Source organism: Callospermophilus lateralis, chromosome 6 (genome assembly GCF_048772815.1).
Source record: "Callospermophilus lateralis isolate mCalLat2 chromosome 6, mCalLat2.hap1, whole genome shotgun sequence".
NCBI classification, from domain to species: domain Eukaryota; kingdom Metazoa; phylum Chordata; class Mammalia; order Rodentia; family Sciuridae; genus Callospermophilus; species Callospermophilus lateralis.
In genome coordinates this window covers 24,193,454-24,310,727 of record NC_135310.1, presented here as the reverse complement: position 1 = coordinate 24,310,727, position 117,274 = coordinate 24,193,454, and the positions used below count along the sequence as shown (strand labels likewise).

Below are 117,274 nucleotides of genomic sequence, written 5' to 3'. Positions count from 1 at the left end.
TTTTGTCCAAGAAAAGCTGAGAGTTTTTCAGCACCTGCCAGAAATCTTCCCAAGAAGATATGCTTATGGCTTAACTCGGTTAAACCAAGATAAAACATTTTGAGGAACGACTTGGAAGAAAACTAATTTCACAGTAAGATATGCAAACGCCAGAGATTCATATATTATTTTATTACTTCCATGCCTCTACAGTCAACATTTTCGGAGGTTTTGTTAACAGGATAGGTGGAGGCAATTTATTGCATAAGGCAGAGGTCGGATCAAATCTGGGGTTGCCTTCAACAGCAAGGACCGATCCTGTTGCTAGGCAACCGATTGTGGCCCTCGCCTTAGAAAGGAGGGAACCTGACCTGGGGTGGGGGTGGGGGTAGCCACCTCTCTTCTGCACCTGTACAGGGCTTTTGTCTGCGATGGTTGGGAGGGACTAAGGGACATCAGTCAATAGGGATGCTAGATTTGCCCTGCTCTGGGTAGAGGACGCTATAAAGGGAAGCTCAACCATAAGCACCAACCCCCTCACGCACCCCAACAGAGCAGCCCCACGACCCCCCTTTCAACGTTGCAAGAATTCCTTCCGACAAGCGCCGCCCGCCCGGGGGCGGGAACCGAGCAAGCCCCACCTCCCGTAGCTCTCGCGACCGTTGAGACGGCGCCAAGAACGTAACTTCCGGCGGCGACCCATCAGCTCCTCCGTGATTGGTCCGTTCTCACAGGCTGCTGCGTGACGTACCGCCCGGGACCTGTGGTCGCACGTGTGTCTAGGCCTAGAGACCGGCCCGGGAGCCGGCCCGCGGCGTCCCCCGGGATTTCGAGGGTGTGGTGGCCGCCGCTGTGTTTGGGTGTGAGTGCCGCGCGGCTGCAGTATGGTGAGCAAGCCTCGTTCGTCTCGGCGACCCGGCGCCGTAGTTTTACCGAGGCCGGGTTGGTTTCGGTAGTGCCAGTGGCTACAGCTCTCTCTGTCTGAATTATGTCAGAGGCTGCTTGACGCACAGTGATCCGAAATGGGCCGACCCCCTCATCCCCGGGCACTCTGCCCAGAAGGAGTAGTCCGGAGAGGTGGCTTTCTTTGTATCCTAGGGGCCTGCACCTCTGCACGGCTTCAGATCATGGAAAAACCTGTGACACCTGACCCGATCTCTGCACCCCCTTCTTCCTGGGGTTGGGTGGAGCGGGAGCTGCTGGTCACTGCAGGCCCAGGAGTGGCAGATATATCTTCTTGTTCACTCTAGGGGAAAGACAACTTGTGGGAGAGTAAGGTTGGGCCTTTATAAAGAAAGTCACTCAGTGGATTTCTGTTTGGAAAATCAAGGTTGAATAGCAAAATAAAAAAGTTTGGAGATGGAAATGAATCTTATTAAACATAAGCCGCTGTTTGTGTCCTGGTTTTCTTTACTAGTTGGTAGAGAGATGTTTACCTGTCTGGAACACCCTACTCCAGATTGTCTTGTGGCAGGCTCACTATCCTGGTTCATCCTGTCACGGCAAGGTCCCCATAGCACCCAGTCTAAAGGGACTCTTGAGTCATTGGCACAGCACCATATTTAATTTTCTTCACCTGAAATCATTGTCTTGTAGATTTGATTGCTAATAACAGGAACCTTACATCTGACTTCCACTGTTATATTCCCATCTCCCATAAGGAGGTCTGTCATAGAATAAGTGCCCAATTAATAATGTTTTCTAAAAAAAATCATGGGTTCTATAGAGCACAAGTGCCATTGCCTACCCTAAATTGTAGATCTGAAAAGTCCACTGATCCTTCACATAATTCATTGAAGCTACCTGTGAGGTCTAAGGTATTATTTACTATTTTAGATCCTGTTTTAATGAATTGTCTTAATTCTCTTCCTTTGAAGCCTCACAGGAAGAAAAAGCCCTTTATAGAGAAGAAGAAAGCTGTCTCTTTTCACTTGGTCCACCGGAGCCAACGGGATCCTTTAGCAGCAGATGAGACTGCACCCCAGAGGGTTTTGTTACCCACACAGAAGGTAGTTTCTGTTCTTTAGCCAGTGAATTTATAAACTATTAGGGCATTTGTTTGTGTTTTTCATGCTGAGGATCTAACCACAGCCTTGCATATTCTAGGCAAGAATTCTACCACTGAGCTACACTCCATTCTCTGCTAGTAGTTTTAATAAATTGTTGGCCAAAGATGATTCTCAAATAACTGGTCTTCTGAGAAATAGTCTGTGATTCAGTTTTCAATACATGTGCTAAATTTTTGCATAATGTGTATTTATTTTGATTGGGAGGGTAAAGCATCTTCATTTGAGATGTTTAAATGAATAATTCTTATAAAGTAATGATAAACATTTACTAAACCACCAGCTACAATTCTGTATGATGTTATTTAGGACACAACCATATGCTCAACCTCTGCTTTCCTGAGATCTGCCATTTAGAATAGTCTTTTTGTAAACTTCATTTTGCCTCCTGGTCATTCATCTCATGAAATATAAAATATCTGAGCTCATGCATTAGCTTTGGAAAATGTCAGGGAGCCTTGAAAAGGATGATTTGATTTTGTTAGAGTATACTTGTTAAGTGTAGATGACATAAAAGAAAGTGTTGGGGAACAGTAGCCATATTTTAGCTCTTAAGTACATTGAGAAAATTATACTTTCTTTTCAAAGCCTGTAACTTTTCTAACCTTCCAAATACATAATATATGCATTTATTTCTTAGCTTGAATTGTTACATGAAAATGTTTAGTAGAATGAATTGTTTTTGTTCCTGTTTGTTTTATTTATCAAGGTCTTGCTATGTTGCCTGGGCTGGTCTTAAACTTGTGGGTTCAAGGGATCCACTTTACTCTCTCAGCTATCTGGGGCTGTAGGCATACACCACTGCAAATGGTTTGTTTTCATTGCATTTTAATTTTATGTAGAATCTGGTTTAGAAGTGCTGCATTTCCTGAGTTTGTTAAGAATTCTTTGTCTCATTCCTATAAGCCATCGTTCATGTGCCATCTGCCTCCTAGTCAGGAATCTGTGCTTATATTATTGCTGAGCCCTATCCAGATAAGGCGTACTAATTTCATTTTGTTATTGTCCAAGATAAATGATGAAGAAAGGCGAGCAGAACAGAGGAAGTATGGTGTATTCTTTGATGATGACTATGACTACCTACAGCACCTGAAGGAACCATCTGGGCCCTCAGAGCTTATTCCTGCTAGTACCTTCCACAGCAGCAAAGATGAGAAAGAAGAAACTTCAGTAATTCCAGTAAGCCTTTTCAGCAATTTAAGCATGAGAGCATGAATGTGGGAAAGAGTGAAGAAACGACTGGTTGTTTTAAAAAAAAGATAACTGTTTCCAGCAAAAAATGGTGTCTATATGAAGAGCACAGATAGGCCATGTTTCCACTTAAAAATTGTATATGTATGTGCATACCTGTATCATCAGAAGAGTAGGCCATCTCTTCTGGTGGCAGGTGGTAAAAGCCATAACATTTGACAGTTTCAGGACTTCTGATTAGTGAGTCATGTGAGGCAGCACTTTTCAATAGAGGAAAAGCAGCTAACTTTACATTAATAACCGTTTCAGGATCATAAACTGTTCCAAGATAGACTATAACTTTTATGAACTATTTAGATCTTCAACACTTTTGTAAAAGCTGCAGGCTAACCATAAGAGAAAACAACATAAATAGATTATTTTGAAATGCCTGTTATTCTTCCCAATAAAAGTGCAGTCCATTTTAATACTTTTATCTTTTAGGTAGAAATGAAGGCATGTGTTTATATAAAACTAGTGCTATTTTAAGTTCTACTCATTCCCCTCCATCCCTTCCATTTATGTTAAGGATGCCTATGTTGTGTGCTTCTGTTTTAGCGTAGAGTAAATTTTCCTGTGGGAAACTTTTATATTACCTGGCAGTTAAAATAAAGGAGATTTTTGTTGGGATTATAGACAAGAGGAAGAGATTAAAAGGGGGAGCACCAATTCCCAGTTTTTCGTTTTCTAATCTTGTCATGATCTGGTGCTTCTTTCCTCAGAAAAGATGTGATCATAGCTCTTCTAGTCCATAGCTTGTCTCTTATGCAGAGTTAAAAGTGTTAGGTTTCAGGAATTCAATTCAGAGAACGAGGTAATGACTGCAGCTGTTCCTTTTGTAAACTAGGACATATCTCTTGTAAGACCCTGCATTCCATCACTGTGTTGATATCATAGTAGAACCAATTTCTCTGTTCTTTCCCAAGCCTGTTATATCAGAAGTAGGGTACTTTTGAGACTTCCTTCTGTACTCCATTGAGGGAGAGGAGAGGCCTAATAGTTGTTCAACTTCTTTATCTTTCCTGGGGAGAAAGTTTTTAATAAAGATATAATATTCCTTTGGCTGAATCATATTAAGGATTAAGCTTTTAATCCTTCATTTTAGGTAAAAGAAATCACTAATTGATTTTTTTAAAAACAGAAAAAGACTATTGAATGGATACTTCAGTTGTACTTATAAGGACAAATGAATTATGTTTAAAAACAAAAGTGCCATTGATATTCTATAGTGCTGTACAAAAAAATGTAAATTAGTCTTACTAATTTAGTCTTACTTTTATGACTTTAATTTGTGACAAACCAAAATTGAATAGACCAGATGTTTTAGCTTTTTGCTGCTGTGACTAAAGGATCTAACCAGAACAATCTTAGGGGAGGAAAAGTTTATTTGAGGGCTCATGGTTTCAGAGGTCTTAGTCCACAGGCAGCTGGTTCTATTCCTTGGGGCTTAAGTGAAGCAGGACATCATGGTGGAAGAGTATGGCAGAAGGAACCAGCTCACATGATGATCTGAAAGCAGAGACTTCACCCTAGTTACAAACTATATACCCCGTAGCCATGCCCCCAGTGAACCACTTCCTCCACCACACTCAGCCTGTATCTAGTCAACAGTCAATCCTGTTAGGGATTAATTCTCTGATTAGGTCAAGTATATAACTCAATCATTTTTCCTCTTAACCTCTTGTATTGTCTCTCACATGAGCTTTTGGGGGACGCCACATTTAAACCATAACACCAGAAATATTGAATAAACCTTAGAAACAACGTAAGGTAATTAGAAAAGACATTACAGAAATAATGCTTGAGCTTGTCTTGTTGATTTTCATGAAGATGGTGCTTTGGCAGAAAATAGTTGGGCAAACTCAGAATAGGAAAGAAAAAAAAATAGAAAAAAAAAGTTGTACTCTTCTAAAAGGGAAAGTAATCACTATCTGAACTCTTATCATGTATGTGACTGACTATTTCCAAGATTTGAAGAAATCTCCCATGGTTAAATTCACTAAATTTACTGAGGCTGAGCCCTTCCCCACTTTTTGTCTAGTAATCACAAAGAGTACTGTTTAAAAAAACCTAAGAATATATGTGTGTGTATAGTGAGTGCATTTATGTAGTATGTATGTATATATAGTGTTGTGGGTCACAGTGATAGGCATATTGCTGCTCAATAAATTATTTTGAATTATCAAATGACAGTGAGGGATTGGACTTGATTTATGTGGTCATATTATACTAAGAAATTTGGACATATGGGGTAGGCCTTGATTTTATGTGGCCTTGAAAAATTGGGAGCTTAAGTACAAAGTGAAGAATGAGAACCTATTATAAATTTATGAAAATACTAAGGGAGTTTAATCAGACAGGTATGAAGGTTGAATTAGGGGTAGACTAATGGAGCAGCTGTTGGGGCAATCTACATCTTGGTTAGTCCATAAATTGGATGGTGCCTGAAGGAGGGGAGTAAAGTCATTCTCTGCAAGAGTTCAAAGGGACACAGGGACAGAGAGGAATGATTATGACCACTGTAGAATTTAAGACAGTTGATGCAAAGAAAGGCTTTGTTGTTACTAGAGATGGGATGTTATCTCTAGTCTTAAGAGAAAAAGATTAATTTTGTTTTGAAACTTTAGGCAGGTGGAGTTACAAGATCTGGATTTGAGTCCTGAAACCTCTCTCAGTGACCAGTCTCAGGCAGACATAATGTTTTATCCTTTTAAGCTTCTATTCTTTCACTAAAATGCACATCTTAGATGGTGGAATTGTATGTCCAAATGTGTAAGTGGCACACAGGTGAGAGATTACAGAATGTAGTTGTGACATTTCCTAAGTTTGTGATAACCAATTACCATATACTACATGACCTAACAGAAATTTATTGTTTCTTTGTTCTGGAGGCCAGAAATCTGAAATCAAATTATTGGTAGGTTCAGTTCTTTCTTAGGGGCTCAGGGGGAGGATTCTCCTGCTTTCCTTACTTATAGCTTCTAGAGCTTGGTGGCAATCTGTCCTTAGAGTTCCTTGGTGTATGGATGTTTCACTCCAGTGTGCCTCCATCTTCACATCACATTCTCCCTGATGTGTCTGTCTTCTCCTGGCCTCTTTAAGGGCATACTGGCCAGTGGACTAGAGCTCACCCTAGTTCAGTATGACCTCATCTTAACTATTTGTACAAGATTCAGTGCATTTTCTTTTGCTACTAATAACACCCACAGTCTTGAGAAAGTTATAAGGAAAAAAGGTTTATTTTGGCTCATGTCTGAGGTTGAGGGGCTGCATCTGATGATGCCCTTCTTGCTGGCAGAGAGTCAAGGCATCACAGAGAACATGTGAGTGACCTAGAAAACTGACTTTTATAGCAGACCCACTGTAGTCACATGAATGGATTAGTTCATTCATAATAACAGAGCTCTGATCACCTCTTCCTACCTGGTCTCACTTCTAATACCTTATAATGGGGAATAAATTTTAACCTGAGTTTCAAAGAAAATAGACCATAATCAACCATGAAAGACTTTATTTCAAATGTGGTCACAGTCTGGGGGGATGGGTCGACATAAATTTTGAGGGGACACTTTTCAACCCAGTATAGTAGTTGGAAAGTATTTTCAAAGTAAACCTAACAATTGTCTAATTTCTTTTTTAAGAGTACTGGAATTAAGTTGCCTTCATCTGTGTTTGCATCAGATTTTGAGGAAGATGTTGGGTTATTAAATAAAGCAGCTCCAGTTTCAGGTGTGTTTCATTTCTGTAAGTTTTCAAATGGATAAATTTGTGTTTTATAAACAGAAATGTAATGATGTAGGATTTTGCTAACCTTAATATAGGATTAAAACAATTGAGATGTGTCTGTAATTCATGTTAAAGATCATGAGGAAGGGACAAATGGTCAGCAGCCTTTTGTGTTGTGCCATCAAATTCCTCAATTGAAAGGGATCTCTGAGAAATTCAAGTTTATGGCAGTCTAATAGAGAAATTTTAAATCACCTAACCTTTTCAAAGACAGTGTCACATTCATTAACAATACTATAATTTTGAACAATAATCTTTTTCACAATTTCTCCTAAGAGTATATAAATATTTTAAAGAAGTTTTCATTTACTACCTATTCAAGGTACACTGAAACTGGTTTTTAAAAAGTTTTTAGCATCAACATTGTAGTTTAGAACAAACACAAAAATCCAAGTAGTGTTTTGATATTTTCTCCCAAGTTGCCTTAATTATTAACTTAACATTTGCATTGATTTATTGATTTTTTTTTTTTTCTTTAGACTTAAGTTGCTAGAGTGTTAGGTTAAACAGAACAAAGCATGGTCCCGGATCTCGAGGACTTTACTTCAGTTATAAAAAATAATAACTGCTAACTTATAGTAATATCAATTTGGTAAATACTGATGAGGCAAAGGGTACCAGACCCAGCTTCAGGTTGTTAGGCAAGACTGCCTAGGGGATGTTTAGGTTAATCTGTTTTTAAAAATTTTTTAAATTTATATGCATGGTGCTGGGAATCAAACCCAGAGCCTGTTGCATGTGAGGCAAGCACTTCACCACTGAGCAATACCCTAGCCTCCAGTTGATTCCTTAATAAAAGCCACTTGGAAGAAGGAGGGAGGGATGGAGAATTTATCCCACACAGAAGACTGAATGTCAGAAGCTGCATGCATTTTAGCATGCCAGAAGGAAGGGTGAGGATTAGTAAGAAATGCAGCTGAGCCGGATGGAGTGGCGCATACCTGTAATCCCAGTGGCTCAGGGGACTGAGGCAGGAAGGTCTGAGTTCAAAGCCAGCCTCAGCAAAAGTGAGGTGCTAAGCAGCTCAGTGAGAACCTGTCTCTAAATCAAATACAAAATAGGTCTGGGGATGTGTCTCAGTGGTTGACAGCCCCTGAGTTCAATCTCTCGTAGCCCCTTTTCCCTAAACAAAGAAATGCAGCTGAAAAGTTAAGCAGTGGCCATGTATCAGACAGTGTTAGAAGCTGTGTTGAATCAGAAGGTTGAACTTGAAAGGTTTTCTCTAACTTCATAGTTTTTTTCATTAGATGGAAGAACATCACCGAAGAAACAGGTTGAGATTTATTAAAATCTCGAGAAAAAGTGTAATAGTGTATAAATACTTAATTTGAATCACTTCTAGCAGATGAATTTTAAAGCCCAGTTTTTTCCTGCACGTGAAAGCTTTGAGTTGCTAAATAGATTAATATACATCTACAGTGGAAGAGTGTTTTTCCCAGTAGATACTGGAAGAGAAATTTTGCCTTTCATCTCTTGTTTTTAACTGGACTGAACTTAAGGTTTTAAATCATTCCTTTATCCTCACTAACTAAATAGAATCTGGTATATTATATTATGGGTACACAGATTATATAAAGTGGATGAATGGTGCTTTCTTGGAAATTATTGCTCAATTTTTGTTTTCCTTTTAGGACCTCGACTGGATTTTGATCCAGACATTGTTGCAGCTCTTGATGATGATTTTGATTTTGATAATCCAGATAACCTACTTGAAGATGACTTTATTCTTCAGGCTAATAAGCCAACAGGAGAAGAGAGAATGGATATACAGTATGTGTGAATTGTTTCAAAGTCAGATGACATGACTGGCTCCTTCAGTGAGAGGACTACCATGTTTTAGTAGGAAAAGACCTTCAAGAGTATTCATCTGAGACATCTTTATTTTAGAGCAGAAAATAATTTAGTTTGAGACATCAGCTCTTTATATATTGGTGGGAATAAAGTCAAATATCAGCTGCCACTTCATTGCTTTTCTTATCCCACCAGCATCTCTATTCCCTTCTGTATAAGAACCCTTCCTGAAACACCCTCCTGTTTTACTTATGTAAAGTTGAGTTGATCTGTTATTAAATTATTTGATGAGTTAACTTATGACTCTTGGAATTTAGGAAATGTGAAAGTGAAGATGGCAGTGAGTGGGAAGATGTGGACGATGAGAAGGGGAGCAGTAGTGACGATGACTATGACACTGCAGGCCTGGTGTCAGATGATGACATGGCTGCCCCTGGGAAACCTCTTACACCCATGGAAAAGCACTTGTTCTGGGATGAGGAAACAAAAAGTCGGTTTACAGAGTATTCTATGACTTCCTCAGTCATGAGGAGAAATGAACAACTGACCCTACATGATGAGAGGTTTGAGAAGGTGAGGTCCCCATAAAAGATGTTTTAGTATTTTCTCTAGTAACTGACTTCTAAAAAAATGAGAAAAAAGCTGTGACTTTATTTCAAAGCCTGAATTGTAGTGTACTTGATTTGGTTCTTCTATCATGAGTTTTCTCCAGGGCTTCCAATCCTATTCTCTAGACTATCTTTACTATCTTTAGTCTCACCCATCCTGTCCTGTAGCACTTTCCTCCACCTCATATCATCTTTCTTAACATGCTTATTTATTGTTTGTTGTATCTAGATTTGTTTCACATTGCAATGTTAGTTTCCCAAGGGCAGAGATTCTTATGTGATTTGCTCACTGGTACATGCCTAGCCCTAACGTGGTATCTGGCATACAGTAGGCATTCACTGTCCAATAAATGATGAGTTAAGGAATGGTTCCCTTCCAGGTTTGTAAACCCAAGACGGTTCTAACTTTGCTACAATCTCATAACATGTTAGGTTCCCTCTTCTGTGAAGAAAGGCAAAGAGTTGCTGGGTGTGGTGGTAGCGTACACCTGTAATCCCAGCTACTTAGAAGTCCAAAGCAGGAGGATTAAAAGTTTGAGGCCAGCCTAAGCAAATTATTAAGACCCTGTCTCAAAAATTTTTAAAAAGGGGTAGGGATATTGCAAGAGCTCTTGGCCTGGCATGTGCAAAACCCTGGGTTCATTTCCCCAAACCAAAGAATAAAAAGAAAGAAGCCAACTGTTACTACAAATAACCTCACTTGTCAGGAGATACGTCAGCATTTGCATACTCTTTACAAAGGCTAACATTGTAAATGCTATTTGAATAATATAACAAATACCTTCTGAAGAAAAATAGAATTATACATTAATAGGAGGCTGTGTTCAATTACAAGATCTTTTAGTCTTTATAACCAAAGAATTTGAAAATGTTTGTTTGTTTGTTTTCTGTTTTTAGTTGTAGATGGACACAATGCCTTATCAAATTTATTTATTTTTATATGTGGTGCTGAGAATCAAACCCAGGACCTCACATGTGCAAACAAGTGCTCTACCACTGAGCCACGACCCCAGTCCCTTTTTTTTTGTTGTTCCTGGGATTGAACTCAGGGGCACTCAACCACTGAGCCACATTCCCAGTCCTATTTTGTATTTGATTTAGAGACAGGGTCTCACTGAGTTGCTTAGCACCTTGCCATTGCTGAGGCTGGCATTGAGCTCACGATCCTCCTGAGTCAGCCTCCCCAGCCGCTAGGATTACAAACATGCTAATCACCATGCCTGGCCTGAAGATGTTTTTAAAATGTTCTGAGGTAAGGATCTCTGCCTAGCATTTTATTCTCTAAGCTCAGTAGAGTAACTCCTTTTCATTTTAATTGGAAACCTATTTTCAGTCTAAATGTGAATCTGGAATACTGGCTTGAAATCTGAAATATCTTTTATATCCTATTATGGTGCTAAATCCCTGCAGATATTTTAATGGTAGTTATGACCTTAAAGTAATTCTTAAATAGTGAGTAGAAATAATGTTGACATACAACATTTAAAAACTGGAGTTAATGAATTTGTTTATTTTTAATGGTATGTTTTTTCTATTTCAAGTTTTATGAACAATATGATGATGTTGAGATTGGAGCTCTGGACAATGCTGAATTGGAAGGTTCCGTTCAAGTAGATAGCAATCGCTTACAGGAGGTTTTGAATGACTACTATAAAGAGAAGGCAGAGAAGTAAGTAAACTTTCCTTTCCCTGCTTAGCTGCTTCACCCCCCCCTCCCAATCTCCAAATGAGATCTGTAGTGCTACAGTGAAATTCTTGTCAGATTCCATTAGTAAGGAAATAGTACATTTTTTATAAACTTTGGCTCATAGATTGCGTGTCAGTTTTGCCTGCATTTTGATATTAAGAATTCTGAAGCCAGCTGGGCTCAGTAGTGCACACCTGTAATTCCAGCGGCTCAAGAGGCTGAGGCAGAAGGATCTCTTTCAAAGCCAGCATCAGCAAAAGCAATGTGCTAAGCAACTCAGTGAGACCTTGTCTCTAAATCAAATACAAAATAGGGCTAGGGATATGGCTCAATGGTTGAGTGTCCTGGAGTTTAGTCCCCAGTACTGCCTCCCCCACCCCCAAATAAAGAATTCTAAAGCTAAATGTGACAGTGGGAGCATGCTGGGAACCACATTTTCTGTATTCTTGACTTAAAAAGAGTCATGGTTGGATAACTGAGTGTCAGTGGAAAACGGGGAGTAGGGTGGTTCTTCTAACCTTCTTGACTGAAGAATTACTTCAACTTATGCCCTTTCTTTTCATGTTTCTGGAGTGCTGGGTGTTGCTGAGTATTCTGAAAAGCAGGTAGTCATGGCTTATAAAGGAATAATAGTTTTAATCTCAGTTGATTTGCAGAACTGACTAGTGAATTTTGTTGTGAATCAGTATGTGCATCAAGGTGACTTTTTTCTGAGAGAAACTCATGAGGAGTTTAAATCTGCCAGAAAGGTCAGATGTTCCATGATTTCTGAAATATGCAGATCCCACAGCAGGAAAAGAAGCTACACACTTGGAGTGAATGATATAAATACTTTGGAGAGATGGATTGGCTAGTGCTTTTTTAGGCTTTAAAAAATTCTGTCTTCTCCATCTTGTTTAATACATAACCATATAAACTTGCCAATAGATCTCACTTATCAGCAGAGTAAATGTCTAAAACCCACTGACATAGGAATATATGGGTTTAAAAAATTGTTAAAGAGTTTCTGTAGTTGTTTTAGTCACATATAATAATGAGGAATTTCCTGTCTCCTTTTGTCTTCATTTTTAAAAACATAACCAAAAGCTGTGTAAAATTGAATACTCTTGAACCCTTTGAGGATCAAGACCTACCAGTGAATGAGCTTGATGAGTCTGAGGAGGAAGAGATTATTACTGTAGTCCTTGAAGAAGCCAAAGAGAAGTGGGATTGTGAATCCATTTGCAGTAAGTATCTTTGTGCCTACTCTACTGCCATAAATGTGATAGTAATTTTAAAGTATTAAGTACATCAACTTTGAAAAAGTACATCTATTTTAGTAGTAAGTTTTTAGGGAACTTATGAAAAGGGCTTAGAAAGAGTAATATTTTCTATTATTGATTAATAACAATTTAAAAACATTTATGAGGGAGACTCCACTGTTATTTTGTACTACAAAAACACCAAGGTCAGCAATATAGTGACCTTAATAATATATGCTGAACTAGAAGTGTACTTATTGATGCATGATTTTGGGGGGTTTGTGAAAAAGAATTAGGAAGTAGTAATATTTCTATTAATGAGTTGTAAATAATTTTAAAATGTTTGAGAGAGACTCCAATGTTATTTCACATCACAAAAATACCAAGGTCAGGAATATATGGGATTTTAGTGCTTAACTGAAAGCGTACTTAATTAGTGCATGACTTTTGTTTTTCAGGTACATACTCAAATTTATATAACCATCCACAGCTTATCAAATATCAACCAAAGGTAAGCCCTGATATTCTAAGCTTTTTGAAATGTGCAATGTGGGAAGAGGAGTGTACAAATTTTCTCACAGTAGCTATCCCTTTGTGGCTGACAGCACTATTAGGAATAGCACCAGCAGTGAGCTATTTTAAAGATATGGGAAATAACTCTAGTGTCATTTCATCTTTTTATTTCAGCCCAAACAAATCCACCTATCTTCTAAAACAGGAATACCTCTCAACGTCTTACCTAAGAAAGGGCTTACAGCAAAGCAAGTGGAACGAATGCAGATGATTAATGGCAGCGATCTGCCCAAGGTATCAACCCAACCACGTTCTAAAAATGAAAGCAAAGAAGACAAAAGAGCAAGAAAGCAAGCTGTAAAAGAGGAGCGCAAGGTAAAATATGTTTTTTAAATACAAGATTTATGAAGATTTGGTGGAGGGGAAATTTCAGGAGTTTTCTCCTGTGAAAGTAGTCTCTATTAGTTTAAAGATATGAATAACATGAGGATCCTCTTATACAGGAACGAAGAGTAGAGAAGAAAGCTAACAAATTAGCATTCAAGCTGGAAAAAAGAAGGCAGGAAAAGGAGCTGCTGAACTTGAAGAAGAATGTTGAGGGTCTAAAGCTATAGACAGCTGAATGTTGAGGATAAAGCGCGTTCCCCGTTATGGGCTCCTTGTTATGTTCAGTTTATCCAGGATGTTAAGAGAGACAAGGCCGCTTGCCATTTTTACTGGCAGATGTTGAAGAGAAAAATACAATATTTGTATTGTTTTCCTACCAGCAAGTTTCCCCTGTCAACTGTCTTGTAAATATTGTATTGTTTTAAATTTAATATTATAAGCTTAGATTTGCTCTAAAATAAATGACTTCATGAATGTGAAATGTTTGGATAAATTAAAGGAAAATATCTTCATAACTTGAATGGAATTGGTATATTCATTTATTTGTATGGTTGTCATAGTTGTTTTTCGCAGATGTTCTCAAATATTTCTTTGAAACTTCTCCACGCCTTTTCAGGAATTACATGGTTTAATTTGCTGTATGTAGAAAAGTGGCCTGGTTAAACTCAATTTTGAAATGCTGAGTTTATTCTGCTCAGTGGTGAGAATAGTTTTCATGAGAACATTCCTCTAGTAGGAAGCTGTTTTCCCTTGCTGTATACAAAAAGAACATTTCAGAAGGATGGGAAACTTAATATTAAAGTTGTTAGCATTTAGATTTCCTGTTATGTGACTGCATGACTATCTTATGGGATTTAGGAACAGTGAAGTCAGGAAACAGAGAAACTGAAGAAGTAATCAAGAAAACCTCTTTGGCTTTAAAGAATCCCTAGCTGAAAATCAGATATTTATTCACTTGAGTTTAAACTAGAAAGTTTAATCTTTTCAACCATATTTAATATTCAGACCCACTTATGCTTAATTAAAATACAGATTGAAAACTTTCCCTCCTTTCAGTGAGTTGTTTTGTGTAACATCAACTGTTCCAAAGTTTAAGCAGTGACACCATCACAATTGTTAATTATTTGGTAAACTGTGACTTCTTGCAACTGACAAGTGGCCCTTGTTCATGTGTCCCTGCCTAATGTGGTGTTATATGGACTGGACTCTGAAAATCTGTGGACACTATTCATCTGAATGAGGAACAGCATGGCTGGGACAGAGCCATTTTTGGCAGGTGAGCTGAATTTGATATCTGACTTATTAGAAGGGTCTTCATCTGGAATTAATTTGAGTATGATAGGTGTCACAAAGCTGATAGGTATCACTTTATTCTGCCAAATGAATTTTTTTTAAAGAGTTATATGAAAACCAACAGCATAGGTATTCTATCAACATTGATTTTTTAAAAGTAAATAAATAAATAAAAAGTGTGGCTACACAGCTTGTCATTATAGAAGTTGGCTACCAGTATCTAAATGCCAACCTGTAGAAGCAAAGAGTCGGTTGGTGGCTTATGTGAATATAGGGGATGTAAATCCTGAAAGGATTGACAATTTTGGTAATTCTCTCAACTGAAGTTTCTCAAAACCAGCAAGAGTGTTGTAGACATTTGATACGACTTGATTCTGGTGCTACTTTCAAGTTTTAAGTCAGCATATGATGTATTTTGCTGTTAGGAGAATGTGACCAACCTCAATTTTGAAGCATATCATTAGGCTGATTATATTTCCTACTTAAAGGTTTGATTTTATTCTGGAGAATAAAGTCACAGAAATTAAAACAAATTTGCTAATATTATGTTTTATTTCACCCACCACCCCTAGCCCCAAACTGTCTTCCACATCAGGCACTCAAGTTGGCCAACATTTTAGCCATCTGTAAACAGTGTCTGGAAACGGAACATACATGCTCCTTGCTAAATGATGGCAGTTCCCAGAGATAAAGGATTTTGCCTTCAAGAACCACAGATGAGAGGAGGCAGGGTGTGTGCAGCAAAGATAACTGGCAGTGCCGGCACTGTGCTAAGTACCACTTGTAATGGGGACCTTGGTACTTACTGATCCCTTGAAGGTTCTTAAGTTTGTGCTTAGTTGCCCCCTTCTCCATAAGCTTTTTCCTGAGCATGTGTTTAAAAATAACATACCCGCCTTCTTGGCATTCTTTATCCTCCCCTGCTTTAGGTTTTCCATGACATCTGTTGACATCTGAAACTCTTTTTTTGGTTTCCTCTCAGTAGAGGAAGGCAGAAAGTTTTTGCCTTATCCCAGTGTTTAAGATAGTCCCTGTCATTTGTAGAATCTCTAAGTAGGATATGAGTGAATGGGCACATGGGAAAGGCATTTCAGAAAATACTTAGAAGTAACTCTAGTGCTTGGACTTCCTGGGGTTAACAAGGAGGAAGACCTAAGATCCCAGAGAAGGAACAAAGTCAAAAAGAATTTGCCTGTATATTTTATTTGGTTTAAGCATGGTCCACGATTGGTTCAAAGCCACTTCAGATATTTCAGCTCTACTATTATATTTAATTCTGAATATCCTAACTGCTGTAAACTGTCCATGTTTACAGTTTACAGCAGTGTCATCTGTGACACACTGTATCCCACAATATCATTGTGATGTCATCACATCAACTCAGGTAAACAATAGAACTCTGACTGCCTTGTGACCTTACTGTTAATATTGTCTATACTTTTGTTTCCTCAAGTGTCTTGATACTGGTTTGCTTTCTCAAGTTTGTCCTAATTAAAAGACAGAAGAAAGATAAAGGGCAGAAGGTAAAAATTCTAATGGCCTTATGTGTTGTGAAACTTGCAAAACATGCCCACTTTTCAAGTTAAGAGTAGAACTGATAGGCCTGTACATCTGTAGACCTATTCTCAATTTCATTTTATTCTTTCCCCTCAGGAAACTTTCAGTCATACACCAATGATCTAGGTTACTATGCATATTTTTTTCCCTAAATCATCTTTATGGTATATCTGAATGCAGAATCTTCTTTATTTTGGAACAGCTGAAAAAGAAGCATAAACTCAGCTCTATGAAGTCAGCATTTGCTGTGAAGGCATCCTTGAAAGGATAAACCAATCAGTCTCTGGGACTGACTTCAGTTTCTAGAGTTCATAGGAGTCCCATGTGTTCTTGTTATTGAGTGAGGTGATGAGTCCTAGGAAGTAAGTTACCACATTAGGAGAATATGACCTCAATTTTGAAGCATATTGTGATTTAGGCTGATTATACTCCATACTTAAAGATTTGATTTTATTCTGGAGAATAAAGTCACAGTAATTACAACAAATTTGCTAATATTTTTATTCTACCCATCACCCCTAGCCCAAACTGTATCTTCTGAACCAGGAACTCAAGTTGGTTAACATTTTAGTTGTCTGTAAACAGTCTAGATCTGAAGAACTGTGCTTAGGGGGTTATATCTTCTGCTTCTGAGTTAACCATGATCTATTCCCATCTCAAGATTAACATACAATCTTGTGGGACGAGATAAACATCCTTAGCACATCTTGACATAAAGATGTAAAGGAAAGAGCAGAAACTTCATTGGGTCATGGTCAAATGAGCCAAACAGAGAACAGAATGTTGGTCAGATTTCTTTGGATATATCACCCTAAGAACGTAGACATGTCTTGGCACTGATGGCCAAGTAGCATTTAATAGACTGAGCTTTGTTGTAGAGTAGGTTTTAGGGCTCATCTAATGTCAGTATTTTCAGGTATTTCCTAGTTGGATGATTAGATTACCAGGGAAGTTTTAATTCAATTCTGCCTTGAAGGTAAGGGTCTGGCAGGCAAGTTCTAGAAGCCTAGGAGAGGAAGAGGCATGTGGTATTCTCTGCTTTCAGTGTAACTTTTTGTGAGGTTAGCCACTATAATTTACATATGGACACATACATGTACATCTAGATACATGCACCTACAGTTGGTCCTCATTCATGGATTCTCTATTTGCAAATCTACCACTGGCTAAAATTTCCTTCTAACACCCAAAACTACTCAGGGCACTTTTACAGTCTTTTTTGGAGATATACATAGTCGTAAAAAAGGAACCCAACAAACATTCCCAAATGAGATCAAACAAGGTGTGCCCTCAGGTTTAAGGTCTCATATTGTAAACAAGTGCTCTTTTCAGGGTCAACTTGTCGACTTAGCTCTCCTTTTTTTTTTCTGTTTCCATTCTTGGTACCTTTTTTTTTTTTGATGATGATTTCATTGTTTAAAATGGCTGCCAAGCTTAGGCTGAAGTGCCATCTAGTGTTCCTAAGCACCAGGCTGTGATGTGCCTTAAAGGCACGTGTGTTAGGTAAGTTTCATTCAGTCTTGAATGCTAGTTGGCATGAATTCAATGCTATTGGGTCAGCAACATATATTAAGTAGATGTCTCTAAACAGGAACACACATTAAGTAAGGTTTTGTATTGATCCATTGTCAAATATTTTTTTGTTTGACCTGAGATCCACAGAAACCTAACCCTGCATTTCCGAGCAGTGGTTCCGTATTTGCTAATTCAGGGATTCGGTGACTTTATGGGACCTAATTACGAATAAGTATCCGTACCTACCTAGCTGCCTGTTTTTGCTGTAGTACCCACACCTTCAGCTGTCCCTTGCATTGGTCAGTGTGCAGACCTTCTTTCCAGAGAAGAGGCAGCTAGAGAAACATCAGTCATCCAGAGGTTCCCCGAGGGATGTGGGGGATGGTGGTTCAGATTTCCTCTTGGTTCTTCATACTTTGACACTCTTCATCCTCATTCACCTGCACCAGTTACAGAGCTTCATGGTGCCCCAGGGTTCCTATGACTTGGGTTCTGTGGTGTGATGTGGTTCCCAATTCTCCCCTGGGAAACAGATTTTGAAATAGTTGTAAGTCTTCCATGTCACTTACCATGTCTATCAGCTTTCTAGATCCCAGTTTTCTGTTGTTAACTTTCCTCTCTGTCCTCGGGGTTCTTTTTCCATACCGCTTTGTCCCTTGATTACAGTTTCATTGGAGCTTAGCAGAGAGAGCAAAATTAAATGGGACATTCTTTCTGTCATCCAAACTGAATGGTTTTTAGTTCCTTTTCTTATTTCATGACTTATGTTCCCTAGATTTAGTTGATAAATTGAGGCATTGTGGCAGCCCCTTGCCATAGGGCCATGGAAGATATTGATATTGCTAAATATTTGCATGTTCTGGACTGCAGAGAACCTAAGAATTCTTTGTTGACATGTGAATGAAGACATTGTCTTCCTTCTCTACCATGCCATGTATCTCTAAAAGCATTTTTAACTTCCAGCTCAGAAAGGGAGTATCTAATCAGAATCAAGTCAGTGGTCGAACTTTTTTTTATTCTATTCCTCCTTATCTTTGTTTCTTATAAAGCTTTTGAGCTCAGATATTTATGAAGCTTAGTTTTATTTTTGATTTGGTAAGCAAAATAACTCTTTTCCTCATTTAAAAATTTTCAAGTATCATAAACAAATGTTTAAAAAGAATAGCTACCATAATAGTTGACTAAGTATGAATCCAAGTCGAGGGGGAAAAGATAGAAATAGCTGTTGATCCCAGGTGTGTGGTGGTGGATGCCTGCAATCCCAGCAACTTGGGAGGCTGAGGCAGGAGGATCACAAGTTGGAGGCCAGCACCAGCAACTTAGCAAGGCCCTATCTGAAAATTTAGAATTTAATAAAGAGCTGGGAATGTAACTCAGTTGTAAAAATGTTACTGGGTTCAGTCCCCAGTATTAAGGGAAGGGAAGAAAGGAATGTTGGTACTGTTATAGATATTTTCTATCAAAGGTATTCTAATACATTTTTTTGAAAGTTACTCATTAACTCTGATTTTTTAAAAAAAGTAATGCATACTCTTTGTATAAAAAAAAACTTGAAAATGCAGGACACTAAAGAATAATCACATTTATTCTTACTCCCAGAGGTAGTTTGTGTGTACATGTCTTTTCAGACTTTCCTTATAAATATATGAATGCATAAAATTTATCAACATTTTCCATGTTATTCTCTCACAGAGCATTTTTAATTGTTATATTTTTATTTTTCAATTGTTAGTCTGTTCCTCTAAAAAGCCAAATAATATGATTATTTGCTCATACAGGTCATGTGGTCTCTGTTACAACTGCACAACTCTGCTGTGTACTGTAAAAGCAACAATAGATACTAAACAAATGAACATGACCGTTCCCATAAAACTTTATTTACAAAACATAGTCCCAGATTTGACCCACAGGCTTAGTTTGATGACCCCTGAATAATAATTTTGAATGTTTTTTTGACATGATTACAGCTTCACAAAAAGTTGCAAAATAGCATGCAGTGATCTCATATGTCCTTTACCCCATTTTCCCCAAGTTATATCTTAACTACAGTACCACATCAAAAGCAGGCAATTGACATTGGTACAATGTGAGTTTGTAGTTCTAAACTTTTTTTTTTTTTTTTTTTTGTGATAATACTGGGGATTGAACCCAGAGCGACTGTACCACTAAGCTATCCTCAGCCTTTTTATTTTAAGGCAAGTTCTTGCAAACCTCCTGGCTCAGCCTCCCAAGTCACTGGGATTACAGATGTGAGCCACTGTGCCCAGCAGTTCTATACCATTTAAACATGCATAACCACTACCACCGAAGAAGATAAAGATCGATTCCATCATGTGAAGATCTCCCTCATTCTACCCCTGTCACAACAGTTCCTATCCCTCGACAATCTAATGTTTCTCATCCGTTTAATTTTATATGTTGAGACTGACATTCAAATAGAATAATGCAGTATATGACTTTTAGAAATTGACTTTTTTTTTCCTCAAGATTTAGATCCAGCTAGGTTGTTGCAAGTATCAGTACTATTCCTTTTTATTGTTGTGTAATATTTTAGGGTATGGATATACCACAGTTTAACCATTTACCTACTGAGGGAATTTTGGTTATTGCAAAGGGTTCTTTTAAGGTGTAATGATTTTCATGTGATTCAATATATGGTGCCATAATCTATGCAATTCTTTGATCCCCGCGCTCAGTTTTGCTGGCGAGGAAATAGACAAGCTTCAAACTTGGGCATGTAGTAGTCTGTCTATATCCAAGTTTTGAATTGAATCTTTTTGTGTCTTTTCTGCTTTGTACAGGGGATTGCACCCAGGGGCTTTTACCATTGAGCTATAACCCCAGTTCTTTTTATTTATGTATTTTTTTAAGACAGTGTCTTGCTAAATTGCTGAGGCTGGTCTCAAATTTGTGATCCTCCTGTCTCAGCCTCCCCAAAAGCTGGGACTATATAGGTGTGTGCCACTGGACCTGGCATATCTGTCATTATTTTATACTGTTTGAATTAATTAAAACTCACTGATTTAAACCCAAGGTCATTGATTCTCTAGGAATTTCTAGTTGCTTTGCAGATTACATGCTGACATAGTAGATTTATAGTTATAGTGCTGATTGAATTTATAATCTGAATACTTGTAGATGGAGACTCGGGTTCAGGTCTCAATGTTACCTGAGGCTTTAGAGACATCACCCAACCTTGAGTCTCCATTTTCTTCTCTGTTAAAATAGTACCAACACTGTCTCTCAGGGATGCTGTGAAGGACAAATAAATAGAGAAGGAGTTTTGGGAAAAGGAGAACATATAAGTGTTAGTCATATTCATAAAAAGAGTTATCCTTCGCAAGTGTTTTAGAAAAAGCAACATTTTACATTTTTATTTACAAGTAAGCATGTGGAGGGTTGGGGTAACTTTGCTGAAAGTAAAATTTAAGACCCAGTTTTAGAGTCCAGAGGCCCAAAGAAGAAGGGGGAATAGAGATCTTCGTGTGTGCTGAGGTGGATGACCCGAGTTGAAAATACGATACCAATTAACAGACGTGAGAAAAAATTGTTTAAATCAACAACGTCTGCAGCAGGCTACCATCTGCTTCCTGTTAACCAGACCTTCCTTTTGCAAATTGTCTCCCCCTGGTTTCCATGACCCTGCTCTCTCCTGCTTCTCCTGGCTTGTCGTCCTCCTTTTCTTGGCCCTTCAATGTGAGTTTCCCCCAAGGATCTTCTCTGCACTTCTCTCTCCATGACTCCTTCCCTGGCAGTCTCTGCCTTGACTTCATTCCTCAAAGCCTGCATCTGTGTGTCTGACCCTGACCTCCCCGTTTCCCTCCTGCTGGCTGCATGACTCGATTTCAACTCGGTGCTTCCAAGGCTGAGGTCATTTTCCTCCCTAAGATGGCCTTCCTTCAAGCTCCCTGTTTCCATCCGCAGCCCCACATCTTCTCAGGCCTTCTGCCTGTGAGCTGAGCACGGTCCTCAGCTCCCTTCTCTCTCTGCCACAGTCCACCCCCACCCCCACCCCCAGGCTACTCAGGGCATAGAATCTTTGACATGGTTCCCTTTCCAATGCAGGCATCCACTTTCAGCTTTTAAATCAAACTCCCTTCTTCTCTTCTCACCTGTGTTATGTGACTCTTCCACTTCCAGTTCAGTCCCTGGTTGTTCCCTTATTTGTAAAGCCCACACGATGATTCTAATATCAAATCTCCATGCTCAGACCTCAAACTGCTTTTAAAATCTTTATATACGGCAGAGAAACCAAAAGGAAGTTATATATATGAGAAATTTTTAAACATTCAGAATTTTGTTTTTCTTTTGATACTTTTCTAACCACTTAAAAAAACTGTCTTCTTTTTTTTTTTTTTTTTTTTTTTGGTACTGGGGATTGAACCCAGGGCACTTAACCACCGAGTCACATCCCCAGCCCATTTTTATTTTTATTTAGAGACAGGCTCTCACTGGGTGGCTTAGGGCTTGCTAAATTGCTGAGGCTGGCTTTGAAATTGCGATCCTTCTGCCTCAGCCTCCTGAGTCACTGGAATTATAGGCATGTACCACCACACTCAGCCATCTTTCTATTTTTCTAGGCTGAACCTCATGTATGGTTTCTCTCTCAGGATTTCCACAGAGCTGCATATAGTAGATATTTGATTTATTGTATGAGTGAGTGGCCCTATGGTAGAAATTCAGTTCTTGTTTGGCTTACACCTTCAACCAGGACTTACTGAGCACCTCACTGTGGGCTTTTTGAGGCACCGGGGCTACCATAGGCGCTTAGGCCTTCAGCCGAGTAAGGAATCCCAAAGATGATGATGTTGGATCATTTATAGCCTTATGCTAAGGTATGACTTTGTACTTAGGTCTCAAGCATAGCTATTTAAGAATATCTGAAACACCAAATAAATAGACTCTGGTTTGCCTAAAGGTGATGGAATTTACTTGTTTAGTAAAGTGAGAAGTTTATATGAGGAAAGGAAAACAGGTGAGTTTACAAAGGATCTTTTAAGAGGAGGAAGCAGAGGTGGAGAGGGAAAAGACTGAGTGCCTCAGGCTATTGAGGTCACCTCCAGTCAGTCACTTCTTCTCGACCAGGCAATTCCATGAAACTAACATAATGTGCTCTTGAATCTTATGCAGATGGCAATCAGGAGTTATTTCCCTGTGAAGTCTGTGGAAGACGCTTTGCAGCAGATGTTCTGGTAAACATGAAGACATTTTGTATAGATCTGTTTCGTTGAAGTTAAATGAACTGTCAAGTCAGTGAGGAGGTGGTGGTGCCAAGATTAAAGACAGATGTGAAGGGGAGACAAGGAAAGAGAAGAGCATCACCTATGGCTGCCAGGCCTGGAGGACACTGAGTCAGGCTGCCGCCGCCACGTTGAAAAGTGACCCTACTTACCACGGTCTTCCTAAAACCATGCCAGATGGAAGGGTCTTGGCACAGCCGGTTATCCCTTGAGAGGTTTTGGCTCTTCCGCCTTTTCTTTAAGCATCAAAAATTCAAATTTCAAGGCCAAAACACCAGGGAAATTAGCTAGTCTAGAGGAATGAGCATTGAATTTCAGGCATCTGGAAACTTGGCTTTTAGCCGCAAATTTGTCACTATTCTGACAAGTCCTTTAGCCTTCCTGTTTTCTGCTTTGCCACGTATACAGAGCCCTCCAATTTCAGGGTTTTTAGACCATTTGAACAAAATAATATATGGATATAAGACCTGATCCAAATTCAAGCTGTGTATCAAGTTCCCTGGTTTGATGGCTATCAAGTTGAATAAAAGCTTATTTCAAAATTAGGGGGTCAAGCAGATGATAGACCCCAACGTTGTAAAGATTCCCAAGAAAGATTATTTTTTTAAAAATATCTAAGATGATAAGACAACCATTGGTCAGGACATTTCAGGTCAAGGACACTTTCATGGAACATAAAGGATTTGGACTAGCATCTACATTTGGAGGCTATACAATAAGCTGGTGGGTTTTACTTGGGGATTTAAAAAATAAAATATCTGTTCTTCTAGTTTTCCTGGGTTATAGCTCCTTGAAACCAGAGGGGGAGCTCACAGGACCTGCTCAGGCCCTCTAATTCACCAGGCCACTGCCCTTACCTTTGCCAGCTTGGAGCTGCACCTCCTGAGAGTAGTGAGACCTAGGAGGTTCATACAGAGAGGGATCACTAAATGTCAAGTATGTTTTGGAAGTTCCAGGTTTTACTCCCTAAGCCTATCTCCAGACTACATTTGATCAAGTGATCTGATCTCTCTCCTTCAGTTTAACCAGACACAGTGATTTTTATAGTCTGTATTTTGTTGAGTCTGGACAAGGCATCTTTGTAAATGATAGCTCTTATGTGGTACATATCCACCAAGGAAGTGGGTGAAGAAGTTGATGTGACCCCATGGGGCACAAGAACTGATTTAGGAAGGTGTACATAGGCAGAGCTCTATTGAGTGTCCTCCAGTCCTTGTGCCAGAAATGTTGAGTACCTGAAGGATTACAGGTTGGAGCAAACAACATAGTGCCCACGTTTTAATGTTAAACATAAAAGCAAAGTTGAAGCTGTGTAGCTGTTGTGTTTAGCCTTCCACCACTCTAACAAAGTATGTGAGATAATCCATTGATAGAGAGAGAAGGTTTATTTTTACTCTCCGTTTTGGAGGACCCAGACCATGATCAACTGGCTCTGTTGCTTTGGACTTGTGGCAAAGCAGCTAGCACATCGTGATGGTAGAAGCATGTATTAGAGCAAGATCACTCACCTCATAGCTAGGAAGCAAAAGAAAGCAGGAAGGAAGGGACTGGAGTCCCACAATCTGCTTTAAGGACATGCCCCAAATGACCTCAAGATCTCCTGCTTCAGGAGGGGTTAATCTCTAGGTTCCATAACTTCCCTGTAGCACCAGTCTGAGGACCAAGCCTTTAAGGCTTGGGCCTTTGGGAGATAATCAAGATCCAAGGAGCTGTAAACGGCCTTGTATTGTCTTTGACCAAAGACAATATCTAGTTCCATGTAAGATGGTTGAAGAGAACCAACTAGATTTGATCTGCTGTGGTCTGAGAGTTAAGGAAAATGTAGGTTCTGAAGGAGCAAGCCAGTCACTATGGGGAGGGTGGGGGTAAGTATACCTAGGGATTAAAAACTTTGTAACGTGCATTTTCAAAATTCCAATCCCTTCCCTTCCTTGTCTAGGAAAGACATGGACCAATATGTAGAAAACTCTTCAACAAAAAGCGTAAACCTTTCAACTCCTTGAAGCAAAGATTACAGGGCACTGACATTCTTACAGTGAGGAAGACTACTCACTCCCAGGTACTAGCAATATCTTCTTCATTGTTCTTTATTATAGTAAGTACATTGAAGCCCATTCCTCAGTTCTATGGTTTTATTTTTGCTTGATAAGGCATTGTAATGTCATTTAAGTATAATTTGCCTTTATCCTTCTCTTTATAATCTTGCTCACTTTGATTTCCAAATATATTTCAGATACTTTACAGATGTGGAAAAAAATATCTTGTTTATGCTTTCATTACAGTAGTTTTAAATTTAGCAATTAAGAAAGTCACATTTAATCTTGCCATTTGTCTTCCTTTAAAGTTGTATAGCTTGCTTTTCTGATCATTGTTATTATTTATTTTTTGTAGCATTGGGGATGGAACCAAGGGCTTCAGGCATGCTAGGAAAGCACTCTACCACTGAGTTACATTTCCCAGCCCCAGATTTTTATTTTTGTTTTTCCTTACTACTATTGTGACTTGCAGACTTTATGACCATACTGTCCAAATCTCTTTAAGTAGAGCTTTTGAAAAATAAATTCTCCTTTCTCTCCGAATTTCACAGTCTTGGTTCTATAAGTTCAGATCCTAGCTTTTTAAGAAATTGTAATTGAGGGGTATATAGCCTACACTAATATTGGTTGGTTTTCTTACAGCATCAACCTGTAAGGAAATCTAACTGGAGACAGCAGCATGAAGACTTCATTAATGCAATTCGATCAGCAAAGCAGTGCACACTTGCCATTAAAGAAGGCCGGCCTCTCCCACCTCCACCCCCTCCATCCATCAATCCAGGTGTGTGCACTTTTTGGTTCACTTTTGAGACTCAGTTTGGCTTTTTTTTGTACCTGGAATTGAACCCAAGGGAGCTCAACCACTTGAGCCATATTCCCAACTCTCTTTATTATTTATTTTGAGACAGGGTCTCACTAAATTCCCTAGAGCCTTGCTAAATTGCTGAAGCTAGCTTTGAGCTTGTGATCCTACTACATCAGCCTCCTGAGTCACTGGGATTACAGGCGTGCACTACCACACCCAGCTTCTGCTTAACTTTTGGCTCAATCATCATACCTCCTATATAATCTAAAATTGATAGTAGCAATTACATAAAAGTAAATTTTTTTTTTTTTAACCAGGAATTGAAGTCGGGGGCACTTGACCAATGAGCCACATCCCCAGCCCTTTTTTGTATTTTATTTAGAGACAGGGTGTCACTGAGTTGCTTAGTGCCTAGAGAAGTAATTTTATCGGGCTGGGGATGTGGCTCAAGTGGCAGCACGCTAGCCTGGCATGTGCAGGGCGCTGGGTTCAACCCTCAGCACCACATAAAAATGAAGGAAAAAAAAATAAAGATGTTGTGTCCACCAAAAACTGAAAAATATTAAAAAAATTCTTTCTCTCTCTCTCTCTCTTTAAAAAAAAAAGTAATTTTATCAATTATATAAAATTAAAAGTAAACGTGTGTGTTGTATAATGTATATAGTATATATTATCCTTTCCCCCAACCAACTCTGCATATTCTGTTTTCTTTCTGTCTCAACATGAGATAACCACTGTGCCTTTTTGGTGTTATTATGTGACTCCAGGGGATACCATTTGCACCGTGACTAAGAACAAGGAGCTTTGCAGAACTGAGTTTAAGCAGTTCCATAAGAGTTCCATGGAGTTTCAGATATCCACAGCTCTTTTTTTTTTTTTTAAAATGATTTAGTGGCTCATAGCTTTGTTATTCCAATCTTTTTATTTTGAAATTTTTCACATCTAGAGAAGAGGAAGGAAGAGTAGCATGGTCACCCATATACCTTCTGCTGACATTTGACAGTGTTAACATTTCTCTTTCTCTCTCTGGCAGACCATTTAAAAGTTAAGTTTCAAATATCCACACTTTATCCTTAAATATTTCAATATACATTTTTTAACATAAGTACATTTTCCTGTATAACCACAATGCTATTCTCACACTTAAAACACAATCTCATGTTTTCCCAGTTATTTTAAGAATGTCTTTCAAACTTCTCTCACCGCAGCTCCAGACCTGGCCCGAGCCACAATCCAGGATTCAGTCAAGGGTTACATGCTGCCCTTTGTTTTCTTTTCCGTTTTTTTAAATCTTACCCTACCAGACTGTTTGTCTTTTAGAATGCCTCATGTTCTATATTTGTCTGCTTGTTTAGTCATATTAATATTTAACTTGTTCCTTTATCCCATATTTTTCAATTGGAAGTTAGGGCCAGAGGCTCAGTTGGGTTAATTTTAATCCTTTATCAAATATATGATTTGCAAATATTTCCTACCATTCTGTGTACTGGCTCTTGATTTTCTTGATAGTGGCCTTTAATATACAAAATTTTTGAATTTGAACAAATTCTAGTTAATTTACTTTTTTCTTCTCATGTACCTGCTTTTGGTGTCATATCCAAAAAAAAAAAAAAAGGCCAGATCTAAAGCTACAACTCTTGTCCCCTGTGTTTTCTTTTAAATAGTTTTAGCTCTTATGTTTAAAAGGTCTTTGATCCAGTCTGAGTTAATGTTTGTGCGTGCCTTAAGGTAAGTTTTCAACTTCATTCTTGGACAAGTAGATAACCAGTTATCTTAACACCATTTAAAACTGTTTTCCCCATTAAATGATCCAGGCACTCTTATTAAAACTCAATTGACAGTATATTTGAGGGTTTAATCTGGACTTTCTGTTCTGTTCCATTGTCTGATAAATCTGTCTTTATGGCAGTACCACCCTATTTTGATTGCCATAAGATGACAGCTTTGAAATCAGGAATTGAGTGAGTGCTTCAAAATATAACCAAAGTGGTTCTACTTATTTCTGAGTTCTTTGAGATTCCATATAGAATTTAGAATTTTTTTTTCTATGTCTGTAAAAAATACTATTTGGGGATTTTAACAGAGATTTGATTGAACCCATGGGTCATTTTGAGTAGTATTGTCACTTTAGCAATATTGTCTTACAAACCTTAGACACAGGATGTCTTTTCATTTATTTATGTTTTCTTAAATTTATTTCAGCAGTATTTTGTAGTTTTTAGTGTACAAGTCTTTTGCCCTCCTTTGTTAGATTTATTCCTATGTATTTTATTATTTTTAATTTTACTATAAATGAAATTGTTAACTTTTCAGAGTGTTCATTGCTAGAATATAAAAGCGCAACTTATTTTGATATGCTGACTTTGTATCCTGCATCTTTGCTGGGTATATTTATTATCTCTAATAAATATTTTTGTAGAATCTTCAGATTCTCCACATATTTGAGTGTCATCTTTAAGTGTCATCTCTCTATTTCTCATGCCTTTTATTTCTTTCTTGTGCCTAAATCTTCTGGCAAGAACTTCCAATATTATGTTGAATAGAAGTGGCAAAAGTGGGCATCCTTGTCTTGTTTTCCATTTGAATATGATGTTAGCTATAGGTTGTAATTTTCTATTTAAAGAATAAATAATAGCACATTTGGATAATATTATACAAAATGAGAATGAAATATGTGAAAAAATAGCACAAGGTTGAGTGAGTAAAGTGGGTGTATATTGTAGTGTGTTGCATTATATGTGAATAAGTATAGTATTATTTTAAGATAGATTTGAAGTTACTTGAGTAACCACCCGAAAATATTGAGGTGTAGCTAATAATGCAATACATCAAACAGAGATGAAATGGGGGAGACCAATCTAAAAGAGGACAGGAAAAGACGGGGGCAGGTGGGGTGGATAACAGAGAACAGATGGGGAAAAGACAAATAACAGGATGAAAGACTGAAGCCTAGCCATGTGAATAATTTCATATTAATGACCTACAAACTCCAGAAAAAAGACCAGGATCATCAACCTGAATAATAGATCAAAAGTCAACTCTTATATGTTTTTCATAAGAAGCACAAGTGGCTATGCTAATATCAAGCAAAATAAACTTCAGGGCAAGTGTTTACAGAGATAATGATTCAAAAGATGTACTCCTTAGGAAGATCTGTCAATTCTAAATATTTATATATGTAGTAACAGCTTTAATGAATGTGAAACAAAAACTGACACAATTGGAAGGAGAAGCACACAAACTCACAATTATATTTGGAGACTTTATTATTACTCTCTGAGTAACTAATAGAATATATGCAGAAAAGTCAGTTAAGAGTTAGAAAATTTGAGCAGCAGTACCAACAGTGGGATGAACACCGATTTCAAGTCCACATGGAACATTCGCCCTCAATAGACCAACTTGTAGAACCACAAGGTGGTTTTCAATAAACCATTAAAAGTATTGAAGGTCGTATAGAATATGTTCTCTGACCAATATAAAATTAGAAATTATTGAAAAAATCATGAAAATTTGTGAATATCTAGAACCTAACAAGTCATTTCTAAATAGCCCTCATATCTAAAAAGAAATCTCAGGAGAAATCAGAAAATATTTTTAGGGTCTGAGGTTGTAGCTCAGTGGCAGAGCACTTGCCTAACATGTATAAAGCACTAGGTTCCATTCTTAGCACCACATAAAAATAAACAAATAAGGGCATTCTGTCCAAATTTTTTTTTAACTTAATAATAATTAAAACATATTGAAACATGGGATTCAGCTTATGTGGTGACTAGAGAGAATTTTATAGCTTTAAATGTTAGGAATAACAAGAGATTTAAATCAATTATCTTAAACTTTCTCTTTAAAAAGTTAGAAGGGATTGGGATTTAGCTCAATCATAGAGTAGTTGCCTAGCTTGTGTTCAATTCCAGCAATGTAAAAAAGAAGAAAAAAAAACAATTGAAACCTAAATTAAGAATATAACAAATGTAAATCATCAAATAACAAAATATTTTTAAAAGCCATGATCATTTCAAAAGAGATAAAGCCTTTGACAAAGTGTAACACCTATACATATTTAAAACAAAATAAGAAGCCTATCAGTGAAATAGAAATAGAAGGGAACTTCATCCATAAAGGACATTTTAAAGAAATCTACAGCTTATATCACACTTAATGGTGAAAAACCAAACTGAGAAAGCAAGAAAGCAAAGATATCTATTCTGACCACTTCTGTTCAACACTACTAGAGATAGTACCCAGTGTAAAAAGGCAAGAAATTGTGTGTGTGTGTGTGTGTGTGTGTGTATAAGAGAGAGAGAGAGAGAGAGAGAGAGAGAGAGAGAGAGAGAGAGAGAAGAAAAATTGGAGAGGTAGAAATTAAACTATCTTTATTCATAGACAACATGTTTATAAAGAAAGAAAGAAAAGTAGAAAACTACTCATCTCTAGGATATATAAAACACTCAAAAACCTTAACACCAAAAAAATAAATAAATAAATAAATGGGCCAAGGACCTGAACAGACACTTCTCAAAAGAGGATATACAATCATCAAACATATGAAAAAATGTTCAACATCTTTAGCAAATCAAAACTACACTGAGATTTCATCTCAACCCAGTCATAATAGCAGCTATCAAGAATACAATAACAGTAAGTGTTGGCGAGGATGTGGGGGGAAAGGCACACTCATACAGTGCTGGTGGGACTTCAAATGGATGCAGCCAATATGGAAAGCAGTATGAAAAATCCTTGGAAAACTTGGAATGGAACCACCATTTGATCCAGTTATCCCACTCCTTGGTTTATACCCAAAGGACTTAAAAACAGCATACTCAGGAGCGCAGCCATATCAATGTTTATACCAGCACAATTCACAATAGCTTAATGATGGAACTAGCCCAAATGCCCTTCAGTAGATGGATAGGGAAACTTTGGTTTGTATACAGAATGTAACATTACTCAGCATTAAAAGAGAATAAAAACATGGTATTTGTAGGTAAATGGATACAGTTGGAGAAAATAATGCTAAGTGAAGTAAGCCAATCCCCAAAAACCAAAGTTTGTTTTCTTTGATATGAAGATGCTGACTCATAATGGTGATTGGAAGGTAGCTTGGGAGGAGTGGAAACTTTAGATAGGGAAAAGAGGAAGGAGGGAAAGGGAGGGGGCAAAGGGATAGGAATGATGGTGGAATGAGTGAGACATAATTACCCTAAGTACATGTATGAAGACACGAATGGTGTGAAAATACTTTGTGTACAATCAGTGACTTGAAAAATTGTGCTCTATATGTGTAATATGAAGTTAATTGTATTCTGTTGTTGTGTGTAACAAATTAGAATAACTAAGTAATTTAATAATAAGAAAACTAGGGTATTACAATAAAGCTATGGAAATTAAAGTGAATTTAACAAGATTTTTAGATATGAGATATACACAATGAATTGTAATTTCATATGCCAATCATAAACAATTTAAAAGTGAAGTTGGAAAATACTATGTACAATAACATTTAACAAATTGAATACGTAGGGATATACTTAAAAAATATGTGTAGGACCTATAAAATGAAAAGCCTGAAACATTCCTTCCAGGAATTAAAGAAAACCAAAAATCAATGGCAAAATTTACTATTTTCAAAGTTCAGGAGAACTCAGTATTTTATTGTTTTTTTTAATCAATTCTATCCAATTGATCTTTGGATCCAATTTAATTCCAATAGAAATATGTGCAAGTTTTATTTGCTGAGTAGGAATTGACCAGAATGTGAAAATTAAAGGATCTGAAATAGCCAAGATAATTTAAAAAGACAAAATCGAAGGACTTCCTGTAATGTTATGGTGGTTTGGTATTGGTGCGTCAAATAAACAGGTGATAAAATCTAGACAGAGACAGATTCTTCAAGATGACAGAATAGAAGAGGTTGCTTTCCTGGCTGCTGTGTGGTGTGAAACCAAGAAAGCAGATGGGCAACTTCTGAGCACAGTGGGTGAAGGAAAAAGAAGGGATTTTACTGGAAATTCATACTGGACATAAAAAGCAAACCAGGGATTCAGGAGGCTGGATGTAATAAAATGAGGAAGAAATTCCCAGGGCCACTGCTGCCCCTGCCACCATCAGCACCAGCCTGAGCAATCCCCTTGCAAGCAAAATGAAGGAATAAGGGAAGTAAAGGAGTCCACATTCTGGATACAGAGAGCTCAGAGATCAAAAACACTGCCAATTAACCCGAAAGGAGTGTCAAATAATATCCTTGTGCAGGAAAGAAGCTTGCATCTATCTAGGCTACCACAGAGGACAGAAAAAGCAACTATTTTGCAGCTGTGTCATAGGGGCCGGCAGATGGGGGAACCAATTCCTGGCAAACCTGAGCTGAGACCAAAATACAGGCCTGGCAAGCCCACACTACATGACAGAGAGAGTGCCTAAGTGACAGGGAGACAATGAGACGCGGAGAGGGGTTTAAACAGGGCAATACAGGTCATGGAAATACACCCAGCTCTCCCCCAACCACCTTGAGTCCAGTGGCTCACAGGACAAGCTGGGAGAGATGCATCCAGCCAGAAATTCAAAAGGGTGGGAGCAGAAGTGATTGAGTTTGGAGACTGAACCCAAAAGACCAGGAAATGTGGCGTCTGCAGATAACTGAGGGGACTAAAGATTGGCTCCTCTGCCACATGAGTGGAACCCAGGGGGAGATCCCTAGTGTGCACGCCCCCAGCGTGGACCAGCAACTGCTAGGTCCTGGAGGTGTACTGATTTAAAATCTTCAAACCAATTGCGGTTGAATGAAGAACCTGGACCCTACCTAAGCCTAAACCCCACCTCCAGGATCTGTCTATAGAATTTCCTTTCACATTCCAGTGAACTCACACTGAGGATGGAGCAAACATCACAGGCAGCCTACCCCACATATCACTGCTGAGAAGAGAAGCCAAGAATTTTTGGAACTTCAACAGAAAAATTCTTTAACTTTTCATCAAGATTTTTTTTTTCTTTTTTCATTTTTCCTATTTTAATTGTGACCTGAATGGTTCATGGATGTTTACACATGTTTGTTTATTGTCTCTCATTTCTAGCATTTTTTGAATGCTGTTATTTTTTATGAATTAGTATTTTGAGGACTAGGATGTTTAATTAATATATTTCAGTTTTGTATTTTTATTTTTAAAAAATTTTATTTTATATATTTTTCTCTCACTTCTGTTTCCTTTGATTCTCCTTCTCTCTTTTCTTCTGCTAACAGCCAATCTCTATTGTTCTCTCTTTTTACTCTTCCTTGTTTATTTCTATTTTTTTCTCCTCCCTCATAATCATCTCATACTATGTCACTTCTGTTCTCTTCCTGTTCACCATTTGAAATGGTAAACCCTTTTGCAACTTACTATTTTACTGTGGGCAATAACTGATCACATCATTTCTATTTATTGTGACAATTAACATTATATATCTCATAGTAGGAAATATTTGGTTTAATGTTGTATATTGTTTTCATTGGTTATTATTATTATTTGTCTCCCCCTAAACTGTGAGGTACCAGAAACCTTGAGAGATGCTGTAAGTCTTCAGGTTAGAAACTCAACTGCCTCAGATTCATACCATTAGATGGTTACACACACACACACACACACACACACACAACATGCAAAATCAAGGGAAGAAATTGCACAAAACAAACCAAAATACTTCAATAACAGAATCCATCTACACCACAGTGGAAGAAATGTCAGAGAAGAGTTCAGAATGTTCATAGTTAAACTGATCCATGAAGTAAAAGATAATGTAAGGAATGGAATCAGGGAGAAAACACAGAAAGCGAAAGATCACTTCAATAAAGAAAGATTCTGGGGGGGAAAAAAAACCCAAGCAGAAATCCACAAAATAAAGAAATCATTAAACCAAATTAAAAATTCAATGGAAAGCATCATGAACAGACTAGACCACTTAAAAGATAGTTTCAGGCCATGAAGACAAAATATATAATCTTGAAAATAAAGTTGACCATGGAAAAAAGATGTTGAGACCATGAACAGAACTTGTAAGAAATATGGGATAACATGAAAAGACCAAACCTAAGATTTATTAGGATAGATGAAGGATCAAAGATACAAACCAAAAGAATGCACAATCTTTTCAATGAAACAGTATTGGAAAATTTCCCAAACCTTAAATATGAAATGGAAAATCAAATATAGGAGGCTTCCAGGATACCAAATATACAAAATTACAAAAGACCTACATCAACATTATTATGAAATGCCTAACGTACAGAATAAGGATAGAATTTTAAAGGCTGCCAGCGAAAAGTGATAGGTCACATTTAGAAGGAAAAAAAATTTGGAGCTCAGCTGATTTCTCAACCCAGATGCTAAGAGCTAGGAGGTCATGAAATAATATATACCAAGCTCTGAAAAATAAAAGATACCAGCCAAAATTACTATAGTCAGCAAAATTAAGCTTCAGAATTAAAAAATGAAATATAAACCTTCATGATAAACGAAAGTTAAAAGAATTCACAACTAGAAAGCCAATACTACAAGACATACTCAATAAAATATTTCATGAAGAAGAAATGAAAAATAAAAGTGAAAACAGCAAAGAAAGGAACTACAATAAAAGAACAGTGAATCAATGGAGAATAAAATTCAAATTAAAAACCTGGAATAAATAAAAATGACAGGGAATAAAAATCATTTCTCAATAATAACATCAAATGTAAATGGCTTAAACTCATCAATCAAAATATGTAGATTGATAGAGTGGATTGAAAAACAAGATTCAACAATATGCTGTCTCTGAGAGATTCACCTCATAGGCAAAAACATCCCCAGACTGAATGGGAAAAAAATCTTATCATTGAAAACTTATTATTGAAAATATTATTCACATGGGCCTCATGAACATGCAGGGTTTTTATCCTCATATCAGAAAAAGTGGACTTCAAGCTAAAGTTAATCAGAAGGGACAAAGAAGTCCATTTCCTATTGCTTTCAGGGAATCATACATCATAAGACATAACAATCTTAATTATTTATGCCCCAAACAATGGAGCATCTATCAAAAAAACCCTTCTCAATATCAAAAATCAAACAGACCACAACACAGTAATACTGGGTGACATTAACATGCCTCTCTCATCACTGAATAGAACTTCCAAATGAAAACTAAATAAAGAAGCTATAGAACTAAAAAAAAAAAAAATACAATAATATAGACTAAACAGATATATATGGAAAATTTCATCCGTCAGTGACTAAAAATATTTTCTTCTCAGCAGCACATGGATCCTTCTCTAAAATAAACCATATCTTAGGCCACAAAGCAACTCTTAGAAAATACAATTAATATATATATATTATTCCTTACATCCTATCAGATCATAATGGAAAAAATTAGAGATACTCTAACACCTAGAGACTAAATAATATGCTATTAAATGATCAGTGAATAGCAAAGAAATTTAAAAAAATGTGTAGTGAAATATAAATGGATAGTGAAATAAAAAAAAAATTAGAGGTAAATGAGAACAGCAATACAACATATCAAAATCTATGGGACACTATAAAGGTGGTTATAAGAGGAAAGATTATTGCTTTGAGCTCAATCATTAAAAGAATAGAAGGTCACTGAATAAATAACTTAATTTTACATCTCAAAGCCCTATAAAAAGAACAAATCAACACCAAAAGCAGTAGAAACAGGAAATAATTAAAATCAAAGCTGAAATCAATGAAATTGAAACAAAATTTTTTTCTAAAATCAACAAGTTGGTTGATTAAAAAAAATGGTTCTTTGGGCTGGGGATGTGGCTCAAGCGGTAGCGCGCTCGCCTGGCGTGCGTGCGGCCCGGGTTCGATCCTCAACACCACATACAAACAAAGATGTTGTGTCCGCCGAAAACTAAAAAATAAATATTGGAAATTCTCTCTCTCTCTCTCTCTCTCTCTCTCTCTCTCTCTCTCTCTCTCTCTCCCTCTCTCACTCTCTCTTTAAAAAAAAAATGGTTCTTTAAAAAAATGAATAAAATTGATAAACCCTTAGGTAAGCTAACCAAGAGAAAGGGGAAAATTACTAAAATTCATGATGAAAAAGGAAATATCACCCTGGACACTACCAAAATAGAGATGATAATCAGAAACTATTTTGAAAATTTATATTTTAATAAAATAGAAAATCTTGATGATATCAACAAATTTCTAGAATCATATGACCTACACAAATTGAATTAGGAGGACATAGAAAATTTAAACAGACAATTTCAAGCAATGAAATTGAAGACATCATCAAAAGCCTACCAATGAAGAAAAGCTCAGGACCAGACAGATTTTCCACTGAGTTCTACCAGAGCTTCAAAGAAGAATTAATACCAATCTTCCTCAAATTATTCCATGGAATAGAAAAGGAAGGAACCCTTCCAAACTCATTCTATGAAAATAGAATACCAAAACCAGACAAAGATACCTTAAGGAAAGAAACTTCAGACCAATGAAAATAGATACAACAATTCTTAATAAAATAATGGCAAATCACATACAAAAACATATTAAAAAGATGGTGTTCCACAATCAAGTGGGTTTCATTCCAGGGATGTAAGGTTGGTTCAACATATGGATATCAATAAATGTAATTCACTACATCAATAGACTTAAAGATAAGAATCCATGATTATCTCAATAGATGCAAAAAAAAGGCATTTGACAAAATATAGCATCCATTTATGGTCAAAACACTAGAAAACTAGGAATAGTAGAGACATACATCAACATTAAAAAACATATATATATGTTAAACCCAATGCCAATGTTATACTAAACAGAGAAAATCTGAAAGCATTCCTTCTAAACACTGGAACAAGACAGGTGCCCTCTTTCACCACTTCTATTCAACAAAGTCGTTGAAACTCTAGCCAGAGCAATTAGACAAAAGAAATAAATTAAATGGTTATATATAAGAAAAGAAGATCTCATACTGTTACTATTTGTCAATGACATTATTTTATTTTTAGAAGACGCAAAAAAACTCCACCAGAAAACTTCCAAAACTCATAAACAAATCCAGCAAAGTAGCAATGTATAAAATGTTCCTATACACAAATGATGAATCAACTGAAAGAGAAATTAGGAGAATTATCCCATTCACATTAGCCTCAAAAAAAAAAAAAAAAAAAAACCCCAACAACAACAAACAAACTTGGGATTCAATCTAACAAAAGAAGTGAAAGAGTTCTATAATGAAAACTACGGAACCCTAAAGAAAGAACTTGAAGAAGACCTTAGAAGTTGGAAAGCTCTCCCATGTTCTTGGATAGGCAGAATTAATGTTGTCAAAATGGCCATACTACCAAAAGCACTATACAGATTTAATGTAATTCCTATTAAAATTCCAATGACATTCTTCATAGAAATAGAAAAAGCATCACAAAATTTATTTGGAGAAATAAGAGGACCAGAATAGCCAAAGCAATCCTTAGTGAGAAAGATGAAGTAGGAGGCATCATAATACTAGACCTTAAATTATACTACAGAGCTATAATAATAAAAATGGTATGGTGGGGCTGGGGCTAGGGCTTAGTGGTGGAGCCTTGCACAGGTGAGGCCCTGGGTTCTATCCTTGGCACCACATAAAAAATTAAAAAGGTATTGTGTCCATCTTCAACTAAATATGAGTGTGTGTGAGTGTGTATGTGTGACTGCATGTGTGTATGTGTATACCACAGCATAGTATTGGTACAAAAACAGACCTGAAGACCAGTGGAACAGAATAGAAGACAGAAGACACTGGGCCCAACTTTGTATCATGTCAGCTTAAGAACCAACTTCCTCAACAAGACTCCTAGAGTGCAACAAGTAAAATCAAGTGGGATAGTATCAAATTAAAAAGCTTCTCCACAGCAAAGGAAACAATCAAGAACATGAAAACAGAGCCTACAGAATGCAAGAAAATTTGTGCCACTTATACCTCAGATGGAGCATTAATCTCCAGGATATATTAAGAACTCATAAAACTTAACACCAAAAAAACAAACAACCTAATCAATAAATGGTCTAAGGAACCGAACAAATACTTCACAGAAGAAGAAATACAATTGATCAACATATATATGAAAAAATGTTCATCATCTCTAGCAATTAGAGAAATGCAAATTAAAACTACACTGAGGTTTCACGTCACTCTAGTCAGAATGACAATTATCAAGAATAACAGTAACAATAATGTTGGTGAGGATGTGGGTAAAAAGGTACACTCATTCATTGCTGATGGAACTGCAAATTGCTGCAACCCTTCTAGAAAGCAGTATGGAGATTCCTCAGAAAACTAGGACTGGAAACCCCATTTGACCAGTTATCCCACTCATTGGTATTTACGCAAGGACTTAAAATCAGCATACTACAGTGATGCAGCCACATAAATGTTTATAGCAGCTCTATTCACAATAGCTAAGCCAAGAAATCAACCTAGGTGCCCTTCAATAGATGAATACATAAAGAAAATGTAATATATATACACAATGGAATATTACTAAACTGTTTAAAAAAATGACTTTAGGACTTTTGTTGGTAAATGAATGGACCTGGAGACTCTCATGCTAAGTGAAATAAGCCAATCCCAGAAAAACCAAAGGTCTAATGTTCTCTCTGATGTGAAGATGCTAACACACAATAAGGGGCAAGGTGGGAGGAAGAATAGAAGTTCATTGATTTAGACATAGGGGAATGAAGGAAAAGGGATGGGGATGGGAACAGAATGAATTGGTCACAGCTTTCCTATGTTCATATATGAATACATAACCAGTGAATCTCCACATCATGTACAACCACAATGTACATGTAAATGTAGCTTAATTAGAATGTTATACCCCATGCATGTATAATATGTTAAATTATACTCTACTGTTATGCATATCTAAAAAGAATACATTTTTTCAAAAAAAGGATCTAGACATAGTATTCCCCCAAATCTGCAGGCTGTTGATAATTCTCAAAGATGCCAAAGTAATTAAATGAGGAAAAGGATAGTCTTATCAACAAATGATACTGGAATAACTGGATATCCATAAGGAAAAATGAACCCTGATTCTTATGCAGTATATAAAAATTAACTCAAAGTGGATCATTGACCTAAATGTTACAACTATAAGAGTTCGATTAAAGAAAACTCTAAAAATTTATCAACAAAGATTTCTTAACCAGGACACAAAATGTACTAACTTTTTTTTAAAAAAAGGAATTTTGTAAGTTGGGCTGCACCAAAATTAAAATTTTCAGTTATGAGACACACTGTTAAGACAATGGAAAGGCAAGCTACATACTTGGAGCAAATATTTATAACCCATATATCTGATAAAGGGCTCACCTCGAGAACATATGAAGAACTCTTACAACACAATAATGAGACAACCTAATGAGAAAAGGACAGGAGAGGTGTTTGAACAGATACATCAGGAAATAATAACTCATAAACTCATGAAGAGATACTCAACATCATTTTACTTTGGGAAAAATAAATGAAAACTATGATGAGAGAGATACAACAGCACGCCCACTTGAATGGCTAAAATTAAAGACACAATTCAAGCGCTGGCTGGGATGTGGAGCAACCAAAGCCTCATGCACAGCTGACAGAAGTGTAAAATAGTGCAACCACTGAACACTAGTAGTATTTTCCTAACCAAAAACCCATACAGCAAGTCCATTTGTAGTTATTTATGCAAAAATATATCCATAAAAATATTTGTACATTAAGGTTCAAAGGTTTACCATAGAGCATAAACTGGAAACAACTGAAAATGAATGTGAATAGATAAATTGTACATTATTTACAAAATGGAACACTTCTCAACAGTAAGAAGGAAGTGCTACTGTACATGCAGAAGCATGGATGTTCCGTTATATGAAATTATAGAACAAATAAGACTTATCTATTGTGACAGGAAAATGAATCTTTGATTGCCTGAGACTAGGTTTGGTGAAATATTTCTGAAATGGGCCCTGAGGGAACTTTGGGGGCTAATGAAAATTGGATATACAAATTTGTGTGTTTGTCAAAACTCATTGAACTGTATACTTTTCTCAGTATGAGCCTGTGTGTAAATTATTTCTCAAAAGGTTCATTTGAAAAAGTACGAAAGAAGCCACAGTGTAATCATAATATAAAAATCATCTGAACCTCTACTCCAGAAAATAGTCTTCACAATTGCTTCACTTTCGCTGTGTTCTATGAAAATGAAGCTTAACATAATGTGTCATCTTAAGCTGTTTGGTAGAAAAATCAATTTTAGGAATAAACAAGTACTTTGGTAACAAGCTTCATAGAAAAAATCTTTTATGAGAAATAGCTTCATTTTAAGATCAGAAGCTACAGTTGATGACTACCTTATGGTTTTTTAATTGTATAAGTGAAACCATATCAGATGTTTTGCTGTGGAAAATTTTCTCATTATCAAGTTGGATCTAAAATGCAGGGATTAGTGTTTCTCCAAAAAAAAAAAATCCCTTTGCAAGACCTCATTATAAGTTCAACTTATTTTTCTTCCTTTTACATTTTTATGCCAAAATAGCTTTTATAATTACTTCCTTACACTTAACTATAATTTTATGCAACAAATAAAATGATTATATACAATCACACATTTTTGTTATAATTTGATTATTTTGATTGTACAGAGATTTTACATTAGCCCAGTACTCAAGCTTAGTTACTAAAAAATTTAACACACACACACAACCAGAATTATATATAATATGGCCTAATACACATGAGTTTGCAAGTAATTTCCTTTTTTCCCAGATTTATTCCCTATTGTCATGTTTTCTCATGGCATATATTTATTTATTCTAGTTTTTTACTGATCAACTAAATCTGCCAATGGTTCAAATTTCCAGGATATTGTGACACTTTATAGGGATAGTGATGTATAATATTCATGATTAGAGTTATTCTGTGAGGCCTGTGACATTTGGTCACCATTTTATATGAGTACATAGTGGTCTCAATATAATGTTTACATTTTAAAATGATATTTGTTTTCTACTTTAATTTGGTATGTAATCTGGCCACCACATTTCTCATAAGAAGCCATATGTAATCTGACTCTTTAAAACATTATCTTTTGAAATATATAGGACAGTGATTTTTACAAAAGCATAATTGATGGAGGAAAAAGAAGTGATTCCAGTTGAGATGAGGATAGAACATGTAACTCAATCACTCCATGTTTAAATGACTGCATTAGAAAAATACTTTTCCATTCTCAAAATATTTGACATTCAATATAAATGCAACTGGCAGTCCCTGCCCACTCTTATGACTGGACTTCACGTTCCTCTTGTGGCCTACAGAGGGCCTGGTGCTCCCTCCTCCCACAGCTCATCCCACCAAGTGGTAATTGTGTCTTTGTCCCATCGTCTCTGAGATTTTGGGGGGCAGGAAATGCACTTCAGTCTTGTTGCTTGCGCGGGGGCAGATGGCGCCATACACGTAGAGGATGTCAATGGATGAACAGACAAATGGGAATATGAGAGCAGCCCTGCACTTCCATGGTCATTGTCTCTGCCTGACCCAAGCAGGGTTTCATGGTAGCAGCATTTCTGACATAAGACTTGAGTTTCTAGCTGGTAAAACCAAAGAAATAACCACCAACTGAAGCACCAAGTTCTAGATGGGTTTTCTACAACATCATGAGTTCTGAACGATGATGGTACTTTCTATGTTAGTTTTTTTCCTAAGCAGTTGTACTCTTATTTGGTGGTTGGAAACCCAGCCTTGCTGGACCTGTTTCCCTATGGCAATAGCTGTCATTTATAAAACAGCATGATCCAACCCTCCTTCTATGCCAGCCCTCCCTCGTGTGGATTATCAGTTAACTTTCACAATAACCTGATGAAATGCACGATATGTATGTGCTGAGGAAATGGAGGCTTAAGGAGGTTGAGTAACTCCTCCAAGTTCATAACACACAGTAAGTGAAGAACTCAGGCTCCAAACCAGTTAGGCAGGCTCCAGAGCTTAAGGTTTTCATCAATCCCACTGCTGTCCTGTTTCATTTTATTTTTTTAAGGCATTTATCACCATGTGAAATTTTTCTATTTTTGTTTCTATATCAGAATGATTATTCCTTTGTTGTATCCCCACATATAAAACAGTGCCTGGCACATAGTAGGTGTTCAGTAAGTATTAGATTAAGGATTAGATGCTGCCTTCTTTCATGTGAGATAAAGAGTAAGACTCCTAGATAGATCATTTCTAAATGATTCTTATACTTTAGGAGTATTCAGTTTTAGGAAATGATTTGTTCAAATAGAAAACTCCCCAAACTGCTTACAAAAAGCTCTTAACCTTGAAGATATCACTGCATTAAATAGCCAACCACTCATGTAGGAATTTTGACTATGTGCCAATCTGAATTTCTATCCTGAGTTTGGGTTGACCCTCTTTGAGGGGAGAAATTCTTCTTTTATGTTATACATATCCCCTTTGTTATCCCTTAAAGGTGCCTAAATCAAAACAAAGCAAACCCTAATCCCTGCAGGCTTTGGAGAGGAGTTGACCCTGACCTCCCCACTTTGCTATGCACAGCCCCACATTCCAAAAAGATCTTGAATCTTTCTCACTTCCCATTTCTCAGGCTAATTATATGCAAAAGTTACAAATGAAAGGAAGAAAATCAGTTTCTCAGAACCACAGAAGGACCTACCTGGGCTGCCAGGAGTTGCCAGGGTCTTGCAGCTCAGAAGCCAAGGCTGTTTCTGAAGTCACATAGTTATCACCCCTCTTCTTCTTTCTGTTTTTACACCCTGGCCACCTTTTATCCTTTCACAATCTCCTTTCTTGAATATATTGTTTGCTTCCTCTCTTAATTCAGTAAAAAATCTAGCCACTGCAAAAACAGTGTATCTTTCTGCTAACCCCATCCCCCAAGCCCACATTTTAAAACTAAATCTCATCTCCCTCTGAAACTCCATAATTTCTTTGTGACCTCTGTCTCACCCAGTACCAGAGTCTGGGCTTTTTGTGAATCTTTTGTGCCCTTCTGTACCATTAATACTAACATTCTGTGATTCCAGGACCTGCTATATTTTAAACAAGGATTCACTAAATAATTTGTTTAATTGGGAAGTCCCTGAGTATAATTAATCTTTTGTCTACAAGAGATATCTTATAAACATTTTAAGGGCACATTCTTATTGAAATGAGTACCTCACTAGTAAAAACTTTCCCTATTATGTTTTTTTTTAAAATTTTTTTAAATTTGAACCCTTTCAAGTCTTCCCTTTCTGGAATAGGCTGTCTCAAGCCAGAGTTGGGGACCTTGTCCTTTCTTGTTGGAGCAGAGTTCACATTCTATTTATTCCATATAGTCCATTCCATAAGTGTTTTTGAAACATTAATTACCACTTGTTTCTATCTCAACATTCAGATTATATTCAGTGCCCATATTGTATGAGGAGGTTTAATGAAACTGCAGCCACGCGACATATAAATTTCTGCAAGGATCAGTCTTCTCGAAAAGTCTTTGATCCAGCTCAGACAGCAGCCAAATTGGCATCCAGAGCTCAGGTAAATATCTCTCCCCAGGTGTTGGCTTTGTGTCCTTGCATGCCTGGGGCAAGCAGGTAGAATTTGCAAGAACCTCAAATACCCATCCTAAGAAGTGTAAGGATCAAGAGATCTGATTACTGTCACTCATGCCCCTGGGTGTTTCTTCTTTTGGAAGGCTTGCTTTCTAGCCAGCAATACCTTGGGGTATTGTGGGGAAAAAAATATTTCTAAAGTGCTCAAAGCTTCTTAGGATAAAGACTGAATATATAAAATGTGTTTATGTAGCATTATGCTAAACCCCTATTTATCTGTTGGAGATTATCAGCCTAAACCACCCAGAATAGAACTGAGTGGAAGTGGCCTGGAGGCATGGGTGGAGAATCACAGGAAGATGCTCTGTAAGTTTACATTCTGATCTGTAGAGGAGAGATGTCTTCAGCCTTTTGTTTAAGGCCACAGAACCAGCAAGTTAAAGTATGTGGGTGAATGGAAGCAGCTGTTACAAATGCGTACAAATAGGTAAAATGACAACCTGAGCTGGATAACAATAACATTATAACCTCACAATTGGAGTCAGCACACAGCTCCATACACATCAAAGGTCCTAATTCACAATGCAGCATGGAAACCAATAGTTTCACAAACTCGAGTCAGCCAACAAGAGACATATTAAGTTGGTCTGAATACTTTAAGAGCAGATAACATGTTTAGAAGGCTTTCCATTAAATCCAGTATCTCATGGGGATGGGACATAGTAGACTATGATTCTGGACTCTCTCTCCTCATCAGGGAGTGGCTCAATATCAGCTGTATACCAAACACCACGCCAGGTACTGTTGATCAGATATTTGTAATTCAAAGTAGGGAGCTTGGAAACAATACAAGAGTGTTTTTACTGATGTATGTAGGAGGGCTGTGGAGGAGAATGCCCCTGGGATTCCTGGGCATTTTCGAAGGTAAGCAAACATTATCATTTAAGTGTCAAAATGAGCTCCCCAGCTCAGAGTTGGAGGAGGGAAGGATAGGGTGCAAAAAATGTCTGGCCTGAGATGCCACCCAAAGTCTGTGGGGAAATGACAGGATGGCACAGGCAACATGGACAGCTGATCTAGAAGGACTTTAATTCAAGCCAGTTTGGACTAGGGAACAAGAGGAACTGAGCAAACAGAGGCATTAAAATCTGAGGACAGCAAGGCCCAGGGCCCAAAAACAGGAACTGGAAATCCTGGGGTACCTAGGAGGTCCTCCTTCCCACTGTGCGTCCCAGTGCTCCCTCTTGCTGTGCTTCTGCCTCCTCTGCAAACTGGTTTTCTTGGCTTTCCATCTGGTTGTCTACTAGTGGCCTCATGCATCATCCCATAGGTAGACTAGTTGAACAGTGGAAATTAATGTGACATACAACTGGCTTTTTAGAAAGGTTCTTCTTGCAATTACTGTCCAAGACAGACTGTGGGAGACCAGGAAGGAGCCACAGCAATGGGAAAAATCAGGGTCTGGGTTAAGAGAACGAAGCGGGGTAGGAGCCAGGGTGGATTTATTGATGATTGGGTTCTAGTGTAAAAGTGGGCTTCTGTTCATAATACAGGTTGAGTATCCCTTATCCAAGATGACTAGGACCAGAAGTGTTTCAGGTTTTTTATGTTTTTTGAACTTGGGGGGCGTATTTGCATACACACATGAGATATCTTGGGGGGACCCCTAAGTCTAATACACAATTCATATATGCTCATATTCATCTCACAGAGCCTGAAGGTATTTTTCACATGTCTGTGTTTAGACTGGCACATGGTATGAGGTCAGATGTGGAATTTTCCACTTGTGGTGGTTTTTATATTGGTGCTCAAAACTTCCTGATTTTTGAGCATTTCAGATGTCAGATTTGGGGGTTAGGGATGCTCAACCTAAGCTATTAATCTAGCTAAAGGAGCACAAGAGTGGGGAAGGTTTGTGGTGTGTTGCAGTGGGCGGGGGTGCATGAGCTGGTGGTCATAAATACAATTTTAGAGACTCAGCCCTTACAGATGAGGGAGCCTGGAGAGTAGTGCAGTGTTGAAAGAGCCCGGACTCTGCAGTCAGTACTCAGGGTTTGACCTCAGTTCTGCAGACCATTGTTTGTAGGTAAATTCTGAGACTCACTCCGATCTGTACGATGGGCTTGAGCCTGGGAGCCTTGTTGAGTTGCAGGAGGATTATAGACAGCCGAGATCAGTGTGTTCATCCAGGGTTCCTCTACCCTTCCTCTCTCCAGGAGCCCTTTCCTCTCCTTAGGGTTGGCACCCAATTTGGGAGGGTTGTAACTGCTTTGGGCTTGAGTTCAACTTACACTTGGACAGTGTGTAAGTGTGAACTCCCCCTCCACCTTGTAAAGCAGTAGAGGGCTAGTAACATTTCTGCAAGTGATTCTTCTAACCAGTCCACGAGGTCAGTTGGCATTAGTGAGACCAAAGAAGGCACAGAGAAGTGGTGAACGGAAGTGGTTTTTATTCCTGAAGAAAGCCAGCTGGCTGTCCTGAGTGTAACCAGTGACTTGGCCCTGTTCCTCTCCTTATTTTCCAGAGCTAAGCGGGGTGACTGGGAACACAGCAGAAAGCTCGCTTGCTTTCTGCATTCCTTTGCTTGCTTTCCAGTCTATCTGAATGGCAGTGTCTGCTTCCCTTATGCCAGCGTCACTACTTGTGGCCTTGCCTAATAGTGAAGCTTATTCAGAAATAGGACAAGAAGGGAGGGGATGTTTCAGTTTTGAAGGGCTGTTAACGGCACAGCAGCAATGTGTTTCTATTTTAAACATAATCATCTTTAAAATGTGTCATACCCTTAACCAAAAGAGACCAATATGGGCCTCTAAGAATTATTTCTTTGGGTGGGGTTGAGCTACCTGCTACCATCTCATAGCCGTCAGAGTGAGAACACTCTGAGTAGCGGGTCATCTTTCTACTGTAGTTTCTATGAGACCAGGAGGTGCATCAGTTGTGAGGTAAAGAGGAGCTCATCAGGGATGTTTAGGTTCTTATTTTGTGTTCATCTAACCATTCTGTGGCTGCTCTGCAGGTATAGATATGGCTGGGGGTGTTGGAATGCCATGCTTAAAACATTTGCTGCCTGCCCATCTCTGTTCTTCTCTATTCATGTTAGAAAACAAAATTATTTTCAAGTGGAATGAAAAAACATGATGTTCCATAACCATGTTCTTATTGACATTAAGTAGTTTTTTACGTCTCCGTACACCTGATTTTATAGAATAAGCTTACCAGCAACAACCACAAGGGCTTGATTATGGAATGAAAACTCCAAACCCAAATGTGGCTTTGAGCACCTACAAGAAGGACAGGATCCAGGCTAGGGTTATGGCCCAGTGGTAGAGCACTCACCTTGCACGTGTGAGGCACTTGATTTAATCCTTGGCACCACATAAAAAGGATAAATAATAAAGTCATTGGGTCTGTCTACAAATAATTTTTTTTTTTTAAAAAAAGGATAGGATCCAAGCTGAGGTGTAGGGTGTGCTTGTTCCCTTACCTGGGTGCAGGGGGTTCCTGCAGATGAGTTAAAGGACACAGCCTCTGGTATATGGTACCTGTGGTTATAGAACTGTGCTCCGTCTCTCCCTCCCTCTCTCTAGGGCAGGGCTCAGGTGAGTCCCAAAAAAGAACCAACTGTTACCAGTGCTGTGGGAGCTTTGCTGCAGAACAGGGCCCTGGATACCACAAATGGAGTCCCAACCAGGTCAGGTAAGTCAGAGTGTTTACTTTAGCTTTCCAGTGATGGGGTCAGAGAGGGCCCTCATTGGCTTTGGGATTCATCCATAGTTGGCAAAAGCTAACAGGACATCCAATGTTGCTTTTGGATACAAATGATGTGTGGGTTTGTTTGAGGTTAAAGCTTATTTGCCAAGAGGGAATATTTCTTAATTTATCAGGATTACACAACTTATGACAATGTACAAAGTCCAATCCCCTTGCAGCAATCAGAGTCTACAACTATTGTTCTTCCAGTCTCTAAAAACTGAAAACATTGAGAATAGATGGCATATCAGATGCTGTGTTAAAAATAGAGGATTTTCTTTCTAGAAATAAGTCATTTCATCAAAGTAGCTGCACAGCCTGGCCACCATGACAGTACTGAGTTTCTGCCAGCCCATTTCCCTTCGTCCTCCCAATGTGTTTTCACTTATTTCACTCTGCATTTTATAGAATGGGAAAAGGAGGTTTGAAGAGGGTAAGTTAGTTTTCTGAGGCACACAGCTGGTAACCAGCAGGCTGGATGAGGTATACACTATGCTATTCCCTCTCCATTTAAGCTGCATTAATAAATGTGGCAGCCTTCTCCGTGGTCAACATGTACTTCCAAGGCAGGATAGATAATTTCATGGCCATAGGGGCACCTCTGATTAGAAGTCATATTTTGAAGGTATTCTCAGAACTAGAATAAGAATTTACTGTCACACAGTAAAAAAGTAGCAGCATGGAAAGTTTTGTTATTAGTTTTAAATTCCTTATGGACTTTAAAAGTCCACATGGATTAAAAATTGAGTTGAGGTATACATTTTTTTATATTGCTGGGGATTGAACTTGGGGGTGCTTTACTATAGAGATATTCACAGGCTTTTTTAGTTTTTTGTTTGTTTAGAGACAGGATCTTGCTAAATTGCTTGGGGCCTAATTTGCTGAGGCTAGCCTTGCACTTGTGATCCTCCTACCTTAGTCTCCCAATTCCTGGGATTATGGGGGTGCTGCACCATCATGCCTGGATGCTTTTTTTTTTTTTAAAGAACCACAATAATGTTTTCCAGCAGCTATATCATTTCAGTTTTCAACCAACACTGCACAAGGGTTTCATTTTCTCGATATCCTCACCAGCACTTGTTATTTTCTGTTTTTTTGTAGTTATTGTTTTTAATAGTAGCTGCCCTAATGGATATAAAGTGGTATCTCATTGTAGTTTTATTTTTGCTTTTCTTTAATGATCTGTATTGCTAAGAATCTTTTCAAGGGCTTGTTGGTGATTTGTAGATATTCTTTTGAGAAATGTCCATTCCAGGCTCTTGCCCATTTTTTTCATTAGTTGCTTGTTTTTTGTTGCTCAGTTTTAGGAATTTTCTAATACCCTGGATTTTACCTTTATCAGATGCTTGAGTTACAAATATTTTCTTCCATTCTGTGAATTGCCTTTTTACTCTGTTGATACTGTCTTTAGATTCAAATTTTTAAAAATTGTCTATTTTTTCTTTGGTTGCCTGCACTTTTGGTGCCATGTTCAAGAAATCATTGTCTAATCCAACATCTTGGAGATTTACCCCTATATTTTCTCCTAAGTTTCATAGTTTTGTGTTCTACATTTAGACTTTTGACCCATTTTGAGTTGATTTTTATATATTGTGCTAGCTAAAGGTTCTACTCCATTCTTTTGCATGTGGATGTCCAGTTTTCCATTTGTTTAAAAGACTGTCCTCTGTCCATCAAATGATCTTGGCACTCTTGTCACAATCATTTGAACCATATATGCAAGTTATTTCTAGATTCTTTATTTTATTGGTTTATAGGTGTCTTTTTTGCCAGTACCACATTATCTTGATTACGGTAGTATTTACTTCAGAAAATGTGAGCTCTACAAGATATAACCAAGGTTGTTTTGGATATTTCAGGGTCTCTTGAAATCCTCTATGAGTTTTAAGACAGACTTTCCTGTTTGTGAAAAAAGATTATTAGAATTTTGACAGGAATTGCATTAAATCTGTAGATTGCTTGAGAGGTAGCATTAGCATGTTGGCAATAATAAATCTTCCAATCCATAATCATGGGATATGTATCAGTTTACTTGTGTCTTTAATTTCTTGTAGCCGGGTTATATAGTTTTTATTGTACAAGTTTTCATATCATTGGTTAATTCCTTGGCAGTTTATTCTTTTGATGCTACTTGAAGTTTTCATAATGTCCTTTTCAAATAGTCCATTATTAGTATCTAGAAAAGGAACTAATGTGTGTTAACTTTGTATACTGCTACATTGATGGATTTATTAGTTACAACTTTTTTTCTGATAAAATCTTAGGGTTTTCTACATACCACTGCATCTGTGAAGACACAATTTTACTACTTCCTTTCCAATTTGGGTGTTCGTTTATTTTACTTGCCTAATTGTTCTGGCTTAAAAATTCTTTTTTCTATATTGAAAGAAAATATTCTGTGTGTTTTTCATTTGTAGATTTTTAGAGTGTTAGGGTTATTTCCTTCTATTCTTGGTTTGTTGAGTGGTTTTTTTTTTTATCATGAAAGGATGCTGAGTTTTGAAAACGCTTTTTCTGCATTAGTTGATACGAAAATGTAGTTTTTCTTCTCCATTCTATTAAGGTATACTATATTGATTTCATACATCTATCTTTGTATTATAAGAATAAATCATACTTGGTCCTGTTGTATAATTCTTTTTATATGGTGCTGAATTTAGTTTGCAATTCTAGACTGATGGAGTGCATCAGGATTATTATTATTTTGCGGGGTGGGGGAACACTTTGAGAAGAATCAGTGTTAATTGTGTTTTAAATGTTCAGTAGAGTTCACCACTAACTCCATCAGGTCCAGCTTTTGTTTATCATCAGTTTTTTGGTTCCTGATATATCTCCTTGCTAGTTATGTCTGTTCATATTTTTTTATTTCTTCATTATTTAATTATAGTAGATTTTGCATTTTTAGGAATTTGTCCATTTCATCAAGGTCAAACTTGTTGCAATATTATTGTTCATAGTATTCTCATGAAATTCTTTTTATTCTGTAGAATAGAGTAGTAATATCCCAGTTTCATTTATAACTTTAGTAATTGGAACCTTCCCTTTTTTTCTTAATCCATGTAGCTAATGGCTTGTTGATTTCTTGGTCTTTCCAAAGAAGCAACTTTGATTTTTACTGATTTTATTTCCCTTATTTTTGTGTTCTCAATTTTATCTCTCCCTTAATGTTTATTATCTGCTTCCTTCCTCTAGCTTTAGGTTAGTTGTTGTTTTTGTTTTTGTTTTTTTTTTCTCATTCCTTAAGTTGCAAAGTTAGGTTGTAGACTTTTTCTTATTTTTCTTTTTTCTTCTTTTTTTTTTAAGAGAGAGAGAGAGAGGGAGGGGGGAATTTTAATATTTATTTTTTAGTTTTCGGCGGACACAACATCTTTGTTTGTATGTGGTGCTGAGGATGGAACCTGGGCCGCACGCATGCCAGGAGAGCGTGCTATCGCTTGAGCCACATCCCCAGCCCCTTATTATTATTATTATTTTAAAGAGAGAGGAGAAAGAGAGAGAGAGAGAGAGAGAGAGAGAGAGAGAGAGAGAGAGAGTTTTAATATTTTATTTTTTAATTTTCGGCGGACACATCTTTGTATGTGGTGCTGAGGATTGAACCCGGGCCGCACGCATGCCAGACGAGTGCGCCACCGCTTGAGCCACATCCCCAGCCCCTTATTTTTTTAATGTATGCATTTACAGCTATACATTTCCCCTTAGCACTGCTCTCACTGTATCCCACAAGTTTTAATATGTTGTGTTTTCAGTTTCATTCATCTCTAAGTATTTAATAATTTCTCTTGTGAGTTCTTATTTGATCCATTGGCTCTTTAACAGTGTTTTGTTTAATTTCAGTTTACTTCTGTTATCGATTTCAAACTTCATCCTGTTGGGGTTAAAGAAAACACTCTGTATGGTACATATCACTTTTAATTTATGGAGACTTAACCTATGACCTAATGTGGTCTATTCTGGAAAATGTCTTGTGTGCACTTGAGAAGAATGTGTATGCTGCTGTTGTTGAATAGAGTGTTTTGTATATATCTGTTAGATCTGGTATGCTTATTGTGTTGTTTAAATTCTCCGTTTCTTATCCCTGTCCAGTTGCTGACAGGGATTTTGTTGAGAGAATTGAGGTCTCTATAATTGTCAAAATTTTATTTCTCCTTCAATTCTGTTGAGTTTCGCTTCATATATTTTGATGGTCTATAATTAGGTACGTAATTGTAATATCTTCTTGCTGTATTCAGCATTTTATTAATATATAACATACTGTTTTGTACAATATTAGTGTGTCACTCTTACTCTCCTTGATTGCTATTTTGCAACATTATTATATCTTTTACCATCCTCTCTGTTTTAGTCAGCTTTTTTGCTGCTATGACTAACAGATCTGACTAGAACAATTTTAGGAGGAAAAGTTTATTTAGAGGCTCACGGTTTTAGCGGTCTTAGTTCATAGAAGGTTGGCTCCATTCCTCAGGGCTCCAGATGAGACTGATATCATGGTGAAAGATTGTGGCAGAGGGAAGCAACTCACATGAGATCAGGAAGCAGAGAGAGACTCCTCTATCCATATACAAAATATATACCCCATCGTCACACCCCCAGTGAACCCATTTCTCCAGTCACACCCCACCTGACTCCAGTTACCACTAGTTAACCCATCAGGGATTAATTCACTGATTAGTTTAATGCTGTAACCTAATCACTTCTCCTCCAAACCTTCTTGCATTGTCTCACAGGTAAGGGGGACACCTTACATCCAAATCACAACGCTTCATTTTCAATTTACTTGTGTCTTTGCACCTAGAATGAGTCTCTTATAAACAGCTTATAGTTAAATCATGCTTTGTTCATTGTGCCAAACTCTGTCTTTTGATTGGAGGGTTTAATCCATTTAATTTATCTCTTCCTATAGGTTTGAGTTACTGTGTAGAGTCCTTTCAGTTCACCCTGCAGGACTTCCTGGAACATTTATTTCAAGGCAGATCTTATGTTAACAACTCCCTTAGCTTTTGTTTATATGAAAATGTCTTAATTTCTCCATCATTTTTTAATCCAGATATGGGATTCTTAGTTGACAGAGGTTTCCATGCCCACCCCACCTACTTTTCTTGCACATTGTCTATATGGGCCCACTCTCTTCTGGCCTCCAGAGTGTCTGATGAAAAAAATTGCTGATGGTGTTATGGAGGATCCCTTATATGTGATGAGTTGCATTTCTCATGCTGCTTTCAAGATTCTTTGTTTTTTGAAGTTTTGAATGTCTTGGTATGATTCTTGTTGAGTTTATCTTGCTTTTGGAATTCACTGTATTTCTTGAACATTTATAATGGTGACTTTATTAAATTTGGGAAGTTTTCAGCCATTGTTTTTAAGAAACATTTTCCTTGCCCTTTTCTCTTTTCCTGGTGTTCCCCTAGCACATATGTTGTTTGGCTTGATGGTAACCCAAGATCCCTTAAGCTCTGTTCTGATTTCTTCAATCTTTTTATTTTCTCATCCTCAGACTTCATAATTTCCATTGTCTTATCTTCAGGTTCATTGACTTTGTCTTCTGCCTGTTCAACTGTGTCCTTGAGTCCCCCTAGTAACTTCTTTTGTTTTAATTATATTTTTTACTTCTAGAATTTATTTTTGGTATCTTTTTAGGAATTCTCTCTTTATTGGTATTTCCATTTTTTTCCATACATCGTTTTCTTGACTTTCTCCACATCTTCCCTTAGTTCTTTGATCATCTTTAAGACAGTTGTTTGAGTCTTTGTTGCTAGATCTCCGTAGAAGATCTGTCATCAGATTTTTTTTTTGTTTTTGTCTTTAATAATGCTAAGAATTGAACTCAGGGAGGCTCTACCACTGAACTATATCCCCAGCCATTTTTTATTTTAAGACAGGGTCTCACTAAGTTGTGGAAGCTGGTCTCAAACTTGTAGTCCTCCAGCTTAGCCTCCTGAGTTGCTGGAATTACAGGTGTACTCCACTATGGCCAGATTTCATCAGGTCTTTTTTAGGGACAGTTTCTATAGATTTTTTTCCTCCCATGAATGGCCCTACTTTCTTATTTTTCTTGCATCTTGTGATCTTCTTGTTGAAAACTGGACATTTGAATCTAATAATGTGATAACCCTAGAAATCAGATGTTTCCCCTTCCCCAGGGCTTGATGATTTTTGTTATTTTTCTTTTAATTGTTTTGACTTTGCATATAATCATTCTGAAATGTAAACGTAGGTCTTTTCAGGCCTTTTCTGAGTTTGGGCTATTCCCTGGGCATATGCAGTCATTTTCCAATTTTCCTGTATATGCAGTTGTTTGGAATGTGCTAGTTTCAAATATCGGATTCCACAGGAGGAAAAAAAGACAAAAATTAAGGAGGGTGAACATTGGTTCTATAAGTCCCCTTTAAGTGTGTCCCTTCAGTTAGAGGACCAAAGGATTGCAGCCAGGGTGGGGTGGGATATGCAACAAAAGTGGCCACCTGCCTCTTTGTGTACCTCTTTGATCCGAAACAACATTCAGCTGTCAGAACAGAAGATCAGCGCCTAAATCTCTAATATTTGGAGAATAGTATCCTTATCGCCCACCCTGCCTCCCATAAGCCAAGTGCAGATTGATTCAAGGACATGTGCACAGCTGTCTACCACATGGCAAGGGGTGGGGAGGATATGTAATTGCTACTGTGTTAAAAGTTGAAATTGATGAAATTATAACTGCACTTTACTGTCCAAGTTGTTCTCCTCCAAGTTGCAAGCCTTCATAGACTTCAGAGTCCCAAAATAGTTACCTCACTCGGATTCTGCCAGTGTAGTTGTTATCTAGATGGGGAGGGAAATTCCTGGTGATTATTACTCTGCCATTTTCCCAGAATTCTGACAGATTATTAGTTTTCTCCTGATCTGTGAAAATGCAACAATGAACTGGATTTGGGTTTTCACTAAGAAAAAAATGATTCAATCTGTCTGTGTACTTGTTTGGTAAAACTTTTACTAACATGCTTTTTTTTTCCCCCTAAAGTATAATGATTAGTATCTTTCAGAAAAGGCAATTTTTGTTATGGTTTCTTATTTTCAGATAATATATGGTAATGCTTAAAAGGGAGAAAAGCACTCCTTTAATTTTGAAGTCAAAGCTTAATAGGATTGGATCGCTTTGACAGTGTGCAAAGTTGAATCTGACCCTAGCCCCACATGTCTAGAACCGTTGATCTCTTATCTGTTGAGCTTGGAGAGAGTTGATAATAAGAAAAGACAGAATGTTAGTGTACTGTTGAAAATCAGGGAAGAAATTCTGCCCTTGGAAAATTAATTTTAAAGTGGCAGCAATGCATAAGGGAAAAGGCCCTGAATTAGGACTCACAAGTCTTGTGTCACCATGTGATGTGAAGCAGAAAATTATGACATCACTCTGATACATCAGAAAATAGATTAGCAGATCTAAGCAAATGGAATGTTTGCTCTTGATTAGTTACTGGAGGTTTATAACCACAGTGTTCTTGCTCGGTTAAAGGCCAGTTTCTTCAAATGGCATATACTAGCTTCTATAATACCGTCTGACCTTGCTTTCTACTCTTTCTTCTCAACCCTGCCCCAGCTGCCATGGCCTCTGTTAATCCTTGAACAAAACAGGCATGTATACTCCTACCACAGTATACCTGGCTGCTTCCTCTGCTGTGCCATCAATCTACACTGCTCACCAGCTTCAATTCTGTGCTGAAGTTTCATTTTCCCAGTGGGGTTTCCCCAACCTGTGTATTTAAAAGTAACAGAGGCCTCCCCAGTTCCCTTTGTAGTTTTTGTGTCCATACCATTTAGTGTTTCTAATATTATATATATATACATATCCATTTAGTGTTTCTAATATTATATATATATTTCATTTTCTTTCCCCTCCTGCCAAAAAAAAAAAAAGAATGTAATTTTTAAGAGAATAGGGATTTGTCTGTTATGTCTTGTTTTTAATACACTACTCTGTCCCTATTGTTTAGAATTGTCCTGGCTCATACGCAGTCTCATGGCTGCAGCTTTCCCAGGCTGGAAATGTATGCTGGTGGCCCTACAGTTCTGGGGTCTCAGGAGACAACATTTAAACCATGGCAGATCCTCATAATCCAAATAGAGCCTTCTATTAACACAACAAGTCCTTCTGGAATAAAATATATGGGAGAAAGTTGGAATCTTATTTCTCATTAAATTATTGACATTTGAATATAATTGACATGTTAATTTAGCTTTAGGAGATAGCTCTTCCCACCTCCCCCCCCCCCCCCCCCCCCCCCCCCGCTTTTCAGTCTTAAGATGTTTCAGTAATTTCTTCTTTCCTGGGGCCTTACCTGGAAATAAAATCCCTGGAATTACATGCTGTTTGGAGCTATGCTGGGGGAAACAGATGCACATCAATGGAAGCTGGTTCTCTAGAGTGTGTAGACTTGGAGAAAAGCACTGATTGCCTATCACTCCAGCCCACATCCCCCACAAGTGGTGAGAATGGGCTGGCTGAGGAATAAAAGCTAAGAAAGGTTGAGTGGTGAAAAAACCACAGGACACAGAAAGTAATTTTAAAAGTTGGGGGAAGAGGGGCTGGGGTTGCGTCTTGGGTAGAACGCTTGCCTAGCATGTGAGGGAGACACTGGGTTCAATTCTCAGCACCACGTACAAATAAAAATAAATAAATAAATGTCCATCAACAACTTAAAAAAAAAAAAAACTGGGGGCTGGACTGGGCTAGCTGATCTTAGGGATCGAGCTTACACACTAAAAAACAAAACAAAACAAAACAAAAAAAAAACGCAAAATGGAGCCCGCGCTTGCTTTATTTGTATGGGGGACATCAAAGGTTTTCCATGGAATGTTCTTTGCCAAATAGGTAGGAGGTGGGCTGTCCAGTTCCCAATGGGTTATGCCCAAGTCTGAGCTACGAGAGGGGTTATAGAGCTAATAGAGCAGAGATAGAAGTCATGTGCCTTGGGCAACCTCATGTATTGGGGGAGAGCCTTGGATAGTTCCTAAGGAAAAAAACGTAAATATCCATGGCTCAATACAGAGAGAAGACCCTCAAGTAATTCACGGGTGGTTCAAGTAATTCACTAATGTGACCTGGTCTGGGCATGAGTCAGTCACACCTGTTCCTTTTTCTGGTCTGCGTGAATAGGAGGGTGTATTTGTAACATGAGGATCTCCCGTGGTTTGAATGTGTCTCTGAGACCACAGAGCTGTAGGGCCACCAGCAAGTAAGTCCAGACTGGGAAAGCTGGGGGCATGAGATTCCAGCCCATGAGGGTTTCTGGGTGAACGAGCCCAGCAAAACTCCACCAGGGAAGGAGGTGGTGCCTGAGACCTCAGGGGCCCAGACCTTACTCTTTCCAGTTTGTCCATCATGTGGGACATGAGGCCCAAAGAGATTATTCTAGGTCTCAAGATTTCATATTGTTTTCCCTCTTGGGTTTTGGACTATTGGGAAGCAGTTATCTCTTTCTTCTTATTTCTCCCTTTTGTAGTGGGATGTCCATCCTAAGTATTTCAGAAGTAGATAATTTGTTTAATTTTATAATCTCACAGCTGGAAGGAAATTTGCTTTCGAGATGCATCATGCTTTGAGACTCACCCATATCTGATCTCAATGAGATTCTGAACTTTGAACTTTTAAGTTAGAGGCTGAAATGAGTTAAGATTTGGGGGCTATTGGAACAGAATGGCTATGTTTTGCATGGAAGGAGGATATTGATTTAGGGCGCTGGGGCAAAATGCTATGGATTGAATGCAGCCTCCAAAGTCTCCGGTGCTTTGGTGTTTAGAGGCGGAATATTTGAGAGGTATTTTGGTCATGAAGCTCTGTCTCTTTTCCCCTCTCTTGGGTGCATGCTCTTTTCCCTTTTGCTGTCTGCCATGGGATGACATAATGAAGAAGATCTTCATCAGATAGATACCTGGGGGCCCCTTCAGCTTGGACTTTCCAGCTTCCAGAACGTTAGGAAACAAACATCTTTTCTTTATAAATTTCCCAGTCTTCCTATTTTGTTATAGCAGCACAAAACAAAGACAAAATCTTTTTAAAATTGTTATTGGGCTTTGCTATTTCTAAATGGACAATCAGTAGTTTACTTTGTGTTACTCTCCTTTTTAATCACATGGCCATTTTTGGTGTCACAGAAGTTAAATTGTTGTCTTTCAGCCAGCTGGTAGTTAATGTCCATATTAGTATATTTTTCCATTATTATTATAAAGTACTTCGAGCTGGATACATTGTAAAGAGAGTTATTGTCTCACAGTTCTGAGGCTGAAAGTCCAAACAACATGGATGACATTGATACTGGTGAGGACCCCAGTGGATGTGATCACAGTGGCAGATACATATGCGAGAGGGAGATATGGCATGTGGAGGAAGGAAGTGAAATAGAGGGGAGGGCCAGACTGCTCCTTTGTTAACAGTTCACTCTCACAGGAACTGAGGTTCCGTGAGAACTACTTAACCCCTTCCTAGGATGATACCCCTAATGACCTCCCCTTTAGACTCCACCTTGTAAAGGTCCCACCACTTCTTAACATTGCCGCACTGGGGATCCAGCTTCCAACACCAGAACACTTGGGAAGGGGGGTGGGGGGGCGGTCACATCCCCACCATATCTCAGCCATAGCAACCTCCCAAACTCTGGATTTTGTTTTTCAACTCTCTTTAGCAAAGTAAGCATGTAGCACCTCCCATGGATAATAGCTCTAAATTCTCAGTAGGGAAGGTACATGTGTGTAAGTCACAGGCCTTCTTTATCCCAGGGTCTCATGAGAAGGCAAGTCTAACATGTGAGCACATGGTAGCATGTGAAATTGGTAAATCATTAGCTCAAGACGAGTCCACCTTCCAAAAGTTACCAGGCAGGATTATTTCCTCTGCCTATGGAGCCTTAAAAATCTAGGGGGACTGTCAGTAACGGCGCCTGATATTTAATGATGAGATGGAAACGTCCTAAGGGATATTGCTCGAGGCTGAGCTCAGTGATGCCCAGGAGGCTTCATGACTGAGGTAGCAGTCTCCGAGAGGGGAGGCTCTGTGGAAGTGGATGGACTTCAGGATAAGCTAGATTTTGACAAGAAAAATTGAAGAATGAACAAAGATGGAGAATGTGAATGTGAGGCCACACTCTAGGAACATACAGTTTGTTTGGCCAAAGCACAGGAAAGAGTTGTGGTGTAAAGAGAAACTAAAGTTGAAATGGAAGACCTGCATGTGAGCAGGGAGGGCAGAGACGCTTAACAAAGCATCATTTGTTGTCAATGCCGCTGTCCCATCCTCTGTCACTCTGCGTCAGACACATCTGTGTGAATCAGGCAATTATGATGACCTAGAAACTTTTTGTTTCTGGCCACCTTAAGTGAGCCTGCCAAAATTTATTTTGAGAAATAGCATTTTAAGAATTATGTAAGAAATTCTAGCTTACTGTAAAAAGATATTAGGAAATGGAGGGAAAGTTATAAAGAAAATTAAAAATCATTCGTGATGCTGCCACCCTAAGCACTGTTCACTTTGACCTTTTTTTTCTAACTTATTTCTATTCATATTCTTCCTCTCTTGTTTTCCTTCTAGGAACATTTTTGGGTTTGGGGCACTTAATGCATTTTGACTATTTCCCTATAGTAAAAGAATCTCTTTAAAAACAGTATCCTATCAGGAATACATTGCAACTCCCTTGGCTATTTTCCCAATATTGAGCAGGTAGATTGCTTCTGCATTTTTGCTATATTAAATAAGTCCCCAGTTCATGGACAATGGCCCCACTTACATTACGCACTCTTCCAAGCACTCCATGGACAAAGCCATTTAATCCTCATACTAGTATGAGCAGGTCAGTGTATGTTCATATCCCTGTTTTCCAGATGAGGATTAAGCAATCTGGACAAGCAACTTAATAGGAAGCAGCAGGGCTTTTCCCCAAAGCTCCATCTGCTTTGGGAAAACTAGGTCCAAGAATACAAATGTCAAGGCTATAGATAACATTAGGAAATAGTTTCAGAAAAAACAAAAAGTGGCTCCTCTTGCATTCCCACAAAGATTCTAATGTTCAGATGGGCAAAGAGTTTATGACTTTCAGTCAGCAAGCAGTTACTGGTGGCTGTTTTCTCAAGGCTTTTGTGTCAGAGCAACTGGTGGGTGAAGAGGTGCCACCACAACATTCCTTCCCCAGCACCTTTATACAGAGACCAAAGTTGCTGGGAAAATGTAATTCTGGAATCTACACCTGTGTTGCTTCATAGTTAGTAAAATTGAATTGTTCCGCTTTGTTGCTGTGGACTCTGCTTCCCCCTGCCCCTGCCTTTGGAGTCAGTGGGTTTTTATTAGGTTTATTAGTTTTATTAGGTTAAGCATCTTACCTGCACTGTATACCCCTTCTTGTATACCCCTTCTTACCTAGCTGATTCTGTAGCAAATGTAGTGAGGATCATAGCATCAGTTTCTGATTCTTTGGCAAAAGTTTTGTATGTCCTTGGGTAAAACTAACACTGAAAACTTCTTCTATTCTATATTCTCTGATTGTTTGACTCATAATTTCCTTACTGCTACTTCTTCATAAAACACTGAATAATTAGAAAGGATGCCTCTAAGATACCAGGATCTGTTTCTTTTTATAAGGAATGATTGCTCTGAAAATCCTGTCTCATACCATGTGGTCAAACCCAGACTACAGTATGCTGTGCTCAGACCCAGAAATTTCTACATGTTGATACCTAGCCATTCTGCAGGGCACAGAGGAATAGAACAGTACTTCTGTCACAAGTTCAACGATATGAATAACCCCTGTGAGGGAAGGCATCCTGTGCTTCCATAAGGCTTAGCAAACCCTAACTGAGAGCTGGTGAAGAACTGTGAAGACATGAACTATTCTGGGTACATTTTGAAAGCTCAGGAAGGGGTGGGGAGGGATGCCGAGGTCATATTGTATAAATGGCAAGTCCCCTAAGGTGGCAGTCCAAAGTTCATAGGAAAACAAAGGGCTAGGGGACAGTGTGGAGAAGCACCTTAAGCAGGCCCCATTTCCTTATTATTCCGTCCAAGGTTGGAAAGTGGGTATTGATACCAAAAAAGAAAAAAAGGCTTTGGAATTCAATATGGAGATTTCATAATCATTCCCCCTACCCTTGGGAATGTTCTGCTTTGACATAATAACAAATCTGTTTATGTTTGCTTAGGATTAGCTACGGACCCTACTTCTGGAGCAAAACTCAGACAAGGATTTAGTAAATCTTCTAAGAAAGATTAACTCCTAGAGACCAGGTAAGGAAAAAAACCCTCCCTAATCCAGGTATGGCTGATAACATAATGTGCAGAATATAGTTGGTCAATGTTTAAGAGAATGGATCCATAATGGGCAAGTCCCAATCTGGGTTAGCTCTATGAATGCTCTTAAAACTATTGGTCAGTATGAACACTCTGTGTTTCAGTCTTGAGTTAGAGGGAAGAGGGAATGATCCTCACTTTTGAACTGGAAAGCTACTGCATTGTTCTTTTTCCAAACATTCCACAGTAAAAGGTAGTTCCTGAGATTGCGGATTGTGTGTAAAGCATTTATAGATCTACAGATGCCTGTTGCTTAACATTCTCATTGTGCAAAGAGTGATGTTCTAAAACTAATGACGCTTCTTTCTGCCTTCAGACTGGCTCCCCGAAACTCAGCAGCCTGGATGGTCATGTACCCAGGAATGCCACCTAACGGGAAGGACAGTCGATGCCCATCTTCTAGAGGCATCTCTTAGGATAAGTAACACTAGCTTCGACTTTCCTCTTTATTTACTCCCTTCACAATTTTCAAAACAAAATCATTAAACACACCAACTTGTATGATACTGTTTAAGATTCACTTGAAGTTTTTTTTATCAAATATTTCTTAGGCATTTAATAGTGTTGCTTTGGAAGTTGAAACTTTTTGTGACATAGTCTTTGGAGTACTAGTGTTATTTATTTACTAGAAATACTGCGTTTTAACCAGCATCTTTTCTACATTAAATCTGTCCTCACCCAGCTTTAATATTTGCACCTAATATTACCATTAGTAATGATTCCTACTTTAAATGTTCCTTCCTATATAATGTAGAATTGTTCATATAGATCTCACACGGACCATATTTAGGGGGAAACTCACAGGAGGAAAGTTCGCAGAAACCTTTCCACCCTGTGTAAGAACACCAAAGGCCCCAATCCCATTTACCAGGGCCAAATCAGAAGCCAATTTCCTTCTTTCCTCCTACAGCTGCTGGGAGAAGGTGAGCCAGTTCTTCCTCCTCTTTGCTGTCTTAAGCATCAGTTTTTTTTTTTCTTTTTTTGAAGAGCCATTTATATTTAGTCTCATACTTTTTAGCTCAACAACTTTGTTTTTCTTCATTGGGAACTTTAATAGGGAAAATTCAGTGAAGTTTCTTTCCTCAATTTCAGCAAGAGATTCCCAAGTTACCCCCATAATAGTATAGCAAAAACATCGGAAGCTCTCATGACCTGAATTTTGGGGACCAAATACCATTGATTTATGTTCAGGAACATCAGGTGTGCATTCCAGAACTGACCAAAGACTATATTAAGCCATGTAAAAGTATTTGTGGACGCTTCTATAAACAGATTTTGGGAGGTCTTAAGATGAGGTGAGATAAAGCTCCCACAATCCCTTGTTCTGGAGGGATGCTTCCTGCCAAGAGGAAGGATGGGATGTGGGAACTGACTTGGACGTCTAGAGCATGGGCACTGGATTCCTTCCCTATATCTCATTTTGCCTTGTTTCCTTCCCTCTGGCTCCACTATAGTTTAAGGACCTTAGTTTGGGGCTTAGTGGTGAAGCTCAGTGGCAGAATGCTTTCCTAGTTCATGTGAAGCTATTGGTTCTGTCCCTGGTGCTGGAAAAACAAGAAAGCCCATCTGGATCCCATAGTTTTAAGTTCCTCTATATTAACTCTACATGCTTCAGCCTAGCTTTTGCCCTTTGTCATGGCCAGAGTTTCTCTCACTTAGTGTAATCCTGGGATGTGCAAATACAACACTCCCCTTTCTCTGCCCTCCCAAACTAGTCTGTCAGATTTAAGGGGCATAATACTTTCTAAAGAAATCCTTGTAAGGAATAAGTAAATTTCTAATTTGTATTAGAAATTAATGGTAAATGCTGTTATAAAATGGATCATAGTAGCCAGAGTAGATTAAACTCTAGTAGGTAGTATTCTGACCTATACATCAGAAATAACTGATTTTATTCAAAAGGTCAAGTTTCTAACAGATGCAGACCAAGAACGATAGTTTATATTCTGTGGAGGAAGTAATGACCAGGAGGGGGCACTAGGGAGTTAGAACATTGTCTATTTTGATCAGAGTGTTTAATGTTGACGCAGGTGTAGCTATGTGAAAATTAATCAAGCCGTATTGCAAGATATGTAAAGTTTATTATATGTAAGATACATGTTTATGGAAAAGAAAACCTCTAAACAAAATACAAAGGTTTTTAAAAGGTTACAGTTTACATGTCAAAAACTCATAAGATACCATATTCAAGAGAAAGAGATTTCAGAGACAGAGATTACAGGTACAGTTACATTGTAAAATGTAATCCTCTTTGAGTAAATGCTAATAATGGCTTAAACTGATGAATTACAAATGCACTTATCTATTGGTGATTAAAAACAATACTTAAGAACTTAAGCAGCTTGAATAGTAGTTTAAGCTAGGCAAAGAAAACTCGTTTAATATATAAATTCCAGTAATATTTTTAAATTCCTGTTAAAAATATAATCGATATTATAGTCAGCACAATGTCTTTGACTGACGCCTGGATTATTTTACCACTTAACCTGGTTACACAGTGATTTTTTTTTTCAGGCAGATGTAACTGACAACCAGTTTTGTCTTTAAGATAAATGAAGTGATAACTCACATTGCAGCATCATATGGAAAATATTCAAACTACATTTAAAATGCTTAAAAATGGAGGAACCTATTGTTCCACAAGGATTTTCTTTCTCTAAAACTACAGGTTGGCTATGGTAATAGTAACTAAACTACGTTCAACCCTAAAGGTAGAAAAATCCCTGAACAGAGAGATACACAGCTTAGTTGTAATATAGCATACATATAAAGGTTATATTCTTATTAAAAAAAAAAAAAGAAAGAAAAAAAAAGTTGTTCTCCCAACTTGGAGAAGTCCAAGCCTTTCCATACTAGGCAGTGCCACATAAAAAGTTATTTAGTTAACATGATGATCATGGCTTACAATTAATCTCAATATGACAAACACTTATATATAGCAGCTGTCATTTTCGATGTTGGTTATGACAATATTTGCAGTTTGATTAAAGAACACGCACTCGTTAAATTTGGTACAAAGCATGAATACTCAGGACAGATTGGCACAATACATGCAATTCGAGAATTCTCTTAAGACAAGTCATCACTGAATACGCCATACTCCCATTCCTGTTTTCTACATCTTTCCTTGTATCATAACTGATGTTTAAAATGCTTCTTAAAACATCTTCCACAATCAGAAAAATTTGCTTTTAAAGACTATTTATCTGAAGGCATGATGGAAATGAGGCAGGATGGCAGTGGTGGTGCCGTTTGTAAAGACTGGGGGAATCGGGGGCAGGGGGAGCTGGCCCAGATTCACGGTGCCCACAGCCACTGGGGCTTCTGGTGGCTGCCCCTCCTCCAGCTGCTCCTCCTGCAGCTCTTCCTCCTGCATCTGCCCCTCCTGCATCTCCCCCTCCTGCATCTCCCCCTCCTGCATCTGCACCTCCTGCAGCTGCATCTCCTGCAGCTGCGCCTCCTGCAGCTGTATCTCATGCAGCTGCACCTCCTGCAGCTGCCCCTGCTGGAGCTGCACTTCCTGCAGCTGCTGTTCCTGCAGCTGTGGCAGCTGTATCTGCTGCTGCGCCTGCGGCAGCTGTATCTGCTGCTGCCCCTGAGGCAGCTGTATCTGCGGCTGCGCCTGTGGCAGCTGTATCTGCGGCTGCCCCTGTGGCAGCTGTATCTGCGGCTGCCCCTGCGGCAGCTGTATCTGCGGCTGCGCCTGCGGCAGCTGTATCTGCGGCTGCACCAGCGGCAGCTGTATCTGTGGCTGCACCAATGGCAGCTGTATCTGCGGCTGCCCCTGAAACAGCTGTATCTGCGGCTGCCCCTGAAACAGCTGTATCTGCGGCTGCCCCTGAAATAACTGTATCTGTGGCTGCCCCTGAAGCAGATGTATCTGCTGCTGTGGTGGCTGTGGCTGTGGTGGTGGTGGGGGCGGTGGGGGCGGTGGAGGTGGTGGGGGCGGTGGGGGCGGCGGCAGCGGTGGTGGCTGCTGCTGCTCCAGATAGGCAAATGTATGGGGCAGAGGTTCCATAGGCCCCAGAGTGATAGTGCTATCTCCAAAGACATTTGGGGGAGCAGGAGGGACAAACTGCCAGAAACTCAACAGGGAGGATATATCGAGAGCGGCAGGGATTGTTAGATTCACAGCATCTGCCACCAGCTCCCCGGGAAGGAGCTCTCCGTTAGCCAGCTCAAAGCCTAGGTTGAACCTGTGAGGTGGCTGAGGTTCTTGCATAGGCAAGTCCTCAAAGAAAGTGATGTTGTAAAACCCTTTAGTATCTGCTTTGAAAGGCAGGCTAGGAAGTATAGGGTATGAGGTAGCACTGGCGGTGAACTTAGGAATCTGAAAGACTTCAGGAGGAGAGCTTGGTGCTACCATGGGGTGCAGAGAGACAATGGGCTCTGGCAGTGGTGGTGGCATAGGCTGGATGGCCTGTTCTGGAGGCCCAAGGGTGAGGCTGTGAACCTCAGGTGGCAAGCTACCTACAAGCCCATCCTGGGCAGGAACTCCTATCGGGAAAGGAGACATGGGAGGAGCCTTCACTTGGAATGAAGGCTCCATAGTGTGGAAGTTGCTCAGAAGGTCTCCTCCGGCCTGCATACTCTCTCTCATGAGCTCCTGCGAGTGTGTCTTCTTGGTATGACGGGTGAGGTGATCCTTGCGCCCAAATCTCTGGGCGCAGAACTGGCACAGGAAGTCCTTGCATCCTGTGTGGACCACCAGGTGGCGTCGCACATCCTTCCGGGTGTAGAAGCATCTCTCACAGTGGTCGCACTGGTGCTTCTTCTCCTTGGGTACAGGCGGGGGCTTTTCTTCTGCATGGGCTTTGAGGTGGTCAAGCAGCGCCTCGGTGCTCCCCAGCTCCAGAGCGCAGACCCCACAGGTGAGGTCCCCGCTGCTGGCTGAATGCAGGGCCATGTGCCTCTTGTAGCCCAGCAAGGTGTGGTACTTCTTCCCACACTCTTCGCACACATAGGCCATCTTGTTGGGGTCGTGGGTCTGGAGGTGGTTCTTCAGGTGGTCTTTCCGGTTGAACGTCTTTTCACAATGAGTGCACTGGTGAGATTTCTGCGGTGAGTGAGTGGCCATATGCCTAGGAACAGAAGGGAACATTACACAAGAATTACTTTATGACAAGAAAGGTCTAGAAACAATATTGTGTCAAAATGGTAATAGAGTTAATCTAGGTTTTGGCATTTTTATTTGAATTAATTTTTCCTGTATTTTCCAAATACATAAAATTTTATTGTAAAAAAAAATCACGAACTACTAAAGATATAATGCAACTTTCACATCTATCAGGAATATTTTTAGGAACATATTTTCTTAATGTATTTGTTCAGAAATCTGTATGCAAGTATTTAAAAATATGTGATCATGAAAAATATTTTTTCAGGAGGGGGTTCAAGGGACACTTGACATTTTTTGTAAATTGAAATTTTCGAAAGTGACCCACTTTCCCAGTTTTAGATCATTGTTCCTAATACAATTCCTGCATGGTCTGTATCAACTGAGAAAAAAAAAGGAACCTTTGAAATGTCTATCCTTAGCCTCAGAGAAAGTGTCAAGCTGAAGCCAGTTTTTAAGATCTCTGCCATCCTTGAATTTTAAAAAGATTCATTTTAATAACTAAAAATCTAAGGACTCATAAAATACAATCCTTCATTACAAGTTGTAGCTCGCAGGTAGCACACAGGTTACTTTGTGTCCCTTATGACAGTTATCTTCTTTAGTGCACTGGTGAGTGCAGTAAAAGTGAGTGCACTTCTCTTTAGAGGCTTAATTTGTTTTATTAACAATTTAAATGCAAATTGAATCCTTTGAACTAGTGACTCTGGATACAGAAGAACTTCTAACAACTCATTCTACCAAGAAAAGATCTCTTGAAGACAGAATAAGTTAAAAGTGTACTTAATTATATCTTCTACCCAACAACCAACCCTGTCTTGCCCAGTCCTAGAGATGGAACAGGAAAGTGTTCTACAACAGCAGTGCTTTGGCAGACAGTGATAGTGGTCCCACTACGAGGCAAACTGGAAGCCAGTTCAAAAATGATAAGGCTGGTGTGATTCAAAGCAAAACCTTCCTCTCTCACTTAAAAAAAAAATAGCCTGCTATGTGCAGCAAGAAAAGCTGGTTCCCTCTCTTTCCTCCAGGACACACAGTTTAGTATGCCTAATGCGGCAGATACTGTAAGATGGGAACAACACTCAGAGACAAGAACCAATACAGTAGGCATTTGAGAGATCTGAAATATGCCAGTGTCTCCATGTTCTAGATGTATAAATTCATAGGCTGAAGAAAGGCTTTTAGAGCATGTCAGGGAGCAAACACCCATGCTGTTCTACAAGATATATCACAGGAATTGATAATGAAGGGGGAGGTGGCTTATGAACAGGACCCCAGAGGTCTGGCTAGGTCTTCTAGTGTTGCCCTTCTCCCATTTCTTTGTGGAACATTTTAATTTGGTTTGATTTCACCTATCACTCATGAGCAGATCAATACCAAGTTGATAAGGCTGGACCTGGCATTTCCTGCCTACTCTTGTAGGAATGGAGCACAGGTTGGCATTAGTACTTAAGCAATATTACCACCTTTCATCAGTTCCCATCCCTTAGAGATTGGTGACCATCCTTTGCCTGGTGTCCAGTTCTTCCTTTTACTTCCTCATGCAACAGTCCCAATCTAGAACATTAATCAATGCAAATGACTTCCACAACTTGGTACCCACCTTCAACTTCTCTCCTTACCCCAAAACCTCTGAAACTACCAGTTTTAGGGTATCCTATACTCAGCACCAAATGCTAGCATCTTGGGTGTCAACTGGATCATGCCAATGCTCTTATAAGTCTTCATGGGTGATTGAGACTGCCCTGCCATCTTTTCTTGCTCTTTGCCAACCTCCACCAAACTGATCCCATTGTTTGCTATTGGGACCTATGTTCTCCTTTCTGGTTTAACAAGTCAGTTTGTTTGTTTGTTTTTCCCTTCAATCTTATAAAATGAAACTTCTGTTGCAACTGTTGGGAAATAGGATGGAATGCTGCCCTATCATCTCTTTTTAAAGACAGACCTAAAGAAAGAATCATGCCATCTCACCACTTGGGTTTTTTATGAGGGCGCTTGTAGGCCAGAGGCAGGAAATGTTGAGGCTGGGGGCAGTGGTTTTTGCATAAAGTATACAGCTTCTTTTTGCCAATTTTATGCCCTTAACTGAACATTTCCCTTGAACCTACTGCCTCCTAAATATTGCTTAATATTTGAGTGTGGTTGACCACAGTAATCCCAACTAATTCTACTCATTCCAATAATCTGTAAGTTCCACTTTGTTTCCCAGGCATTTATCTCAGTCTTTACTTGTGGACCAGGCTGCAGCCCAGGCTGCCTTCAGTGTTTGGAATGGAGATGTTTGCTGTGCACACTAACAAGCTCCATGCAAACCAGGGAGCCACTGTGACAGAATCAGTGCACCCGCCATTCTGCTATTTCTTAGCACTAGGGGGTGGCCCGTGCACATCCAGATTAAATTATATCTCTGAGGTATAAAATACCTAAGCTTTTACACACTTAGATTGTATCATCTGTAACAGCGGTATCAAGGGCCACCAGCATAATTCATATCTACCTTCCCCCAGGGCACTCTGAGATTGAAATGATAATGTAGTCTGTGCCAATTCTCTAAACTCTGCACTTAGATGTAAGCAGTCAGAAAGGTGAAGCTTTAAAGATTATTTCAAGAAGATTAGAGGTGAGTGGCACATCTCTCTTAACCAGGCATCAAAAGAAGTGCCACATTCATAGAGTGCTGTGCACGTGGCTCTTGGGCACTGTAGACACCATGCCGACTGCAGTCATTGTCCCTCAGACTAGTGTCTGACTGTACATTTTGTCCTGTCTATGATGGACGAAAACCTGTTTCTATTAAAAAAAAAAAAATCCCTTGAAGGCAGAAGATATATCTCTCATTTCCCTCATAGAAGTAAGCACCTAACAAACACTCAAAATCATCCAGATTAAATGTATTTTTAAAGAAGATGAATCTGCTACAACAGTGGTTTTTACCCTTTGGTATATCACAGAGGCCTCTGCCCATCTGATTCAATGCATATGCTTGGCATCTGTAGGACCAGTTGAACTTTACATGTTTGAGTACTTTTTCCACCCAAGGTGACAAACCACTCCAAAAGTTCGCACTCATGGGCCTTTCTTCTTCCTGTTGCTCTTGGGACCTGGCAAGCCCTCCCATTTTGTATACAGACTCTTGTGACAGGTTTCCAATCAGCCTCTTCTCCACATTACTGTCAAAGTCATCTTTCTAATGCTCTAATTAATAAAAAGGAGCCCTTCCAGATAGTGGGTGAGACCTGGGTCACCTGTTTCCTTCTCACTGATGTGCTTGGTCTCACCCTCTCCTCCTCCAGGGTTACCCTCGGTGCATAGCACCTGAAGGCCAAGGGTTAGAGCTTTTTTTTTTTTTTTTTCTCCCCATGCTGTAGATCTCAGAGGAGGACTGTCCCTCCTGAGGAGCCTCTACCTGCACAGCTGTCAAGGCACCACTGCATTTAATAGTTCTGCATGCCTACCTCACCCCCTTCTCACCTTTCTGCTCTTAGGCCTGCTACCCTGTGGGTACAAGAAATGTCTGTTGAAGGAATTAACCAACATGGCAAAGCAAAAGGGATGCAGAAAAGCACAGTAATCATTGGAGAGACAGCTTTGAAGACTCCCTAAAAGGCTAAAATATAGATTCAGATCCTGTATCCTGTTACTGTGAGTGGACTGAAGGCTCCAGAGCCACTTAAAGGCCCTGTAAAAGCACATACCTTTCTAAAGCCTCTCACCTCATCAATTTATATCTGGAAACGAAGGCTTTGCCACAGTCGGTCTGCAAACACTTGAACGGGCGCTCCCTGGTGTGGGAATAACTGTGAACAGTGAACTTCTCCAGAGTGAGGAACGTTTTGCCACATATTTGGCAGGGGAATGCGGCCATGGGCTTTGCTTCTCACACCTTCCTTTTCAGATAGGCCAATCAAACGGTGTACCACTGAGGCACACAGGGAAGGAAGGTGCAGGGCAGAGGCAGCAGCAGCAGCCACTAATTCTGTCCTCTCCTTTCCCAAGTCCCACTTCACATGCAGCCTTGAGCCCAAGCGAGAAAGTCTGAGGCACAGAAGAGATCCAGGCACAGGAAGGGGGTCTGCATCATCTGACAGCCTGTGGAGATAAGAGGAATGCATTTCTCACATCAGCCACTTGAAAACCACACTTTCCCTCCCTAACACTTCAGAGCCGACTACCCACGGCCAGCCTGTTCCTTCACATGGCTCTAGTGGGCACGATTCTCCACCTGCCCTGTGCTTTGAGAGGCCCTTCTGCATAGAAACCCACTCATCTGCTCCTCCCGAGTGGCAAGGCATCACTGGCCAGCTCTCAGAGGGCTGAGGAAGCACTCTGTGACATAGACTCAGCATCATCTACTTTGAAAATTCTGGTCAGTGAGGCTCAGCAGACGGGCAAAAGAAAAAGAAAAAAACCTCCCTGCCCTCATTGGAGGGCTCTACTGGTCCACACACAAAAATCACCCCTTATTCAAACCACTGGCCTTTTCTCTTCACCTGTTTTAGTATAGCACAAGTTGTTTATGACACCTGTCCAAACTTCCAGAGGATGAGAAGAAGTCATTTGTATACATCTAAGTTAATTTGCTTGTGAGATAACTATGCACAAGGACTGAGGAAACAAAATGTGGGTTAAAGCTGACGTGGCGAGGGGAGATGGAACAGCCCCGTGCAAACAGAACTGATAGCTCGCAAGGACATTCAGGCCACATTTATAGGCACTGTCCTCGGGAAAACGGTCCTGTCTGCCTCTTACCCTTTTGTTTATGGGGACATTTCCTTATTCCTACCTTTAGTTCAACCTATCTAAAACCCAGGTCATTAACATCCCTCTCACTCGCAAGAATCACCAAACTCCAGACCCTTCTTTCTCTATCATTGGACCATCATTTGTGAAAATGTGTCCAAGGCAGATCACCCAAAGTCCTGTCCAACCCCTCATTCCCTTCCAGTTTTCCATCTCCTTCCTGAGGCCTCACCTTGAGGCATCCTCAATAACCCTGGCTACAAATTCCTTCTAGGAATTCCATCTCACTCATGGAGCCTGTGCTGCCAGGTCTTAGGATCCCATCCTACTTCACAGCCAGCCTAGGCCTGGCCATAATACTCGACCAGCTTTAAAACACTCCCATCACTTGGGATTGCTCTTTTCCTCTTCTCAAGTCTGTTTTTAAAAGACTAAAACATACACTGATTATGAAGTTTGAAATATAACTATCCTTCCTTCCCTTTACAGCTAAACTCAAAACAGTCCTCATCACTTCAGAGGAACTGGTTTTGGTAGGGAAGATTTTGTGTTTGTCTCACCTGCTTACAATTCCAGTCATATATACTTTTTTTTTCCTATTTATCTCAGTAAATTAATTCTCCCCAAGTTTTGCTTTATGAGATGACCAGTGTAGCCAACAGAACTTTGGTGATGACGGGAATGTTATATTATCATGGCTACTGAACATTCAAAATATGCTGCTGTGAAACAAGACTCGTGTCCCACACAGCAGCCACTAGCTGTGTCTATTTAAATAATTTGGCATTTGAAGATGGCAGGTATAATCAGAGAGCAACATGGCCATGCTTTGTCTAAGCTTGAGGCTCATTTCCTCCAACCTCAAGTCCTCCAACTTTAACTTAAACTTTTCATACTTGCTTCATAAATGTCTTTCTCCTAAGACTTTATCTTGTTAAGTTTTAGGGTTGTGTTTAATATACACAACACCACAGAGTACAAGGCTGGTCCTCAAATGCTGACCTGAATGGAGTCCATGATAGTGAACATTCTCTAACTTCTTCAGGGAGTCTTTAGGAATGAACTCAACTTCATAAATAGTTATAACATTCCAGTTACCATAATTGTGTATTTCATAAATATGGACCTGAGAATACAAATATTTGCACTGTTTTCATGATATATTCACAAACTTCTATAAAAATTGTCTTTCCCCACAGACTATAAATTCTTTGTGGCTCAGGATCAAAGCTCAGCTATCTAAAAAAAAAACCACAAAAACCATGTGGCTGTATACTACATCTCTCATCGCCATGTTCTCAATTGGTGTTGGCTGTATATTAAAGATTCCAATCTTTGGATGAAACCCGATACTCTTTCTGGCCCCGTCCTTGAAACAGACTTAGGGTTACTTCGTTTTGAATGGCAGACCACCAGAACAGACTTAGGGTTACTTCGTTTTGAATGGCAGACCACCAGCAACCTAACAGAGAAGTGACAGAGTGAAGGTCCTGATGAGAATGGGTCTGTTCTGTCACTTGACATACATACTGCACTTGAATCTTAAATACGGTACTATTTCAACACCTGTCACCATGGAAAGATAGTAAGTCTTCCCCCAAAACATCTCAGGACACAATTTTCAGTCCCCTCGATTCTAAAAATACTCAGTGAGTGATACAGATCTGCCAGTATGCCAAAGAAGGCTTGTACCATCTGCTTCGTTCTGCTCATGCTGATTATTTTGGGGATGAGAGAGGATCAGACTGGAATAAGAACATATATATATATGGCAACAGCCAGGAAAGACTGTGTTCCCTGGGGGCTGGAGGTAAACGGTGGTGAAGGGGGGGTCAACACAAGTGCAGTTCCAGGACTTCCCCACTGCTGCACAACACAATCGTCTAACGGGGACAACTGTTTCACAGCATTCTCAAAATAAACCATGACTTCTGGCTTCTATTTCCATTGTCCCCAGTGACACAATGCAAGGCCCATTTCTGAGAGGAAACTGAATTTCCATTTTTGGCCTTCCAAGATGGGTGCTTTTAAGTCCTTGTTTCCATTCCATTCATTACTATGTCTACTAAATAAGAAGGTTCTCCTCCAAATGTCTGTCTCCCTCACACTCCCGAGACATGGGACTGTTTTCAGATATATACATTAAAGCTGATTTTAAAAGGGTCTCTGACAAGGTTGGTTTTTTTTTTCTTTCTTATATTCACAAACAATGAAGCAGCCAGTCATGGAATAAGAGAGGTAGAAATCCTTTGCTTAACTGGTCCTAGGAGCTTTCAATCAGGATACTCTTCTCAAAATCAGCACATGAGAAGCAAGTCTATCAACAAATTAAAACCAAAACTATTCAGAATCATCAGCAAACAGAAGGAGACCCAGAATCTCTAGGTAGTTGTGACTGCTTATTTTTTATTCTATTCTGAAATTTGCTGGGTGCTTTTCCTGAGCCAGTACAATGTCAGAAGAGCTTGGTTTGCATGTCTAATCAGCAAAACAGGTGCCCACGGCACTTACTGCTTTGAAGATCACACTGGGGCCCTCACCAGTCCTTTCCAGGATGGCTATAGCTGGATTACCAGCCCTGAATGAGACCAGGGTCTTAAGTGGGGCCCATGGCAGCTCAGCAGGGCCCCTGGGAACTCTGGTGGTCTATACAGAATTGAAAGCATGCATACTGAGATTCTTATAGAGAGAAGAACGATAGCATTTTTAAATTTTTCTAAGCGGTCCTAGATTCAAACAGGTTAAAGGGCATTGACTCAATTGAGAAATAAGAGAAAATCCTTGGTGCTATCAATATTCTACTGGGCTCTTCACAGTGTCATTAGTATCTCCTAATCCATGGGCCACAGATTTGGGGCTTGAATTCTTTCAGGTAAAAGTGGGAAGAAAAAAAAAAGTTCTTTATTGTTTTTCTGGAATTCAAGCAGTAAACAACTTGTACAAATTTCATTTCAAATACAGATCCTGTCCTGTAAGGCAGTCTACTTTATGACTAGAGGGCAAGCTGCCTTCAAATCACAGGGGTTTATCTGTCAGCATCTTTAAAAGTCTTTATTAAAGGTCATATATCCTCAATAAAGTACTAAGATATTATCATTAAAATCCTGACACCTGAGCTGACATGTCACTGGGAAGACAGCACTTGCCTAGGATGAACTCAGGCTGGACTCACAGGGCCTGTCAGCCTGCTATGTCTGCAGACCTTTCCCCAATAATGGCCCAAAGGATATCAAGGCCACAAATCAGTCTCCCTGTTGTTTCCTCCAAGTGCCACACTCTCTTGTATTTCTCCTTCTAGAATGCCCACTATCCCTTGTCCATCTGCCAAACTCCTATTTTTCTGTCACTCCCAAACAGAAGAATGAGTTCTTCCACATGGTGGGGTCCACTCAGTAGTCTAGTGGACATCTCCACCTCCATCTGTCTGACACTGTTTTGCCCCAGTTTATGTTGGGTGGTGGAATGTCCTTACTGCCCTGTCCTGCTGTCCTGCTCTGAGGAGGGCCACCCTACAGCCTGCTGAGAAATCAGGTTTGCTGCCTATATTCTTTCAAACTGTCACCCTGAGAGACTTAATTTTGTTAAGCCAGTGACTGAGCTCCTATTTTCTTAGAAAGGAGGCTTAAAATAAGCAAGAAAGCTACAGCGAAGTGTTTATCTAATATTCAGAGAGAAAACTGAGAAAGCTGTCGAGGAGACTCTATCACAACTTTAGAACACCAAGTCCATACCCTAACCAGACATTTTTAAGAGGACGGGTACCTTCTGTTCACAGTGTGAGTCATCTAAAGACGGTGGATTGAATGTAGGCACAGAGCTCATTTTTCCTGAAACTCTACTAAAAGACAAGGGCAAATGGGAACTCCTCAGGGATTCACTGGCGCTGCCTGACAAGCCCTGCTACTATGTCTACAAAGCTTCCAGCAGCTTTGTCATGGCTCTCTACTTATAAATCAGTAAGTGCCAAGGAAAAAGGAGAAAAGGAAAATGAACACAAAACCAAACTAACAGAACCAGGCAGCTAGGAGTGGGAAAGGCAGACCATGGAGGAGAGATCTGAATTAACACCTGCCATGATTCTTAGGTACCTGCATCTGGCAGGTGGCTTATTTTGAGGGTACCTGCTATTTTTCCATGTGACCTATTTCTAATGCTCTCTAGTGATTAACTCTGAAGCAACCTTTATAACTCAGCTAATATCACCTGGTGACTAACGGTAAATCATTCCCAGATAAAATGGCTAAAACGTATAGTTAAACCAAGAGCTAGGAAGGAGGAGAGGTTTTTTAAGTTAGTGTGACAATTTACTATCTTTACCACATGACAGAGTTGCCATCGCTGCTTCCATTGAATATCTCACTGTTGTACTAGAATCTGCAGATTATGTGATTAGGCAATAAGCAGAACAGAAAGATGAAGTAAATCTTTCATTATCTGCAAATGAAAGACTACATCAAAGACCACAGAGAATCCATACACAAGATTAATATTATTAAGTCTGACAAGGAGCTTGGTTATAAAAATCAAAATTACAGAATCAATTGTCTTTCTAAATACCAGAAGACAGAATGTGATTTAAGGTATCAAGATGATATCAGGGGATGAGGATGTCAGAGATGGAAAGTTAAGTCTGAGTCCCAGAGGGAAAATTCCAGTTTAGCTTTGGACACACTGAGTGTAAGCCTAATGGGCAACTTGGGCAGGCATGGAGACCCACAGCATGGAGTGGCTGAGGTCCTCCCATAAAGGACAGTGCAAGGCACACCCTTGCCCTTTGGCTTTGGGGAGGTGAATGCCATTCTGCATGTGGCTTATTCAGGTAACTATAAATAACTGAGCCTTCCTTCCATGGGGGCCTCGGTCTGGTCAGGAAGCTCACACGAACCACCTTGATCACCAGTGTCTCTCCTCTCCAGGGTGGTTTGGTAAAGTGGGCTGGCCCTGGGGTGAGGAGGTCTTTGTTTTCTTTTGGACAGGCAGATCACAGCTAGACTGATCCTCCCTCAGGAGATCTACCGGGTACTGCAGAACAGGAGGCAGGCTTGTGGGGGCATGCAGCTCTCAGAGCTCCTAAGACAGAAGCAGCCCCTGCCTCTAAATTCCCCAGCTTCCTTTTGGGTGAGATAGCAGTGATACAAATAAACAAACGAAAATGGAATCTCAGTTCAAAAACTAGACATAAGATGTTCCTAAATTTAACGTATGTCCTGTGATTATACAAACAAGACTTTAACAGCTTAAAACCCCTTTTGGTGGCCTAATCCACTAGCAGAAGGCAGGCATTTTACAGCGGGTCTTTCTTTGTTATACATTGTTCAAAAGATTGAAAAGATTAGCTAAGCTGAAAGTCAACCCTAGCCATGACTTGCTGGGGACACAGAGGTGGGGGGAGAAGAGGCAGTAGCAGGTAGAGAATGCCAATACCACGGTGTAAACCGGAATGGGAGAGAGCCCTGAGAAACCACAAGGAAGGGCCCACGCCAATGGATGTGAGCCTCACAAAGCCATAGAAGACCAAGGAACCAAACCACAGGAGGAAAGGACTCCAGGGACCTGGGATCCATCAGCACAGAGTACTTCATCGCTCTCAGGCCCATGGCCACTGGCTGAATGCCCTTCCTCCGCCTGCAGAGTGGAGCAGGGGCTGGTAGCTCAGATTCCCAGACGGCGCCACAGGGCTGCTACCAATGGCTATTCAGGCTCACCCTCGTGGGGACAAAGGGAGGAAAGAGCTATCTTTGCAGACTCTTAAGTATTTCACATTCCTCCTCTCTCGCCACATTGAATTTAAAATAGAATATTCCGAAACAAATAGACGGAATGTCTACAAGTGAAACATGTGCGTCCAGGAAAGCAAGTGTTAAGTCTAGGACTGGCTCTCAAGCTGAGACGCACTGTCCCGTTTTAAGACGTCTATTTATTAATGGAGACTCTAGGTAGTCTGGAGTGGATAGGGGTAGACAGAGAGCCCCAAAATCCAGACAAAAGCCTTTGGTATTAGGAGCAGATTTTCTAATCATTAAAGTCAGAGATGGGGACTGTTCCTTTGTGACAACTGAAAATATATCCCCCTCCTCCCTCCCTAGAAATCCTCGATGACTGGCCTTTAGACCCTTAGGGTCTGCTTCTATAGCTGGCTGCCATGCTCTCTTTTCCTGGGACTCTAGAGTGTAGGGCATGGAGGAACCAGAACTCTAATTAGCTGTAGGCCTATTGTCCTAGCAAGGCCACCATCTGGGAAAAGAAAAGCCTGGTTCCTTCTCAGGAAGCATGTGGGTATATAGGTTTGTCCTGAGGAAAGAAGAAAAGCTAAGAAAAGCACAGCAGCCACAGAGACAAGGGGAAGTCAGATTTGTGAGTTCAAAATTGCTTAAAAGAAACTTTTAGTCTATACTTTCTAGAAAGAATGCCCAGGACTTGGTGCACGTTTTGATCCCAAGACAGCAGTATCTCTAAATAAAACAGAAAAAGGACACACAATGCAGACGTGGGTCTGGCTGGGGAATGGGATGACAGATGATGGGTTTCATTTTTCCATTCTGAATATCTGCACTTAATTTTGATGGCTATTTGAGCTGAGGCTAGGGATGTAGCAGGGCAGTGAACCACAGGCAGGGGTGGGGGCGGGGGTGTAGAGAACATGGACATGCACAGAGGCCATAGCCTGGAGTGGAGGCTAGTTCTGGCTACGCTGTGGGCGTGTGGACCAGGAGTGGTGGGAGAGGGCTGGACAGGTAGGGTCTGGCCACAGCAAAGTGGGCTTCTCCAGGAAACTGGGAATCCACGAAGGCTAGGACAGCTCAGCCACCAACTGCGCTAGAGAGGACAAGCATCACAGACCACCCGCCCCCTCCCGGGTGTACAACTGAGTTATTTGGGCCAGGCACACGGGTCACTTAGAAATAAATCTGAAGTCTACAAATATTTATCCCCAGTCCTTTAAGATTATCTGTTTTAATTTTCTTTTCTTTTTAAACTGATAAACATCCCACGGGTTTCCGTTTGGACTGGAAGTTGCACTATAGAAACAAGGCCACTCTTCTAAGCTCCCACCCTGGCTTCTCTGAAAGGGGAAAGGAATGTTAGGGAGACAGGAAAGCAAGCCTCAAGGGAGGAGCACTCAGGACAGCCTCCCTCCTTTTCACCTTATGTTTTTTTCCTCCCCATTCACAGCTTTAGGTCCTTTGTTTGTTTAACAGACCATTACAATCGGAGGCAGTTCAATGGGGGAGGAATGTGAACTCTCTAAGTAGCTGTCCCTGCAATCCACATGTGTGGTCCCTCCCCCGCCAGCCTGTCCAGGCGGCTGCAGTGTGCCTTCCGATGCTCCTGGCTGCCCAGAGGAGGCCCGGGCACCTTGCTCACAATGAGTTCTAATTTCCCACAGGGCCATGCCTGCTGCTCCTTCCCAGTAGCCTACAGCAGGGTCTCAGTAGCTCTTCCTTCCCTGCTTGCTTAGCCTCAGTCGGGGCCATCCTGCTCCCCGTTCCCTTCAGCTCCTGGGAAGACACTGCCTGTTGTGTTGGTCATCCCGTCTTCAGACACCTTGGGACATCACTGGCTAACACCCATCTAAGTCATACACACGGTAAACCAAAGAAACAATTTCCAGCACTTTGCCAGTCCTCAGTTCACTATGTTTCCACACAATTGTTGATAAACATGGCCAACTAGAAACAAATTTAAAACTTGCATACCTACTGGGTGACAGGATACATCAGCCACAAGTCAGGCTCGGAGTTCTCTCTCAGAAGCCTGAAGATTCAAACCTGTAAGAGACTTGCACATCTTCAGTGAGTGAAGCTAGAAGAACATGCTCCCCATCACCCTATAACCTGAGCTTCCATTTATGAGTGCACACACACACCACTGAGGTGGTCTACAGAATTCCTACTGCTTTTTCATGCATTTTGGTGGGTGACCTTTACTTATATTATATCCTCTGTCCTACTTGTAACTGGATTAGAACCATGCTCAAGTTTTTCCCTGCTTTCTGCGAGTAAAACAAAGAATACATGAAATTGCTTACATAAAATATTCAAAACAGCACTCAGAGGAAATGGTATTTCTTTTAAACCAACAGTATTAAAATACCATAAAACAGGTATGCAAATCCACGCAGTAACAGAACCTGAAACAAATTATGAATTGAAAGAAAGTCAGCAATATCCAGTTGACACTTTCAACAAAAGCTTCATATAGATTTATAGGTTTATCAAATTTGCAGGGTACCTCCTAATGAAATAGCCCATGATTATTAAACCTGGCTGTGCATGAGAATTAGCAGGAAAGTCCTTTAGAAATACAGATTCCTAGGCCACAGGGCAAACTAGCACAGACTGAAATGGTAAAATGGGGCCCCAAGAACTTGTGTTTCTAGCAGATTCTCAGAAGCCAAGTCTGCCACCTGCTTTGTACCACAACCCTGATGAGCATTTGGAAACCAGTCTCTCTGCTCCAATTAATTATAAAACTTGACTTCTTCCGACTAAGACTATTCCAACCAGTAGATCCTCTTAGGGGGAAAGCTGCTCGGGTTCTCTTAAATTGTACAAAAGTAAACTTATTATAAAACAAAGCCAATTAGCTCACCTAAGTGATTTATTCACTTGGATGCTTGCTTTAATTTTTTTTTTTTTTAAAAAAGGGCTATGACCATTTATTTTGCAAAAGAACAGTGTTTTAAGTTGAAAATGAATATATATATATATATGGCCTTGTCAGACAACTGACATTTAAAAATGACCCAACAAAGTTCAGGATAAAACTGGAGGTGACCAGGTTACTTGAATCACCCGGGGAGTCTGGTTTTGAAGTTATTCTTTGTTTTGCATGTACAAAAGCTTCACAAATCAACTGCATGGTTCACCTGTTGTCTCAAAATGCTCAACATCTACCATTGTGGTTTAATTAGATGGTCCCTAAACATTTGTATCTTTTTTTTTCAAGAGCTTTAAAACACTGAAGCAAAAGAAATCTTCTAGATGATTCTTTGCGTCTGCCCAGCTCACAAGTGGACAATACCAATTTATGTATTCAGAGAGACCGGACTCCCTTCGGCTTCCCAGGAAAGGGCTCGCTGAACGTGAGGTAAGCAAACCAGGCAGTGGAGTAGCTTAGCTTCATTGTCAAAATATTCAAATCATCACAAAAAGAAAGCAATTCCTTTCTGAACTCAACAATACTCCTTGGCCTCTGAGGGCTCACCCAGGAGCGTATTCTCAGGCTGTTCAGTGGGAGCAGCACTAGTGAAAGAGGGGAGCCCTAGAGGGAGGAGATCAAGTCCTTCGGCCTCTCCCACCTGCCCCCTCAGCATGTCTGAAGTGTCCATACTAACAATGCAAGGAGACCCTCGAGCAGGCCTGGCCTGGGGCACCATCCTGTGCAACGTGTGACAATTTAACACAGCAAAGACACAGTCAAGAAAAAACCACCTCGGTCGGACAGGATGTCACTTACAGACTCTTCAGTTAGGATTTGGATTTCAAAAGCAGAGAAAAAGGTTTTCAAATGTCAACTTTTTTTTTTTTTTTTTAAAGTGTGTAGTAAAAATGACGCTATAAGAATCAAATAATTCTAAAGGTCGATGGCTCCAGGGTAGCCAGAAATATCACATTTTTCCTAGCAAAGAAATCTTCTCCTGGTAAATAGGTTTGCTAATTGTTTTAAATGAATGATTTTGTGTGTGTGGGGGGGGGGGGGGTGAGAGGAAGCCATTCTTTAACAGAAACAAAAGTTTCATGACTCTAGAGTGTATGATTTCTAGAGTGCATTTTTGCCACACAATATGTTTTTCTGGGTGCTGCTTCAGAACATGCTTCTCCTCAGTTAATGAACTAGCTTAGCTGCCTGCTGAGCACTCCCTGAAACCCCTGAAATGAACAAAAGGATTTCTTCCAGTTTCAGCTCATTCACATCTAACTCTTCCTGGTTTTATTACTTAAGTTAATTCTTCAAGCTGACTTTATTTCCAGTGATTTGAGAGGGAAAGAAATGGGCAACCCCTGACACTGGGAAGTCTTTCCTGGTTTTCAACAAGAGAGTCCTTTAGACTGTAGACGTGCCAGGTTTATTTTTGAAGTCTCTCGGAAATGTCTTATTTTTGAAAGACTTTTACTGCAGAAGGAAAGGAGCCCACGGGATTTGGTAGATCATAGACAATGACATCTTACTGCGGCCAGATGGATCATGGTGAACAATGAGATTCTATCTTTGAACCGGAGACCCTAAGTGGGATATGCACATTCACCTCCAAACAATGACCACAGAGGGGCATGTTGTTAAAGGAACACATGGAATTTAAACAGATTTGTGGGCCTGGCACCTGGCCCCTTACCCTCTCACTTATGGACACTCCCTGGGAATTCTCATGCACAGCTCAAAGTTTTAGCTGCTTCTTGAGGTCAGAGGCCTCCCAAATTTCCATCTTCAATCCTTTCTTTCCAATTCCAGACAGAGGCACCCACATTCCTCCTGAACTCTCATTGTAGATACCTCCCTGCGCCCCATGCCCCTCACTGTCACTAGATCAGAGCTTCACACTCCAGCCGTCTAGCTATTTCCTCCCCCAGCACCACTGTGTATCTTAGCCATGATTAGTAGATGCTCATGAGATGGCGGCTATGTTTTAAGTGGGCAGTGTTAGCCTATTTTATTTTTTTTAAATAAGAAACCTAAGGCCTAGAAGTTGTGCTAATTTGCCTGGTCCTGTGCTAATTTGAAAGTCAATCCCTTCACAGTAACTTCCCAGCCTCTACAAAGTCAGAAACTCTGGAGTCACACTAGATTTTTCTCCCTGATTAAGCTGTACGGGGGTCTGTGAGCTTGTTGTCTCTGGAATCTGTTTCCTCCTCTCACTTGCCATAGTGACCTACCGTTGGGCAGAGTTTTCTGCCTTTATTACCGCCTCCAAACAGCACGGCAATACAACTTGGGAATTTTACTTTTTGTCGACCCAACAATTCCCCTTTCTCCCTTAAAACAGGTAGCAGATATGTCACCCCTTGTATGTCGGCCCAGCTGAAGGCCGGGGCAGCCTCAAAAAGTCTTTGTTAATATCTAAATCCAGTGAGGAAATTCTGCAGGACTGCTGGGAGTGGAGGCCAGGACGGAAAAGGGGGTGAAACAAGAGACACTGTCCCCTCCAGTCCCCATCCCCCACCCTGGGCCTGGAAAGGAAAAGGATCTATCAGCCCCCAGCAAGGGGGGGGGGGTCTTGCCCTGTTGTTTCCTAAGGCAGCGACAGAGTCCTTGAGGACAGCTGTGTGGGAGAGCTCTCAAGCTCCAGGAGGTTCCCAGCCGCCACTCCTGGCACTGAGGAGGACAGCTGCAAGGCTTCAAGACACGGCTAATGTGATATATGGAAGGTCAGAGGCCAGTTCCTCACCTTCTAGGCGCCATGGGAATCCCTAGGTTCAAGGGCACAAACTATGCGAGAAGAGGCACCTGAAACTCAGCCAGATGAAATTCTCCAGGTTGGCAGAATGGCGGGGGCGGGGCGGGGTGGGTAGTTCAAATGGAGATTGTTAATGGGGAATAGTCTCAAATACTTTGTTGGGTAAGTTGCAGATTGGTGGGTGCCTCAACAGGGTGCTAAGAATCTTACTTAGAATCACGCCCACCCACGAGATGGACTAGCTACAACCCTAGGTCTATAAAGAAAGGAAGGAAGGGCAGATGTTAGAAGATACTCACAAGAGTAACGCCTCTGATTCCTAGGCAAATACCTAGAAAGGGAGAGGCAAAGTTATCTTTAAGGCCTTCATCTTATGCTGTGAACTGCTAAAAGCAAACAAACCGGGAAACACATACATACAGAGGATAAAAAAATGAAGTCTATTTGGAAAAAGACCCAGAGCTAGGGGAGTCTTGAGACCCAGACATCCCTGTTTCCTAAGCCTGGACATCCTTCCCTGGCTAATATGCTGGGGCAGGGAGCTGATTTCCATAAGATGGAAATGACGGCCTGCTGGAATCCAGGGTGTTCTGGGGGAGGGGGGGCTCTCTCCCTGAGAGAAAGGATATAAATCCTGTGACAAAATGTGATGATTCAAAGAGGCTGCAGAAATGATAGGTCCTGGAGGCGCCAATGATTCGGATAGGGGCAGCGTTCAGACTCCGAGGTCAGTGTCATTTTCTAAGCAAATTCCCCTTCAGTCTGCGGCTGAACATCTGAGACCGTCAGAAGAGGTTTATAAAGGCCCAACGAAGACCGAGGGTTTGAAATAAGACACTTCGGCCATAACGTAGAAAGAACTATTAGAATAGACTGCTCTGGCCAGCAGAACTTCCGTACAGGCAAGCTTAAGCAATTAGGGAGCCCCATTTTCCTGCCAAATGGGCACATCACTAATCCTGAAGGCCAGGCAGGGTATAGGGCACATCCAGAGGGAAGATGACCTGGAAGAGGAGGATTCCGTGGGGAAAAAGTGCCCATCACAGAGCAGAGTTTGTCAAAATGGTCCCTTGAGTTTGAAGCATAAAGCCCCATCTATCTGCTTGAGCTCCAAGGACGGTGGGCATGTTGTATTAAAACATATCCCTAAAAAGATCACACAGATAGGGAACATGAAAGCTAAGGGTGTTGGGCAAGCAGGTAGAGGATTGGCAAACCCAAACAAGCCAAGACTAGGGGCGTGGGGGCGCTCTGGTTTCATAAGGGTCTAGCCTCTGCTGGCTCTTTTCCCTGTCACACCAGACCAGTAAGACCCCAAGGGAGAGACCAAGGTGGTTGGTGAGCGGTGAGCACGCACATTCCTATCCCAAACCCCTCCACCCAACGAGGACAGCTCTCTATAGAAGACAACTTTTCAAGTCTGTGGTGCCCAAAAATGTGGGGAGATTGAAAGGGGGAGGGAGACTGGAGAAAGGAGGACAGTCTACTCTGGAGGCCCAAACTTTTGTGTGACTTCCTTTAAATATAGCAGCCTGGTAAATAAGGAGCCTGGAGTCAGGTCAGTGGAAGGGACTGTTTCCGCGTGCATACTGAAGACTGACATCCATACTTGTTCCCCAGGCTGTTTTTGGACAGGCTCTCCTTCATTCTAATCACAAAGCTGCTGTCAGAGTGATTCTTCTAACATGCAAATATGTTCCTGTCACTTGCCTGTTTGGAATTCTTTAATGTTCCCATTAGTTTCTGTCAACTGCAACCCAGAGACCTGTCTAATCAGAACCACTGAAAGTTTTTTAAGAAGGACAGCAGTAAGTTAAGGCCTATGTTATAGATGGAGAACTCAGACAGCACACACAGACTATTCTCCTGGATTTATCAATTAAATACATTAAAATGGATACACTATAATTCTTATGGCAAAACAAAACAACAACAACAAAAAACTACTGACAACAAAATTGTGAACAAAAAGAATAAAAAGCTGTAACTGAACTTAGGTTTCTCTATAAAACTGTTCTCAGAAAGCTTTAAATCCTCCCTGAGTCAGAACTCGCGAACTCACACACACATGGGTTGACTGGATGGGGCAAATAAGAACCATTTTAGGGAAACAACATAAAATGACTGTGATCCTAATGTGGTCTCAGTTTACATGGGGAGTGTTTGTTTTATGAACCTTTTTAATTTCTGCTAAAACAAAAAAGAAAAATATTACCTTGGTACATGCTACATAGTGGATCAATTTATTCTCCAAATAAAGTACTCTTTGTTATAGCATAGACATGCATACTCGTTAGCACCAACTTGAAGATAGATGGAGAATGTGTTTTATTGGCTAATTTTTAATAATATTAAACATTATTCTCTATTACGATCCCAACTGTTTTTCTCTTTACTTTTTATTTGTCTATTTGCTCATAGAGAAGGGAAGAAGTTTTAATATTCCTTAGATAATAACATTCCTTACCTAAAAAGTGATAAAATGATGCATTTTACTCTACTTCTTCCACTGTGTGGGAAGCACATTCTACTAATACCAGGTGGTGCTCTTAGGATTAAAGGACTAACCACATTCCAGTATTCTAGATGCAACCTCAGAAGGACACTGTGGTACAGGGGGAAAAACTGAGTTTGAAAGATGCTCTGCTACTTGGAAGGTGTGTGACCTCAGCCAAGTGGCCTTCCTAAGCCCAAGTCTCCTTTGACATAAAATGGGAACATTGATCTATCTTGCAGAGCTGTTGCAAGAGTATGTTATATGTGTACACAGAGTGGCACAATGACAAGCACAGAGTCCAAAGTAGATGTACAAAGCAGATGTGGCCTGTGAATAAGTGTCAGAAGTGATTCTACACAGCAGGTGAGCTCACAATTACAAACAACTTATTTTGGACACAATGTACATAACAGTAAGCAGAGCATAAATGATGGACTCATTCATCTTTAATGTGGATCACCACTCCATGGCCACACATGCTTGAAAAGAACTTTGTATTATTATCTCTGAATTTCTAGATTTCGTTAAATTTTTCCTTCAGAAGAATGTGTTGGTGGGGAAGTGGTAGACTAGTTCGAATCATCTGGAGAGCAGGGTATGAATTTAAATGAGAACTACTAATACTCTCCCCAGCCTTCCACATGAGGTGCTTGTGGACCTTTCTGGAAGTTAGCCTCAAGATCATACAATAAAGGGGGAAGTGGTTCATCTAGTGAGAGTTTTGCAGGGGAAACAGAATGGAAGATGGATTATAAGAAAACTTACATAGAAGACTGGGATTTTAAAATATGGCCTCAGTCAGGGACATTTTGCAAAAAAACACATATGGAAAGAGGCCAAGAGTTATGGTTGAGCAATAGCACAAAAGCTGCAAAACAAGGGGAGGGTGAAAGGGGCTTGAGGGGGAATGAGCTGGACATAGAACTGATACATGTTATGGGGGAAAACCACAAAAATGTTGGATAGGACATTTAAAGCTAGAATTAAGGATCATTATCTTGAAATGAGCGATTAAAACAAGTCAATCTCCACATGAATGTGGAAAATAAGAAATAAAAACTTCTACTGTATAAGGGGGACTCTGCCAACCATGAATTCCTTCAAATAAACACCTGAACTACCTACTTCACAACTTCAGTAAGTTTGTATAGAAGATATGCAAATTGAGAATCAACCCACATTATGAATTTGGGAGGATGATTCAGAGACTTTGAATTAGGTGTTACATATCTGGTATAGAATTCTAAATGAAGGATAACACCCTAATTTGTTCCTAGTGTTTGTACTGTGCAAAAACAAACAAACAAAAAATACATGTATATGAGCACACGCACACACACACACATACATAAGAGAGGAAGATCACAAAGTCTCTAATAAGCAAATCATGATACCTTACAAATCAACTGTACAATACCCATTATTTCTAACATATTGTGAATAAATAGCAATGGTGTTTTTATCATGTTCTCTTGGTTTTTAAAAATAGGGTTTCATAAGTTCCTAATCTTATCACACAATCCATTTTCCCTCAAGTTCCTTGAATACAAATTCTCTGACAGGAAGTGTTTTCCAGAACATCATATCCCCCTCTGTACAAAGGTGGAAAGGCTCTGGTGTGGGCTTTGAGGCAGGGAGCGAATGAGAACAGTCACAACTAGCCCCAGAAGAGTCGAGGATGCAGGAATCCCAGGGCTGAGAGAAGGCACACTTACCTTTCTATGCCAGGTCTGGATGAGTTTTAGACGTGACCTGAAGCAGAGGCCACGCCAGACCTAAGAGCAACCCTAAAGGAAAACATGAGCAAAATGTTAAAAGGAAGCATTAAGAGAACTATAACAGACCAAGTAGGCAGAATAGGAGCTCCAGACTGCCAAGGTCAAAGCCTCTCCATTAAATGCCCTAGTACCATGTGGCAATATTCCAGAGGCATGCCTTTAAGTCACGAAAGGCTTTTTCATGTGAGATTGGTGATACAGCAATCAACGTGGTCAAGAGCATGGTTAGGATGTCAGAAGGACAAGATCTGAATCCTGGTGTCGCCTAGAACCGCTAAGAAACCTCACGAAATTCGTTCAATCTCTCTACCTCGGCTTTCTCGCCTGTGAAATGGAAGATAATCAACCACCTATATCATAAGACCCTTTTGAGAATTCCATGAGTTAATTTAAGTACAGTGTTTATTTGCACTGTGTCTGGCAAGCAGGAAACACTCATGGGTATGCCATTATTTTTCAGAGACCTGAAGTGAAAATATGTCATAGCCTCAAGTGGAAACAAGAGGATAATGAGAACCTTTTCAGAGTGCCAACTAAGAATACCTGGAGAAGGACACAGTCCTGAGCAGGCCACCAAGAGGCAAAATATCAAAATCAAAAACAAAACACCCCACCACAGTGTAACTCCAATATTTTTTCAAAGTCAAGACTAGTCCTATAGGAAGAAGCCTGGAGGACTGCACTTGACCGTAAGATACCTGGCGATTCACTTCAGGAGGAGAGAGACGGGAGGGCAACTGGAGGAGAGGCAAGAGTGAAATTTTTAAAGACTGAAAAAGATTTTCCTGTAAAAATAATAAAGACAGGAAATATATAAATAATAACTCAAACCCATCAATCCTTACCTTGATATAAGTTCATTACCAACCAGGAATCCAATGCAATTGAAGTACCAACCTCGCAATGTCCTCTGGAAGGTCCACATTTATGCATGGCCCTAGAAGGCTGTTATTAGTTTTTGGTTTTTGAATAGAAAAACCTTACTAATCTGAATTCTATGAATGCTACAGGTATAATAATTTGAAAGGGAGCCAAGTTGTTTTTCTTTTATTTAGCTGAGGTCTTTTCTTGGTGAAAAATGGCACACTAAAAAAAGCCAATAAAGCAAAGCTGCAAAGTAAACATTTAAACCAAACACATACTGTTTTAATAGCCTCATTAGTACTGATGATTAATTGCAAAAATTAGATACTGAGTTATTACAAAAGGTTTTTATGGTAATAATATCCAGGTCATCCATATAGCTTACATATAATCTAATTTTAAATAATTTTATATTTCAGAATAGCATTTCTTTTAACCCAACCTAATGGGCAAGAAAGGTGTTTCACTGTCAATGACTACATCCTGTCCCCCCGCCCACCCAATACTGGGGGTTAAACCCAGGGGTGCTCTACCACTGAGCTACATTCCCAGTCCTTTTCACTTTTTGAGACAAGGTCTTGGTTAAGTCGCCCAGACTAGCTTCACACTTGCAATCCTCCTGCCTCAGCCTCCTGAGTAGCTGGGATCCCAGGCCACCATGGCCAGCTACGTGAGCAAGTCAGTATGGATAGATGGGAAGCCATCTAAGAGGAAAGAATCTGGCATCTTTCTACTGGGAAATTTGTTTAAGTGGAATAATGCACATATAAGCATAGAGACCAATTATATGTTGATCTCCAAACCTATGTTGAGGGATTGACCCTTAAATTCCTTGAAATTATTCTTGGATATTGGGGGGCGGGGAGAAGATTCTTTTGTGGGGATGCGACAGTTGAAGTTCTGATTCTACAAACAGAGCAAGCACACAATTTTTAGTGGCAGTCACTGCCGTGGTCTGGATGTAGCTCTACCAATGCAGAAGAAGACACACCTCATGCTGAAAGCTAAATTATCAAATGGAAAAATGCAGCTTCATTTCCTTCTTCTCCCTCTACTCTACTTTGGTATGATGTCACACAAAATTACTTCCAGAACTGGGAGAACTAAGCAGCCAGTTATAAAAGCTAAGTGCTATGCTTAATGCTTTCTTATCTACAAGTCAGTGCTTAAGGAGGTGAGAGTCTACCAATGCTCACCGCCATGGTACTTTCCTGTTTTGGAAGGAATCTCAGATCTCAGCAGTGAGACAACCTGCTCAATCGACCCTCTTCCTACAACCGCGTGAATCTGTTCCCCTACAGAGTTCCCATCACGGTGCACAGATCTGTACACCTCTATTTCAAATTTCATCTCTACCTTTAATCAAAATAAAAAGCCAAATACATTTCTTTAAAAAGATAATCTTGGTGGTTAAAAAAAAATGACAAGGGGGCAAAGTTCTAGCCAGCCTGTGTGCTCACTCCCCCCCCCCCGACATCTTCTAAACATTTCCATTATGATTTTAAGATATTATTTTCCTAAAGAATGCTGAGAACTATTTCCCACTTAAGCTCAGGCTTAAAAAAGAAATTGTAACCTGAGAATAGCTCAGAAATCGGGTTTGTCCTAGGGTCCTGTGAAATCAGAGTAGTCAGCCTTTGCTTCCTTTGATAAGGAATTCATAGCACACCGTGGTAGTAAATCTGGTTAAAGAAATTGCCAAAGGATGTTTTATTTTGCATTATTTAACATTACATCATAGAATTTAGTCATACAACATGGAAGCTTTATCCATCTCAATCACTAAATCATTAAATTTGGTCAAGTGAAAGTCTACAAAATTCTTCATTACAAGCTACTTCATCTTCTAAATGAATGTATCTAAGCATTACATTGAGGTTTATTTTTAGAAAAGAATAATTGAGCAGAGAGCCTGGTTCTGAAAAGGATAATGCCATTCACTTTCAATGCCTTCTTCCAGAGGTTGATGGACTGCCCAACAAAATTGCCAAACCCAAAAAATTGTTTTAATAATTCTCCATAAAGGAAAGATTTTTTAAAAAGCAATAGTGCTGATCAAGTGACAAGAGACTAATCAGGTTTTCCTAAAATTTAGTATTCACAGTTGAAGCCTGGATAAGTAACTGTGTTCAAAGGAATGTTCAGGGAGCCGTCAATCGCCACACATGCAGCTACACTTACAGCCAAGAGCTTTCCTAGGCTCAGAGATATAAAAATGAATACGGCACAGCTGCTTTACTTCCAGCTAAAAGAATACATTTAAACAAAGAGCTACAGGGCAATGTGTTAAGTGCTATAACCGAGGTGTGCACAAAGGGCTGGGGCCAAAGGAAGAAGCCATAAATTCTTCCTGGGAAATCAAGCAAGTGAGGGATGGTGATTTTTCCTTGTGATGAATTCAAGACTTTTTCTTTACTAGTTTTGAAAAGGAAGGTGCTAATTTTAAGATTTATGATGTTGGGTGCTATCCTGGTCTATTTATCAATCTCATTTATGTTTGACACAGACTTTCAGTTACAATATCCCAAGAGTATAAATTTTGAAAAAATAAATGCCACATAGCAATATTCCCATGAAATGCACACAATACGGAGTGGCATGAATCACAGCATGAGGGGAACTTAGATCCCAAGTTTGAAGATGTTTTGAAACATAAATGAAAGACTCGTTTTAGAGGATTTGAATATAATGTGAATGCTTATTTTAAGTATCATTTAAAAATTTTTCTTCCTAAAGCAAAAATAAAAGCATCGCCTGATTATATCATGGTTCATATTTGTCTTTCTCTATGTCTGGGTTTAAAAAAAAGAAGGGGGGTGTTGAGTCAACTTCTACTTAACATCATTTATTATGCATACCATATTCCTACTTATAACATAGTTGTGACAAAACCTTCATTGTTCATTGCACACTAGCCCCAAACTTGAGTCATTCTAATGTAAGCATGAGAAACTCCCGTCTCCTTTGGGGTGAATTTCCAAATTCCTCTGTGTTAAATTGAGGTCTAATTTTCCCTGTGCCTGGTTTTCACAAGAAGGTCTATTCCACCCCATGTGCTCCTTTTCAGCTGTCAATAAACAGAGGCAGTGAATTCCCCAGGGCTTCACAAAGCTAGTTAGGCAGAGCCATTCATTCCTTCAGGAAAACAGGGCATTGATTTCAGTGAGTTCCCAGGGAGCAGCTGCAACAAAGAGATCAAAGGCCCACCTCTCTCTCCCTCCATTGCTTTCATTAGGCCCAGCCCAGACAAACAGCGACAGGTCTCCTTGAGACTCCAAGAGGGCCCGTCGGACCACCGCATGGTTCAATTCAAATTCATCCGTTTCCTACATTCCAGTGACAGTCCAGAATGCTAACCATGACAAACCAGCACAATCAACCGGCATAATATACTGTGCACTAGTTCATCCAAGGTCAGAGGGAGAAAACAAGCACTGAGGGAAGTCCTCTGCTTCTAGGGCCTGCTGAGCCTCAATGGCCCCCTGACATTCCATAAATAAACTTCTCCCTCTCACTCTCCCTTTCTTCCTCCACCCTGCAACCTCACAAGAGACAGTGTGGGTCTCGCTGAACAATCTGCAATGTTTTTCACGTCACAGGACCCAAAGGATCTGGAATCTTTATTCCTAGTCTAACTGTCGCAGTAGTGTTATAGTAGGGCTGTGGGTGAGGCTCATATCAGTTCACTACCTTGGTAAAGCTAATCTGTTATAACCAGCAGCTGACTGCTGGGTATACCAGTAGCTTACTGCTGTGTGACGAACCCAAAGCTGTACTTTCTAGGTTTCTCTAAGGGGTGATCTGCAGTGAAGGCCACTCAATTTAAGGTAAAGGTTAATTTGCATAAATTCTGTTTGCAAAACAAAATGTGAACCAAGAGGGAACCATGAGATTTTTGTTGTTGTTGTTGTTGTTTTTTCTTTTTTTAAAAAAAACTTTGATCCAGAGAATCACCTAAACCTGGTAACCTAAGCTCCTAAATGAGAGCCAGTGTATAAAGAGCTGTGTGTGTTTGTGGGAGTGAGGAAGGTCAGCAAGACGGAATCAGAAAGAAAACAAATTATCTCGACTGGTTACCTACACTGAACAAATATAATTAAAAGGTTCCTGAAGCTGCCCCTGAATTCCGAATGGCTTCTTTGACACTGCTTTCAGGAAAGCCTGTAATAAAATGTGTTCCTTTCCTTATGCTCTATTCCATTTCTGTCACTCATCCTGAGTAAACATGGTAATAGATGGATTAAGTCTCAAAATTCCTAACCCAAAAAGAAAATAAACAATATTGGAATGAAAGGTATGGAGAGCTCATTCCTCGTGGAAGAACACAACCTTCCACACACCCACTGGTAAGCCTCAGGACTGACCTGAGGGATCACCAGAGACCTTCAAGTCATCAATTCACTGATTATCCATCTCCGGCTGCCATTTTGTAGAGGAGGCTCAACAGGTCTCAAGGAGAAAGAAAACTTTCACTGATTTCCAAGCTGGGACATAAATGATCTTAGAAAATACACAATTCTAAAACAGACAAGAAAGGTAGCTGGCAACAAAGGCGGTTTGAACATCCAATTAGGAATTATAAAGCCAACTCTGCCATCCACCCACTTTGGGCTTTGGGGGACACATTCAGCCTATCTTCCAAAATGGAGACAAATATTTGTCAAAAATCCCCTTAACAAGATACTGGGAAATAAGCATTGTGTGTCTCATTGAAGAAAGACAACTTCTTTATATAATCATAGGTCATTCTGCGATTCTCTGGAAACTCGCTAAGTTCCCATAAATCAAATTATTTTCTAAAAGCACTCAGAAAATTCATCACTTAAAGAAAGTTTGTGGCAAATGACCAAATATACTCATCGCTTCATTTATATATCTCTCAGAAGCATTTACAGAGCACTTAGAAATATTTTCAATTTGATCTTCTCCACAACCAGCTGAGGTAGATGGTTTTATTAATCTATTTTTGAATGAGAAAAAAATAGGTTCAAGAGAGGCAAATGGACTTGCCAAAGTCACAGAACTAACCAGCAGAGTTAAAACTCAAAGTGTTCTGTCCTTATACCCCATGCCCTTTCCATTCACCCTGGCTACTGTGTACTGTGGATAGACTATTCACTAAACTTTTCTTGCCATAACTCCTTTAAGTAATCTAGTCAATTTTAAGTCTAATGTTTCATGCCACTCTTATTCAGCGAGGTAGTGTTCAAGAACATGGAACTCTGGAGTCAGGATTGACATTTAAATAGTACTGTCACAGGCTGAGGGCCTGGCGATACCCGTAACCTAGCAACTTAGGAGGCTGAGGTAGGAGGATTGCAATTTCTAACAACAGCCTCAGCTTAGCGAGGCCCTAAGCAACTCAGTGAGACCCTGCCTCACAATAAAATAAAAAGGACTGGGGATGTAGCTCAATGGTCAAGCACCCCTGGGTTTAATATCCAGAACCAAAACTGTCACCATTTACTAATTTTAGAAATAAAGCAATTAACAATATTTTCAGTGGACCAGTTTTCAATCTATAAAAGAGGACTAATACCACCTCTCACTGGGCTCCCAGAGGATCATATTAGATAACTGTATAAAGCACCTATACCATGTTAGCATATGGTGACTATCATCAATGTTGAAAATCAAATCCATGTAAAATTTGAGAAAATATTCTTCCTTTTCAGAAAGACATAAAATTTAACTCTCAGCATCTAGATTGCATGATGCCCTCTCACCTTAAAAGTTTAGCACTCAAGTCTAGGATTTAATATGGACCATCTAATGAGCCCAAATCAAACTGTTATAAAGAGAAACTACAAAATAGAAACACTAATTGAAGTATCCTTTTTAAAAGTTATTTAAGGCAAATCTTTGCTATAAAACAGCAGTGTGGTTTCTGTACAATTCAGCTTTACTTTTTGCCATTTTATCATTTCAAGTAGAAATGCATTGATAACAGGAAGAAATTCACAGACTCACTACATGATTGGGGGGGGAATAGTATTTGTTGTATGTGGATGGTGCTTTATACATATCTTCTTGCGATTGAGCCTCTCATCACTAAAACAACAGATAAACTTTCCAGCACAAGAAAAGACTGCTGTGGCCAGCAGCAAGTCTCATTTTTCACTCCACGTCTCATTTTTTTATAACGCCCTATCAGGGGACAGTGGCATGTAGATGTTATAGTATAGGGTGTACAGATTGCTATGGGAACACAGGCAGAGACAGAGAGTCTGAGAGAACCAGAAAAGTCTTTGGAGAAGAGGTGACATTTATTGAACCGTTTAGCTAATACAGATGTCCTTCTGGTATATTACTGATTATCCTTGAGCTTAAAATTTTTCTGTGAATTCTGAATATATCACTCAGGGATTTAGTTCTTCATCACTGCTTTTGTTCATTTGCAAACTTAAATGGATCCTTTCTCCCCTTTTGTAAATATATCTAAGGCATTCCCACTAAAGAGGCAGAGAGCTGAGGCCTCTGTTGTCTGAATAAACACCATTTAAGTCACTTAAGTGCCTTCTAATTCTATAGGTTTGGGATTCTTTTTTCTTTCTTTCTTTCTTTTTTTTTTTTTTTTTTTTTTTTTTTTTTTGCAGTGCTAGGGTTCAAACCCAGGGCCCTATTCATGCTAGTAAGCACCCTATCACTGAGCTATATCCCCAGACTAGTTCTGTGGTTTTTAAAAGTTACTACTCATTCTTGCATTACACTAGCTACTTAACAATATCGTATCTTAAATATGCATGTTAATTACAGACTGTTAATTCTAAGAAATATATTTTTCCTTATTGTCATTTATTTCAGAAATAGTTGCAAAGAACTCTTAAGGTTTTTCTTTTTTAAAAAAATTTCCCAAAGTCTCACTAAAGGAAGTTAGCCTGTGGTTGGAGAAGCTTGATGATGTTTTCTTTCCTATAAAGAACTGAGAATTGTCTTTTGGTAACCATCCCTAATTCTGCCTTCTCTGACAACACAAAACAAACATGGTTTCTAATGTAAGACATATACCTGAAGACACATGTGACAAACCCATACATTGAGTCATTGAGATCATTCTTTTCGAATATAGGTCTATATACTATAAATTTCCCTCTAAGTACTGCTTTAGTTATTTAGAAATTTTTCATTTAGTTCATAATATTAATTTCCCCTTTGATTTTTTAATTGACTAGCTTTCAGAGGAGTTTTAGAGTTATAGGAAAATCAGGTTGAAGGTAGAGATTTTTCCATTTATCCCTTGCCTCTCACATGGGTATGTATATGTGTAATTATGTGTGTGTGTGTGTGTGTATATATATATATATAAATGTGTATGTATGTATGTATTTGATAGTTCATCTCAATGCTAGTTGATTCTTTTTTTGTCCTACGGGTTACTGTTTATAATTCATCAGTACAACCATCTGGGTCTGCTGTTTTCTTCCATGAAGACTGTTTTACTATTATCTGAATTTCTTTAATAGATATAAAGATATTCAGGTTACCTACTCCTCCTTGAGTGAGTTTTGGTTGTTTGTATTTCAAAGAATGGTCAATTTTATCTGACTTATGAAATTTGGGGACTTGGGGTTGTTTATCATATTTGTTTATTAGTCCTAAAATAGGCATGGCATCAGTAACATAACCCCCCTTCAATTTCTAATTATTTGTATATTCTTTTCATTGGTTGCCTGGTTAAAACTTGATCATTTTATTGATCTTTTCAAAGCCTTTCCTTTTACTGATTTTCCCCCACTCTTTTCCTGATTTCAACTCTGTTAACTTCTCTAATTTCTATTATTTATTTTCTTCTGCTTGTTTTAGGTTTTTCTTTTTAAAAAAAATTTCCCAAAGTCAAAACCAACATTATTGGTTTTAGAGCTTTCTTCTATTGTATTCATTCAATACTATAAATTTTCCTGTAAGCACTGCTTTAGTTGCATACTACATATTTTCAAAAACTGTTTTTATTTTCAGACAGTTTAAACTATCTTAATTTGGGGGGTCAAAGATAACATTTCAATAAAATCAGATGAAATGGTCATTCATTCAAATAGTATCCACTGAGCAACCTTTCCCCTGGCACTGTCAGATGGTGATTAGGAAAGTAAAGTAACAAAGGCACAGGAAAGCCTTGGAGGATAAGTTGAGGAAAACGGTGTCAACTTGAAATAGGTTGGTCAGGGCAGCCTCAGTAAAAAGATGACAATTTAGGGATCATCTAAAAATTTAGGGAACATCTGAAGGAAGGAAGCCAATCACGTGGCTATTTTGGGGGAACAGTAAATGTAAAACCTGATGCAAGAACAAGAGAATTGGTATGGCTGAAGTAGTCAGGGAAGGGGATCCGTTAAAGATTAGGCCAGAAAGAAAATTAGGCCCAAGGTAACAGGACCCCTTATCACAGTAAGAGCTGATCGGCCTCTGTAAGTGACATACAGAGGTACTAGAGACATTGGAGCAGAAAAGTAACCTCACACTTACAGTTAAATAATTTATCTGGCTGCTGTTTAGAGAATGTGTCATAGAGGAGAAAGTGTAAAAGCATGGAGACCAGGTAGGATCAATGGCAATAAAACAGATGATGAAGGCTTGTACCAGTGAGGTAACCAAAGTGCGGGGGAAGAAGCGGTCACCTGGCTCTAACTGGTGACTCAGAGGTTGCACAGTGACACATGTTTGAGGAATACCACAAATCAAAGCCTTTTTCAGGAAATCAGTTGCTGGAAATAAACTAGTCTAATTTAATTTTATCTCAGTTTTTCCCCAACTTATATGATCACAGTGTCTTTTTCCATATACCAATTAATACCCCAGGAAATGACCATGTCGAGGCAGCTACTCTGAGGAAAACTGTATTAGAGGTATATGTCTTTCTGGTGGCCTCAAAATAGGTGCAATAGAACATGCTAGAACAATGTACAAAATATTGATTTAGGAATTACCATAATGCAAGTCCTCATTATGTTACTTTATAATGATACTCACCTCTTGCTAAGATGAAAAACAAAGCCCTATGTCATTAAAATTGGTTTAGCATATTTCAATTCTTCATCAAAAAATCAAAGATGTCACAAAGATGATTTAGGATAGAAACTTTGGACATACATACAACCTTAGCTGCTCAGGCAGCCCTTTGTTCCCACCTACCATGACCCTGGAGGGACGTCCCTCCAAGAAACAGATGCTCCTAGCCCACAATGGATAGGTCAAACTTCCCCAAAGCATCTGTTACCTACTAGCCATCTAAAAAAGGTAAAATAAACCTTAAAATAATAACATAAGAACCTAATTTAAAATTTTTTGCCCCATATTTTGTTCCAGAACCTCTAGAAATGTGTTCTTGTGTGATTAGAGAAGACAAAGTTTTGGGAAGAAGGATTAAAAAAAAATTGAAATGCCAACTTACAAAAGCCAATGGCACTGCGTATGAATCAGGCAGAAGCAATCTGAAAATAAACAAAAAGCATTCGTTAACTTTATATAAGAGCTGCATATGCGCTTGTTAATTGTAATTTAGAGATTGTTGTGGATTCATATGCAGTTTTAAGACAGCCTTTACCATTTTTCCCAGCAGCAACATTTCACAAAACTAGTACAATACCATAACCAGCACAGTTATGTTAACACAATTCACAAGTCTTTTGAGATTTCCCCAGTTTAATTGTATCTCTGTGGGTATCTTGTTCTACACAGTGTCATTTCAAGCATAGGGGCAACTCTTCACCTCCACAGCCAAGATAGCAAACATTCTATCAAAGGATCCCTCATACTGCTCTCTTAGGGACACACCCACCTCCTCCACCATAACCCTTTTGCCCCAACCCTTATACATTTTTATTAAAATAACATCCATTTATTAAAAGAATATTTTAGTCATTGTTTGTCAGATACAACTAACAAGTCAGGTGTCAAATCACAAATAAAGAATTCTGCTATTCTGTGCTAAAGAATAAGTGTGAGTTGAAGGAACAAGGTTTACGGAAAAAGTTCTTCTCAGCATTGCCACCACATAAGATCATTCATTTCAGAAGTCCAAAATGGAAGGTAAAAAAGAGGTGTGTCTGAATTCACATTCCATGCTTTTCAACATTTCTCTCACAAGACACCTTTGAGTGCTTCCTATGGGACAATGTAGGTATTTTATATATGTTTTTTCATTTAATCCCTACAACCCTCTTATGTGCACACCATTATCACCCCTATTTGGCCCAGGAGGAAACCAAGACCCCAAGAGGTTCAAGTTACTAAAGGTCTCACAACTAGCAAGTAGCAGATATCAGTATCTGGAACCAGATTTTTAGCATCCAGTCTATTGTGCCCCCCAAAGAAACCAATGGTAAAGACATTAAGATATTTTGTGTCACCTTCTGTTGTGACCACAAATCACCTGATTGTTGGCAGACTTTAAAATATAGGAACTGAATAAGGAAAATGCTCAAAACAACGATGAGCAAAATGGAAACAGTTCTTTATTCAAATACTAAATGATAGAAAATTGGCACAAACAAAGCCTGGAGCACGCAGGAAGAACCGTATCACAGCAACAAACAGCTCACCAGCCCCAAATTGCGAGTCTCTGACATATGTTGCTGACTGTCAGGCAGTGATTTACGCACAGCCATGATTACTCTTGAAAAAAAAATTATTCAATTGGGTAACAGTAATAACGGTATAACTGAAATTTTCAATCACAGATAAAAGCATCAAAATTAGACTCCTTAGCCAAAAAGAGACATCTAAACACTCAAAGGTAATGTCCACATAATAACAATTTAGTAGACGCCTATTGTTACAAACTTTTCTGTAGGCTTATTAGCTTAATGATATAGCATTATTACTGCAGATTAGCAGATATTTTCTCCTGCAAAACCACATAACACATTTATGAAGAGCTGCAGCCGTCTCTCCAATGATTCAACAATGCTTAAAAGGCGCCTATTCAATAAGACATTGATATGCTGCCCTAAATACTCCGGCTAGGCTTTCTTTACAGTCTAATTTCACAGACCTCTCCTGGATGATCCAAGGTTAGGAGGCAGCCAGGGAGAGAATGCATTGTCAACATAGCTTGGTGAGCATATAACCAAGTTATACATAGGAACCAGGGAACAGGGCTCTGAGGTTCCTCCTCTGCAGAAAGCCACACACTGTCATTCCTAACTTTAAGGGGTGAACACATTACCTCATTTAAATGTATCAAAAACTTAAAAATGTTTATACTTTATGCAATTTAGAAAGCACTACTAGTTAACTTATTTCAAATAAACTTTATAATCTCTCCCAGTTTATTCTTTTAAAGGTAGAAAGTAGAAGACAGAGGTGAAGAATTTTCAGAGTCTCTGTCTTTTCAGGCAATCCCCCATATAATGCCTGTTCCTCACTGAGAGGTCAGACACCCAGGCTAGGTCAGAATGATGGACCTAGGGGACACTGGAAACAGCTCCCCATTCAATGCTTCCTAGAGCCAAGAATTTTTTAAGCCCCATTATTTCAAGAATGCTATGGTCTTTTTTGGATAAATGTAAGGCAGATGGAAAACTCAACTTTTTACAAAAGCTCCATCACTAAATCTTGGGACAAAATAGAGTTTGAGGTTCTAAGAAAAACCAGAATAGTTCCAAGTCTTCCAAGGTGACATATTTACAGTATTCCCTTTCAACTCATCACATCTTGTTTCTCAACTCTTCCTAAAAGTACATTCTTTGTTTAGACTAAAACTTTCTATGTATATACAATATAAAAACTGAGAGCCCCCTTCTCTGTTCCCAGTGAAGCTCCCCAGTGCATCTTTGTAAGCAGCAGTCTTTATGCCTAAATTCTATGTCCCTCTTCTTCTATTGATAAACAGTCACCCAATGATATACAGACTGGGCACAATACTTAAGTGGCTCTTCAGTGTTCTTCATTTTAGAACATTCCACAAAATCAACTTTTTCATGTTTTTTATTTGTATGTCACCTTAACTATAACATTTTTATGTCACTGTGTTTCTTAAATTGTTATATTCTTAGAGGGTGAAGACTGCATCTGAACAACTCAGTCTACCAAGAGTAGCCATGCACGAATACCAGACAAATCTCTTTGGTAGCAATGAGCACAAGACCATGGCAGGCTGGCTGTGCTTCACAGAGGCTCTGGTTTCCAGGAACATGGAACCTGACATAAGGAAGGAACTGGGAAGTCCACTGAAAAGTGGGACCCAACAACAGGGGCTCCTGTGGGCACTTCCTTTGAATTTTGCCTACATGCCAGGAAGGCGATACCCCTCAAGTGTTTCAAATCCACGGATGTAAGAAAGGGACTGACTATGCTGGACTTGTAGTCAATTCATGCTGCAATAAAAAGCACCACAGACTGAGTGACTAAAAATCCATCTCAGTTCTGAAGGCTGGAAGTCTGAGTGTAGTATCAACATGGTCAGAGTTTGGTTGCAGATGACTCTCATGTACCCTCATACCAGAAAAAGTACAAGCTAGTTCTTGGTCTGGTCTTATAAAGGCACTAATCTCATGTATGAGGGCTCCATCCTCATGAATGAATTACTTCCCAAAGGGCCCACTTCAAAACACCATCAAGATTAGAATTCTGACCTATTACTTGGGTGGGGGGGGACACCACATTGCAATGCCCTTACACTGACATGAAGACAGGGCAGGCATTGTTGACATACCTCAGTCTGCAAAACCTCCTCAACCCCAGGCTAACAGCCAAGGGAAGACTCTAAAGCACCTAAGCCCCCCCCCCAAATATTACAGTTATTAAATTAAATCATCTTGTTATTAAATTAAAGTTAGGGGTATGTTTATTAGCACATCTAATTGACTGGAAACAAATGGATAAGAAATCTTCCAAATTCTAGGGAATATTCTGGTATCAAAGACAAAAGTGGACTCAGTTGAAGTTTTAAAATGTTCCTTTGGTCCCCAACTTTCAATATACAGGAAAGAAGCAGAATAACTCTGGTTTTCCTAACCCCTACATCAAATGTGGAAAAAAAATTAAAAAAAAAAAAAAAACTCCTTAGAGGGCAAAAGGTCCATAGACTCAAGGTTGGATAACCAAGAAATATTTTGCTTCCCAAGGAGGTCTCAATTTCAAAACCACTATGGATCAGTGACTCCCTGAAGTGTCTTTGTGAAATCTATAATCTATAATGTCACAAAGACTAGGTTTGAGTCTGTATTATTTTAATAATTCCAGAGGCGTGTCTAAAAAAATATTTTTTCCTATACATCATAGATTTTAAAACCTCGCAGCCATTGGCATGACCATATGTTTTACACCATGTCCTCTGTGAACAAGAACATCTTTCCTCAGCTTTTGAAAAGCAGTTCTCTAGACTGCAGTTTTAAACATCTCTGACTGTGACAAGGCCTTATCTCTAAAGCATATGACAATGACATCACACTTCACAGAAGTGCAGGCAGATTTAACAAGAGAGCTCTACTTCATGCAGACTCTCACAGTCATAAGCAGGAGCTAAACTAATGACATTATAAATCTGACTAATATTCTTAACAAAATGTGTGGTTATGAATGAGAGACAGTATAATGAACACTAAAGCAGCTTATAATTAATTTTGACATTTTATTGCTGCATTTCTAGAAAAACCACTATTACAAATTGTTCCCACTAATTCTTAGGTAGAAGCCCTAACCCCAATGTGACTGTCTTTGGAGGTAGGGCCCTTAAGATGTAAGTAGAATTAGATGAGGTCATAGGGTGGGGCCCTAATCCAAAAGATGAGTGCCTCATAGGAAAAGCCAAAGCACTGAACTCTCTTCACACATACACAGAGAAAAGGCCATATGGACACAAGGAAGATGCCATCTGTAAAAGAGCACCTTCACCAAAAAATGAGTTTGCTGGCACCTTGATCTTGGATTTTGAACCTATGGAACTATGAGAAAATATCTGTTGTTTAAGCCACCCTGTCTGTGGTGCTCTGTTATGGCAGCCCTAGTTGACTAAGACATCCACCATATGGTTTAGAAATGCTGTAAGAATTGAGGGCTGAACTCCTAACAAAGGATTTAAGATTCAAATAAATCACTGTTATGAAGTAACAGTGCCAAACAAAATTAAAAAAAAATAATCCCAAGTTCCCATTTTAACTCTCAGGGTAAAATTATAAAGTCTTATCAAAGTGAGCACAGTTTGTATATTAACAGTGTGCAATTACAAGAAGGGCCCTCCATTTTCTTTCCAGATACAACTCTTACAATAAAACTGATCTGAAATAAATATGCTAACGCTAAACAAAACTTTTAAATGCCTTTGAAAATTTTTTACAGATTTATTATAATGCAGAGTTTAATTGCACAGCTAAATGATCTAAAGAGATTATTTTTAAGGGCCAAATCTAACAGCCAATCCTCATGAACTCAGTCACTTGTTCCCACAAGTTATTCTAACTTCACATTTGACAATTATTTAATTTATTGTGTTATAATTAAGGACATTCTTTATTTTCCAGGAAGTCTTCTTTCTCACCAGATACAGTTATGGATATTAACAAAATAAGACTTGCAATTATACAGCTTTAAATAATTGAGATGGAAGGGAATACAACTGAGAATTGCTGTCTATCCTTACCTTGTGATCAAATGATAAAAGTACCACCATCTGCTAGTGTCCAGGTTATCCTTACCTTCAAACAGCAAGCTGTACACATGAAACACCTACAGCTCTTTGTCAATCAGACCTTAGTGAAGCAGTTTTTTTTAAAAAAAATATTGTGATCATCATATGTATATGTGTGTTATGTGTATGTGTATGTATGTATGTGTGTGTATGTATATATATATATACATACACACACACACACACATTTTTTTAAATTTTTTAAAACCAAAGACCTAAAAAAGCCTGAAGTAGCACTCCATCAAATCAAAGGACAGTCATCCAAACCCAGTAATGATGTTAAAGCACTCTGACTCAGCCCACCTACGCCTGGATGACACTTTGGTGACTAAGAATCAGCATGTCACTCTTCAGAAAAATGTCACAAATATCAGGTTATCAGCACTAACTCAAAAAAAAATTCACAACAGCAAAAAAGATTTGCTGGGAGACACTAAAGCAAAAATGCAGAAACAGAAAAACAGCAATAAGAGGAGCACAATTTAGAAAATTTGTATAGGTTGAATATCCCTTATTCAAAATGCTTGGGACCAAAAGTGTTTGGGATTTTCTTTTTCTTTTCTTGTTTTTTTTTAATATTTGCATATATAAACATGTAAGGAGATTATCTTGGGAATGAGACCAAGTGTAAACTTTAAATTCATTTATTTCATCTATACCTTGCACATATAACCTGAACACAATTTCATACAATATTTTCAGTGTACCTATGTTTTAATTGCAACCCCTTACATCAGGTCAGGATGGGATTTTCCATGTGTAGTGTCATATTGATGCTCAAAATATTTTAGATTTTGCTGAGCATTTCAAATTTTTGAATTAGAGATGCTCAATATACTAGCTGGGAGGTGGATGGAATATTCTCTTATGGGATGGATGTAATATGGATCTGGGTTGAGATCACACAAGTGTACATATACGTAAAAATTCAAGTTTGCATACTTATGACAGGCAGACCTTATATGCTTTTTCCTCCATGTATTTTATATCTCAATTGAAAAAGTACTTAACAAAGAGAAGCAGACTATTTTTATTTTACCTGTTACTTAGTAAAGGTTTGTAGGCAAAAGCAAAATTTTCTACTTAAACACAAAGAAAAGTATGGTTAAGTTTCTGTTTGACTCTCAAGTAAGCTAAAATTAGAATATTTAAACTATATACATTAATATTGCTAAAAACTTAGAAGGAAAATCTAAAGGAAACCCACTGGTAAGTTCACACAACTACTGTGGTTATCAAAGCAAAACTCTAAGTAGCACATTGGCAATAAAAGCAAAACAATTTTGGTGTGTGTTGTACCATAAACACTTTTATTAAGTAACTTCATTTATTTAACTATTTTTAGCACCAAGGCCATATGTCATAGAGGAATAAGAGCTTTTGAATTAGACAAACCAGTTTTTCCACTTAGTGACTATATGATGTTGGGCAAGTTTCTTAATCTCTTTGATAGTGAGTTTCTTCACAATTTAAACCAGATAATACTACTTACTTTGCAAAATTGTAGCACAATTATAGTAGGTACTTAATGGTGGTAGCTATTGAGCAATAACTCTTTGCATGCAAAGCATATGCTAGGCACTTGAACCCTAATCTCTAAGAACCTGCCCATCTGGAAATGACATTTAGATTAAAAAAAAAAAAAAAAAACTGGCAATGAAAGTTAAAACTTCACAAGGGCTACAGGTTGCAAATTACAGGGTTGTATTCTTACTAGGATCATAGAGTATCTTCCAAACATGAGCCTGGAAATTTTGAGTTGAAAATTAGTTAATGTATTTAAGGTAAAGAAAATGGCAGGAACAAAAATATAGCCACAGAGACAGCAGTGACCCATCAGGGAGGAGCATTTAAGACCATGTGACCACTGGACTAGTTCTGAGGAGGGAAAGACTTCTAATCCAGGACAGCAAGTTGGGAATAAAGTGGGACCACATGGTCTGGCCAAGAAGTGAAGGATTTTTCTCGGAAGAATTGGAATCCACTGAAGGATTCCTTTCAGAGAATGAATCCCAGTTGTCATTATACATGATAGGAAGGAAACTCTTAACAGTGGGAGAAGTGAAAGAAAACAGGAAAGATATTAAAAGTTTAATATTACAAACTTTTTTAAAAAAGTGGACATGAATTTCCCTGAGGGATACAAATAGGCTACCTTCAATATACAATGGCCCATAAATTCTCAAGAGTGAGCAGGGCATGGTGGTACATACCTCTAATCCTAGCTACTTGGGAGGCTGAAGAGGGAGTATTGTGACTTTGAGGCCAGCCTTGGTAACTTAGGGAGAACTTATCTTTAAAAAAAACAAAAACAACAACAACAACAACAACAACAACAAAAACGGGAGATTTTGTTCGGTAATAGAGTATCTCTAGCTTCAATCTCAAGTACTGCAAAAACATAAAAGTTCTCCAGAGTAAAGATGTAACCCAAACCATCAAAACAACAACAAACAGAAAGTACTTAATATGTTTGTTAGTGAGTGAATCTTTCTGAACATTCTAAATACTGAAACCTCTACACACAATTAATGAACATGATATATTAATAATACAATGCAAAATATTTAAAAAAGGTAAAATCACTTTTCCTTTCTCTTGAGTGGCCACTTTCCACATGACATGCCAAGTGCTGAATTTGCTCATGCAAAAGCTATCTCTATCTCTAGCTTATCAAACGACTCAGATACAAATCGCTCCACAAGGTTGGGAATGTTGCCACCCCAGTTGCTAAGCTCTTGTGTAATGTTGCTTTAGGAATCTGTCATTTGTTATGTTCTTTGCTGTAGCAAAAGAACAGTTGCTTTATGATTCATGGATATTACATGAAAAAATTAAAGTAGTAAGTTAATCATATAAATGTGTGTAAGATTTCTTAAGAATGTAAGATGACTTCATTATTAAAATAATCAAAATGCTAGGAAATCAAGAAAAAAAATGAGTGTTCCCTGGAAGCCAGGTACCTTTCTTAGCCCTTTCTTTATATTAACTCATTTAACCCTTTCAACCTCATATGGTAGACATTTGTTACCTATATTTTACATATGAGAAAATAGATATAGAGAAGCTAAGTAATTGCCTAATGCAAAAAAAAAAAAAAAAGAGAGAGAGAGAGAGAATATGTCAAAATGATGAAGGAACCAATCTGAAAAAGTCTCAACACCAAAGTTGGAACAATTTAAGCAAGATAATGATATTATTATATTATGACTCAAATTCTAAAATGTATACCATAATACATACTGATATACATAAATGGTTGAATAAATAAATGTGGGAAAAGTAGAAATCCTTCTTCAAGAAGAATTCCAACTAATAAATGCACAAAGAATGAAGAAAATGGAAAACACCATTAGCATATCATAATCCTTACTGCAGGTGAAATCCATCACTCTAAAATTAGTGGGCAAAACTTTGAGAAACAGGATATTTGTACAGCCTCAAAGTATTTTCATCAAAATATAAATTACTAAGCTAGGCATGGTGGTGCATACCTGAAAACCCAACTACTTGGCAGGTTGAGGCAGGAGAACTTGCAAATTTAAGGAATTTGTGGCAAGACCCAGTCTCAAATAAAATCTTAAAGAGGGGGAGTTCTGAGAACAGTAATGGAGCACTTGCCTAGCATGTACCCTAGGTTTGATCCCCAATGCCACAAAAGAAAAAAAATTACTATGGTGATTTTAAAACATATCCACAAATTATTTGATTATCTCTTCCTTTGTCTATGGACCTCAACAAATAGAATATGTCACATGCCAACATGAAACCTGGAAGACACCACCTGAACTTTGTAATCAGGATAACATCACTAGTTGCTATGAATACTATTTACGCCTAAGTAAGAGAAGGGTACAACAACTGATTTTCTACTCCTCCTCCCCACCAATCCATAACCATTGTCTAAATGTGAGAAAACACCAGAAAAACCCAAACTAAGGGATATTCTATAGCATTCAAAACCAGTAATAGTCAAAAGTAGCCAGGTCATGAAAGACTGAGTAAATTATCAGATTAAACCAGGGAGATATGACAACTCAATGTAATGTGATATGTAAGATGAATACTAGAATAGGAAAAAGGCATTTATGGAAAACCCAAATAAAGTCTTTAATTTAAAGTATTGTGCGAATGTTAAATATCTTAATTTTGGTAAATGTATGATAGCTATATAAAATGGTAACAGAGGACTCTGGGTAAAGAGTATAAAGGAATACTCTGGACTATCTTTGTAAGTTTTTGTAAATTGAAATTTCCTCCAATAAAACACTTCTAAAAATTAAATATACATTAACAAAAACAAAGCAGTTTCCTCAATATTTCAAAGGACATCCACAAAAAAACATAAACATCCTTAATAGTGAAATGCTGAGATACTCCTCATTTAAGATTAAAGAAAACACAGGATATTCATTTTAAAACTTATGTTAAAAATTATTCTGAGGCCAAGCATAGTGTTGCACACCTGTAATTGAAACTACTCAGGAGGTTGAGGCAAAAGGATCAAAAGTTCCAGGCTTGCCTGGGAAATTTAGCAAGAACTGTCTCTAATAAAATAATAACAACAACAACAGGCTGGAGATGTAACTGGGGATGTGGTAGAGAGTTCCTAAGTTCAATCCCCAATACTGCAAAGGAAAATAAACATATTGTTCAGGAGGTCCCAGCCAATGGAATAAAGCAAGAAAAAGAAAATAGATATGGAAAATGGAAAGGTAAATTTAAACCTTTTAAAATTTGTCTTTTTTTTTTTTTTTTTGCAAATATGTGATTGTGCATTAAAGAAATCTCCTCTCAAATCCACATGCTACCTGGACTATGAGTGAATTTAGCAAGGTCACAAAATACAAGATCAATACACAAAATTAATTATTTCTGTACATAAGAAGATAGTTGGAAAATAAAACTGGAAAACAAAAATCAAAACACAGGTCTGGGCAAAGTGGCACACACCTGTAATCCCAGCTGCTTGGGAAGGTGAGAGAGGAGAATTGTGAATTCAAAGCTAGCCTCAGCCATGGTTAGGTGCTAAGCAACTCAGTGAGACCCTGCCTCTAAATCAAATACAAAATAGGGCTGGGGGTGTGGCTTAGTGGTCAAGTACCCCTGAGTTCAATACTTGGTACCAAAAGAAAAAGCACAAAGAAAATCCAAACACAATAGCATCAAAAAATATCAAATGCCTTGCAACAAATCTAACAATATATAAGTCCCCTATACTGAAAAACACAAAAAGTACGCTGAGAGTCACTGAAGAACTTATCCAATGGAAGGATATACCATGTACATAAATAGCAGGAATCAATAACATTAAAATGTTCATTTCCCAAAAACTGTTCTGTAAAAGCAGTGCAATCATAATTAAAATCTGGCACACATTTTTTCTAAATAGACATTGATAATTTCTTGCTAAAATTTCTATGGAAATGTAAAATATTTAAATAGCCAAAATAATTGTTAAAAAAAATTCTAGAGAAGTTATATTACCAAGTCAAGACTTACTATAGAATCTAACCCAGAGGTAGAGTACTTGTCTAGCATGTGCATGGCCCTGGGTTCAAACTCCAGCAAGAAAGGAAAAACCAAACTTACTATAAACTACGTTAATAAAGTTTGGTAGTAATGCAAGAATTGATAAACAGTCCAAGTGGAACAGATCCAGAAAAAGACACAACTATACAATCCTTCATTTTTCAAGAGGCCTCACTGCAATTCAATGTAAATTTTTTTCAATAAATGTGCAAAGCAGTTGTTTGTCCACATGGAAAATTTTTTGGTTTTTTTTATAAGAATTTAACGTTTATTTATTTATTTTTATGTGATGCTAGGCAAGCACTCTACCACTGAGCGAAAACCCCAGCCCCTGGAAAATAAATTTTGACCTCACCTTATACACATAAAAATCAACTGTCAATCATCATAGACTATAGTGTCTGGAAGAAAGGAAAGTGTAGGCACAAGTTTTTAGGATTTTTGAGACCCTGGTGGGAGGATGATGAGGGTGGGAGAAAATTGTGTGAGCAGGATATGGAAAACAAAACAAAACAAAATCTAATCCTTTACTCACCCCTAAAACATCCCTGATAACTAGATTTCACAGAAATAATTCTGCTCATCAAAAGACACTGGGCAATAGTGGTGCACACCTGTAATCCCAGTGGCTCAGGAGGCTGAGACAGGAGGATCATGAGTTCAAAGCCAGCCTCAGCAAAAAGTGAGGCGCTAAGCAACTCAGTAAGACCCTATCTCTAAATAAAATACAAAATAGGGCTGGGGCTATAGCTCAGTGATCAAGTGCCCCTGAATTCAATCCTCAGTATTGCCCGCAAAAAAATAAAATATAAAAAGGGCTGGGGATGTGGCTCAGTGGTTAAGTGCCCCTGGGTTCAATGCCTAGTACAAAAATAAATAAATAAATAACTTAAACAGAGGGATTGGGGTTGTGGCTCAGTGGTAAAGCACTTGCCTAGCAAGTATGAGGCACTGGGTTCGATCCTCAGCACCTCATAAAGATAAATAAATAAAGGTACTGGGTCCATCTATGACCAAAAATATTTTTTAAAAAAACTTTAAAAGACACCATTAAGAGATTAAACAAGCTGGGGAGTGAAACTCAGTGGTAGAATGCTTGCCAAACATGGGAGAGTCCCCAAATCTGCAAAAGGTGGGGCGGGAGCCAGGTGCAATAGCAAACACCTGTAATTCCAGAGGCTAGGGAGGCTAAGGCAGGAAGATCACAAGTTCAAAGCCAACCTCAGCAACTTATTGAGGCCCTGAGCAACTTAGTGAGATTCCATCTCAAAATTTAAAAATAAATAAATAAAAAGGACTAGGGGTGTGGCTCAGTGGTTAAGAGCCCAGGTTCAATCCCTAGTGCCAAAAAAAAAAAAAAAAAAAAAAGGTGGGGCAGTGTGTGGGGGTAGAGGGAGGGAGGGAGGAAGAGAGAGAGAGGGAAGAGGAGAGAGAGACTGACTAAATAGGTAAACTTCAGGGTAGAAAACACATTGCAAACATGTAGTTGGCAAAGGATTCCTATCCAGAATATGCTAGGAACTAAAACTCATTAACAAAAAAACTACCCCAGTTTAAAAATTGGCAACATATTTGAACAAGTATGTCACAAAAAAACCTGAATGACCAATAAAGTTAAAAATTTTCAACATTATTAATGTTCATGGAAATACAACCAACCTACCTTAAAGACCATAAATTCAGTTCCTTGATGTATACAGGTTAAGTGTATCTATCCCTTACTCAAAGTGCTTGGTACATGAAGTGTTAGGGTTTTTTTTTATTTTGAAATATTTGCATATACATAATGAGATATATTGAGGATGGGACTCAACTCTAAATGTGAAATTCATTTATGTTTCATATGTACTTTATTTACACAGCTTGAAGATTATTTATACAATATTTTTAGTACGCCTCCATTTTGGCCAGGACCCATCACATGAGGTCAGATCAGGAATTTTCCACTTGTGGCATCATAAAAGTTTGCTCAAAAAGTTTGGCATTTGGATATTTCAGAAAGATTTTGGGTTCTCAGATTAGGGATACTCAACCTATACCCAATATATGTTCACCAATAGAAATTTTAATTTGTAGCAATTAATAATGACCCAACATTGAAAAAACTCAAATGCTCACTAATAAGAGTATGGATAAATTGTTAGTTTAGCCATATAATGTGCTCCTATAGAAGATGCTAACAAACTTTTTCTGTAAATGGCCAGATAGGAAATAAAAATAATGATTGAATTCTGCTGAACAGGCATGGCTATGTTTCTGTGAAGTTTTATATATGAAAATATGAAGAGGGCTGGCACTGGCTCACAGGTTGTTTTACCAACCCTTGATATAAGGGGGGTGAGGGGGAAGCAAACAAAATGGCTTCTATGTGTAACATGAATGGGTCTCAAAAGTACACTATGAATAAAAGAATAAAATATATGATTCCAATTATATGAAATTTAAGAACATGTGAAAATTATTCACAGCAATTGAAATCAGGACAGCAGTTGATTTCGGGAGGAAAATGTTTGACTCTATCAATGGAAAGGCGCACAGGGAACTTTTGCAGGAATAAAAATGTTTAATGTCTTTATCTGGGTGGTGATCGCATGGGTGTATGTAAATTTAATTAAGCCACACACTTTATTTTTATATTTTATTGTACACATAGTTCAACCTGGAAAGAAATGCAAATTAGTCAAATATTGGAACATGGGTTGAAGAGTATTCATTAGAATTAAAATTTTATTTGTATTTACACATGTACTAGATTAAAAACATAAATGTTAAATCTGAGAAAGTCTAATGCAAGTCAAATCATAATTTCTATTCTTTCTTTTTAAGAACTAAGAATAATATTTTATAGAATTGATGAAAGGCAAACATTAAAAATAGATACAAGTGACATACATATGTATGCATATTTATACATATATATGTATGTACACAAATACATACCTTGTCCCAAAAGGTCTTGAGTATGCATTCTTCTGGATCATATAAGGAGTAATTGATACCATAAAACAACTTTTCTCAAATTTCAAACAATTAATAGCATAGACAAATTTCCTGACTATGATGCAAATTAGAAATCAGTAACCAAAGAATAGCTCAGAAACTATCCACACTGGAACTAGAGAATACTTTTTAAAATCTCAAAGAGAAAAAAGGCACAATGGAAAATATTTTTAATTCTTAAAACTGAATAATTTACTATATATGAAGCAGCAATAAGTGAAAATCTGTCATATTTTCAGAAAACCCGTAAGTAGAGCCCAGAAATAAGACAAAACGTGTCTGGGTATTGTACATGACAGAGTGGTGCTGCAAATTACTGGCACTGGGACAATTACCTTTCCATATGTGAAAAAGACAATCAATCTTGAATTCACAAGATGATCAAAATATATACATCTATACACACATGTACATGCACGCCTCACATAAAGAGCTAGGTGAACAAAATACAAACTTTAACATCTTTAGAAAGAATTGGAAGAATATATTTAACAGCAGAGAAGTTTTAAGATATAAAAGGCATAAGGAAAAAATTAATGCCTGCAGTTTATTGTCTGCAAGTTTATACAAACAGAACAGGGTCTGCATCTAGAATCATGTTTTCCAATAGAAATTTCTGCAGTGTTGTAAATATTATTGTCTAGGATATAATACAGTATAATATAACAATAAAATATAAAAGTCATCTGTCACTGTTGAGAAACACAAATGTGGAATTGAGCGGCTGAGGAATAGAAATTGGTAAAGTAATATGAGGCTACGTAAGCACTTTTAAATCCTGAGTGACGCACTATAAAGTATGTTCTTATATTTTTTTCAGCATTTAATTTTTCCATAACAGAATCTGATTTTAGCTTGAATTCCTAAATAAAAATATAATCCCAATTTTGTAAAAAATATGTAAAAGTGGCTTTTTAAAAGGAGAGCATACCAAGTGATTTTGACTGTCTTCTAAGTGCTTTTTAAAATATAATAAGCTACTTTAGGTATAAAAACAACTTAATGAATACAGATATGGCCACCAGAGAAATTATGAAATAAAACATTACCAATATGAAGTTCCCTAGGTACTTCTACCTGATCAAGACTTTACATAAGATGGAAAACATGATTAACAGATTTAGAGACCTGGATTCAGTCTTCTTCATTTTGTAACATGTATAGTTTAATATATTTGGTGGAAGTTTAACATATAAACCTCTATATCACTTAACAAGGAGTTATAAAGTAAACACTGGTATAATCATCGCCCAGGTCACGGCCAAGGAGGTAAGGCATTTACAGCATGACCGAGCCTGTGGTATGTTCCTACACACACACACACACACACACACACATGCACTAACGCACGCACGCGAGCGCCCTCTCCAGGAGCTGACCACTAGCCTTTTATGCTATTAATGGTATTCATTTACATTACCACTTCTAATGTCTACGTGCACATCCCTAAACAATAGGCTTGCTTTGCCACGATCTGAATTTTACATAAATGATATCATACAGTATTCTTTGTTAACTTTTTTTTTTTTTGGCTCAACACTGAAACGTGCCTGTGTTGAAGCAAAACTGTTTCATTCGCAGCTGTACCGCGTTGTTTTATGGCCAGCGCGTAATTCACATTTCTCCTTCAGATGGACAAGAAGGCTGCTTCCATCTTTTGGCACTATAGTAAACCTTCTTGTACACATCCTCTTGTGTTATATATATGAAAATTTATCTCGGGCAGTGGCTTTCCAACTTTTTTGACCATGACTCATACTAAGAAATGACGTTTTACATCAGTACACACATCTGTGTGTGTATAAAACTGGCGGGGGGGGGGCGGGGGAATCATAAAGCAAATTCTTTATGACATGAGACATTCTGACATTTTCTATTATCTGGTAGGTCGTGTTTAACAAATTCAAGTTCATTATCCACTTAAATAATTCCACGACCCTCAAACATGGGCTTCAGATTCTCAAAACATTGTTTTAAAGGATGAATACCCAGGCGCGGGACTGCTGGGTCGGGCGACGCTGACATCAATGTTTTCAACTTTTTCTGATCTTTAACTTTAAATAAACGTTCTTATCTCAGAGCATTTGAATTTACTATTTCAGAGCAAAAGCCACGAAATATCATAACATTTTATCTTTTCATTCGTCATAAACAGTATCAGTCACTTACCATGTGCTGAGCCAGCGACCACTGGGCTCCCAGCAAGACAGATGGGTTAATACGCGGAGGCAGGGGGCGCAGAGGGGAGAACTTCAGGGACCCGGACCTCAGGGAGACCCAGGAAGATCACAGGAGGGGCCTCCGATCCTGCCTGGGCAGGAGAGGTTACAGGAGGTTTCCTGGAAAAAGGAGGACCTAAGTTGGGATTTCTAATTTTTATTGGTTTCTTAAAACATACAAGTAACACATTTGCTGGAAAAAATATCCTCCGAAATTCCATAAGTTTAGTTCTGTATAAAGTACAAATCTCCACTACGGTCCTTAAAGTTGGACGCAGAGACTGAATAACCTTAGTTGCATTACTAATTATCCCAATCCAGGAAATTTTCAGGAGTCCACGTTTTAAAAAATAGTTTCGTGAGCACCACTGATAAAGAGTCCATAACATAAACGCATCCAAAATAATATTCCCCATCAAGGGTGAAAATGCACACATCTACGGTTTGACCACACGATGACTTTTTAACAGACTTCACCCCATCTCTCTTGGCCTTTTTGCGAGCCCCGCATGCCAGGTCTTAAACATCGAGTCTATTTGCCGCAGACCAAATACCTGCGAACGTGTCAGTAATGGGCATTAAAATGGACCAGGCGACAGCATTTTTGCCCCTGCCGCCCCAGCGCACCGGGTGACAATCTGTCGGAGTTTCGCACTTCGCCCGAGGAGCCCGGGACCCCGGGACCCCGTCATGTCCGCGGCACGTAGCCACGGCACACCCTCCCCAGCGCGGCAGCAGCGAAGCCGAGCGCTGCCCGCAGCGCGGCAATGCCGCCGCCAGCCGCCCACCACCCAGGCCCGCGCCACCCCGCGGCTGCGAGCACCCGGCACCTACCCTGTGGGGCGCGAAGCCCCCCGGAACTCAGGCGAGGCTGCTCGAACGCGCCGCCTCCGCGGCCATGACTGCGATCGGGGAAGCGCCCCGCGCGCCACGGGCCGCGCTCCACTGTGCAGGGAGCGCGGCTGCTGCGTCCGACCGCTTGCTCGCCCGCCAGGAGAGTGAGGCCGGAGTACGCCCCAGACGCGTCTAAATCAAGGCTTGGGGCGTTCCCAACGGGCTGAATGACAAATGGCAGATGCCGTGGGCTTTGCCGCCCGCGGCAGCCAAGAGGATGGCTTAGCTGAGGAGGCCGTGCACAGGCGGAGCCCGGGAGCCGGAACAGCGCGTCCGCTAGGAGGGCGCTGGGGCCCCTGGCGGGGGCGTCACGTGGCAGGAGGAGGCCCCGCTAGAGAGCCGGGGGGTCGGCTGCCGGGGGCGGAGGAAGAGGACAGGCGCCCAGACGCCTGGCCGATTGAGTCATCGGTGTGGGCAAAGCCAAGGTCGCCCAGGTGCAGAGCTGGCGCAGGTAGACCCGACTCAGCCCGAAGCCCCCCTAACACAGACTGTTCGCTTAAGTCACCACCAGACTGAGTCGCCCTGAGCCAAATCATATACGAAAAATACCAGAGATGCTAGAAGCATGTTGAGATAGGCTGAAGCAACTTATCTCCTATGCGTGCAGCGTTGAAGTTTGGGCAGCCTCGATTTCACCGCTGCTGGCGAGCCACACACTGTCCTAGGCACCCCATAGGTAAAGACATTGAATCCTCAAGCCAACCCTCAGAGAACCACTGCTATTCCTTCGGACAGTTGAGGAAACGAAGACCCTGAAAGACTAGACAGAAGTAACATTGTAATTGTGGACTCACAGCGTGTGTACTTCAAGTAATTTAAAATGTTTTAAATGTACTCGGGTTTAAGAGAAAGCTACAGCGACGCTCGAGCAATCGCTTTTTTTTCCTTGCAATTCGTACATTCCTAAAAGAGGCCCATGCACATTCAGTAAAGACTAAAGTACAAGGAAGAGTTTCTATGTGTTTCGTTTCAGACCGTCTCATAGCTGTAAGAGACGAGATTGATTAGCAGCTTAAACGTCCACCTACCGTCACCCCCAGCCTCTCAATTTCTATTGCTTGTATTACTTTAGATTTATTAGCAATTAGAGCATTTACAAAGGTTCTGCAGCTTTATTCTCCTAGGCATTCGGTCTTAAATCCACATTTAAATAAATTTGAGATTCACCATAACTTACTCATTCCTGAATTCTTTATTTTTATCTAGTATCTGATGGACTACCTTCTTTTCCAAGCCATTTTCTTGATGAGGGCTTATAGGTTACCTTAATATCCCAGAGAACATGTTTTTTCTCTATGAGTAAGTAAAAACTGAGCTAGGTAAATACTTTGAATACGCGGCTTCTTTCAAAACCTAATATAACAAGAAGGCAATTGCTTCACTGATTTTTAACATGAATGATTTCTGCGGATAAATCAGAATCCTATGTAACCTTTACCCTGATGGCGACGAAGAATTCATCATTTTAAATACTGTTTGTATCCTTACCTGGGCTATGACTCAGTGCTATTTACTCTATAACAGTTTTCCCCCAGCATATAGTATGATCTTTCAATTTTTAGATTCCATTCACAGTACATAGCTCAATCGGCTTCAGTTTTAGGGATGAGTGTTGTTTCTGTCTACTTTTTTTTCTGTAAACTGAAGGATTTCAGACAAGGAGTAGGAGGAAGGGGGTGTGTGGAATTCAGCCTAGACTAGTGCGAGCCTTCAGGGGAATTCAGCCATTGCTGCTTTAAGTCCTGGGTGTCCTCCTCAGCCCCTGCATGCTGGGAGCAGCCCTTGCTGTTTCATGTGCTCAGTGTAGCAGGGAGCTCCAGAACATGGCACCCTCTTCTCTCTCTGGCAAGCCCCAACAGTGGTGTGGGCATTTTATGGGGATCCCACTCACTCCTTTCCCAAGTGGAGGGTGTTTGTGAGAATTCTCAGGATTGGTCTGATCATCTTTTTCCTCGACATGTCTTACAGGGGTGGGAGGAGGACTTGGGTGGGGACCGGCACAGCGGAGCCATACTTCATCAGCACCCTTGCTTTGCCATCACCTCTCAAATTTTAGGTTAAGTTTATATATGTATTTTTTCCCTTTGGTTTGTACAGGTGAGGGTTTGCTTTTTGATTTGTTTTTGTTTTTCTGCTTTCTTCCGAATGGTTTAGAGATTTTTTTAAATGCTTCCTTATGCTGCATATATCCAGAAGTCTGTCCCTTCCTCCCTTCCTCCCCCTCCCATAGATAATATACTATATGAAAATCCCTTTCATCTCTTTTGCCACAATTCTCTTTGAACACAAGTTGTTGCCTTGTAGCTGACACGTTCCTTACCCCTAAGCCTCTCCTCGGGGACACAGGCTTCAACATTACAATGTATTCCAACAAGATCCAAAAATCAGGCAGCAAACTCAAATGTCTATTAAGTCTAAATCAATGAGGAATAACAGGACTACGGTACAGTGATAGAGCAACCTTGCTTAAGGGGCAGGTGGTGTACAGCTCACACCAATGGCTGCCCTGTGGGAGATCACAGCACAGTCAACAAATCTATATAATTGTCAAGAGAAGTATGAGATCTAATATGAAATCTCCTAATTTTGGAAACACTACAGTGAAATGAAGTATCTATCAAGGTCAAAGTGAACCTAAGGGCTCCCAGTGTGTCTCTATTGTAGAGAGAATCCCTGAGGAAAAAAATTCTATCATCATTCTTTTTTCCCTTCTAAGTATTTTGAGGTACAGGTCCTCTGTACCCTCAACTCAATGACTTCTTAAAATTTTGTTATCAAATAAAGAACAAGATGATTGATGCAAACAAAATTTGATACAGTGTGTCAGGACCCAATACATTCAGGAACAGTTTTCACCAGGAGGAACAACTATGATGAGGCTAAAATTTAAACACATTAACAAAACAATGGGTATTTGATAAACAAAAATCAAGGAATAGAATGGAACTTCTTATGCCTGCTAATGGGTTTGTTTGCTTTCTATAGCTGATAAAATAGATTACCACAAATTGGTGGCTTCAAACAAGAAGATTTTCTCAGCTCCAGAGGACTGAAGTCTGAAATCAAGGTTTCAGCAAAGGCCACGAGTGCCCTCTAGTGGCCACAGAGGAGAATCTTTCCACCATTCTTTCAGCTTTAGGTGGCTGTTGGCATTCCTTGACTTCTGTGGCTTATTGTACCACAATGTTCCAATCTTTGCCTCTGTGTTCATATCATCTACTCCTCTACGTGTCTATCTTGTGAGGACACCTGTCATTGTATATAGGATCCACCTAAACAACATGGTGATCTCATTGCACAATCCTCAGCCTAATTGCACCTGCAAAGACCTATTCATTTATCTCTTCAAATAAAGTTAACAGTCACAGATTCCAGAGGTTAGGACATAAGACTTATCTTTTGTGGGGTCATTTTTAAATCCTCTTCAACAGATAAAATCCATGTCAGCTTTGTTGCAGAAATTGAAAAGCTAATTCTAAAATTTGTATGGAAATGAAAAGTACCTAGAAAAGAAAAAATAATTTTAAAAGTTGGAAGGCTCATGCCACCTGATTTTAAGGTCTACTCTAAAGCTAGAATAATTAGGACAGTCTGGTGCTTCCCTAAGTAAACACAGAATAGTATACTGAGTCCAAAAGTACACCCACAAGTTATTCTTGACAGAGGTGCAAATAATTCAACTAGGAACATGAATAATTACTTAGAAACTGGTTGTCTGTATGGAGAAAAAAACTTCTACCTGCATTTCACACTACACCCAAAAATGAAGTCAAATTAGAACACAGACCTAACTAAAAAAATTAATAAACAAACAGAAAATAGGAAACATCTCGAACTTGCCCTATTCAATACACTAGCCATGTATAACTATGGAATACTTGAACTGTGGTTAGTCCAAACTGAAAGATGCTATAGGTAAAAAAAATATATAGTCTGGCTTTCAAAAACTCAGGATAAAAATAAGAATGTAAACTATCTCATTTTTATATTGATTACATGTGAAATAATATTTTCGTCATCGGTTTAAATGAAATATATGGCTTCAAATTAACTGGAGCTACATTTACTTTTTTAATGTGGCTGATATAAAATTTTAAATTACATATACAACTCACATGATATTTCTGTTTGACAACGTTGTTCTGGAAGGAAAACTAGGGATAGACAAAGATTGATTGGCAGGATACACAAAGCAATGATCATAAAATAAGTTGGTAACTGGATTTACTAAATATGAAACCCTCTATTCTTCAGGGAAAACCATTAAG

The 117,274-nt window shown here is 39.1% G+C and overlaps 3 protein-coding genes across 5 annotated transcripts; 2 read left to right on the top strand and 1 right to left on the bottom strand.

The window, feature by feature from the left end:
- The first annotated feature begins 709 nt into the window (after window positions 1-709).
- On the top strand, window positions 710-13,809 carry Ltv1 (LTV1 ribosome biogenesis factor). The gene is made up of 11 exons (XM_076859674.2): window positions 710-866; window positions 1,857-1,988; window positions 3,057-3,224; window positions 6,917-7,004; window positions 8,693-8,831; window positions 9,170-9,425; window positions 11,002-11,129; window positions 12,234-12,373; window positions 12,847-12,899; window positions 13,076-13,276; window positions 13,405-13,809. Exons 1-11 carry the CDS (start codon window positions 864-866, stop codon window positions 13,513-13,515), a joined length of 1,419 nt encoding a protein of 472 aa, XP_076715789.2. The 5' UTR covers window positions 710-863; the 3' UTR covers window positions 13,516-13,809.
- Window positions 13,810-14,295: 486 nt separating this feature from the next.
- On the top strand, window positions 14,296-60,268 carry Zc2hc1b (zinc finger C2HC-type containing 1B). Its single transcript, XM_076859675.1, has 7 exons — window positions 14,296-14,564; window positions 22,784-22,845; window positions 24,833-24,952; window positions 25,572-25,710; window positions 43,139-43,278; window positions 46,880-46,988; window positions 60,198-60,268. Exons 1-7 carry the CDS (start codon window positions 14,525-14,527, stop codon window positions 60,266-60,268), a joined length of 681 nt encoding a protein of 226 aa, XP_076715790.1. The 5' UTR covers window positions 14,296-14,524.
- Window positions 60,269-62,548: 2,280 nt separating this feature from the next.
- Window positions 62,549-113,027, bottom strand: Plagl1 (PLAG1 like zinc finger 1). Of its 3 annotated transcripts, none has more exons than XM_076859673.2 (4): window positions 112,947-113,027; window positions 112,063-112,232; window positions 96,124-96,163; window positions 62,549-65,426 (listed from the first exon to the last, which is right to left on the bottom strand). In XM_076859673.2, exon 4 carries the CDS (start codon window positions 65,420-65,422, stop codon window positions 63,548-63,550), a length of 1,875 nt encoding a protein of 624 aa, XP_076715788.2. In that variant the 5' UTR covers window positions 65,423-65,426; window positions 96,124-96,163; window positions 112,063-112,232; window positions 112,947-113,027; the 3' UTR covers window positions 62,549-63,547. The 3 variants fall into 3 exon arrangements, with proteins under 3 accessions (XP_076715788.2, XP_076715786.2, XP_076715787.2); XM_076859671.2 differs by lacking the exons at window positions 96,124-96,163; window positions 112,063-112,232; window positions 112,947-113,027 and adding exons at window positions 69,175-69,550; window positions 77,899-77,970; window positions 78,231-78,422; XM_076859672.2 differs by lacking the exons at window positions 96,124-96,163; window positions 112,063-112,232; window positions 112,947-113,027 and adding an exon at window positions 77,899-78,422.
- Window positions 113,028-117,274: the final 4,247 nt, after the last annotated feature.

What these genes read in the sequence shown, in the direction of transcription:
- Ltv1 (XM_076859674.2), top strand. An exon ending in AAGAAACTTCAGTAATTCCA is followed by an intron (nt 3,225 to 6,916) that starts GTAAGCCTTTTC and finishes TTCTTTTTTAAG; the next exon opens with AGTACTGGAATTAAGTTGCC. An exon ending in TATAAAGAGAAGGCAGAGAA is followed by an intron (nt 11,130 to 12,233) that starts GTAAGTAAACTT and finishes CATAACCAAAAG; the next exon opens with CTGTGTAAAATTGAATACTC.
- Zc2hc1b (XM_076859675.1), top strand. Translation starts at nt 14,525, where the DNA reads ATGAGGAACAGCATGGCTGGGACAGAGCCATTTTTGGCAG. An exon ending in GACAGAGCCATTTTTGGCAG is followed by an intron (nt 14,565 to 22,783) that starts GTGAGCTGAATT and finishes AATCTTATGCAG; the next exon opens with ATGGCAATCAGGAGTTATTT. An exon ending in CCCTCCATCCATCAATCCAG is followed by an intron (nt 25,711 to 43,138) that starts GTGTGTGCACTT and finishes CTCAACATTCAG; the next exon opens with ATTATATTCAGTGCCCATAT.
- Plagl1 (XM_076859671.2), bottom strand. Translation starts at nt 69,326, where the DNA reads ATGGCCGCATTCCCCTGCCAAATATGTGGCAAAACGTTCCTCACTCTG. An exon ending in TCCAGATATAAATTGATGAG is followed by an intron (nt 65,427 to 69,174) that starts GTGAGAGGCTTT and finishes TTCTGTTCCTAG; the next exon opens with GCATATGGCCACTCACTCAC.